Genomic DNA, 125,662 nt, shown 5'->3' with positions numbered 1-125,662 from the left:
AACGGAGAAAAATTAAGAAAATAAATGACAATTTGACAAAATTATACATAATGTGCGTCCGGCGTGCGTCCAGCGTGGCAGAGGGAGGAGGGACGGCGTGCGGCACGGCGACTTAGGCTCGGAGGGGAGGGGATTGGGGGTTTCGGAGGGGAGGGGAGGGGAGGGACTCGGGAGAAGGGTTTGAAGAAGTTTCTGGGTATGGGTTTCGAACGCCCGGGGGGGGGGGTTAAGGGTAAGGGGTATAACTTAAGTGAAACGGCGCCGTTTCACTTAAGTTATACTTAAACTTATATATATATATATATATATAATATATATTATATTATATATATATATATAATATAATATATTATATATATATATATATAATATATAATATATATTATATATATTATATATGATACGGGGTGGGGGAAAAACGGACCGGGGGGGGTCCGTCCCCGTCCCCCGCCTCCGCTGGGTTACACCTGGGGCCCCCCGGCCCTGACGGTGCGGATGACCCGCCCCGCCCTATGCGGGGGCAGGGCAGCGGGTAACGGGGCCCCGCTGCCCACCCCTAGGTGCAAGTCTTTACTTCTTTCCCGTTGGTGGAATTTCTTTTACACCCTTTTCTGCTTGCCTCTTTATGATCTGTTGCGATGTCGGATGATCTCACGGAACATTGGCAATCTCTTTCCTTATCGGAAACTGAGGAAACTCCTATCCGTTTAACGAATTCGCTGGAATTAAACAAGGTCTTCGATACTGCGAACTGCTTTCTTTTCAAACTGTTAACTGTTAAGTTTTATAACAAGGAAGCTTTCGAGCGTATGATGCATAAGTTATGGCATCCATCCGGGGGCTTCGAGATTTATGATATGGGGGATAATTTATTTCTGGCTGCTTGCTCTACGTATGGCGAAAAGGAACGGATTCTGTCTAATGGCCCCTGGACTTTTGGGAATCATCTGGTTATCTGTACACCTTATGATGGTACTCTACAGGTTTCTAAGGTGCCTATGATCTTTGCTTCGTTTTGGACGTGTATTTATGATTTGCCGTTAGATGGGATGCATGCATGGGCAGTTCGTAAAATTGCTGACACATTGGGGGATGTTCTTGATGTTGATCTTGTTGACTCAAGGCCTGGATGGAGGGAATATGCTCGGGTACGGCTTTCCTTGGACATTCGACAACCGTTGCCTCGTGGAAAGCGGGTTGCTGTGGGTGATGCTGAGTTTGTTTGGGTCCAGTTTAAATTTGAACGTTTGCCGCAATTCTGTTATTTTTGTGGCGTTTTGGGACATGGCGACCGTGACTGTCTGCACTGGCTTTCTGTGAAGGAGTCTACTGGTTCCTCCGAGTTTCCCTATGGACCATGGCTCCGGGTTGGGGGTGCTCCAGTGAGCACATGGCTTCGTCCGGATTCGACTGTTGCGGCTGACCCCGACCAGTCTTCCTCTGCTGCTGTTGATCGATTCGAGGGGTCGGCGCCGACAAATGGGGTGGTTTCTAGCTCTCCTCCACGTCCGTTGATAGAGGTTACCAATGTTCTCTCGCGCCAACCTGCTCCTGCCGTGGGTTCTCCCATCTCTGTTGGGCCGTCTGATGGGCCCGATATGGGCTTTGGGCCCAGCCTTGTGCCAACATCGGGTTCGGCTTCTTTAGAGAAAACCCAGTCCCATGCCCCTTTCTTCTCTTCCCGTAAGGAGAACCAGCACCTTTCCAGCGTGGGTCGTGCCCGTCGAGCTCGACTTCCTCACCCCCCACCGACTCCATCGAAGCGGCAGTTGCATGTGAAACTTGTTGGCGATTCGAGTAAGTTGATCCCTTTGAAAAAGCAGAAATCAGAAGAAGATGCCTCTTTGGTGGAGGTTCCGGTTAGATCGGCGGAGGCTGAGATCCAGCCCCGCCGGAGCCCATGAAAATCATGAGCTGGAACTCCCGAGGGCTTGGGAACCCTCGGGGCGTTCTTACCCTCCGAGATTTCGTTCGGAGGGAAGCTCCTGACGTGGTATTCCTCATGAAAACCCGATCTCGCACCGCTCGGATGGAGTTCCTTAAAGTCCAGATGGGCTTTTCGTGCTTCTTGCCGGTGGGTGGATCTGGTCGGCGCGGTGGCGTGTGTCTCTTATGGCGTAGTGAGGTAACTCTCGTTTTACGTTCTTATTCTCCTTTTCATTTTGATGTGCTTGTTTCGGATTGTACTTCTAGAATTTCTTGGCGTTTGTCTGCGATTTATGGTCATCCGGAGACATCTCTTCGACACAATACCTGGAATTTGTTACGTTTACTGAAGGACCAATTCTCTGGGCCGTGGTTATGTTGTGGGGATTTTAACGAGATTTTGGATATCTCTGAAAAGTTGGGTGGTCGGGTTCGACCTGCTAGTCAGATGCGAGGCTTTCGAGAGGCTTTGGATTACTGTCAATTACGTAGTCTTCCTGCTGTAGGCCCTTTATATACTTGGTGTAATTTTCGGGAGGGGCCTGGTCTGATCCACGAACGATTGGATCGTTTCCTCAGTAACATGGATTGGCTGGCTTTGTTTCCGAATTGCCAAGTTTCCAATCTCTCCACACCAGTCTCTGATCATTCATGTTTGGTGTTGACTACGGATGTCTCACTGCAACCAACACCCCGGCGAACTCGTTTGTTTAAATTTGAATCTATGTGGGTGGGCGAACAGGGTTGTGAGGAATCCATTGCTCGGGCTTGGTTTTCTTCCTCTAACTCTTCCTTGGTGGATAAAATTGCACAGTGTGGTCGTTATCTGTTGGACTGGAGTAAAGCCTGTTTTGGCAATGTTCGCCTTGGTTTGGCTAAAAAACGGAAGGAATTGGAAAGATTACAAAATTCATCACTCTCCTCGTATCCTTTGCACGAAATAAGGAGGGTCAAGCATGATCTCAATTATTTGATGGAGAAGGAGGAATTGATGTGGCAACAACGGTCCCGTGTGCTATGGTTGGCCAATGGGGATCAAAACACCAAGTTTTTTCATTTTAAGGCCACTCAACGGTAGCGTCGAAACTATGTTTCCCGGCTTCAGGATGATGATCGAGTCATGTATGAAGGGTCGGCAATGCTTCCTTTGGTCTATGATTATTTTCACACTTTGTTCTCTACGACATTCCCCCTTGCTATTGATGCGGTCCTTCAGCCTTTTCAGGCTTGCATATCTGATTCTATGAACTGAGAATTGCTGCGTGTGTTCACCGAAGCTGAGATCAAAACAACCTTATTTCAGATGCAACCATTGACAGCTCCCGGTCCCGATGGTATGCCTCCGTTATTTTTTCAGAATTATTGGCATCTGGTTGGTCCTACTGTTGTTAGCTCAGTGTTACAAGTGCTGAATTCAGGTGTTATGCTCCCTGATTTAAATCTAACCCATATTGTTTTGATTCCGAAAAATAAACACCCTGAAGTTTTAAAAGACTATCGACCTATTAGTCTTTGTAATGTGATATACAAAGTCATTGCCAAAGTTTTAGCTAATCGGCTGAAAGCAGTTTTACCGGGTGTGATTTCTGAACACCGATCTGCTTTTGTGCCTGGACGGCTGATAACTAATAATGTTCTGGTGGCTTTTGAAACTGTGGAGGCTATTCGTCTGCGAAAGAGGGGTAAGAAGGGTTGGATGTCAATTAAATTAGATATGAACAAAGCCTATGACCGGGTTGAATGGATATTTCTGGAAAAACTGATGCATCACATGGGTTTTCACTCAAAGTTCATTCATTTAATTCTGATGTGTATTACTTCAGTTTCTTATAAGGTACTTGTGAATGGTCTCTCCACCCAACCTATTACGCCATCTCGTGGCCTCCGTCAAGGGTGTCCTCTTTCTCCCTACTTATTTGTTCTTTGTGCTGAAGCTTTATCTTTGCTATTGAAACAAGCTGATGAGCACAATCACATGAGAGGGATTAGTGTGTGCCGTACTGCTCCCTGGGTTAGTCATCTCTTCTTCGCTGATGATAATATTATATTTTGTCGAGCTTCTGTGGCTGAAAATGAATATATTAAACATTTGGTCTCTTGTTATGGGCTGGCATCGGGTCAGCAGTTAAATATGGGGAAAATTGAACTTCTTTTCAGTCGTAACACGGAGGCCTCTATTCAGCCCACTATCAAGGAAGTGTGGGGTGTCCAGGATATTCAGCATCATGCTAAATATCTTGGCCTCCCCTCCTTTGTAGGCAGATCCCGTTTTCAGTCCTTTAAGGCTATTAAGGATAGAGTTTGGGCAAAGTTGCAAGGATGGAAAGAGAAGTTGTTGTCCCAAGCGGGGCGCAAGGTGCTGATTAAAGCCGTTGTTCAGGCCATACTGACTTACACTATGAGTTGCTTCTAGCTCCCGAAAGGATTTTACAAAGACTTGGAAGGGATGTTTGCTCAGTTTTGGTGGGGTCAACGAGATCAAGAGAGAAGGTTGCACTGGCTGAAATGGAGTACTTTGTGTCAGTCAAAATTCAAGGGTGGCATGGGTTTTCGGGACTTAGAATCTTTTAACTTAGCTTTATTGGCTAAACAAGGATGGCGTTTACTACACTCGCATGGGTCTCTTTTTACTGCTGTGTTTAAAGCTAAATATTTTCCCAACTCTGACTTTTTAAGCTCGGCTTTGGGTTCCAAACCTCCATACGTGTGGAGCAGCATATATGCAGCAAAGGCTGTGATTAAAGCGGGTAGCTTATGGCGTATTGGTCAGGGCGACAAAATCAAGGTTCGAACAGATCATTGGCTTGTCGCCCCCAGTCCAAGGAAGGTTATTTCCTGCTGCCATTCCCTTGCTGAGGACGCTTGTGTCGCTGATCTGTTGGATAGGTCCTCTCCTACGGGTTGGAACATTGACTTGGTACGACAGGTTTTCCTCCCTTTTGAGGTTCCTTCTATCCTCCAAACTCCATTATTCCTTCATTGGGGAGCTGACCGTTTAGTGTGGAGTGGCACAAAAAATGGGGTTTTTACTGTCAAGTCTACATATTATATTGCCCTTAATCTAAAAACTGCTTTAGAGTGTAGTTCGAGTGATCCAGGTTTGGCTTTCCCTTCCTTTTGGTGGGTCTTGTGGAATTTACAGCTTCCAACTAAAATTAAACATTTTATTTGGAGGGCTGGTAAGGATAGTTTACCTACTAAGCAACTTTTATTCAGGAGGCACGTTCTGCCCTCTTCCTCTTGTGATTTTTGCCATGATGCTTGTGAGGATGTTTTCCATATTTTATGTAAGTGTCCTTACTTTCTTAGAGTATGGGAAATGTTTTTTGCCAGGGATTTGGGGTTGTTGCATGGCCATTATGGGTTTACTAATGTTGTACAAGCTGTTATGAGGTGTGATGACTCCTCTCCTAACCCGCTTTGTGATAATTACTTGGGGTGTGTGGAAATACCGTAATCTAAAGCTCTTTCAGCAAACCAACCTGGATGTGTGTGTTGTGGTTGGGAATTGTTTTGATTATGTTGCAAACTACCGGCTCATTCGTAAGCATGTAAAGGTTCATCCCACTATCTCCTCTTTGTGTTGGATTCCTCCTCCTAGTGGATCATTTAAACTCAATGTCGATGGGGCTATATTCAACACCTTGAATATCAGTGGGGTGGGAGCTGTCCTGCGGGATGATAGGGGTGGCATGGTTATGGCACTGACTTGGAAGGAGTTGGGCATCCATGGGGTTGAAGATATTGAGGCCTTGGCTGCTTTACGGGGCTTACAGTTGATTTCTCACTTAGGTATTTCTCATTTATTGTTGGAAGGGGACTCCCTTGCTGTGGTTGAGGCTTTACGGTCAGGAGAGGGGACTATGCATTCGTGTAGCATCTTAATATGCAAAATCCTCAAGCTGCTGGCTACCTTTCCTTCCTATGAAGTTCTGCATGTGGGACGTCAAGGCAATCTGGTTGCCCATCCTCTAGCACGTCATGCCCAGTTCGTGGAAGACACCCTGCAGTGGTGGACTGACCCTCCTGCTTTCCTTTGTTCCAGACTTGAAGTGGATGCTGGAACTCCACTTTCCTAACTGCTGTCTCTTGTTGTTATTGTAGTCCATTTGGTCTTACTTTGTATTTGACTATGATTTATATGAATCTATGGTACTGTTTCTTCTAAAAAAACAAAAACAATTGGCTCATTTTATTTTATTTTTGTTCTTTTCTTTCTTTTTCTTTTAGAGCATTCGCAGTCCATTCTTTATAAATTTTTCTAAATTTTAGTTAAAAAATACTATTCTTAAAGTTTTATCCTAAATTTTACTAATATTTCAAAAATCTTCTACATCTTATTCCCTATACTTTCTCTATTCTATTAAAATAATCTTTATCTATTCTTTTTTTATTATATTTTTCTCTCACTTCCATTTACAATCTTAATTACTCAATTTTTTGTCATTTTCCTTATGTTGAGCAATATCACCTTGTATGTAAATTTTAAACATGAAGCTCATTTTTTTCCAATACAAGAATAGTTTTTAGATTATTACAATTTTACAAATAATAAATATTCGCCTTTTCTAATGACATTTTATTTATAATAGATAAATAAAAATAATTATTGTTTTGCTGCCAGATCTAATAGTGATCGAAACTATCTAAGCGTTAGGCACATGCGAAGGAAAGAAATAGATAAATATGCTTTTTCCACGCGTTAAGATAAATTACACATTTCATAAAACTGCAGATTTATTCTCAATAATTGAAATAGTTAATGAAAAGAGCTAAAATACATCCATAATATTTTCTCAATTCTACGTACAAGTACTACTACTGCCCATTCACACCAACCCAAAACACAAATTTAATGTATGGACAATAAAACTATATTATTATTACCATTACTAAAAGTGTCCATATATCGAGTCCAAAAGTTTAGTACAAAGAGAGCCATAAGATTGCTCCGAATTTTTTAAAATAAATTGCCAAGACAAATAACCAGGATATCAAAATTGCTATAATGAAACTAGTTTTCTCTAACGCCTCTCTGAATCAATTTCTATCCTATGTCGACTAGTTTTGATGTCCATTGATATTTGTATCTTATGAAGTTTGATTTTTGAATCGGTTAATTATCTTTTAGCCATATGCTGATATTTCTGGATCATACTAACAGAAAAACCTGCAAGTCTGCCCAACCTGCACAATTGATCAATATCGAAATATGTAAGTACAATAGCACCAACACAAATCAGCAAATAAGACCACCAACAAATTAAAAGTACTTCATAGTTTTGGCAACCGAAAAATTAGCGCACCTCATTATCATCAATATGAGCAGTTTATCGACATGCTTTAATATCACAATAACATACTAGGTACTCATTCTAATGCTAGTTTACTAGGTGTGAGGTATTGCTAGTGCTACTACTTGACCTAAGCATTGAGTATTGTTGTCTTTTGTTTTGCTTCAAATTTGTACACAAACAGTGAGCCCAGTTCTTATCTTTAGTTCAAACTAAATTCAAAAGATTTTTACTGCAATTCACAAAACCTCAATAGGGTAGCAATGTCCTCAATCGTTGCAACAATCGGTTGTCAATATTCATTGGCCATCCGAGTTATCCTGTCATGAAGTTTTTGCCCATTTTTATTGTCGACACTCAACTTTCTCTTGCAAAGGCCTAAAACATACCAAAACCCTTAACCCATAGAAAGTGGCTCAGGCAAGGAATTGTAATACATAGGAAAAAGCAACATGCTTAAATAGCTACAATAATTGGTTGCTTTGTGATTGGTAGTTTGGGTTACCTTGCCATGGAGTATGTTAAAAAAAATATTGTGTTCCCACTCAACCTTATTATCATCACAACTGAGGGGGATACACAACCAAAATCATACCAAACCAAAAAAACATCCAAGGAAAATATACATTTTCTATCACAAACAAGAATGGTATCACAGCACAACAAATTTCTCTAAAAAGTAATAAATAATCCAACTGTGCATATAAGGATGGTATCATAGCCAACTATAAGAAGCATAAACGGATGTTTAGCATAAATATCTCGCATCCAAGTTTCACAAAACATGTATAGCAATGGCAATATATCATAGCATGGATATATCACATCTCCAAGTTTAACATCTCTAAGTTATTAAAAGCTTTTTCAAAATATTATAACATGGATATATCACAACTGTGATATTTCATAGAAGTAAATAATCCAACCAAGCAAATAATTGAATAACATAATAGAGAAAATGGCAAAATAATCCAACCAATTTCTCTTAATAACAGACCAAAAAGCAATGGCAAAGTAATCCAACCAACGGAACTGAATAACAAAACAGCCAAAATGGCAAAGTAATTCAATCGACATTCCTGAATAGATAAGCATATAACACAAGCTCGAATGGCTGCAAAATAGTTGCCTTTGTGAAAGTTTCACAAAAAATGACCATCTGGGTTACCCTACCATATCGAGCTCACTCCATTCACAGAAGTTATGATTATACACATTTATCATATTCAATTTAACCGTCATCACAACCTAACCATCATTATAACCTAATTACACATATAGCTAGCCTAATTAAAGTCAATTAAAACTATAAAAAACAAAGCAATGAAAATGAGAATAAGCAATTAAGGAATCAACAACAAGAACCAGAAAGCCAACAACTAGTAAAGTCAGCCAACACAATAATAGGAGAGCAAAACAAAGTGTCAGGTTGCCCAAGTAGAAAACAAAATGTCAGATTGCCCAAAACAAAGTGTCAGGTCTCTCACGATTTTGTACTCTAAATATAGAAAAAAGTTACAAAACTTATTCATAGAAAAAATGGCAAGCAAACATAACATTTATCCAAACAAAAAACACTTTCATGTGAAAATCCAAGCACATTAGCATGTGAAAATGTTGATAGAATCATACATGTAGAGCTAGATTGAATAAACACAAGAAATTTAACAAAACATGAATTTCATAAGCAATTCCTCGAAAATGGCAAGCTTATTTATTTTAACTACTGTAGTGAGCATCTTAAATTACACATAGAGTGAAATGATAAGCTAGATTGAATAAATTACATAACAATTAAAGAGAGAAATCAAACAAGCAGTACAATGTCTAAGGGAAGATAACTGGCAGTGAAACAAATCACATTAGAGTTGCATGTGAAATTCTTCACAGGAATCAAATGTCAAGCTAGATTCAATTAATGACATAAGTTTCACAAAAAAAATAGAAAAGGAAAGGAAGTAGTGAATCTGTATGGGTTGGTCACAAACAGTGAAACATATCATCTGCTATGTCAAATTCTAGGCACATTGAAATGACAAAGCTAGATTGAATAGCAGAAGTGTCATAATTTCACTACACAGATATCAAACAGGCAATGAATCTGTATGGGTTGCTCTCTGACAATGAAATAAAGCATAAGCATGTCAACAGAAAGGCACAATGAAATGTCAAAGCTAGATTGAATAACATAAGATATAAATTTCAGAAAACACAAATCAAACAAGTAGTGAATCTATACGGAATGCTCAGCCTCAGTGAAACAAAGTAACATGTCAACTTCATAGCACAATGAAATAACAAAGGTAGATTGAATCGCAGAATACATAAATTTTACAAAAAGAAAGAAAAAAGAACCAAAATTTGTATGGATTCATCACTGACAGTAAAACAAAGGGGCATGTCAAATTCGTAGCACACTAAAGTGGCAAAACTAGATTTAATAGTAGAACACATCAATTTCACAAAATACAAATCAAACAACCAAAACTTGGTCACTGAGTTTACAAAAAAATTTCCAAAACCTATACAAAAAATTACCATTATAGAAATCCTAGAGAAGTATACACAGAAACCATTTTGGTCTAGTGGGCTAGGTTTTCGAGATCAATCTCAACATTCAACAATGTAGTTACAGAGACTCAAAATGGTAGAGTAGAAATGAAATAGACAACAAAATTTCTCTCAGAGCTGACGGCATGAGAGATAGGGACTCTGTGTGTGAGTTTGTATGAGATAAAACCAAAATCGTGAGGTTTTTGTGCTAATTGTTTGAGAACATTTTACTTATTTCGTGAAAAATGGCATAGGGGTTGCTGTGCCATGGATTGCAGAGTGTGGAAGAGAGGATAGCTGTTCAGGACGCAAGTGACATCGAAGTTACAGGAGGGGAAAAGAGAGAGGGACACTTGAAAATAAATAAAAATGAAAAATGAGATGCACAATGATTCTCCATAGATGGAGAATGATTGTAGAAAGTGTAAACTCAAACTCTAAAATATGGAATCAGATTGGAGGAGGAAATGAGACTTCCTCTCAAATAAATTACCAAAATATGTCAAATAAGCCTGCGTAAAGAGCCAAATGCCCGTGCTCTTAAAAAACTATATATTTTAGTAACTAATTGTCCATATCAACCACATGAATAATATATTTTTCATGCCAATTTAGAAATAGAATGAAAATAAATTATATATTTTAATAATGAATTATATTTTTTACGACTATTTTTGAGACACATATATCACTGATGAGAGAGATGAAGAAAAATGTTATTGACTACATTGGCTGCTAAAAGAGGAATTTTTCTTGGTGGGCCAGAATTTAATTGATAAAAGAGTAAGAGCATGTTTGGGAAATGGAGCGGGCTACTCTGCCACATGAGTAGCACTGCTTGTTTTGATCGCTAGGTTTTTTTTTTTAATTTTTCTTGTTATATTTTTTAATAGATTTAAATATTTTTTAAAAATAAAAAACTATACCGATATATTTAATATCACTTCCTTAATTATTAAGTAAAAAAAATTTTTGATCAACGGTCAACTAGGACGATCAAGATGGGACGACATATATGCTTTTCTCTTGAGAAATTATACTTATCTCAAATAAATATCATTCAAATTTAAATATTTTTTAATTTCAAATATTCAAATTTTTCATCCAATCATTGCCTAATAATTGTAAATTTTCTAAATTTTCAAATAAAACATAAAAAATAATAATAATTTTTTAAAATTTTAAAACAAAAATTATATCCTAACTATACTTTAAATTTATAATTTTTTTATATAATTTTTTCTCTCTTATTTTTTAAAATCTAACAAAATATCACAACTTAAATAATTTTATTATTATTCACAAAATTATTATCTCATCTTATCCCCAAGCATCCCCTAACACGATAGAGGCTTATTCGGCTAAGGTACAATTTGTAGCAACTTATCTTTAGATGCTTGAGTGGATGTTATGGACCCAACCCCATATAAAAGGTATCTTTCGCCTCCTTCCATTAAAAGCCATACTTATACATTAACATAACATAGTGTCTACGTATGAATATGTATAATAGACATTATTACTTCCCATAAATAAGATTAATATAGCATTATTATTATTTTTAAGTACCCAATATTGGAAGGAAAATATTATAGCTATAAAGAGATTACTCAAAAATAATTTTATAAATTGACTTGTTTTGATGTCATTAGTCAAATTATAAAATTTTTTTTGTTTAATTTTTTTAGAGTAATATTATATACAGTTGTAGAGTATGAAAAAACCATGCAATCATTTTAAAAAAGTGTAAAATCTACAATTAGAAAATTAATTTATTTTCACGTAAATTCTATATTTATTTATTTTTTTAAAAATAATTATATTCATTTACGTGCTTACGACTGTAATTATTTTTTTTTCTTTTTTTAATTTTATTTATTTATGATTGTATCACTCATCTTGAGAGGGACTCAGCTTTCATATAGAGCTCGGACATAATCTCTGCTCACGAGACAATAAAGAAAAAAGCTTGAGCTTTTTTATTAGCAATTAATTTCAAGATACACGAGTTATGGATTATTAATATTTCCGTCGCTCGTCTTTAACATTGAGGCCAGTTTGTTTATTCAATTATTCTCGATTTATCTAATCTAATTATTATAATTTTTTTAAATTTTAATATAAAATATAATAAATAATTTAATTTTTAAAATTTTAAAATATCAATCATATTAAAAAATAATATTTTATTTAATTTTTAACTTTCTTCCTAACTAAGTTCAACTCAACTCAACTTAATTTACAAAAACAGCCTATTTTTGGTGTCGAGCGCTTTTGAGACTTTTTACCATTCAAGGAGTTGTTTAGGCTAAGTAGGATATAGCCGATAAATACTACAGTGGCTGTACTGTTCTGCAAGCACGCACGCACTTAATTCCGCCATTCACGCACAGATTGGCCATTCAAGTTGTCAAAATTCAGGACCTACCAAAATTGGTTCCAACTTACTTATCTTACTTATAAGTGGTTGATTAACTAACCAATAATAATGGACTTCAAACGTCTACACCAACCCACATCACCACCACCATCTGCATGTTGGTGCTATCAAGATTAGTCTACCCAATTAAGTTGAGTATGCTCAAGTAAAATTCTTTTTTTCTTCTTCTTAATTTGTCAAATAGCACATACAATCTTAGGGTAATCATTCTACAACATGTAGATCATGTCACTCTACTTGAAGTCTCGTCCATATTCTTCAATTATAGATTTTAAATAAAATTTTGATGATATGTTTTAACTATTATTGATTCTTCTAAATTATACCAATAACTATGTGACATAATTTATCACGAAGCCCTTTTTAAAATCGAAAAATATTTTTTTTTTTAATTTTAAGATGTTTAATGTTTAATCTTTAATCACATTTGTTTATAAGATATATTTTAAGTAAGTTGAAACTAATTATAATGTCACATCAACAAATTTTAAGCTACACGCTATACACCATGTTCTTATAATGAGAAATTAAATATATATTACACTATTATTTTATCACGCATGATATATGAATACACGCGAATGTAGTAAGTATTATTTTCACAAGTAAATATGGTATGAATAGAGGGTGTCATGAGGTCAAGAAACTATTGGAGAGAAGTCACGTAAGGCAAAATGCCCATTGAAAGTTAAATGGAGCTTGTATTAATTTTGAAGGAAAAGTAAAGTAGAATTAAAGTCATTGCAAGCCCAGCTTTTATCCAGCAGTATCATCATCTAATGGCTTTAATATTGCCTCCTCATTGAAAACTCCCACTCTACTCCAATAAGACAAGCCACCACCTTACCATCACATTGTCACATTGGCTAATCGCTCTCAATCTGCAAGCTAGCGCACGCCAGCTCATCCTAATTAATTTCATCATCATCTCTTCATCTTCTTCTTCTAAAACATACAAACGTAAAAAGCACGCTTCTTTCCTACCTATAAAACACTCGGAAATCCTCTGGATCTCTTTCTCTATATATATAGATTCTTCGTTCCAACTTCTCTTAGTTACTCGACTACTCTCTGCATAAAAGCCTGGAGCGCGCATATATTCAACATATACGTACTTGGGTTATAGTTAATTTTCTAATCTATTCTTTCAAAGTTTCAATGGGAATTTGAGAAATCCGTGAAAGATGAAATTGAATATTGGATTTGTTGTGGTCGTGCTGGCTTTGCTTACAAGCGCACCCCTGAGCATTAACGCGCAGGAGCGGCTCCTCGTGCCCATGACTATTGTCCGAAATGCTTTCGCTGTCGGTGCTTGTAAGAAACTCAAAAGCTTTTACGCTCTGTTCTCTAGATATTCATTACTACCATTAAAAAGGTTTTCCAATGTATTTGTTTTGGTTATAACGAGTATATTTGTTCTTGGGTATATTATTTGTGGAATAGTTTGCTTGGATGGGAGTTTACCGGCGTATCATCTGCACAAAGGATTCGGAGCCGGAACAAACAACTGGCTTTTGCAGTTTGAGGTAATTTATATTTTGCTCAAAGGGTGGGGCGGCCCTTACCCGTGGCCATCCAGTGTAATTTTTCTTTTCACTAAGTATTAAAAAAACAAAAACCAGCGATATACTATAGCGACACATTTCAAGCGGCACAAAAGCATTTCCCTTTGCTCAAAACATTATTATACTAGAAAGTAAAAAAAAAAAAAATATGGTTTAGTTGTCTAGAAAAACCACCTCGATAGTGGGAAGGGTAGGCCTGGATCCTGTGTAATTGGTTTGGTAAAGATTTGCTAGTTGCCTTGACATCCAGTGAGAGAAGGTGGTTCTAGATGATTGGACGGGTCTTCAAAAAAAGTACTACAGACGACAGACTTTTGTTTGGCCTAGTGTTCTATGCATGTCTCCGGCCAAGTTGCAACTTTTTTGCCCTTTTGTTACCGTAGGCGATATTTAAGTGGTTTGCCGATGAGCACGTCGATCCGGATAGCATTGAACAATAAGGATTGGTTACCACTTGAATTTGGTGTTGGAATATTAGTTATGTCATGCATTAACCTCTTTCATTTCTGTTTGTGAACATGGCTAGGACATGTGTAGACAAAAGAGACAAAGACAACATACTCATTATACTACTGCTACGAGCAACATTAGCACGTGGATTCGTTAGTTTTCAATTATCCACAGGAGGTGTCATGTTACAAAAATAATGAGTTGGATACAAATTTAGCCAGCTTTTGATTAAAATATAGTTTAATTAAATCTGTGTGATTACAACATGATTAACTGTCCGAAGTCAAATTTAGCTAGCTTCCAGTGTCCATCACACTGGCCTGGGACTGGGACTGGGAGCCCCACCACTGTCCAAAAGCGAAGGTGATTTTTCATATTGGGGGGGGGGGGGGGGGGGGGGGGGACTATTTAAAGAGGTAGGGGGTTTTGGAAGCTTTGATCCGAAGAAATTGTAATTGAAGTAGGGGACCCATGCGCGAGGATATCCATCCATCCATTCCATTATAGGGGGTTTTATTGTTCATTCATAGTAACAGATGATGGTCTTTTTTCTGCAGGGTGGTGGGTGGTGCAATGATTTAGCATCGTGCTTTGAGAGAGCCAATACACATAGAGGCTCAATGAGTCTCATGACCAAGTTTGAAGTCTTTTTTGGAATTCTAAGCAACAATGCTTCTTTTAATCCAGGCATGTCGCTTCTTTTCTCTGTCTGTCCCTGAAAGAGAAAATGTTTTAAATAACTGTTTATTAATTCGAATGATAATCATATAAATAGGAACATTAACCTGATAAAAAAATAACTAAAATTTCTTATCAACCCACTGATACATAACAATTAGGTGTAATCCTACAAGTGTGTAATAAAGGCAGAAACGAATATATATATATATATATATAATATACATATTCGATATTTCTCTTCATCGAAGTTCACTTTAAACTGTCCAATTCACGTGATGAGCATCTTTGACAGCTCTGATTGTTTTATAAGTAAAGCCAAAGTAGGCCAGCATAAGGCCTCTTTACCTAATGTCACGCGGGATGTTTTTACTAAAGTTCTCTGGACATAAATGTCCTCATCACTGGTGTCTTGGATTGCGAAGCCAGCGTCTTTGCATCTTTGTAAAAAAGGGAATAAATTGAAAAATTCCACTGAATTTCCATGGCATCGATTGTCCATGTTGGACATGGTCACATTCTCTATTGTCTCAATCAAGAAATTAAAATTAATAGATGACACCCCAGGTAACAGCTATTTTGCCCACATCTGTCTCAACTCTGAATTCCCCTCCAGCCTAATAGGCTTTGCAGATTTTATCCGCTGTCTGTGGGACTCGTGACAATTGACATCCATAAAACGACAAAGACAGTTGTCTTTGTACCAAGAAAAATAATAAGTACATAATTTTAAATTCACAATATTATTAAAATTTACTTAATCATTAAATAAAAAATGAAAAATTAGTGTAAAGAGAAATGCGTGGGACCATTATCATGATCCCAAGCATTTCACTAGTTTATGAACAACGCTAGGTGATAAATGTGCAACTCAAATATTTGGATTAGTGTAAATGAGTTTTTTATTTTTATTTTTTAAAAATATTTTTGAACATTTTTAATCATTTAAAAAAATAAAATAAAAAAATTTATTAATAGTCACTTCCTTAATTATTTTAAAAAAACTAATATATATATATAAATGGACACATTTAGTGTGCATATTTGAGAGTCATACTATTATTATTTTTATTTTTTATTTTTTCTTTTGAAACTAGGGATTAGATGAGATAATTTTAAGTTATGAAACACATTTTATGGGGCATGTCTATCTGGTATCTAATCTTTTTTCAGTCCGTTAGTTGTGTTCTTTCATTCTTTCGTGGTGCCAAATTGTCAATATCTCTTTGTAAAATCATTTGAAGCTCATGTATCTCTAGATTTTAGTATTTAAGACAATTGTCGTCACTTGTCTTGATTTGAGAAATAATCAATATTATATACTAAATGTGGACCAGATTTTTACAATTGGAACCGTGTGAAGCTTAGATATTGCGATGGAGCCTCATTTTCTAGAAATAAAACATTTCCTCCCACTTTTACGATGTAGCCTTCTAATTAATTTCCTTTTGTGTGTGTGTGTTGCTTTGCTATAAAAGCTCATGCATTGTTTTGAAGTAAGTGATTAACTTCACTCCTTTTTTGTGTGTTTTGTGAAAAACAAATGACAAACATCATTGCTTTATTTCAGAGGCCAAAAAATTTGGGAAGCAATTATTCATGACCTTCTACCAAAAGGTTTGGTGCGTACGCGTATGGTAAACTCAAACATCTCCTGCTCTATGTTAAGTTGCATGACTCTAATCACTTTATCTCTGCAAGCTTCATGTGCCTACATGAGCAGCAATGAGTTTTATCTACATTCAAATGCCTTGATTACTTGACATATGATAATTCACCCTCGTTTGACTCCTATTTTTTTTTTTTTAAGGCTTTGCTTTCAAGTTGCTCTGCTGGAGGTTTAGCATCCTTTTTGCATTGTCAGAACTTCACCAATTACTTACCAGAGAATGCCAGTGTGAAGTGCTTAAGCGATGCTGGATTTTTTCTTGATAAGTAAGTTTTGCTCTATGTTCAACCAAGCTATATTGCAATTTTTCCTTTTTTTTTTTTTTAATCCTTTACTGGACACAAGTTACATTTTTTTCCTATCCTTTTCTACAGAAGAGATATAAGTTTGAACTACACCATGAGGTCTTTCTACAAAAATCTTGTTTCGCTACAGGTACTAATGTCATTCTATATGTGACAAGAAGAATACATTTCTATTCTGATTATAATTTCAGTATTCTTAATAGTTAATATATAATCACTTATGAGAGGTGTGTGTGGCTGCATCTATGACAGGGGGTGGAATAGAATTTAGAGAAAAACTGCACTAGTTCCCTCAAATTGCCTTATCTGGTATGGTCTTTGCAGAAGTCCATAATTTTAGCTTCTCGTTTCCTAGATTCTATAATGTCTCGGTCCTGACATCTATCCTGTTATCATGCAGTTCTTTTTCCCATAGTATGCATTGAAATACATAACCACGCCATTTTTATCTTGAACTCGGCTTAAGATGTATACCAAGTAAAAAAAAATTCTTCTGCCTTTATTGATTTTAGTATTCGTTTTGTACTTCTAGTAGATTTATAATGAGCAACAAGCAAAATTAAAAGTTTTAACTTTTAACAGTTTCATCATATATTGGTGCCACCTTCTTCTGATTTGCATGGACACTAGAATCATTGCAAGTTGAATCCAGCCGCATGTGATGAAAACCAGATAGAGACATTGCAAGGTTATTCTCCAATTCACTCTTTGACAATTATAATACATACTTGGTTAAGTAGCATCAAATCTTCAGGCATTGCAAATATTACATTCACTAGTTTTCTTGTTGACTTACTTGTTAAATCCCTCGGCCTGCGTTCTGCATTTAAGTTTCAGGCGTGATATGATTTTAACATTGAGAGTGTTCTTCAAATATTCAAGAAGAGGAGGGATGTTCATAAATTCATGCTTTGCTCATTGCCAGAGTGAGTCACAAGACACATGGTTTGGAGACGACTCACCGAGAATTCAAAACAAGGTACCTTTTATTTATTTTTTTTAAAAGGTAATTAACTTGAACTGTGCATTTTATAATAAGAACCGTTGTACACTATAGGAGTTTAGTTTCATCTTTTATGATGCTTGTTTTTATCTCACTATCAATTTGTTCTAGAGTAAGCTCAAAAAAGTGTGTAATCCAGTCAGTGGATCAGACCATGTTCTGTTTACCAACAAAGCATGTGGATCAGCAAACAAGGTTTTGTTTTCCATTCGACATTCAATAAGTACTTGCCTCGGAATTATAAAATTCATGTACAATTGTGTGCCAATCAAACCATACAAGTGGAGAAGGCTAAAATCCAAGAATGTTATGTGATAAATCTACCTCTGCATGTTCAAACCTGATTTGGGAAATGAACTGATGGAATCAACATGCAACTTTTTCACTATTGAATTAGGCTTGGATACAACGGTCTAATTTGAATTTTTTAAGTAGGAAGGTTCAGTAGTATGTGTTGCTTTAGTCACTGTCATTGCATAACAGCCTACATGCGTTCAGTTGAAATGATCAACAGCACTTGAGTTAACATATTTTGTAACTGATTGATGCAACAACAATTTTGAGGACCCATATTTCATAGGTTTTTAGGCTTAGAGAATCTTAGCTGTTTTGCATTGTTTTTAAAATCAAGAATTATGTTTGCCAGAACATTGCAGAAGCGGTCGGTGATTGGTACTTCAGCGGAAGGGTGACCAAAGAGATTGATTGTGCATATCCATGTGACAGTACCTGCCACAACCTTATACCGTAATTTCAGGTGATGTCCTTACGAATTCAAATATATTCTATGGCCTTATTTTGGAGGCATGGTAGTCATATTTGCATTAATCTGACCCTTGGTAGTCATATCTCAGGTACCATATAAAGATTCAAAGGTTAGGAGGAATGATAAAGTTGTTTTCACAGGCTTCTCTAGTTCTCAAAATGAATCTGTTGGTAGCTTTTGAAGATATTAAGGGACAAGGGGAGGAACCATTCATACAACAATGATGATTATAGCATATCTACAAAAAGAAAAGATGAATAGAAAACTAGAAGATAAGATTTCAGGTGTTTAACATTTTTTCATTCAATTGATCAATAAAATACACTGATTCTTCTCCAGACTCGCAGAAACTCTAAAAGGACTATATGGGTCATTGGCAAAGACAAATATGAATGCAAGATTGAATTTGTACAACCGAATCAACTTATTGCAGTGCGATTCTATAATGGTTTTTGTATCATTTAAGGCTATGAAAGTGTAATGTACTTGGATAAGCAATGATTCTTTGTAGTTGCACAGAGTGATCTAAGGTTATGGCATGCACGCATGATTGTAGCCTTTAAGGACAAATGTATGGACCCAAGAATTAAACCCCACCCCATGGCTAAAAATAAAAAATAAAAAATGACGTCGTACCCAAAAAACAATTTTGTGTGCTTGAGAAGGGGGAAAAAAATCATTAATCTCTACAGATGTTTGTCATAGCTCAAATCAAAAAGGTCAAAAATCTATTCATCATCTATTTTCTCACCATTCTATAATGTGATTTTAGATGATAGATTCACAAGTGAAACATAATAAATAATCTCTAATTATCTAATGTCACATCATGGGATGATAACAATTGAGATGATGAGTAGCATTACTCAAATATATAGTATTTGAAAATTATATCTCATGAAGATCATTTCAGTCTCACCTCCATACTGGTGTCCTAATCTCATGATGGTGGAAAGGGAAAAAGAAGAAGAGGAGGAAAAAATAAAACTCGACTGCAGTCATTTTTCAACTAATTAGTCATGTAAATATGAATAGCAAAATGTGTTTCAGTAGTAAACCATGCATATAACGGTCTGCTCTTTCTTCATCTCCTTGTTTTTTCCTCGTTTTCACCCGTATCTTATTTCTATAAATATATAATTTGGATGGTGATGCACTAAGCCTGATTTTAAAATTTTGCATCCTAGTTTGAGATAGAACTGTTTAAGCTCGTGTCATATATGTTGTTTTTTGTTGATATTAATGGTCAGATCTTCATCGAGTATGCATGTGACACTATCTTATAGAACATGATATCTTAAATGAGCATGCAGAATACAAAATATTAATATATTCGCAAGTCATTCGTTAGTTTTAATAGTTTCTCAATTCTCGAGTATGAACTCTCGTTTGATTTTTAGAGAATGTCAATTTAAAAACAGAAAATTTTAATTTATTTTTATATGTGCATATGACAATAATGTGAATTGTGATGTAATGGCATTAGATATGAGCGCTTATCTTATACATCTCATATATATATGTATATATATAGTGCTGCTACAAGAAACCTCCTATATTATACAAAATGCATGAATAGTGCCAAGGTGGATAAGTACAGGAAAAACAACATAAAAAATCAAACAAAACAATAAAAGGTCAAAATGGAAGCTTCTTTATTATTTCTTACTTTTCTCCCTTCTTTGTATCGTTGGTTCATCCTCCCGCCCAAATTCACAAAAATAAATAAATAAAACTTCTCCTGCACTAGCAATTCGTCCATCCACAGCATTGCAGCATTTCACACGTCAAAGAGAAATTAATCACCTCTCTCTCTCCCCGATCTGTGTAATATGTGTGTAAGAGAAGGAATTTCTAAACATACTTTTATGGATAAAATACATGTGTAAGTGATCTGTAGATATTTATTTTGGACAATTCGGGATTACCCTCTTTGCATTTTATCTTCATCTGTATGTGTATTTAGTTATTTTTAACTAAATTGATGGCATCCATTTTATCTTCATTTGTGTGTGTATACTTTAAGCCTTCTGCAGCTTAAAAAAATTTGAAAAAAAAAATGCAGAGCAACAGTTATGGTCAAGATTTGCAATTTTTTTTCCTTAAAGAAATCATTTTTATGTACATCCTTAAAATTTAAAGTTGACTTGATGGTTTTCAGTTGTGTAGATTTTATGTGAAATTGGAAGGAAGGGTAAAAAATAGATATTAGACTAATGGATTAAGTAAAATAGATTTTAGTTGGATTTTGGACACAAAAAATATGTTGTTGGTTATCTAATTGTACGAAATAAATGACTAGAGTAATGAGGAGGAGTATTTTTGGTTGAATAGCTCGATGGGCAAAGAAAATGACTTGTCAAATATACCCTCGACGGATTGTTCAAGCTCTATGAAGGTGATGACTTAGTTTAGATTTATTTAGTGATCCTTAGTTTTGTTATTGTTGGAAAACTGAAACTAATGCCTTTTCTTGTACTTTTTATTTTGGCTTATTATGATGCCATGTCAACAAATTTGTTCCATCATTTGTTGGGACACAACCTCCATATGCTCCACCAACCCCTAATGCCAATCCAAATCCTATTCTTTCCCTCCAAATCCTAATGCCCATCCAAATCCCTATTCTTTCCCCCCCAACCAACCACAAAAATCCAAATCTCCATCCTCATCCAAGTCCCCAACCTTTGTCTCTGAACCCATATGCTACTCCGAACCCATACACTAATCAAAATTTCTATGTGCAGCTAAATCCCAGTGCTCTGCCTCCAAACCCATGTGCTACTCCTACAAATAATAATGCTCCTTCGATAAGAACACATTACCCCTATATATGGGGTGTTAAGTGAATATAATACCTTCTTTTATATCATAAATTATGTATAAAGTTAAGTAACTTATTTCCTTTCACCTATTTTGTAGCCCACAATTATCCAATCATTTGGGTCATATAGCATATGTACATCAAGAGAAGTTGCAGAATTTGTTGAAAGTGAGCATGGTAAGACTTCAAAAACAATTATTGAAAGTGTGACTACGGAGCTCCCTATAAATAAAGAAGGTACAAGTTTGCACTCAAATGAGCATGATATTGAAAAAAGTGTATTGCATTATTCAAATTGATGAGTTAAATGTAAGAATTCAAATTTTATAAATTGTGGATTGAATTTTTGGTTGTTTAACTATATAAGGTTGTTATATGTTTATAAATATATATATATATATATATATATATATATGTGGTTGTTATGAAATGACAGAATAAGATTGTGAGATGAAAGCTAAGGGGGGTATTGATGAGGATGGTTATGCGATAAATCATGAATATGCGCCTGTTGATGAACCTAAGTCTGGGATGACTTTTAAGGATGAAACCGCACTGAGTGCATATTACAAGTGATATGCAAAACAATAAGAACTTGGGGTGAGGACACAAAGGACAAAACTAGAGTCAATGGGACAGTGAAGTATATTACACTTGGTTGTTCAAGGGATGGAAAGCATACAAGTAATAGTAGTATGTATTGAAGCCACATTCAACAACAAAGATAGAATGTAAGGCAAAAATCAATACTCGACTCGATAATGGTGAGTGATGTCTACTAGTGTAGAACTTACCTACAATAATGGATTGAACCCACTCGTATCTAGATTTTTTAAATGCCATTGTAACATAGACTCATTTGCTAAATAGAAGTTAGAATTGAATGACAGCTGGGATAAGGATGAATAAGAACTATTATTCATTTATTGTTGAAGTGAGAGGCTTTGACAACCTATAATTTATAGAAAAAGATTGTAGAAATTTTATTGACAATGCAAGACACATTCGCTTTGGAAAAGAAGGTGGTGTGGCATTCCTAAAATATTTTGAAAGGATGTATGATATGAATCATGACTCTTACTCCACTATGGACTTGGATAAGGAGGAATTGATATTAAGAAATGTATTTTGGGTTGATGCACGCAATAGAGCATCGTACCAATATTTTGAAGATGTCGTAACATTTTATATGACTTATTTGACTAATAGATATGAGATGCCATTTGTACATTTTGCTGGTGTAAATCATTATGGTCAATTCCATAAGATGCCCTTTGCACATTTTGCTGGTGTAAATCATCATAGTCAATCCATACTTCTAGGTGTAGAGTTGATATATAGTGAAGACACACGTATGTTTGTATGGTTGTTTCGAGCATGGTTAAAGTTTATGAATGGCTTAGCACCAGTTGCAATCATAACAAATCAAGACCGTGCAATATTAAATAGTGCGATTGCAATTGTTTTCCCAGAAACAAGGCATAGATATTGTCTATGACATATATTAAAAAAACTTCTAGAAAAGCTTGGTTCATATTTGATGTACAATTGTGATAAAAAAATCCTCCATTTTAGGGTGTGTGTATGATTCTCAAACATGTGTTCAATTTGAAGAAAGATGGGGGAGGCTATTAGATGCATACCAACTTCATGATAATATATGGCTGAGTGAATTATATGAGAAGCGTACATTTTGGGTGCTAGAGTATTTGAAAAATATATTTTAAGCTAGGATAAACACTACCCAATGGAGCAAAAGCATAATTGCTTTCTTTGATGGGTTCGTACATTCGGATACCACACTTAAAGAACGTACAATGCCCTTAGAAAAAAAGTTGAGAATGAGCAATCTACCTACTTTAACTAATTCAATGTCACAATACCATGTGTTTCAATTTAAAAAATAGAAAAGTAGTTCCAAAGTATGTACACTAATGAGAAATTCAAGGAAGTGCAACAGGAGATAATGTGAATGATTTGCTTTAACTGCTCACTTATTAAAAATAAGGGTGTGATTGCAACCTATAAGGTATCTAACACTATGCAAATTGAAAACTTCACCAAAAACGTAAATGTTTGCGTTTATTTCAATATTGAGGGGTTCGTGTAGAAATGTACTTGTACTTTGTTTGAGACTCAAGGCATTTTATGTAGGCATGCATTTTCTGTGTTTAGAGCCCAATGTAGTGACACATCATTACCATATAAGTATATCTTAAATTGTCGAAGGAAGGACTTAATGCATAACTACACACTTATTAAGAGTAGTTGTGACGATTTACGTGCCAATCCTGATACACAAAGGTATGATAATCTTATGACTTTGTTTTTTGAGGTAGCAAAATTTATATCGAGAAATGAGGAGCGTTACTCGAACATAATGGACCATTTACTTGATGTCAAATATCAATGTAGTGACTTAATGTGTGAACCAAGGCCTTTAGAACAAATAGCTCCCACTAATAGAAGTCCAAAAAAGAGTAAAAAAGTCGTCAGCCTGAATGTTGTGAGAGGTAAAGGAAGGCCGCCGACACGGCTAAAAGTTTCCATTGCTGAAAAGTCTATAAAAAAGAAGAAAAAGCATGGTAAGAAACAAAAGGTTTGAAGCTCTTTTTATAGTTTTCAATTTAATTTGTTACTAGTGCATAGGTTTTGTTATATTGACACAATTTTAATTTCTACTAGCCCATTCAATTAAGTGGATCAAATGAAATACAACCAATTCTTTCAACTCAAGTTAGGACAGTTGATACTGTATGATTTTCTATTATGCTTTTCTATGCTTTTGTAGTTCTTACTAATAAATTTTTTCCTTCAACTGTGTAGAAAGAATGTTCAACACCCATTGGTGCCTAGTGGAGTAGATTCTATATTTTTTTTGTCCTATATTCTTTCCTTAAAATGGCAAAAAATGCTTCTTTTTCACCTGTCGCACTGGATTTTGAGTTTATAAATTGAGCGCAAAATTGCATGGATGGCTACATAGATAAAAGCAAACGTGTTCTACATTGTTGACTAGAAATCTTTTTTATTTGTTTTCTTAGGTTGTCTAAGCTTTTGTTAATGAGTATGGCATCAAGTTTTTGAAATTGTAAGTGTGCAACAGGCAATTAAGATATGGAGGAGGTTTTGATGTGTTTTTACAACTGTAATTTGTATTGAAAAATTCAAAGCTTGTTATTTGTTTTGTTTTTAGAACTGAAATTTGTATTGAACAATTATTTAAGTATGATGGGTTGTGATAAATAGTTTTTGAAAGTTTGCTATAACATAAGTATGTTAGAGACAGGAAGTTAAGCTTAACTTCTCTGCATAACGAAATGACTTATCATTCATGCATTACATAAAGCACATTATATCCATGATCAATGCATTCACGTTTCCCTAACTTTCTTACTTAATTTGCATCATTAATTAGATATAAACCATCAAAATTATACTATCGAGCAACTAGGCACTAATTAGTCTGTGATATTCTGCCTCAAGAAATATTTTCAGTTGCTAGAAAAAAAAGGTTTTTTTTTTTTTTTCCCAGTCATTTTGCTTATTCAAACACGGATTGGTGTTGTTGTACAGCTAGGTTGTTAAAAAAGAATTGCCTAGCTTTGTGCAGGGCCTTGTATTATCTTCTATAGAGATTACACATGAGGTTTACAAATGTTAACATTAGAAATTTATAACTAGCATACCGGCTGTCAATGAAATACAGAGACATGAAAGGAAATAAAAATATTCATAGTGAGCTACAATCACGTAAGGCCATATATGGTGCGCTAATGGTGCATGAATTTGTGGTAATGATAACTGTAATTTGTACCCCATACAGACTATTAAGCATTACCAGCTGAACTCCAATCCATTAGGAAGTCAAAAGCATATGAGACAATCCAAGAACAGAACCAGCTAACCAATGTCACAAGGCTACCAGCCGTACCCTTCATGTTTATGGGAAATATCTGAGGCAAAAACAACAAAAAGAACTTGTAGCTTCAGTCAACTGTTGGCTTTGATGCCAGAATCGACTTTCATTCCAACTATTTTGATCATAATAGATGTAGATAGGTTAATTTACCTATGAAATTATGATCCAAGGTATTCCTCCCATGCCTAGTGAGAAATATTCTGAGTATACATACCTTACTGCACAACCTAACGGATCAACATAAATTTCAAGTTAATCAATCATGAAATCTCCAAGAATTTGGCTACTGATATGAGATGTTGGAAATAAGACCTTAATAACAGTAAGCAAGTATTAAAGTGAACTCCAGTGAGTCTAGTCTCTAGCACGATTGGTCAACGTACATAATCAGATTAAAATGAAAATGTAAAATTCTCATACAAAATTATTAACTTGATAGCAATTTTAAGTACTCAATCCTTTAGGGGCATGACTCTCACTTTCCAAAGAGCGAAAAGCATTTCCAAAATGCTACATATTGGTCGACCACAACCGCAAGTAATTGTTGTAAAAGGAGCTTTCATTTGGGGAGCACTGCAGTCATGGGAACTCAATGCTTGAAGTAATTTTTTTGATAAGTTTGAAGTAAAGAGCTTTCTCGTGCAAATGGATTGTTTTATACGGAGGTAAAATTGAGTTTTCAAGGTGCTAACATGGATTTTGTGCATTTCATACCCTCCTCTATAGTGCGTTCTAGCATTATATATATATATATATATATATATATATATAAAGAAGAAGAAGAAAGAGATACTATCTGAATAATAAATTAATGCTGTTGCGAATATAATATTGCCACCAATTTTATTTTTATTTTTATTTTTTTATCTTGTATTTATGTCTATCATTGGATATATAACATTAATTCCTTGCAACAAAAAACAAAGTTATTGTCTTCTATCACCCAAAGATCGCAAATCCTTAGTTCCACAACGCATAGATTCGGCTTGATTTTGAAGGAAACCAATCGTGCGATCTTACTTTGCAACTAAAGTTTTTCTATTCATTGTTTAATTTTTGCATCTCTTGCATGTTTTTTTAAACAATATTTATTGGTCAACTATTTCTTCAAACGCAAGATTATGAAATTATTAGATAGAGAGAACTAAGCACACTACTAGTGATATATGAGTAATGATATACATTTTCATAACACATTTCACAATAATATTGTAAAATGAGAATATTTTTGTAAAATAATAGTATTTTTATAAGGTGTTTTATAAAAATACTCTTCATTTAACGTATTGTTGTGAAATATATTGTGTATAAATAATTTTCCGTGATATATATAAACTGAGACTCGGGATCCCATTCTCACAAAAATTTTTAAGGAAAACTAAAAATCCAACAATAGTGAATGTGATGTTAATTAATTTTATTCGAATTTTTGTACATGGGAATCCTTTTTTTTTTTTTTTTTTTTAAATAAATCAAACAAAGTTAAGAATAGGTTCCCCATTATGTAGATGCCAAACGATGAAAATATATACAAGTCGCATAGTACGGAGGACTTGGGGCTTATTTTTGTAGTTGGGGATGGCTTTATTTATTCCCGGGAGACAATGGCCAACAATTATATATTGGAGGATCGTATAATTATATACGAGCTTCCTTTATAATCTCCTTTATACCATTCGGTCCAAAAGCCATATTAATTAATTAACTAAAAGTTAAAAAAAAAAAAATTAACTAAAGGAAGATTGAAGCTTAAGCCCAAGCTCCTGATCCCCCTAATCAATTTTGCGAATATGAATTTTGATATAAAAACAATTTCATCTTATCTCATTTCATTTTATTATTATAATTTTTTTAAATTTTCATATAAAATATAATAAATTATTCAACATTTTCAAATTTAAAAACAGTAATAATTTTAAAAAAATAATATTATAATAATATTTTATTTAATTTTTAATTTTCATATAAAATATTTCATCTTATCTTATTTTACTATTTAAACTACACATATTCTGACTTTATTAGGACGGGATATGGATGTCATTAGTTACAAAGCAAGGGACATGTCTTATACTTTTACCATTCCGAGACTATATTTGAACGATGAGAATATCTAAATACTTTTTAACATACTTCACTACTATTTATTATTTTATTATTAATTTTTAATTACTTTTTATTATTATTTATTATTTTTTATTACTATTTAATATTTTATTATTATTTTTCACATATATTTTTATTACTATTTATAATATATCTTAACATTTTTTAACACTTAAAAGTCAATCTATTACGTCCGCGCACCCATATTTCCGAGAAAAATGTTAGGCTTATTGAGATATGGATCCCGATTAGGCCTGAAACATATATATATTTTTATTTAATAATTAAAGAAATATTTTTTAAAGATATTATAAATTTTTTAAGAAATATATAGGAGGATTAAAAAATAATGAAAAAAAACTAAAATATGTTTTTAGTTGCACCGAGATCGTGATTACCAATCCAACCAAACCGCTTCCAACAGTCTCTACAGTCTACATCACCAGCTGTCCTTTGCGGCTGGCGCCCACACTCTCACGCTCCTTTCACCGCACCCAACTATCTCTACTCGAAATTACCAAGACACTCTCTCACCATAAGAAAGTGGAAATGCTAGGATTCCGCTGCCCATTTCGCTAGTATTTATTTTTTATAAAATCTTTTTCACATATTTTTTAACATTTTAAAATATCTTTTTTTTAAAAAATTCACAATATTATAAAATAATACTTTTTTAATTACTAAAAAATACCTCAAGCGGATCCCAACGGGATTCGAAGCATTTTCCAAAGAAAGTACACAAAAAATAAAAAATAAAAATGCAAAACTACTTGCCATTACTCCCCGTTTTACCCACCACCTCACCCGTTTCGCTCTCCTCCCCACCATTTTGTCTGTGTCATTGTTAGGAGAGCCAGCAGACGTAGACGAAGACCAAGAAAGGTAGAGTGGAGTTGGATTGGGAGAAGGGTGAGGGCAATGCCTTGCTCTTCTTTCGGAGACTCCGGCAGTGACGAAAATGGCCGTCTGCGTAGTTTCAAGCTGACTGAGTCCACTTTCCTGGCCTCCCTCATGCCCAAGAAAGAGATTGCCGCCGACTGCTTCATCGAGGCTCACCCAGAATACGACGGCCGTGGAGTCCTCATCGCTATCTTCGGTATTGATTTTTCCTTCATATTTCTGTTAGCTGGAAAATAATACCAAGGAAAGTTGATCACTTGGCAAATTAAGTGCAAAGGTGGCGCCTTAACTGATAAAATCCAAAATTTTCTCGACATTTTATTGCACTCTGTTCTGATATTTCCTAAACAATATTGAGAACAAGTGATACCCTTGTTTTACATAGGTACAAGTGTTTTTAGAAACACGTATTATAGGCACTGAAATTATAAGGATGACTTGTTTTCAGATTCTGGTGTTGACCCGGCTGCTGCTGGCTTGCAAGTTACCTCGGATGGGAAGCCGAAAATACTAGATGTCCTTGATTGGTATTAAGAAAGCTACTTGAGCAGAGAAGTGTTTTTTTTCTTCTTTAATTACTTCTAGATAAGTGTCAGATCCAGTATATATATATTTTTCGTTTCAGCACCGGGAGTGGAGATGTTGATACCTCAAAGGTGGTGAAAACCGATGCGGACGGTTGTATTCGCGGAGCTTCAGGTTAATGCTATAGTATAACGGATAGTTCGTAGTTAATAAGCAGGAAATTGTGCCTGGAGCTTCAACCGCTCTTTTCATATTTTATTAAGTTGATCACAGGCCGTGGCTTTTGTGCCGGAAAACGTTTTTGATGTTTTCAGGTGTTTGGTGCAGCCAAGAATCTTAATTAACATAAACTATATTTCCCTGCTTAACGGAAATGAATAGACATTTTAAAAGCGTAAAGCAGTTTCGCTATTAAAATTTTTAAGCTTCTCTATCAAAGCCATCTCAGCTATGATAGCTAGGCCCATCCCTGGCTACTAGGACTGCTCGACCATAAAATCCCTTTCCCTTGCCTTCTTTGTTGACATGTTATTGATATTGACTCCTGCATGGTTTGGGAATGTCTTTGACTTGGCTGCCGGCTTTTGGGAACTGTCCTGGGGTATGGTGTTCGTGGTTCATGATTTTTCTTTCAGATTATGGAGTGGTGTTGTGATAGTCAACGAATTTTATTACGAGCTAAATAGTGAAAAATGTTTTTTCAGATTATTTTTGAGTTTCAGCAAAATTTAGTAATTTCCCACCCAAGACATTTTTTGACACAAAGGTTCTTTTATGTTGAAACTTACAGTCTTAGTCACTTTTTAGGTTATATAATTAATTAATGTAACTATTTTATGAATGGGTGGGCTTTCTAAAGCTATGGCAATTAAGGATCTTGTTGTCCTTTGTTTGTAACCACAAACTTTCCCACCAGAATGTTTTTTTGCCAAAATTTAAATTTTAGTTGGATTATTCAAATGTAAAGTTTCTGGACTTCTTTTGGTTATTGCTAGATATATGAGAGAGTATTTGAGGGGAGACATAAAGTCCTACTCATATGTGTGTTTAATTTAAAAAGTGTTTCCAACCCATATATGAGAGAGTCTTTGAGGGAAGACATAACAAGCACAGAATCTATAGATGCTAGATTTGTGAAAGTGTTCCTTGTTATATATGACATAAATTTTTGTTCTGATGGCTTATCAGTAACTTGGCTCCATCAAATTCTTGTATCTGAACCCAAGTCTATGCACCTGGAGGATTCCCTGCGGAAAATGACAAAAAATAATAAATTAACCAATGTTTGACTCCTTTGTTGTCAACTAATGAGGTATATTTAGGTGCTAAATCATGTTGCCTCTTAGAAATTGAGTGAGAAATCTCTATCTAGATTTTGTGTCAAGTTCTGTTCTGGAAATTATCATGATCTGCTTTGAAGATTATATTTTGTGCAGGGACCACTCTGGTTGTCAATTCTTCATGGAAAAATCCTTCTGGTGAATGGCATGTTGGTTATAAGTTGGTGTATGAGCTATTTACGGATACTTTGACCTCTCGCTTGAAAGTAAGTGTTGCCTGGATTTATTAGGTGGATTAAGTGAATTGCACTCTTTCGTTTCTAGCCTTACAGATGTTGCACTCCATCTCCTGTCAAGTTTGCTTGAATACCTCTCCCATGAGAGTTCTCCGTGTATTATATATCTTGAGCCTTCATTACAGTCTATGTAAAATAGGAAAGAATAAAGCAATACAGGAAAGGAAATAATACTAGCTAGGAAAGGAAATAATACTAGCTATTTACAACTACTGCTATTTACATAAATATATATTGCCATAAACATATATATTGCCATATATAGATATCACTGACATCCCCCCTCAAATTGATGCTGATCAATCAAGAGTCATCAATTTGTCAATCATGAATTGATGACGGTGGCGAGACATTGCCTTGGTAAAGACGTCAGCAGTTTGGTGTTCGGTGGAAATGTGAGGAAGTGTAATCACATGATGATCAAATGCCTCACGAATGGAATGACAATCTACTTTAATGTGCTTGGTGCGCTCCTAGAACACAGGATTGGCTACAATTTGAATAGTATTGGTGTTATCTGCATGAAGAGGGGTAGGAGTAAGTTGTGGAACACCAAGTTCACTCAGTAAACCCCAAAGCCACACAATCTTAGAACATGCTGATTAGCACGATACTCAGATTCAGTAGAAGATTTGGATACGCGATCCTGCTTCTTACTTTTCCAAGAAATGAGAGCATCACATAGAAACATACACCAACCAGTAACAGAACGATGAGTATCCACACAAGTAGCTCAATCAGCATCACTGTAACTCGTTAATTGTAAGGAGTTCTCCGTAGGAAAGAATAAACCTCTACCAGATGTAGATTTGAGATAACAAATGATCCGTCGTATTGCTGCAAGATGAGATTGACAAGGAGCCTGCATAAACTAACTGACTCGCTGCAGAGGAAATATTAGGTTGGGTAATAGTCAAGTAATTTAAACTCCCTACTAACTTCCGATACAAAGAGGGATTAGATAATAGGTCACCCTCATCCCGACAAAGCTTTAAATTGACCTCCAGAGGTGTAAGTACTGAATTTCCAGATTGAAGTCCAGCCAAGATGAGAATCTCTTAGGTATATTTGTGCTGATGCAAAAGCATACCATTGGAACGTGAATGTACCTCGAGACCAAGAAAATATTGAAGTGGGCCAAGGTTTTTCATATGAAAAGTAGTTTTGAGATGTTGCTGTAGTCGCTCAATCAGGTGAGAATTAGAACCTGTGATAACTATATCATCGACATAGACTAAAAGAGCAACAAGTTCAATGGCAGTTCTCTGAATAAAAAAGAGAAGAATCAAACTGACTCTGATTAAAATGAAAATCAAGAAGAGTGGTGCGAAACTTCTCAAACCATGCACGCGGTGCCTGCTTTAAGCCATACAAAGACTGCTTCAACCGACAAACCTCAGTGGAGGATGAACTGAACATACCAGGAGGAGGAGACATAGATTTCTTCCTTCAAATCCCCATGTAAGAACGCATTTTTCACATCCATCTGCCTAAGAGACTAGCCTTTGGAAGTAGTAAGGGCGAGAAGAGTACGTACAGTAGTTATCTTAGCGATGGGTGCAAAGGTCTCCTCATAATCAAGGTCATACTCCTGACAATTTCCAAAAGCCACTAAACGGGCCTTATATCTGTCAATAGTACCATCAGGCCTGAGTTTAATAGTGTACCCCCATTTGCAGCCAATGAGTTTTATGCCATCAGGACATGGGACGATGTCCCAAGTGTGGTTATCCTGAAGAGCCTGAAGTTCATCTTGCATAGCTTGCAGCCAACAAGCTCGAGCAGCAGCCTGAGAATAAGACTTGGGCATAGAAGTAGTATCAAGAGTAGCCTGATGGGCAGTATGTACAAACCCACACCTGTCGGGGGGACGTGAAACTTGAGATGATCGTTGAGGTTCAGTTGAGATGGGATCAGATGTCGGTTCTGTGACAGGAAGGGGTAGCGGAGACTGTGGATGACGTCTTTGATAAACAAGCCCTGGCTTAAAACGTTCAAGAGTACTAGGGGTGCTACCCGCATCATGCAGGGCGGGTGCACCCCTTCCCCGCACCCCGCCCCCGCATGATGCGGGGGATGAAATTTCATCCTGCACCCCGCCCCCGTGAGGCGGGGGCGGGGCCCCCCGCTCCGGTGCCGGGGGGGCGGGGCGAACACCCCATCCGCCCCGCCCCCCGCCCACTTCAAAAATCCCATATTTCAATGGGTTCAAAAAATTTTTTTGTGTCTAAAAATATTATTTTTAGACCCAAATTATTATATAATTAAATCTTAAATTAAAATTTATATATATAATTAGGGGTGTTCAAACGGGTACTGGACCGGATATCCGGGTATACCCGACCCGGAACCCGGATCTAAAATCCGGAGCGGATTTCGGACCGGATTAGTCCGGGTTTTAATCCGGGCCGAAACCCGGATGAATCCGGGTTGTAACAACCCGGAAATCCGGGTTCCGGAATGAACCCGGATGGTGGTTTTTCCAGCAGCATCAAGACCTACCATCAGAATCCTCATTTATTTCCTTGCAAAAAGCATATTCACGAATCGAGATAGTGCCAAACCCATTTCTATCACAGGGGCATGGAATAAGAATAAATTATGTGAAAATTTTGCACAATGTTCAACCGATATTGTCACAAGAAGATGCCGGAAGCCCTGGTTTTATTATGGATTATCACGTCCAGATCTAGCGTATTCCCATTTCGCATGTATGAACAAACATCGCAAATAAGTAGCATGCGAATCTCACCTTCTGAAAGTGAAGGTACACGAAAGGAAATCGAAGATCCAATTCTTTGATGGCTAAACCAATTTGGAACCTCCCTGCCAGGGAAGCAAACTAGTCTTTGAGCAGCCATGACCACGGGAAAGGCAACCGGGAACTGACCCGGGAAAGTTAGATGCTTGCAAAACGAATCATAAACTGACCCGGGAAGTGTCGGAGAAGGGCAATGGAGGGTAAGGATCGTCGGATCCGAGTTCGAGTTCGGAATCTTCCCTGTGTTCGTCTTTAGCCTGCAATTCCGGCATAAAAGCAGAGCGAAGACAAATCCAGAGCCCCAGAGTGAGATTGAGTGACGGCGGCAGCATGGAAGAGGAGTCGATCGGTGCTGCAGCTGCTGCTCTGGATAGGACTTAGAAGAAAGAGGGAAGTTAGACAGAGAAGAAGGGCTTACGGGCGAGAGAGAGAGAGAGAGAGAGAGAGAGAGAGAGAGAGAGAGAGAGAGAGAGAGAGAGAGAGAGAGGGGTAGGGTTGAAGTTAACCAATAACCGGGTTGTTTTATATATATAGTCTGGGTACCGGGTTTTAAACCTGGAACCCGGATTTCATAACCGTATCCGGACCGGATTGGTCCGGATTTTGTAATGCGGGTTTTGGCCCGGATCAAATCCGGGCCAAAAACCTGAACCGGAATCCGGTTATCCGGGTTCCGGACCGGGCCGGAAAAAAATCCGGCCCGGATGAACACCCCGGTATATAATAATAATTTAAAAACTAATAACATAAAAACTATGTTACTAATTTTTAAATTTGTTAAACTTGTTCACAAGAATCACAAGAGAGTGAGACTTGTTCATCACAAGCTTGCATATGCCATGGGCACCCTAGGCCTCATTTATATAGAACTCTAAGGCCATACAAGAGTCTTACTTGAGCAATGTGGGACTTAACAGTAAGTAGTAAGTCCCACATTACTCAAGTAAGACTCTTGTATGGCCTTAGAGTTCTATATAAATGAGGCCTAGGGTGCCCATGGCATATGCAAGCTTGTGATGAACAAGTCTCACTCTCTTGTGATTCTTGTGAACAAGTTTAACAAATTGTAATATTATATATATATATACAATTTGTAAAATAAAAATATATATTTATAAATATAAAATATATATATTTATAAATATAAATATAAAATGCGGGGCGGGGGAAAAGCGGGGCTGGGTTGAGCCCTGCCCGCCCCCCGCCCCCGCTTAGTGTTTTTCATGAGGGGCGGGGTCCCCCGCCCCGGCATGTGCGGTGCGGGGTATCCCGTCCGCCCATGCGGAGGCAGGGCGGACGGGGGCGGGGTAGCGGGGGGCGGGCCCCCGCTGCCCACCCCTAAAGAGTACGAGAGACATCATCAAAAATAGGCAACTGAGCAGAAGTAGAATCATGTGAAATGCAAGACTGGAAGAAATATTGGTTTTTAAAGAAAACCACATTTCGAGAGACACGAAACTTGTGAGCATCCGCATCATAACATACAATCCCTTTATGAACATTACTATACCCAAGAAAAGCACATTGAGCAGCTTGAGCAGAAAGCTTGTGATGTGCGGTGGAGGGCAAGTGAACAAAACAAACACAGCCAAATATATGAAGAGAATTATACTCGGGAACAACACCAAACAGACGAGAATATGGAGAGTCAAATTGTAAATTAGGAGAGAGTAAACGATTAATCAAATACACAGCTTTAGATAAAGCATCTACCTAAAAACGAGGAGGCACAGAAGATTCAATCAACAAAGTACGAACATCCAAAAGATGACGATTCTTACGCTCAGTGACTCAATTCTACTGAGGAGTGTAAGGACATGAGTGTTGAGAGAGAATACCCTTAGTTTTGAGAAAATTCTGAAACTCATGAGACATATATTCCCCCCTAGAGTTAGAATGTAGTGTTTTAATACAAGCAGAAAATTGAGTCTCAACAAACACAACAAAAGCGTGAAAAGTGGAAAACACATTAGCTTTTGATCGAAAAAAATATATCCAAGTGAAACAACTATAGTCATCAATGAAGGTCACCAAATACTTGTATTGAGTATGTGAAAGAACGAGACTCACTCCCCAGATGTCAATATGAATTATCTCAAAACAAGTAGAAGCGCGACTGTCATGTAAAGGAAAATGTAAAGATTTGCTTTTACCAAGTTTACAAGAGCTACAATCAGAAGACACAATATAAACATAATTTTTATTCCCCAAATAACCTTGTTTCATAAGACGATTCAAAACAGAAGAATTGGGATGTCCTAATTTTTTATGCCAAACATCACTATTATTAGTAACAGCAGTACAAGCAAAGGAATCAAAACTAGAAATGGAAAACTGAAGAGGAAATAGACGTCCCACTTTAGGCCCATTCGCTTTCATGTTCCCCGACACTTGATCCTGCACACAACAACCATTACGATCAAAATTAATCTCACAATTATTATCTACAAGTTGTCCAACAGAAATTAAATTCGTAGATAATTCTAGTGACACAAATACATTGTTGAAAGGGGACCCCAAAGTTCCAATTGCAATGATAGGAAGAGTATTACCATTGACTATTTGAAGGTGTTGATCACCCATATATTTATGAACATCATGTAAAGCATCGGCATTTCCAGTCATATGATTGGAAGCCACAGAGTCAACCAACCAAGGAGAGGTGAGGAAATTTCCCTTACCTTGAAGACCAAGTGCAGAGAAAGAGGAAGTAATCATTTGTTGGACCATCTCAGGTGTAAGAGGAGATGAAGAACCAGCTGTAGGTGGCTGCCTCAGAGCAGAAACAAAGGGGACAGCAGCTAAATTGCCTGGGCAGCAGTGTGAAATCCTTGAGCCTGTCAATTCTGAGGTCGCACGCGACAGTCTTTAATAATATGGCCATCCTTTTTGCAATAATTGCAGAAGTTTCTGCTGCAATGCTTTGCAATATGCCCAAATTCCTTGCAACTAAAGCACTGTATCTGTGTCTTGGATCTTCCTTTCCCTTGAGCAGCATATGCCACATTAACCATCTTAGTTGTCACGGTTTCTTGAGTGAGTCCATGTTGAGTAGCAAGACGCTACTCTTCTCTCAATAATTCCCCCAAGCACACATCCAAGGAAGGAACAAGATTACGATTTATCAAACCAGCTCGTGTAGTCTCAAACTCAGGTCTTAGTTTCATCAAGAATTGATCTCTTTGACTCTCAGCATGCACAACTTGGAATGCTTCTAGGGCTGCCTTAGGAACTTTGGAATATACTATCCCAGAATACTCACTCCATAAATTTAGAAATCTAGCATAGAACTGTTCAATAGAGAGATTACCTTGTTTGTAGTTGGAAATCTTGAACTCAACTTGAAATTTGCGTGCAATATTGTCTTGATAATATACACGCCTAAAATAGTCCCACATCTCCTTAGCAGTAGCAAATGATCGAAGATTGTTGACCATATGTCGTTCAACGGAACCTAATAGCCAGGAAACAATCTTGGCATCTTTGCTAGACCAGGAACTAAATTCTTTAAGGTCAGTAGGAGCCATAGAAGACCCATCCAAATGACCCTAGAGTTCCTTCCCTTTCACAAACATCCTAAACTGAAATTCCCAAGTTGGATAATTCTTCCCATTAAAACGAATGATGGAATTTTCACATGACATAATTTTCCAAGAATAGAAGAAACCAAGAGCACCAAAAAAAGACTGGCCTAAGAATTAAAAAAAACCGAGAGGACCAAAAAATAATACCTGAAACAACTGGTTCCAAAATTAATCAAAGTGCCGAAATCCAGAATACACTCCTCCAGGAACAGAAAGTGCCGAAATCTCTAGAAGCAATTGGTCCAAGAACAGACCACTCATATGAAGCCAGAAAACACGGGTCTGAGAACAGACCACTCGAGTGAACCCAGAAAATACTGGTCTGAAAACAGACCAAGCCGATTATCACAGAAAACACTAGTCTGAAACAGACAGTGCCGATGATCCCAGAAAACACTAGTCTGAAAACAGACAGTGCCGACACAAGCAACGTATACTAGCCCAGGAAGAACTGAAACCTATAATTTGCCCAGAAAAAAATCTAGGGCTCTGGTACCATGTCAGGTTTGCTTGAATACCTCTCCCATGAGAGTTTTCCGTGTATTATATATCTTGAGCCTTCATTACAGTCTATGTAAAATAGGAAAGAATAAAGAAATACAAGAAAGGAAATAATACTAGCTATTTACAACTACTGCTATTTACATAAATATATACTGCCATAAATATATATACTGCCATATATAGATATCACTGACATCTCTCCGCCCCCCTCCCCCCTCTCCCTCCTTTTTTTCCCCTTGACAGAAAGAAAGAAAGAAAAAGTGGGATGAAAAGAACCAGGAAGAAATTGCTAAGGCTGTTAAGCATCTTGATGAATTCGATCAGGTTGTTGCATTTCCTGCATGTTAATTTCCATTAAATTAGATTTAGACTAGAAGTTTGTGTATCTCATTTGTACACTAGCGCTTTTGAAACAGACTCAGCATATTATGTTAACGGGAAATCTGATTGATTTTTATAGCTTGTTGTTGCATTTTTTCATGTAGAATTAATGACTCCCATATTGTCTTCCTGTGGACTTTGGTTTCGTGGGCCTTTGCATGTTTGATTTTTTTCCCTTTTGGGTTGCAGATTCTTTTTCATGTTTTGTACGTTCCCCAAGTCTTGCTAGATTGGAAACATTTGTTTTTTCTGTTGTTTGACATGCAGATAAGGCTACAAAAATTAAAGTATATTTCATTTAGCATTTTGAGACAGTTCATTATTTTGGATGACAGCATGGGATGGCGGGATATGTGAAAATTGTAAATGCATCTGTGGCCGAATAATCCTTCAGATGATGAAATCGTGTGCATGCATCTTTCAAACTCTTCAGTTGTCATGATTCTAAACAGTGTACTTGGGCAATGCTTACTTCATTCTCGTTAATAAAGTCACTTTTACCTATAAAAAAAAGTTTCTAGATATGTTTGAATGTGCTTACATAGCTTGCTGTGTTCTCTCTTCTTTATATTACTTAACATACTATTATTTTTCTAGAAACACACTAAAGTGGAAGATACAAACCTGAAAAGGGCCCGCAAAGACCTCCAAAACAGAATTGACATTCTACGAAAGCAAGCAGAAGTAAGTCCTAATTATCTTTTTATTTTTTATATTTGCTGAGTTTCCTTTGTTACTAAGTTGTGACGTTTCTATGTTTTAGAGCTTTGATGACAAGGGGCCTGTCATTGATGCCGTCGTGTGGCATGACGGAGAAGCATGGAGGGCTGCTCTTGACACACAGAGTATTGAGGATGACCTGGATTCTGGGAAACTTGCTAACTTTATCCCCCTGACTAATTTTAGGTATGCTCGGTTGCTTGTGACTTTTGTATGTCTTCAAAAGATTAAAAAGGATTCTTGTTTAGATAGAATCAGGATGATGTTGAAAGGAAAAGAATAGAATTTACAAATATCCTTGAAAATAGCAATTTAAGTTTGATGATATATTGGTATATGAATCTTGCAGTTCAGCATATCACTGATTGCTGCAGTTATAAATTGACTGATACTGGTCTGATATGGTCATTGCATATAAAAGTTCTATCCCTTCTTTTTTTGCATAGAGTACCTGAAGTTTGCTTTTTCTGATATTTGTCTCTGGAAAGATGATTAAAGTCGAGAGCCAGAGGTGTGTTGGCTTTTCATTGGAACGAATAGGTGCAATTGAGAGTTGTGCTTTAGGTTTTTGAAATGCTGTGTGGTAAACCTTTCAGTCTCAGGAAATTAGTAATCTGCATTAGCTAAATTGATATATCTGTTATTTGGTTTGTAATAGCTGTGTGTAAACTGCTTAAAGATTTGGAGCTTCCTTTTAAAGTTGAAGTTCTTTGGTAGAGATGAAACGGTAATGCAGAACCAATGAAGAAGTACAAACAAAGACGAAGATATTTCCTCCATAGGCACTTGAACCACACTGTCAATAACAAATTACCCGAGAAGAGAAAGTAAATGTCCAGCTTGAGTTATGCTGTAGGAAAGGTCCATTCAGTTTTACTAAAAAGCTGGAATGTAAGAGAAACTTGATGGCTACCTGATCTTTCTAGTAAGGGAAAGGGCCATGAAATTCTGTTGCAACCGATGCCCACAGGACTGTCTGTCCAGAATTTGATTTAACACCCCTGATGGTCAGATATAGGTTTTGCCCTCGTCCTGGGAAATCTGGCGTGGACAATTGCAACCCTGAGGCAAATGAAACTGGAAACTCATAATCCTTCTAGGAACAGTCATGTAGCCTATTTGTGCAATTGAAAAAATCAAAATTGTTCATCCAGTGGGCATAAGATTCCTCTCTGTGTTTTTCTTTGCACCCGCATCAAGCACGGGTGGTAGGTGAGATTGGGGGTTCTAGAACAAGTGTTTTTGGAGTCCAGCTGAAGCTTGAAATGCTAGAATGCTAATATCTGTTTTACTGCACCCTTTACTTGTTGCCTGGAATTCAATACGTATTTTACCATCCGTATCTATATGTTCATCACATGCTGATTTCTGTTGGATGCTATTATGTTTTATGTCCGGTTGTAAGCTAATCCAACAAGCTCCAGATACCTGTAACTTTTAATGTTTTTTCGAATTTGAAGTCATTATGAATTACAGCTTAGAAGGCCTGGAAAAGGAGTTACAAATAGTTTGGTATCTATATTGGAATTGCAATTTTGGTGCCTTGACTTTAGTGAAACTACTGTATTTAACTGTGTTCAAAGGTGGAATTCTCCCTCCTAGGTCCAAGGTTCGAATCCCACTAGGTGCAAACAATCTCTTGGGGCCATTGGACTTGGGGATTTTTCCTTTGAATTTTCTGAAGTGTACTTGTGGTAAACTCCTTGCCGAGGGCCTGAGCACCCTTGGGATTAGTCGGGACGCTGTTCCTGGACACTTGGTGCCAATAAAAAAAAAAAAAAAACTGTGTTCAAAATTCCATATTCTGGCACTTTGGAGAAGTCATGACACTGAACTGTCAGCATGTTCCCTGGAAGGCCTTTGCTTAAGACTTGGTCCTCATGTAGGTCTATAAACCATGCTTTTAAAAATGTGGAATTCCTTTTTTTCTTTATATTTCTCTTTTGTAAGTGCTAAGCTATTTTTAGTTTCAATGAAACTTGACATATGACATCACTTGTCAATAAAGAAAAATAAAAAAGAAACTTGACATATGAAATTGCTTTTGTTGGATTATTATCTATTCTTGATAGGTATTGCTATTGTTGGTTTATTAAGCACTTGATCACACATTTTATTATCTCGAAGAGTGTGATGTTCTATTTGTAGCAATTGTTGACTTATACCTGTTTGGTGCTTTAATTTTGAACAATCTCTGTAACTTGTGATGATGGACTTTATAGATCTTTGTATTTGGATATTTTAACTCTATAAAGTCTACCTTCGCAGGGCTGAACGGAAGTTTGGTGTCTTTAGCAAATTAGATGCCTGTTCATTTGTTGCTAATGTGTACGATGAAGGGAAAATTTTAAGTATTGTAACGGATTGCTCCCCACATGGCACTCATGTTGCTGGTATTGCCACTGCTTTCCACCCAAAGGTACAACTGTACAAGTTCGTCTCAAGTTTATTCACCTGAAGTTTTTTTCCCCCAGTAAATTATTATACTTTCTGATATATGTTATTGCTGTTAGGAGCCCTTGTTGAATGGGATTGCACCTGGAGCACAGTTAATATCTTGTAAAATTGGAGATACACGGTTGGGTTCAATGGAGACAGGCACCGGCTTGACTAGGGCTTTGATAGCTGCAGTGGAGGTGCCTTGTCATTTATTTGTATTGACTATGTATTTATCTAAAACGTTGTAGATTCTGAATTTGTTTGATTTGGTTAAGGATTTTAGTACTGTTAATTGTGGGTGTGTTTGTTTTATATTACACAATGCAAGTGATTAGATTCAAGACATCCTAACCATGGCCAATTTTTTTATTTTTTACCAGCACAAGTGTGATCTCATCAACATGAGTTATGGAGAACCTACATTATTGCCGGACTATGGTCGATTTGTTGACCTTGTTGATGAAGTATCCATTCTTAACTGTGTGAATTCGTCTGGGATGGTTTTTGGTTTACTCTTTTCATTATTTTTGTCTTTTTCAAGCCATATGCTATAAATGTTCCTGTTGGTTTTAAATTTAGGTGGTGAATAAATATCGGATGATTTTTGTGAGTAGTGCTGGCAATAGTGGGCCAGCATTGAGCACTGTTGGTGCACCTGGTGGTACCACCTCAAGCATAATAGGCGTTGGTGCTTATGTCTCTCCTTCAATGGCTTCTGCGGCTCATTGTGTGGTTGAACCTCCCAGTGAAGGGCTTGAATACACTTGGTAAATAAACTTATTTTGTCTGACTCTGACATTATAACATGAGTTCCCCACTTTTGCAGCCTTAGGGTCTCTTTTTGGCTCATATTTTAAGGAGTCATGATTGGCTTAAATTGCATGCAGGTCCAGTCGGGGACCAACGGCTGATGGAGATCTTGGCGTCTGTATAAGTGCTCCTGGTGGGGCTGTTGCTCCTGTTCCTACATGGACTCTTCAAAGACGAATGCTTATGAATGGAACGTCAATGGCGTCTCCGTCTGCTTGTGGGGGAATTGCATTACTCTTAAGTGCGATGAAGGTCTTTTGGTTTGCATTCCTTTTAGTCATGTTTTTTTCTTTGCCATCTTGCTGCTGCTCTTTATGCAGAAGCTTCAGATATGTAACATTTTCTATGCAGGCCGAGGGCATTCCTGTGAGCCCCTATAGTGTGAGAAAGGCTCTTGAGAATACAGCTGTTCCTGTCGGTAGTTTGCCTGAAGATAAATTAACCACTGGACAAGGGCTTATGCAAGTTGACAAGTTAGATTTGTGCTTTTCACCTTAGCTCGTTCTTATCTCTGTACTTCTATTGGCTTCTATATAAGTATGATGTGGATTTGTTCATGACAGGGCACATGAATATATACAGAAGTCTCGGGATGTTCCAATTGTATGGTATCAAATGAAGATTAACCAATCTGGAAAATCAAGTAAGTTTTGGTCCTCTCTCCCTCCACAGTTGAATCTTTATGAGCTTCTAAAAGGATTTTGGACAGCCTGTGTCAGAGTTGATAATTTTTTCTTTTGGTGATTTTTTTGTAAGGTTTTTCTTATGGTATTTAATTTATCAATATTTTGGACTTGAAAGATATAGAGAGTGCTTTGTCTTGCCTGTAATCAAGTATATATAACCTATTCTATGGCATTCTGTTGGTCTATAAAGCTTTCAGCAATTTTCAGTGACGACTTCTTCTCCCACTTATGTTGATATTTAAGAAATTTTTGACAAATCATATGCTTTAGATTGTGAAATAAAATTACACTGTTTGTTATGTGAATTGATTACAGCTCCGATATCTCGAGGCATCTACCTAAGGGAGGCTAGTGCTTGCCAACAATCCACTGAGGTAAGAATATTGATAGACTTGGTGGATATAGATATTCTAATATAATTTTTAATTCATTGATTTTTAAGCCTCCTCTTAAACTAAAATTTATTTCTATGAGACATCATATGGTGATAAAATTTTGGTTGCTTACCTATTTTCCAATAAATGCTTCAGCCATTATTTTCAGTTTCTCCCTCACTCTAGTTATGCCCAAATAGTGCTACTACATAGCTAAATTTTACTAATTTAGTTATCTTCTATCACAATCATTTATATGTTCATTGAAATATCTTCTGCCTTTTGCAAACAATATTTTTTTAGGATAAGTAACTGCAAATAGTGTTTATGTTTTCCCTTGGCACATTTTGATACGAATTCATCTAATTTTGTCACTTCATGCCAATGCTTTTAACTTTCCAACCATCATCAGTATGAAGAGTGGTTGGCCTTAAAGCTAGCTTGTAAGTTAGCTTTGTTGCTTACTTATATAAAAAAGTCAACCTTGTTGCTTAGCAAAAATTCTTGAAGGAGATCTTTATTTCATCCTTTCCAGTTTGATTATATTACTAGCTGTTTCTATCTTCTTCATCATCAGTATGAAGAGTGGTTGGCTGAAACCCAGCCGTTGGTTTTAAGTGTTGGGCCAAATCTTTTAATGGGAATTGACTTCAAGAGGTTGAGGTCTTGAATTGGTTATTCTCATAGATGCGCCGGCAACTTGGTTTCCTCAGTCAGTGGATGAACAGAAAGGGTAGCTGGAGACTAGTGGTCATCTGGCTGGTGTTGTGATTGATGCTTTGTCCAAGGGTGTCATAATTCAGTTGATGGATGGACAAAGAAGTTTTTCATGGAAAGAGTATTGGGTTTGTTGAGATGTTTGGAAGTCCATCTCTACATTGTGGGGGTAGTGCTGAGAGGGACATGAAGAGCTGGTGGATTTGGATAAGAACTCTTCTAAGGTTGAGAGCTCTGTAAAGCGAAGATTCGGAGGTGTTAGTGGAGACAGAAATAACCATTGGTGACATGGTGGGTGAGTTGGGGGCTCACAATCTGCTCCTGTTTTACAGTGCATTACTAGGAAAATGGCTTTGGCATTAGCAAAATGACAGATGCGTGGAAAGAAGTCGTAAATTCCATAGATAGATACTTTTGAGGTGGTTGGAGTACTTACAAGGTCTAAGGGCTGCATGAGATAGGTCCATGGAAGAATATCAGAAAAGGTTGGGTGAAGTTTTCTAACCATATCATATTTGAGGTGGAAGACAGATACAAGACCAGGTTCTAGCATGATTTGTGGTGTGGAGATAGGGCCTTCAAGGAATTTTTCTCGGATCATTATTGTGTTTCTCATGCTTAAGATGCTTCTGTGGTGGACAATTTGGAGATTTTGAGTGGTGCTCCTCTTGGAATGTTGGCTTTATTAGAGCGGCACAAGATTTGGAGGCAAAGACAAGATTCATTGGACCTCGTCCAAGATAGGGTTGTATAGTGTTTGATCTTTCTATAATGTACCATTTTCTCATGTTAACAACCTATTTCCATTGAGGAGACTTTGGTGTTCAAGGTGCCATCAGAGCTGTGTTTTTTCGCTTGTACAGCCTCTTTTGGGAAGATTCTCACCATGAGTAATTCAATGAAGAGACACAGTTCCGATCACTAAAAGGAAGAGACACAGTTCCGATCAATAAAAGGAAGAGACATAGTTGTGATTGATTAGTGTTGCATGTGTAAGATGAGTGAGAAGTCCGTTGATCATTTTCTACATCATTGTGAGATTGCAAGTGCATTGTGGAATAATTTCTTCAGTTGGGTTGGCATGGCTTGGCTTGGGTCATGCCCAAAAGAATTGTGGATTTTTTATTCTTGGAGAAGGCTAGGTGGGTGCTCGTAAGTTGCGGCAGTGCAGAAGATGGTTCCTATTTGCGTCATTTGGCATATTTGGAAGGAAAGAAATGATAGAAACTTCGAGGACTGCAAATGGACGATGAAGGAGTCCAAGAACTTCTTGTCAATACCCTTTTCTTTTGGATTGCATCTGTAGACTTTAATGGACTAGGCAGGATGATTTTCTTGTACTTTTGCACCTTCTTGTAGGCATTTCTCTTCTATATTTCTTGTGTACTTGAGTTCTGCCTTTTGTGCTTTCAAATTCCAGTTTTGCATTTGGTTTTTGTGTAAGTTATTTCAGTATGAATTCCAATTTCATTGATGGATTGATTTAATCAGAATGTATAGGAATAGTTAGCTGCATCTATCTTGAGTTCTTGACTGCAGTATTAGATTCTGTCTTTGATTGCTTGCTTTAGTACAAAGATGTAATGAATTGATGTTCTTAATAGCTCCCCTCCCCCTATGGAACATAAACTCAAACTTGGATTTCCTGCTATCACATACACCTGCTGAGGCGAGGGCTACCTGCCAACTCTGATTCACCATTGCCATACCTATAAGCCTTTGTTCAAGCTTTGTAGTTAGGGCAAGAAATACTGGCATGATACTACCGGTAGACTGATGAGGTTTGGCATAAAGTTACCACCGTAACTAACTTTAAGCTTCTCTCTGTACATTTGTGAAGATTAAGTTTTTCCGTTCCGTCGATGGTGTTGCTACAACGATTGTCGTATCATAGCGGCGGTATCCATATGGGGTATACAAGAGAGCTTGTCATAGAATCATAGTTATTTTTGCTTGTGAAGGAATGTAGTTTGCTACGTATCATAGAGAGAAGATGGAAGATAGAGCATGAGTTATTCCTGGGATTTTCCGCAGTGCAATGGCTCGGGAGAGCATTGGAGGACTATATGAAAGGAGATAAAAAGGAGTTTTACACGACGATTAGGGAAGGATATTGTAGTTTTATAGCACAACAGTGCTCGAATAGTCGTGATTGATATATGTCGGTAGTCGAATATAGTAAGGGAGGAAGGTGAAGTTTTATCTTTATACCTAAAGAGGCCCGGGGGGGGGGGGGGGGGATGGAGGAGATTGAGGGAGGCATTGAGGGAGTGTATGCACTATGTAGGAAGGGAGAAGCATGGGTGGTTCTCACAGAGGAGCACAGTTGAGACCAATGGTGGAGGAGCTTCAATTGAATACACAGTCCTATAAGGAGGTGCTCATGCTGGCAGGGAATCGCCGTGAACCATGAGTAGGGGATGGTGGTGGTAGGTTTGAAAACGGGTACACTGTTGAAAATGTGCATAGAGCCCCTCATTTTGCTCTACGGAAGGGGGGCGTTGGCAGAGAAGAAGTTGGCCTGGAGGAGGTTGACGTATGTAGCATGTTGGTGGAGATGTAGGCACAATTGTGGAAGTTGCAGGATGAGGTGGAAAAAGTGCTGAGGTGTGTTGAGGGTAATAAGGAAAGAGATGCACTGGGCAAGTAAAGGGACTGGGGTGGGCTTCGGTGAACGAAAGCCCATCAAGGCCACAAATAAGCAATAGAGTATGGGGGTGGGCTCGAATATTGTTGGGCCTAGTAGGGGGGTGAGGCTTGAACTAGTAAGGGAGTTGGGCCCGTGTGGAGAAATAATGAGATTTCACCCATGGGGAGAAGTCAAGTGGGTTGACGAGCTAGGCCTCAGCCCATGGGGTAGTATGATGGAAGAAGTCATGAGACCCAGCCCATGTGGAGAGAACGCAAAGGGGCTCTCTCCAAAGGCAGAAGCCTTACTCTTCCATCAGAAAATGTGATGCAAAACACGCAACCGGTTGAGATCCGTCAATGGGGACACAGAAGATGCCGGCGATGGCTGTGGAGTAGTTAGTTGGTGGTTAGTGCCTGCTGCGTGTCCAGAAAATGGCAGTGAAGCATCCAGTGGGCATTTCTACATCACCATGTGTCGAGTGGTGGCCAGAAAGCGTCGATGGGCTGTGGGGGAGAGAAGGGTATGCTCCACAGAACCCTCAAAAACAGCTCCTCGATGATTTTGAGACGGACAAACACTTAGAGGAAAATCTAGAGGCATGTTCAGATGACCTTTCCCAATCTAATAGTAAAGAACTTTCATTTCTAAAGGAGAGAATTGCCAGAGACTTGTCCAAGTGCATAGTGGGTCTGTTGGGGAGGGTGGAAATTTTTTTGTGGAAGAGACACAGGGTCTGCCGTTGGAATTCAGATTGGGTGAGCCTATCCCCTTGAATTATTTGTTTCTGGATCAATCTAGTGTTTCAGACTGGGTATTTCACAAGGTGAAGGAAATACAACAATATGTGGGGATGGAGTGTGAAAGCTTCGAGGAACAGTTTATGGTTTTGTTTATTGCCAGAAGTGGGGCACTAGCAACATAGGAATGCTGGTTCAAAAAAACAGCAGGAGCTTAAGAGGTTAACATGGTCGTTGAATTATGAGGGCAGTTCTAGTAGGGACAGATCAAAAGGGAAGGGGTTGGCCTCCCCCTAATGAAACCCAAAATTGTGTCCTGGAATTTACGTGAGCTCAACGAGGCTAATAAGCATATCCAAATAAGAAACTTGCTTTGTGAGTGGAATGGGGACATTGTATGTTTATAGGAGACAGAGCTGAAATTAATTACTAGAAGAATTGTGTGAAGTTTATGGAGTTGTGTACATGTATATTGGGTGTATTTGGCATCTAATGGGGGTGTTAGGAGGTGTATTGGTGATGTGGGATAGACGGGTGGTGGAGAAAAGGGAGGAATTCGTAGGGGTGTTCATGGTGGCATGTTCCTTTAAGAGTGTGATAGATAACTTTCTGTGGGCTTTTGTAGGTGTCTATGGACCAAACTTAGACAACAACAGCAGACTATTGTGGGAAGAATTAGCTGGAGTTCATAGCTGGAGTTCTAAGTGAATGCTTCGGAAATAGAAGACTGCGGCCAGCAATGACAGAATTCTCGAAGTGCATTTTTTATTTAAACCTAGTGGATCTGCCTCTAGTGGGGGGTTCTTTCACGTGGTCTAATAATCAGACGTGATCTCGACTAGATAGATTCTTAATATCACCAGAATGGGAGTCATTTTCTAGATGTATGTCAAAAGAAAATGCCTTGTCTTTGTTCAGATCATTGGCCTATCAAGTTGAATTGTGGTGGTCTCCAAAGAGGGCGTCGGTACTTTAAATTTGAAAATATGTGGTTGAAATCGGAAGGCTTTGTGGACAAGGTTAGATAGTGCTGGTCCTCATATCAGATATAGGGTACCCCTAGCTTCATCTTTGCCGGTAAACTGAAGGCTCTAAAAAAAGATTTAAAGTTTTGGAACACTCAGTTTTTGGGTGCTATAGGGGAACATAAGAAAAGGTGATGGAGATCCAGGAGTGAGAGAGGATACAAGAAGATCAGGCTCTCACACAGGAAGAATTAACTCGGAAGACAGTGTTGGTCGCAGGTCTTGAGAGGATTATTTTATTAGAAGAAACTTCTTGGCATGAAAAATCAAGAGCATTGTGGTTAAAGAAAGGAGATCAAAGCACGAAGTTTTTCCACAAAATCAGTAACTCTTATAGAAGTACCAACAACATTGAGATGTTGAAAATTGATGGTATTGATTTTAAGGAAGATTAGGTGATTCATAATCATGTAGTTGATTTTGTTGAGCAATTACTTGCCGAGCAGGTGGGATGGTGGCCAACGCTTGATGGGCTTGGTTTTGAGTCCATTGGGCCATATGATGTTTCTCGGTTGGAGAGGCCTTTTGAGGAGGCAGAGGTCACGAAGTGGTGAGGAGAATGGTCAAAGATAAGGCATGGGGTCCTAACAGCTTTTCTATGGGCTTCTTTCAAACATGATGGGATGTGTTAAAGGATGATCTTAGGAGGGTGTTTCAGGAGCTATTCTCGGCTGGAAAATTTGAGAAAAGCCTTAACGCCACGTTTCTTGCATTGATACCGAAGAAGGTTGGGGCAGAGGAGATTAGGGAGTTTCGGCCCATTAGCTTAGTAAATGGGGTATACAAGATAATTTCCAAGGTGCTTGCGAATTGTCTAGGTGAGGTATTGGGAAGATAATTACAAAACAAAATGCACTTGTAAAGGGTAGACAGATTTTAGATGCAGTTTTTATTGCCAATGAATGTCTTGATAGTAGACTGAAGCTGGCACTGCAGGGATCATTTGCAAGCTGGACATGGAGAAGGCGTACGACCACGTTAACTATGATTTTCTACTTTACTCGACACGCAAGATTTCTTTTGGGTGAGGGTTCTAGGATTAAATTCTGGAGTGATATTTGGTGTGGTAACAGTGCTTTAAAGGATTTATTTCCTTCACTTTTCTAGGTTGCATATGCCAAAGAAGTTTCAGTTGCTGAAGTCATGGTGATATTGGGAGAGCAAATCCAGTGGAATATCAATTTTAGTAAGGTGGCACAAGATTGGGAAATGAGTAGCTTTGAAGACTTTTTCAGCCTTTCGTACTCCATAGAACCGAGTAACCAGCTAGAAGACATGTTGTGGTGGATACCCGTAGGTAAAGGTTCATTCTCGGTTCGCTCCTTCTACAAGTCTCTAACACAAAGCCAAATATTCAATTTCCGTGGAGAAGGCTTTGGAGACATAAGGTGCCTCCCAAAGCAGCATTCTTCATGTGGACAACTTCCTTGGGTAAGATCCTCAATTTGAGGAAACGCAGGGTGATCATTGCATATTGATGTTGTATGTGTAGGAATGGGGGCGAGTTTGTGGAACATCTCCTACTACATTGTGAGACAGCTAGAGTGTTATGGAATCAGGTGTTCAGCAGATTGGACTTGGCTTGGGTTATGCATGCGATAGTGGTGGCAGTTCTGGCCAATTGGACAAATCTAAAGAGGCATTCAGCAAATTAAAACTGTGTGGAAGATGGTCCCTATATGCATTATGTGGTGTTTGTGGTGGGAGCGCAATGATTGGATGTTTGAAGACGAGGAAAGATCGATGGAGGAACTAAAAGCTTTTTTTATTAGAACTCTATGTACTTGGGCCATTGTTGCTGACTTTAATGGCCTGGATTTACATGATTTTCCTGTCTCAATTGCGCCTACATAGTTAGGGCATACCTTTGTAATGTACTTGGCTATGCCTATTCATTGATTAATAAAATTGTTTACTTATCAACAAAAAAAAAAAAAAAAAAAAAAAGAAAGAAAAGAAAAGAAAAGGGTTTGGCATGAGTTAGGGGGAGATTATGTGCCGGCTCACTAGTGTGTAAGAATGCTGGATGAAAACGAAGTTACTAGAATGCTGTTTTGGAAGGTCAAAAAAAGAATTAGCTTATGGTTTAATATTCTCATTATTAAATTTGAAGATTATATCGCAGGCATAACCATAAGCTATTGAAATCACGTGCGTAACAATTATATACCAATCGAATTTCATAATTTTTTTTAAGCTTGTCTTGTTAAGTGGACAACTCAACATTGAATTCTTTCTCACGTACAGGGCACATTAATCAATCTAAATAATATATAGTTTATGTTTACTAGAACTTCTTAGGATAGATTGCTGTGGGATCATGCAGGATATTCCAGGTTTTTGGTTAGTTCATTTTATAAGGTGTTAACCTGTCATTGTGGCTTTGAGTACCCTTCGAAAAAGCATCTAGAAAGTGAAGGTACCTACTAAGGTGGCATTTTTCTGTTGGTTGGTATCTCTTGGTAAAATTCTGACCACGGATAATTTAAGGAAGTGGTGGATCTTCTTGCAAGTTGGAATGGTTTTGAAGGAAGAAAACGTGATGCTGCCATATGGAAGATGATTCCTTTGTGCTTGATGTGGTGTCTTTGGTTGGAAGGGAATGAGATATGCTTCCAAGACAAAGAACGCTCGTTTGGAGAACTTAGGGATTTCTTCTTTAGTACTTTGTGTTTGTGGGCAAAGGCTCTTGTATTGAATGTTGATAATTTTCAGGATTTGCTTTAGCCTCTTTTCGTTTCTAGTGTGAAGTAGGTGTTTCCTTTGTATACGTCCTGTGTACTTGGGCTTTGTCTATTCATTGTAATAAAATTTTCTTTAAAAAAAAAAAAGAACTTCTTAGGCATCTTGAAGTGGACTCTTGCTGCAACATAGGCTACCGACTTGTTCCTTGTTCCTTGTTCTGAGTTCCAAGCGTGAAATTGCTGGAGCAATCAGTATGACTGGGACATTACATATTTTAGTGTTGTATTCTGGGCTAAGACATGATTTATATTTCTTCTTTTTATTTAAGGGAAAAAGGTATTTTAGCGAAAATATGAGACATTTTGAAATATTATTTTGATTAATTGTGGTGTGGTTTCTCTTGATTTTTTTGGAGTACTACTGAGCCTGTTGTTGTAATCATTGGATATTTGCAGAAATCTCTCTCTATTAAACTCTCTCTTGCACACACACGAGAAACCTATTCTCATCATGCAGTAACTGTGAAGTATACTTATCATTTTATGCTGTATCAAATTTGTTTTCATTACATCGTGCTTTGTAATATGTATCACCGAGTATATATGATATTTTTTTCTTTTTGTTTTGTCAAATATGTTCATGTACTTACTGTTTTATTCTTAGGTAGAATATATTTGGGATATATTTTTTGTGAAGAAATGTTCTTTTTCCCCTGTTCATTTTTCCTTGGTATTTTGTTAATATGACTTGAGTATCATCCTTTACAGTGGACAGTGCAAATTGAGCCAAAATTTCATGAAGATGCAAGTAATTTAGAAGAATTGGTTCCTTTTGAGGAGTGTATTGAGTTGCATTCCAGTGAAAAAGCAGTTGTGAGGGCTCCCGAGTATCTCCTTCTTACTTACAATGGTCGTAGCTTCAAGTTAGTTAGCATATACCTCACCTTTTGTTTTCTTTCTAAGCATCCACAAATTTGTTAAATTGTACATATTATTTATTTCTAGCATTCAATTTCTCTTTTCTTTTGTTAAATCTTTCCGATGGGACGAATGCCTCAGTATCAATTGTTGTGAACATGTAGAAATACTTCTATATGAGCATTCACTAGTGTATTTATGTGGATGGGTAACTTGTAGGTGGTGTGCCTGCTTGTTGAGATGGTATTGTTTATTTATTTTAATTTTTTTGGGAATAATGCAGGGCCCATGGATATTAAGGACCTTCATCATGATAGTTTAGTGGGCGGTGGTAGACCGATAAAGTAAGACCCATGAATTACAATAGGAGGAAGTGTTGAAAAATCATGATAATGAATTAATAGTCCTGATGTTTAGGCTCAAATAGAGAAAGAAATTTGATTAATTGTGGCATTTCGGGACTTTTGGGATTTGGTTTATATGATTCTATTGCATTAAATTGGTGAAACTATTCTTACAAAGAGAAAATACACACGGAACTTCCTTCCTTCTTTGTAAAGTAATTGAATACTTGGACACAGGCTATTATATCATTGCTTTTACATATAAAAAAGATTTATATAGCATTGCTTGAAAAAGACTTTCTACGGGGGCTTTATTTTTTAGGGGACCTTGCCCAAGCATCTTTATTGATTACCCATATAGCTGGTTTGCTACTTTTATGGATATTGTTGTATTATCTTGTCATATAAAAAAATTATCCTTCTAGTTTGTTGTAACTTTGGTTTTTAATTCTGACTTGTAATTGCTTCTACCAGTTAATTACAAGTTCTTCCCATTTTTTTTTAAATAATAAATCACAGTTAAATCTTATCTTCTTTTCAGTATAGTTGTGGATCCAACCAATCTTAGTGAGGGCCTTCACTACTTTGAACTGTATGGGGTTGATTGCAAAGCACCCTGGCGTGGTCCTCTGTTCAGAATCCCGGTTACTATCACAAAGCCTATGGCTGTAGTGAATCGGCCACCTGTTGTTTCATTTTCAAGGATGCCATTTCAGCCAGGTGTAGTGTCAACTGGCCTTTTCTCCTGTTTCTTATTACCAATATTGTTATTGTTGATTTGATAGTCTTGAATTGTTTTGCTTAAAAGGGTGGCAAATTTGACATATGGTCCTTCATCTAGGGCCTGGTTTGCCTTAATGACTGGAACTAATTCCTTCTTCTCTTTGATGGATGTACTGCATTTTTAGGCCAAATAGAGAGGAAATATATAGAAGTGCCACTTGGTGCCAGTTGGGTTGAAGCCACAATACAGACATCAGGATTTGATACACCACGAAGATTCTTTGTTGATGCTGTTCAGGTACATCTTCTAATGATAATTTATATCAGACTTTCCGGACCTGCTCTAACATTTTGAAATTTTCAGATTTGTCCCTTGCAAAGGCCTAAAAAGTGGGAAAGCGTCATAACTTTTTCTTCTCCTGCTGCCAAAAGCTTTGCCTTTGCTGTTGTGGGTGGTCAGACGATGGAATTAGCTATAGCTCAGTTTTGGTCAAGTGGCATAGGAAGTCAAAAAATCACTGTTGTTGAAATTGAGGTAGCAGGCTTCTATCTAATTGTTGGAGACATTGTGAATTTGGTTTTGAAGTGTTCTGTCCATGCCGCCATTTTTCTCTTTTTTGATACCTTTTGCCTTTTTTGTTTTGGTTTTGTGGCTCTCTTCCTAGGGAACGCTGTTGTACATATTGTATTTATGGCTCTTTGATGTGCGCTTCTTTTTATAAAAAATATTATTGCGGAGGGTTTTTCTAAGCTCCAGATTATGTTGTGGATGAAAATACTTTTTATGACATGCAGTTATTCCCGTGAATTTAGAGTTATCATGTCTATTGTGATTTCTTTAAGAGCAGGATAATTCTTCTGGAGTCTCAACATGTGAATTTTATGTTGTTTCCTAGGTCGTGTTTCATGGGATAAACATCAATAAAGAGGAAGTAGTACTTGATGGAAGTGAAGCACCTACCAGAATTGATGCTGAAGCTATACTGGCCTCTGAGAAACTGTCACCTGCTGCTCTTCTAAACAAGGTTATGATGGGTTATAACTTTATATGCCTTCTTTTGCTAATTACTCTCTGTTATTTTTTTTTTTTAAAAAGAAATCTGTCGACTGTATTGAAATATCTTTTACCTTTCTTTCTTTCTTTCAGATAAGAAATCCATATCGTCCCATTGAGTCTAAACTTAGTGCTCTTGCAACAGATCGTGACAAATTGCCCTCAGGCAAACAGATTCTAACACTGACTTTAATGTGAGTTATGGTGTATTTTTGTTCTTTTTCATGCTTCATTTGGCAGCGTTTAAAGTTTATATTGATCCATTACTTATATTCCACAGTTACAAGTTCAAATTGGAAGATGCAGCTGAAGTAAAACCTCAGATACCATTACTAAACAACCGCATATATGACACAAAATTTGAGTCTCAGTTTTATATGATTTCTGACACAAACAATGTACGTTGACTATTCACTAGAGTGAGATTCTTCATGCTTGTTGTTTGCGGTTAGGAAGTAGAATTACCATTCATGAATATAAATTTTTTGAAACAAGAGATGTGTGCTGAAATAATAGTGCTGCATTTGCATAACAATTCTATGTTCTGAGATTTGCGTGCCATTACAATTGGTGAAGTTTACCCCATAAAAATATGGCAGCCTTTTCTTTTCCTTTTTATTTCTGTTTTAGTGTTAGTTTACTTTCTATTAGTGTAGACATGCTCAGTTTTCTTTTTTCCCTTTCCAATCGTAGCGTGTATATGCGGTGGGTGATGCCTATCCAAATGCTTCAAAACTTCCTGGGGGAGAATATAATCTACAACTATGTCTAAGGTATGCGCCACTCCAAGGCGGTACATAACAGGCACCAAGTCGCACTTGCTTTATTTTTCTGTTTGCTTCCTGTTCTTCTTTGGTGAAACTTGTGTCCATTTGGGCCTTATTTTCCTATTGTAATGATGTATCAAAATAACTCGTCATATTGAAAATGGTAATGATTGGACTGTGACTTTATCTTAATTTGAACACCTTGGTGTTGTTTCTAGCGCTTCAATATTGTCCAGTGTAGTCCTTGAATGTTGTGACAGTTAGACTTACACTGAAGATTTTAAATACTATTTAATAAAAGATGTTTTCACCCCAAGCTCTTCTCTCTCATATCAATTATCTTATTTCAGGCACGACAGTATGCAGTATCTGGAAAAATTGAAGCAATTGGTATTGTTCATCGAAAGAAATTTGGAAGAGAAGGTGGGAGTATCTGGTTACTTAATTATCAGGGGTTTATTGTTGCTTTTACGCATTGAATTACTCTCTTTCTCCCTGCTATGATGGAACTGTTTGGAAATTGGGTTTTCAAGTATTTGAAAAGTAATTAGTTTGTTATTTTGTAAATATTTACATAGTTTGGTTGGCGGATATAGGTATTCATCACCTTATTATTATTGTCACCTAACCCTAATCAAATCTACTTCTATGTTTCTATGTACATTATACTCCATATTGCTATGTATGGGAATCACACATGTACACATACAATGTATTTAAACTTTGCTTGTGACTAGGATTTGTCCCATGTATGATATCATTTATACTGAATGTGGTTGGTAGTTTCTAAGGAGATCCTTTCTAGTTATCATGAGTTCTTGCATAGCTTCTACATTTCTGATGTACGAGGTCTTCTCTGGGATTTGTTATTTTGTAAAAGATTGAAACTGTTACATATGAAAAAAAACTTTGTTTGCGATTTTAGAAGTTTTAAGGTATCATTTCAATTCAGAATTTAACAGTGCATATAAAATAATTGTCTGTGATTTTACATACCGAATACGTGCTCTAGTGTTCAAAAGAGGATAATTTATTGCAATTTATATTGGCACTGACATAATCAGAATATATGGGGCATTTTCTTTAAAACATATTTTTTGCAAAGGCTTTATGAAGTCATCAATGCTGAGTACACATTTTAAATATCTATTAACTGTTCCAGTGGTTTCTTTTTAATCCAGGATGTCATCCGATTGAGCTTTTTCTCCCAGCCAGATGGCCCTGTTATGGGAAATGGTAGCTTTAAATCCTCAGTTTTAGTTCCAGGGTATGCCGCCGAATGATTTATTCATATGGCATACTTGTGTTATTATTTTTCGATAGTAGTTTTTTTTGACTTAATGAATTATTTCTTAGGAAAAAAGAAGCAATTATTTGGGTCCACCATCCAAAGACAAGCTCCCTAAGGTGCTACATTCTCCATTTTTTTCCCACTTACATAGAAGTTCAGAACGTGTTAATGGTGCTTGTAATATTTGTGCAGTGTTGTCCACAGGGGTCTGTATTGCTAGGAGCAATCTCATATGGAAAGCTATCATTTACTGGTCGAGAAGGGAAGAAAAATCCCCAAAAGAACCCTGCATCATATAAGCTTTCTTATGTAGTGCCACCAAATAAGGTTGTAGAACATGCTGTGACATACCTTTTCCTCGTCTCGTTTTTAATGGTCTAAGACCAAGTCGTAAAGTTTCTAGTGACACTTACAATCTGAGCTTCAGTTACATCTGATGTTAGCATTATAATTAAATACGCTAAATAATGTCCATTTATCATTGTATTAAATACATTCAACAGCTTGATGAGGACAAGAGAGAAGGTTCTTCATCAACTTGCACTAAGACTGTTTTGGAACGATTGGAAGAAGAGGTGAGGAACATGTGTGAAATATTTGTGTGATACAGCTTCATGGTGATTGTTTGCTTTTTCACATATATCTAATTAATAGTTGTTATATTGTGTGTATTTGTAAAGAAAATCATTGTTAAATTGTGTATCATATACTGTTCCTTTTTTATTTTTTCAGGTTGATTATGCATCATATTGTACACCATAAATTGAAATATGTTCTAAACTCTTCCTAGTATTATTATTTCTTGAGCATGTGCCCCCTTAGTAAATGCCTGAAATCTGGATACTTTATGTGATATATTTTCAAATTTGATTTTCCATTGCATTGGCTCAAATTTGGACTCTGTATAATTAAATCATGTTGTCTGATATAATTTTGTGCTTCCATTCTTTAGTTATAGAATCTCACTGGGAGTTTTATCTGTTTTTCATTCTTGTTTTGTCTTTAATTGCATTGCCTATCAAGAAAGACGTACTTATTCATAAAATTAATTTTGCCTTGTGTGCAATTACTTTTCTTTTTTTAGCAGAATTTAACTATGTCTCCACTGGTGAGTTCAACATGTGGACATTTTTTGTAAGTAAATTCAACACATGGCGATTAATATAGAAAGATAAGAGTAACCTATCAAAAAAAAAAAAAATATTGAAAGATAAGAATAGTCTCCTTTTATTTGGTTGATATATATGAATGGTGCTATACTGCCTGGTCACCATGTGTTGGGTAGTCTTGGATCTCTCTCAACCCCAAAAGCTAGCTTAATGGGTGAGGCTTTCCTTCACACTTATAAATTGACCGCCAGCCCCTTCCACAACCGATGTGGGACAACCCCAACAATCTCCCTCTCATACATCGGGCCCTCGGTTGGAGCAACGACAACTTGTTTCTCCCGAAAACTGTTGGGCCTAATTGTTGGTAAACTTGGGTTCTGATATCAGTGTTGGGTGGTCTTGGTCCTCTCTCAACCCCAAAAGCTAGATCAAGGGGTGAGGCTTTCTCTCACACTTATTAGCTGACCACTAGCCCCTTCTACAACTGATGTGGGACAACTCCAACACCGTGGAGACTGCCTTTTTCATAGAAAGGAACAAAAAGAAAAAATAGTGCCTTTAAATGTGGTCATTTATATTGAAAGATAAGAGTAGGCTCCTTTTATGTGGAGGATATATATGACTGGTGCTATACTGGTCACCGTGGAGACTGCCCTTTTCATAGAAAGGCACAAAAACCAAAAATAGTGCCTTTAAATGCTTTCTCTTAATGTACGCATCAAACAATTATGTTGTATAGGGAAGCAATTGATAATTCATCTTTTCCTCTTTGAGTTTTACTGTCGCCAGGATAAGGAATATCAATTAATTGTATTAGAGTTTTTCTCTACACATGTAATTGCACATGCCAGTTATACTATAACTTTTGAAACAGAGAGCAGATTTCTGTTGAATTCTTTCACTTCTCTATGATCCTGTTATTTTGGGTTTAGCCTTCTCTTCCAATATTTTAATTTTCTGGCTTGTGTACTTGGGCTCTTGCCCATTCTAATTCTCTGTAAAATTTTGTTTACTGATTAAAATAAAAAGGTTTCCAGTTTTTGTTACCTGAGTTTTACAGATACACAATGTTGTTACTCGTGTCAATCAGGTTCGAGATGCGAAGATTAAAGTTCTTAAAAGCCTTAAGCAAGACAATGATGATGAACATTTGGAATGGAAAAAGTTATCTTCCTCTCTTAAGGTAAGCAAAACTTATATTCGTAAATCAGACCATGGGGGTGATTTGCCTACATTAGCAGCAACTATATGTATACTTTTTAATGGTTAAGTGCTTCCAATTACCATTTTTATTTAGCTCAAGTTTTTTGGATGTTTTTTTTTTTTTTATTAAATAGGTGATCTTAGGTTTGAACCCTCTACTCTACCTCCCACTTAAAAAGTTAAAATCTCGTGTGTTGGGCCTTACCATCGGGCAGCTCTCCAGTTTGGGCTAACACATAAGGAAAAGAAAAAGGGGGGGGGGGGGGGGGGGGGGGGGGGGGGGCTGCTGCAATAATGGTTCAATGATTAAATCCACCATTTCTCATCAGCTTAAATTGCAGTTAAACAGATTCATCCAGCACCCAGACTGCCGAATTATACTCAACGCTGAACCCCATTTGTGTCATCTTTTCTTTGGCAGTGTGAATATCCAAAATACACTCCGTTGCTTTCACAGATTTTGGAAAGCTTGCTTTCTCAGAGTAATTTTGAGGACAAAATCTGCCATGATCAAGAGGTAAGTATCATACCAAGCATGCTGTCAACATGCAATGTCTATCTTGTTTTTACTGTCGATAGATGAGGTTTATTTCATTATAGCATGTGATGCAATGCAGTTTTCCAGTTGCTGGCTGTTGAATTTGTCTTGGGTTTTTCAGATGACTCTCACCTGTGTTGGGGTGGTACCTACTTAACCCAGCGATGTGATGGGTGCATACCTAAAAAAAATTAATTTAAAAACGGTTTCTTCTTGTCTAAGTAGGACCAAGTCTAGACAATACCGATCCATTATATCAGTTTTGGCCTGGTCAAATCTCAAAAATTAGGTTTTCACCTACGTGTGAGGCTTGGCTCAACAGACCAAATGTGTGGAGTTAGACTGGTTCCGCACATTGGCTGTATTGCTCTTTCGTTCTTTTAATTATCTCATCGGGAACCCCACAACCAGCCGAGGAACCCTCGATGGAGACCCAGAGGGTACCGGCAACAGTGGAGCAGTTGACGACAGTAGTTCTTGGAAGAGAGTTGGACTTTTCTCTACCACTGTGTCTCGGGACCTCGGCATATTGTGGCTAGACGCTCTTGACGAATAGTCCGGCAGAGGCTCTACTGTAGCTTGAGGAGCATTTTGAGACATGGGCAGAGAGGAAATCTCACAATGACGCTTTTCCCCTCTCTAGAAGTGACGAGGGAGATGTTAATAGCCTTATTCTGATGCAAGGCTATTCTGAGTGGGACTAGGAGTGTAGAAACTTTGTGGAGGCGATGGGGATGCCATTGGACTCGTAGTGGGTTACTAGAGAGGAGGAGCCCTTACCCCTAAGCTGCATGTTACCAAATTAGTCTAGTGTGTCTGATTGGGTTCTACTTAAGGTGAAGGAAATTCAACATTGTGTGGGGATGGAGTGTGAGGGCTTTGAGGAACAGTTTATGGCTTTACTTACTGCCATAGAGGTGGGTCACACTCAACTTAAGAAATATGGGCCTAAGAAACAGAGGGAGCTAAAGAAACTTACTTGGTCGTTGAATTACGAGGGTAGCTCAAGCGAGATAGATCCAAAGGGAAGGGGATAGTATATTCTATATGAAGCCCAAAATTGTGTATTGGAATGTCTGTAGGCTTAATGAGGCCAACAAGTGTCTTCTTATAAGAAATTTGCTTCATGATTGGAAGGCGAGCACAGTATGCTGAAATCTATTCCAAGAAGAATTGTGAGAAGTATTTGGAGTTGTCCATATGTGGATTGGGTGTATCTTGCATTGAATGGGACTTCGGGAGGAGTATTAGTAATGTGGGAGGATAGAAGGGTGGTGGAGAGGATGGAGGACTTCATAGGGGAGTATACAGTGGCTTGTTCCTTAAAAGTGTGGAAGATAATTTCTTGTGAGCTTTTGCAGGTATCTATGGGCTGAACTTAGTACCAGAAGATAATTATGGGAAGAATTAGCAGGAATACATAGCTGGTGGGACCTTCCATGGTGCATAGGTGGTGATTTTAATGTTATAAGGTTCTCAAGTGAATGTTCTATAGACAGTAGGTTGCGACCAGCAATGACAGAATTTTAGAGTGTATTTTCGACTTGAATATGGTGGACCTTCCTCTCAAGGGGGGTACTTTTACATGGACTAATACTTATACTTGGTCCCGATTAGACAGATTCTTAGTCTCTCCAGAATGGGAAATGCACTATCTGGATGTTTGTCAAAAGAGGTTGCATTTCATTTGTTCGGACCATTTCCCCATTTTGCTAGATTGTGGTGGTATCCAAGGAAGGCGTCGGTATTTTAAGTTCGAAAATATGTGGCTAAAAAGTGAAGGCTTTATGGACAGAGTAAGGCAATGGTGGTCCTCATATCAGATTCATGGCACCCCCAGTTTCATCCTTGCAGGAAAATTTAAAGCTTTAAAGCACGATTTAAAGTTTTGGAATACTCAATCATTTGGAGACATAGGGGAACATAAGAAAACCATGTTGGAGGAGATACATGAATTAGAGAGGATACATGAGGATAGGGTTCTTTTACCAAAAGGGATATCTCGGAAGACAGAGTTGGTTTCAGAATTGGGGAGGGTAATCTCTTTAGAGGAGATCTCTTGGCGCCAAAAATCAAGAGCATTGTGGTTGAAAGAAGGGGACCGAAGTACTAAGTTTTTTCATAGAATAACTAACTCTCATAGGAGAACTAATACCATTCAGATGCTAAATATCAACGGTGTGCATTGTATGGAGGCTCTCATTATTCGTGAACATGTTGCTGATTTTTTTGAACATTTGCTTATAGAGCAAGAGGGGTGGAGGCCAAAGCTTGATGGACTAGCTTTTGAGTCTATTGAACCGCAGAATGCCTCTTGGTTGGAGAGGCCTTTTGAGAAGGCGGAGGCTTATGGTGTGGTAAGTAGAATGGTCAAAGACAAAGTATCAAGTCTAGACCGCTTTTCTATGCGATTCTTCCAGACATGTTGGGAGGTAGTGAAGGAGGATCTAATGAAGATGTTCCAAGAGCTGTTTTCTGCTGGAAAATTTGAGAAATGTCAAATGCCACTTTTATTGCTTTGATTCCTAAGAAGATTGGGGCATTGGAGGTAAAGGTTTATATGTTCATTAGCCTTGTCAATGGGGTATACAAGATCATCTCCAAGGTGCTTGGCAATTGCTTAGGTGAGGTATTGGGGAAGATCATTACGAACCACAAAATGCATTCTTAAGGGTAGGCAAATTCTAGACTAGTTCTTATCGCCAACGAATCCCTAGATAGTTGGCTAAAATTTGGTTCTACAGGGATCCTTTGTAAGCTGGATAGGGAGAAGGCTTATGATAACGTAAATTGGAATTTTCTACACGTAAATTGTGATTTTCTACTCTACTTACTGGAGAGATGCGGATTTGGGGAGAGATAGTGTTCGTGGATCAGATTTTGCATTTCAACGGCGAGATTTTTAGTTTTAATTAATGGCAGTTTAGTTGGTTTTTTCAGCAGTTTGCGAGGCCTAAGACAAGGGGATCCCTTGACCCCACTCCTCTGTCATTATTATGGAGGCACTTAGTAGGATGATATCGACTTTGGTTATGAATGGCTTTGTGGCAGGCTTCTCGGTTGGTGAGCCCAATAGGGGTATTATTAAAATCTCACTTATTGTTTGCAGATGACACTAGTATTTTGTGAGGCAGACCAAAACCAGCTCTAGGCACTGAAGGCACTTCTAATGTGTTTTGAAGCAGCGTCAAGTTTGAAAGTGAATTTTGATAAATCAGAGTTAGTGCCAATTTGTAGTGTTAGCAACATTCGGCAATTGGCCAGTATGCTTGGATGTAAGGTTTCCTCTCTTCCCATGGATTACCTTAGATTTTCGTTGGGGGCTGCCTCAAGGACTATATCAATATGGGATACAGTGATCGAGAAGATAGAACATAGATTGGCAGAGTTGAAGTGGTTGTACTTGTCGAAAGGTGGCCGGATTACCTTAATCAAGAGTACTCTTTCTAACTTACCAACATATTTCTTGTCTCTTTTCCCAATTCTAGCTAGTGTGGCGGCCTTAATTGAAAAACTTCACCGTGATTTCTTATGGAGTGGTGTGGGGGATGAAAACAAATTCCATCTAGTTAGTTGGGGCAAGGTATGCACTCCAATCTCCTCTGGTGGGTTGGGAATTAGAAATGAGAATTTTCAATCGGGCCTTACTTGGGAAATGGTTGCGGAGATATAATTTGGAACTGAAAGCCCTATGGAAGTCAGTAGTTGATTGCAAATATGGTAGTTTGTGGTAGGGCTGAAAATCGAACCGGTCGGTTGGTTTTGGTCCCAAACCGAAACTGACCAGCTGGTCTATTTTACCCCTAAAAATCGGCCGGACCGGTTTTGGCCAGTTTGGGCCAACTTTTTTAGGCCTTTTTTCTTGTCCAATTCAACATTTTTTTGGGCTTTTTTTTTTTTTTCTCAATTCATTATCCAAGATCTTTTTGAGCTTTTTTTTTAGTTGATTTCAAATTCAAATTGTTGAATTTTTAAAACCCATTTTAAATAGTCAATTTCATTTTAATTTTAATGTCATTTGTAATTTTCTACTATTAGTAACTATATTACTTACTATATAATTAAAAATAAATAAAAATAACTTCACTAGATGTTTAGTATTATATGTTACAAAAAAAGACAAGTTTTAAGCATAGCAAAACACAAGTAAAAAACATAATATAAATAAATAAAATAAATTGTCTTAAACATAGCAACAATGCAATATATATATATATATAACATAGATAAATGACAACAAATTGGGAGTGATCTTCATGTTTGCTACTTCAACCTTTAATTTTCAATAGTTGTCACGTTCCAACTCTATATGCAAACATTTATAAATATTAATAATAAGAATAAAACATCAAATGTTAGTGAATTTGGATTATGAAAAATACTAAAATTAAATTACAATGAAAATAAAGAAAACATTACCCGATTCTACTACGATACTCTCCATATTATCCATAACCTCCTGGATATCAATGGTTGTTGACTGATGCCTTAATCAATTTTGAGTACAAATAATTGCCTCAACAGGTCTTGGAGCCAACAAACTCCGAAAAGGATCAAACACACGATCTCCCGTAATAAATGTTGACTCGGACGCAACCTTGGAAACATGCATGACTAATAAATCTCGTGCAAACCTCGTGTGTATAGGATAGTTAGGCTCATTAATTTTCCACCTAGTCAACAAGACAAACAATAGGCTGAGTGCTTCACAACCATCTTATAAATGTTGATCCACTTCTGTTTTGACAATAATGGATCCCATGGTGGAAGATGCCCTATACCACTTGTAGAACCATTTGGTCTCATGTTTTCCATCACCATCATTCATGATTCTAGATGTCGGAGGGGGTTCATGATCTTGGGTACTCGTGGTGGAACCAAATGTAGCATTATACTCTGCATACAAATCTGCTAATAGTTGTCTCACATTCGAGACTAACTCCTCAGCACGAAACTCATCATGAACTTTCTTTAGGTGGAAAGTAAGAAGCCCTAATTTGCTTCATGGATCAATTACAACTGCAATTAACATGAACAAGTTCATCTTGTCAAATGACCCCTAATACATATCATATTTTGTTCTCATGTTTGTGGTCATGCTCCTCAAACAACTATTAATACTCTCTCTTAGCATAATCAACTCATTTTGGAGATCACAAATCTCCAGAAAACTGGTGTTGACTATCACATATAAAGATCCAGAAAATCTGTTAGTGGCATCATAAAACATTTTTAAAAACTTAGCAAATATCCGCACTATCTCCCACTCCCTAGCTTTAGGAGGCCCCATGGGCACATCAAAGTAAGAGAGTAAATTATAATCCTCACTCTCAATCTACTTGAAAGCCTTCTTAAATTTCTTAGTCGCCTCCAACACCATATAGGTTGAGTTCTATTGTGTCTGTACATCAAGATACAACATTTTCTTACAATTAATTTTTTCTTTTTCTGCATATCTTTTAAACTTGTCTAATCTTGCGGGAGATGAACACACATATCTAATTGCATTTCTAACTATTGTAATGGCAATATTGCACTCCTTCAAACTCTCATTCACAATAAGATTCAATATATGAGCACAAGATCTCATGTGCATATACTTATTTCCTAACACATTCCTTATCAAAAACAATTGCAGTATCATTTGAACTTACATTATCAATAGTTACAGTAAATATTCTATCAATATCCCAATCAAGCAAGCACGACTCAACATATCCCCTAATAGTATTCCCTCGATGATTAGGGATTAAACAAAAATTATGATTTTTTTTCTACAATTTCCAATCCTTATCAATGAAGTGTGCAGTTAGACACATATAATTCAAATTCTGTACCAATGTCCATGTATCGGTCGTCAACGAAATTCTCATGCCACCATCTTTACACTTTTTTAAGTTTTCACTTTTTTAATTCATACAATTTCATACAATCTCTTACAATTGTGACACGGCATGGCTCTTTAAATTGAGGTTCAAGAGACCAACACACTTACCTAAATCCTTGTCCTTCAACAACTCTAAATGATATCTCATCAATAATTACCATTTCTGCAATCGCCACCCTCACAGCCTCTTCACTATATTTGTGGGTTACAGGACTCCTTAATGTACTACCGTCACTCTCTCTAACCCCCTCAGGTGTTACCTCACCTGTCAATATTTTTTGGTACCTACCTAAAAGCCCACGTTTATGAGGATTTTTAGGATATGAAGGAAAATGATTTTGCATTGTTGAAGTTTCGTTCCTCTGAGTGGCAAGCGTATGTCTTGCCATGATAATTACATTTAACCTGCGGATCATCTATAGGACAATCCTCCACCTTTGTAAAATGGTCCCATCAAATTGATGGATCATTCCCTTTTCGTGTCTTAGATAATGGACAAGTACTACTGGTAGGGGCACTAGGAGGTTTTGATGTCTGGCTCTCCCTCAAATCATCTCCAAAGTTAATGGTTGGTTCATTTGAATCAACATCAATTAGAGTCAATGAATAATCCATCTAATTTATAAAACAAAATATAAATATTATATGTACATTATACATAGTGCATAACACAAATTATAATTACATAACAACTAGTTTGCAACATGGCAAAACATCACAAGTCCAAGACTCTAATCTAGATTTTAGTTCACTCATCTTCTCTCAATTTATATTAAACTATTTTTATTTTTTATGACACAATTAGAATATCATAAATTAACAATAATAATTTTTTTCATGCAAAATGAATATTAAATCGAACATATTAAGAACACTCATAGTGTGGATTCAGGAATTGCTCTTGGATTACTGTTCACAATCACAAGAATTCGCTCATAAAATTTTACAATGTTTGTACATACACAAATAAATATTTAAACATTAAGATGATCAAGTAATTTGAAAATTAGCATCTCAAATAAATTTTTTCGTGTTTGTACCCAAGAATTTGCTACTCAGTCACAGTGACTCAATGAGGCATTGGCCGTGCCTTGAAAGCCATGGGGGTTCTTCGGCGGTTGGGATTGAATGGGAGGTTGAGAGAGTTTACCCTAAAAACTGTGGGGGTTTGTCGGGAGGTTGAGATGAGAACACTAAAGTCTAAACAGTGAGTGAGAATCCTAACCTAGAAGTGAGATGAGATTCTGAGAAGTGAGAATCAAGATCACTGAGATGAGATTTCGTTGAGGCATTGAGGATTTCGTTCAAGTGATAGAAGGATTGAAGGAGTTTGGCGGAAGAAGAAAGTGGGCGGCCGGGGGAAGGGGGGGGGGGGGGATGTGATCCTTAACCCTAACCCAGAAACGACACAGTTTTGTCTCAACCAAATGGCGTTGTTTCCTTTATTTTTTTTTGTCATACGGTTTAATATAAAACGATGCCATTTAAAATGAAACTCCATTGTTTTGTATCAGAAATATTAAAAAAATATATATAATATATTATATCGGCCGATTCAGCGGTTTGAACCTGGTTCGAATTGGGACCGAGTCGGCCGATGTCGGTTTAACCTATTTTATGCCGCCGGCCGATCGGTTCTCCGCTGGTTTCAACTAGTTTCTGAATCCGGCAGTCGGTCTCTGTCGGCGATGGTTGGTCCGTTTGGTTCCTTTTTACCCCTAGTTTTTTTTTTGTTGGGGGGGGGGGGGGGGGGGGAGTTGGTGTACTGAGAGGTGAGTGGGGCTTATGGAGTGGGAGTGGGAGTTTGGAAGCACATTAGATAAGGGTGGGGGGTTTTTATTCGCCATACCAAACTAATCTTGGGAGTGGGCTCTAGAATAAAATTTTAGAGTGACATATGGTGTGGAAATAATGCCCTGAAGGACTCGATTCTTTCAGTTTTCTGGGTTGCATGTGATCAAGAAGCTTTAGTGACGGATCTCATGTTGTTATTGGGAGATCAAGTCCAATGGTACATCACTTTCAATAGGGTAGCACAAGATTGGGAAGTGGGCAGCTTTGAGGACTTTTTTAGCAAATTGTATTTTGAGAAACCGAGTAGATAACGAGTTGACACGTTGTGGTGGGTACCTTTAGGTAAGGGTACATTCTCTGTTCAATCCTTCTACAAGTCTCTCACACACTCGCTGAATAATTAGTTTCCAGGGCAAAGGATTTGGCAGAATAAGGCGCCTCCCAAAGTGGCATTAGTTACTTGGACAACTTTCCTTGGTAAGATTTTGACAGCATATAACCTGAGGAAGCGCAATGTGATTATACTAGATTGGTGCTGCATGTGTAAGATATCTAACAAGACTTTGGATCATCTCTTACTACATTGTGAGATTGCTAGAGCACTGTGGAATGAAGTGTTTGGCCGAGTAGAGTTAGCTTGGGTAATGCCCGCCACAATGGTTGAGTTTTTGGCCAGCTGGACACATTCAGGAGGTATTCCACAAATCAAAGTCGTGTAGTAGATGGTAGCTATTTGTATTATGTGGTGTCTGTGGCAAGAGCGTAACGACCGAACCTTTGAAGATAAGGAGTGTTCACTAGGGGAACTTAGATCTTTATTTTTTTGAACTTTATTCTCATGGGCCATAGCTGTAGACTTTAATGGCCTTGATTTCATAACTTTCTTGTTTCTATTGCTACGACCTAGATAGGTTTTTATCTCATTTATATCATCTTGTGTACTTGGGTTATGCCTATCATCATTAATACAATGTTTACTTATTAAAAAAAAAAAAAAAATCTCATGGGCTTTTTGCAGCAGCCTTCACAGATTCAGAGGCAAAGTTGTTTAGAAATCTTGGAACGTAAGTAAGCCACTCCAACACCTAGGGTTGAGTACCAACTCTGATTTAGTTGCTTGCAATGTGGTTCCTGCATTTTCTTCTTGACCACTACCACAGAAATGAAAAATGATTGAATTTAGTGGGGAAGGGGGAGAGTGGAGAGAGGGTGGTGGAAGCAACTGTTTTAGATCACCTATTTCTTATAGCATTGGAGATACAGGAAATAGCAGCATCTTGACTCCTCTTGTGCTGCTATCCAAACCGAGCTTTGTCCAAATTCATTATTTGTGATTTCTAAATATTCTTATAAATTTTAATATGGCACTGTTTTTTTAATTATTTTATTTATTGGTTTTCCTTAAGAATGTAATGAATTAATCGTAAATCTTCCAGGCGTTCTCTGTTTCTGGACTTAAGGTGAATTTATTGAAATTTGAAATGGTTCCTGTCAGTTTGGTTAATAATTTAAGGGAATTGGCTGATATTCTGGGTTGCAAGGTGCGGATTGGGGGTTAGAAAACTGAGAATTTTCAATGAGGCACTTTCAAAGAAACGGTTGTGGCTGTATTATTGGGAAGAGGATGCTCTGTGGAGGAATGCTATTGATGTCAAATATGGGAGTATTTCGGGATGTTGGTGCTCAAATGAAGTAAGAGGGGTGTATGGTGTGGGTGTTTGGAAATTTATCCGTAAGAGGGGTGTATGGTGTGGGTGTCTGGAAATTTATCTGGAATGGTTGGGAAATTTTTTTCAGAAATTTCACATTTGAGGTGGGAAGGGGAACACGAATAAGATTTTGGCAAGATATATGGTGTGGCGATGTTGCTTTAAAGAATGCTTTCCCTTCTCTATATAGGATTGCATTGGATAAGTGTGCCTCTGTGGCTGATTACATGGACACATCTACTAGTTTTCTTCAGTGGTCTGTAAGGTTTATTAGAGCTGTCCAGGATTGGGAGGTGGGGGACATTACCGAGTTTTATAGTGTTATATGCACTGAATTTAAAGGCTGGAGAGGAGGATAGGTTGCTTTGGATTCACTTGGGAATTAAGAACTTTTCGGTCAGATCCTTTTATAAGGTAATGTCTTCCCATTCTTCTATTGATTTCCCTTGGAGGAGCATTTGGAGAAGCAAAGTACCTATCAAGGTTGCTTTCTTTGTTTGGCTGGCCTCCCATGGGAAAATTCCGACTATCGACAAGCTGAGAAAGCGCGGCATCATTATAATGGATTGGTATTTTATGTGTAGAAGAAATGGAGAATCAGTGGACCACCTTTTCTTCATTTTGGCTGGCCTCCCTAGGTATCACTTGAGTAATGCCTAGGAGGGTGGTAGATTTATCTTCATGTTGGAGGGGAATTTGGGGCAATCGTCAAATCGCAGCTGCTTGGAAGACGGTGCCATTATGCCTAATGTGGTGTACTTGGAATGAGAGGAATGGTCACAGTTTTGATAATAGGGAACGTTCGATGGGAGGGTTTAGAGATTTTTTCTTCCATACTTTGTTATCTTGGGCTTCTGCTATTATATTGAATGGGACTAGCTTTATGACATTTATGCTGCTTTTCACAGCAATTAGTTTGTAATTAGGTTTTTCTCTTGTATACTTCTTGTGTACTTGGGCTTTGCCTATATGTGGATTAATAAATTCTTCTTACTTATAAAAAGAAAATTCCAAAAAACAAAAATCAAAGCGTTCTTCCAAAGTGTCTACATTCCTAAATGATACTGCTCATATTATGAAATGTAGCTTTATTTCCGCTTACTAAGTGCCACTTTGCAGGTTATTGATGCTGCAAATGACGTGATTGATAGTGTTGACGAAGATGAGTTGGCAAAATATTTCTCACTCCGAAGTGACCCTGAAGATGAGGAGGCAGAGGTGCCTGTTTTACATCAATGCTTACCCTATGCCACTCTCTCATACGTTTGCTTTTCTGGTCTGAGGCAATTAATATTTTCTTCTTTAATCCAGAAAATCAAGAAGAAGATGGAGATGAGCCGTGATCAATTAGCAGAGGCACTGTACCAAAAAGGATTGGCTCTGGTGGATATTGAATCCCTAGAGGTAGGAGTGTTATGTTTCAATTAATATTTTATGTTTTGATCAATTATGAAGAATAACATGTGCATATGCTAATGTAAATTTCTGTGAAACTTGATTTTGTCTTGGAAAAAGTTTGACAAATAAAGAAATTAAGGAAAAGGGAGAGAGAAGACTTTTTTTTTTTTTTTTTTTCATTTACGAGTAAGAAAATTTTTTAGTAATAGAATCTAGGCAAACCCCAAGTACACAGAAAGTATATAAGAGAGACACCTAGTTAGGAAGGAGGTGGAATAGAAGCAAGAAAATCACAAAAGTTAAGCCCATTGAAATCTATTACAGTGGTCCAAAGAAATAGTGCCTTGAAAAAGAAACTTCTGAGATCCACTACGGACGGAGCACTCAATGTCTTCAAAGTTTTGGCCATTTCTTTCCCTCCAAATGCACCACATGAGGCAAATATGGATCATCTTCCAAATAGCTGCGATTTGTGGAACTCCATAAAGACTTCTCCAACTATCAAGTTGATTACCTTCCAGGGCATAACCCATGCTAGGTCTATCCTGCTGAGATTATTAGGAAAAACATAGACCGAGCCACAAGCCTAGTGACTGAGCAGCATGGTAACCCATGCTAGCCCCATTCTGATTATAGGAAATATCTATTGTTTGATTTATGTCTCTTTTTCAACCCAATGTGTGTGATTTTAAGGTAATAGTTGATACTGACTTGTTCCTTTATAAAAGCAAGTGACTATTGAGAAGGCAGAAACAATGTCACGTTTTGTGAGCAGTGATTACCATTTACCGTGGCTTATTGTCTCAAGTTCCAGATTGAGAAGGGAAACATGCGTCTTTTCCAGGGAGCTATGATTACCATACTTTGTGGCTTTTTCTCTGAATTTTTCTTTTTACGTTTCTAGCTAGGGGTGCATTATATTTAGTTTTATTAGAAGCCACTGGCATGCACAGTAGGCACAGCTTCTCATACATGATCTCTTCCACCATAGATGAATGGCTAATGGCATAACTCTCTAGTTGCTCCCGCATGGAAGTTTTGGTGATTTAGCGGAACTCATCCATCTCACTGTTAAAGTCAATTTCCCTTTTTAGTTTTAGATTCTAATTTTAATTGGAGTTTTTGCAACTTTATTCCGAAAATCAAGCAAATACAAATTTTTTAACACCAAAAAAAGAGTGAGCAAGTTGCTGATGAGCTCTAAAGCCCAAATAGTATTATATTTCTTTGCCCATGAGAACGGAGTGGAGGGCAGGGTCCTCGATTCAAGGCCTACTGGGTGTATAATCCTCATCATCATCATCATTGTTATAACTATTTCAGGGTGAGAATGTGTCAGATTTGGTTTCATCTGATGCAAAAGATGTGGACAAGACTCGCGATCCACCTCAATCAGACTCTGGTATTCCACCAGATGTGTTTGAAGAGAACTTCAAAGAATTGAAGAAATGGGTTGATGCGAAGTCTTCTAAGTATGGCACCCTCCTAGTGCTACATGAGAGACGCAGTGGAAGGCTTGGAACAGCATTGAAGGTATTTTTCTTCCCCATTACTGTCAATTATTTTCTGTTAGAACCATGAGACACATTTTTCAACTTCTCGTGGTTTTAATGTCTATATTTTTACCTAAAAAAATGTTTATTGTAAGACAATGATGAGGAGTCCTAGCAAACTTTCTGTCACAGGTTGGTGGCTTCCATGGACATGTGAAGAGTACCTAATTATATTGTTAAACTAGTGCTGTGTATTCCAATTCGTTTATAACTTACTTCCATGAATGAGTTATTTAACTTTTGGATCTCGTATCTTCGAACTTCGTAACGAGCATAAAAAAAGTATATTATATTTTACATGCTTCGATCAAAATGATGTTAGGTTCATATGATTGACAACTTAAAAGTTTTCAGATTGGTATTACTTTAAGCAATACTGATGCTATAAGACACGCCCAACAATGCAGTTGATATTCAATCTATAACATTGCATTTCCTTTACTGGACATGGCGTTATGACAGGAAAAAACTTTATATTTGAAGAATTTCTTGAATGAATCCGTCATATGTCTTAACTTAAAATTTTACTGGATCAGGTATTGAATGACATAATTCAAGAAGCCGGGGATCCTCCAAAGAAGAAGCTCTATGAACTAAAGCTCTCTTTACTTGATGAGATTGGATGGAGTCATTTGGCAGCATATGAAAGGCAATGGATGTATGTGCGCTTTCCGGCCAGCTTGCCACTTTTTTAAGGTTGTTCCATTCCAGATCATGGTCTATCGGATTGGAAAAGTAGGGGAGACCAATTCAAGTGATTTGATTTCTGTATGCATGCTAGTCTTACAGAATAAAATGACCAGTTTCTGTACTGTTTCGATATCAAAATGATAACTTCATTTACGAATAAAATAGAAGGGGGAGTGTGGTACTCCTTCAGTTTAAGACCAGCCCTCCAAATCTGACCCGTAATTCGATCCAAAAGGTTTTTTTTTTTTTTTTAAAGACTACTCTTTCTGACATAAAAAATGGTGCCTCGAACAAAAAAGAAATCATTTTAATTTACTTAAGACTACTAGATCTTGTCAAGAAAATGATTACTAAATCAGACAAAGAAAAAAACATGTATTGATCAGTTTTAGTGTTCCTTTAATTTTCTAAGACCAACCGGCCTCCAATACTGAACAAAAATCTAATTGATTCTTCCGTGTATTGATCGAGTCTCAGGCGTTTAACAAGTCGCGAGACTACATGCATACGGTGGGTAAGACTGAAAAAGACGCTGCAAATTCTAAATTCTACACTGGACCGTCAAATACGCATGCATCCGATCGATCGATGTTGATCATCTCTTTCACCCCCAACGAAACTCACTCACCCCACTATAAACAGTCACTGTAGTGCTATTTTGCCCGTACGTTGGAAGACTTTCGATCGCACGAGTTCCTCGGTTCATTTGTTGGATTATAACAAATCTTTTCCTTTTCAAGGAACATGAGCCAGGTCGTTATTTTATTAGATCAACTGCTTTTTTATTTTATTTTCGTATATGGAATTGACCCTTTTGATTCTTTTGTATTTCTGATCTTAATTTTTTTTAAAGAAAAAGGTTCATATGATAATCACCCAATCCAATTGATCCTCCATTTGGAATAAAAAGCAGTGGCAGAGAATTATATTGATATCAACGGAAAACTAGTAAAGTTGCTTTAAGGTGCTAAAGTGCATGCGAGTAATTACCTAGCCATATCGTCTAGGTTCAAAAAAGAAAAACAAAAAGGAAAAGAAAAGGAAATTATAGCCTTGACTAGTGACCGAGTAGATATACTCGGTCTGAATGTTGCAGCCAGCTCATCGTTGCTAGTTTCAAACGACTTTTTGAATTAAAAATGATAGTTGAGGTGCGCAAGGTTTGATATTTTAGTTGAAAAAAATAATAATAAAAAAAAAAAGTTAGAATGCATACGATGAAATCATCTTTTTATGCTTCAATTTTTTTTAAAAAAATAATATGTAAAATTTATACATCTTAAAATTATGAAAAATAATACTTATAATCATGAATATGTAAACGCTATATAATTATTTTTAAAAAATAAATAAATATAAAATTTATATAAAAAAATTAACTTTTTAATAATAAATCTTATTTTTTTTAGATTATGCTCTAAAACTATAATTATAGATAGCGTCACTCTGGAAAAGTAGTGATATAGTTATCACGTGACGTTGTGGGGTTGGATAAGTCTCAATCCAGTGCCTCGTTGAGTCTTAAACGGGGATTTGTAAACGCTGACCCACGACACGGGAATCTTCGCGTTTTCCCTAAAAAAATGAGTCTAGTAAAAAAGTAGGACACTCCAGCTCGATCAATGGCATACAAGAGACGGGAAGTCGGTAGACAAGAAGTACTTCACCCACTTTATTTGTGTACGTACGTACAGTTAAGATTAATTAATATATCCGATACTGCTTAAACTTTTTCTAATTAATATCCATGCTTAATGTTGATGATCAAGCTCAAAAGCATCTGAAAACAATACTAGTATTAGTACCAAATTTCTTTTGGTTGGGCTAGGATGTCTTGGGTTTAATTAGTTTAGAATAAGTGGTGACCTCAACAACGTACGTACGTACGTGGCTTTGTTACCAGCTAGAAGGTCTCATCTATAGATGATAGATCCCTCATTTAACGTTCTCTGCATGCATGGTAAGTCATGTAGACCTTCAGGATATATTATAAGGAGCTCATGATCACCCAAATTGGAAGATATTAGATCGCACAGATAGTTCTTAAGTACATGACATACGTGTAAGCGGACGATTTTGGGCCATTGGAGACTAGCCAGAATGATAGTGATGAAGGACTAAAGGCATCCATGTCGGGACTTTATTTCATTTCACATAATGAAGTTTACATTAAATTTAACAAAAAAAAAAAAAAAAAAAAAAATTAATAATAAAAGAAATACAGTAAACCTTCCCGGTTTAAATTCTACAGGTACAATGAAATTGGTGAGTCGAACTAATTTCTAGCTAGCTGGGTTTAAAGGGGTTTTATTATGAGAGGCAACCCATACCGAGGCCTTAGGGATAGCAAAATAGAAGGAGAATGAGTATAGTTTGGAGAAATTGTAAAGGAAAACCTAGAGAGAATCAGGGTGAGGACAATCTTATACTCCAAAAATGTTAAGTTCCTGCCAACACACATTCTTCCTCCAAACCCAAAAGGCATATATCCCATCTTGTGCTTGCATCCCCCATAAATGTCATTCTCGAACCTCTCTGGCTTGAACTCATTCACATCCTCCCCCCATAGAGCCGGGTCGTGGTGCATCGCCACTACGTCTATCCACATGTTGGTTCCTTTAGGAATTGTCTGCTCATTCACTCGAATATCTGCTCTTGCTTGCCTTTGAACGTTTGGCGCTGTTGGGTACAGTCGAAGGACCTCATTCATCACCCATCCCATCTGCATGATATTCACGCTTTCATCTGTTAGATTTTATTCTCAAACAAACAAATAGAAAAAATAACAGAGAATTCATTTGGCCGGTCATGTCATGTGGTGAAGATAGAGACAGCAGTTGGACGGTGATCAAACTGTCGCGGGTGTTGCCAGATGTCACGGCAGGGGTGTTTGGAGTAGGCTAGTGCTACTCTGATATGTAATAAATACATGCGATACCGACACAATGACGCAATTTCCAGCTTCTAGAGCAGCCCTGATCAGCTCGTGACATTATAATCATGTGCGACCGACTCACGCGCTTTAACGCGTGGGCTAGCACTCTTTGGTGACCGTTGACCTATGAAAGACCTATTTGGTGGAATAAGGTCGGTTAATTGACACCAGCTAGCTAGTGCGTCACCGAGTAAGGCCAAAATTCTAGGAGAGGTAGTGGTATACATAAAATATAAAAATCAATTTATAAAATGATGTAATTTTACATTATTTATTAGATTAATTTTATGATAAACTTAATTTTAAAATCTAATAAGTTAAATTATTTTATGAATTTATGTTTAATTAATTAATTATTTCATGATTAAAATATTTTTTAAAATTTAACAGACAAAGAAAGAAGTTGTTGTAGGTCATTCCTTTAATCAAATATATTGTGTTATAGTTCGATTCGCATAGGATCTAAACTATTCTTGACATTATCCGAACAAACGTCCCAACACCCGATATGCAGAGTTAAAGACAATTTTTAATATAATGACTAGGGTCGATCGAGTCATCTGACTTATTTAATTAAATGGACTAAATTAAGATTAACGAGTACTCGGTAACAAGAATTGTCAACCTAAGACTACATGCCTCTATATATATGTTCTGACGTTGATCTTGATCCTTTAGTCGTTATTATAAAAGACTGATCAATATCTATGTTTCTTCCATTAATTAAATTAAGTTCACACACACACATATATATATAATCAGGTACGTACAGGGCAACCAACATATATAGAAATAATATTGCAAGAGAATGCGTCTTACCTTCCTTAGTCCACCAAGCTTATTGACATCAATTAGTTCTTCATGATCTTGAAGGACTTCTCTAATCTCATCTCTCAACTGGTTCTGCCATTTTGGATGCGTCGCCAAAAGTAGCAATGTCCAAGTGATTGCCAATGCTGTCGTCTCATGGCCCCCGAAGAAGAAAGTCTTGCACTCGTCGACGAGTTCTTCTGGTGTTAAGGTCCTCCCCAACCTGCCGTCTACATGAGTATTTCCCCGAAGCAATAACCCTAGCAAGTCCTGTGGAGGTTGCCCTTTGATCGATTTTTTTCGATCATCTATGATTGATAAAAACAGTTGATCAATTTCTTTTCCAAGCATTTTGGCCTCTCGGGTTTGCTTAGGGCAAAATAATTTGTTAAAAGGGACCCCTACGAAGCGGTTAGACTGGAATAGAGTCATTTGTAGAGTTTTTAATTTCTTCAACACGTTCTGACCACTTTGATAACTTATTCCGAAGCTTGTCTTAGCAATGATTTCTCCAGCCGTTGTCGTGACTTCGCTCTCAACATCAATCTCCGGTCTGCTGGAATTGATGAGCGTATCCCACTTATCGAGCATTTTAGTGGTGGATTCCACCATTAATGTTGCCATAACCTAGACAATTAATTAGTGGAAAATTTAAAACGATTGAAAAGATCAAGCTTTTGGAGAAGCTTTAAAAGTGGCAACAAAGGAAGAAAGTATATATAGGCTTGACTTAAATAATATAAAAACAATAATGAAAGATAATACATATTACAACTATCTTAATTAATAGTACTTGGGACAGAGATCAAGGATTCTAACCCATGATAATAAAACTTGTTTTGCAAACTATTGTTTCTGTTTTTCTTGGTCAAACCGTTATAAATTGAAATTTGAGATTCTTAGAAAATCAGTAATTGTATCTTTTTCCATATTGTGCAAATGTGATGTACCAACAACTTCGATCGATCATCCCCGATTGTCAAAAAGTCGAGGTTCCTGATCATGTACTTTTCTTTGTTGTAATTTCAACCAATTTTGCTAGTCTATATTGATGCATGACAGCATGACGTCTCAGAGAGAGAGAGAGAGAGAGAGAGAGAGAGAGAGGAGAGATCAGAGACCTTCAAGTTGGTTGGGTGGAATGCAGGAGTGATGACATGCCGATGGCGAACCCAGTTATCTCCTTCAACCATAACCAAACCATTGCCAAACATGGGGTCTCTATCATTTCTGAACACAGAGGGCTTGCCCCAACTCTTTGCGACGACCTCTGCTGACATCATTTTGAGGAACTCAGGCTCTGCTATATATAAAAATGGCTCAGTGCCCAGCCAATAGACGAACACTTTTCCTGCACAAGGAAACACATATATCAACAATTAAAGCTCTAGCTCTATCATCCAATTTGTACGTAAATCATGATATGCATGATCTTTCACTGGCTATGCGCACCAATACCTATGCCTATCTACTAGTATGATAGTATCGTCAAAGTAAACCTGTTGCAGTGCAGCTGATGAATTCTATTAGTAGCTAGCACCATATATCTATCATATATCCGTGTCGAAACCGAAAAGACGTATTATTGCTGAATAAATTATGAAAAGATCTTTCGATCCGAAATTGACAGCGTATATAGTTTCTTTTATCATTCTCATAAGAGTTCAAAGAATTTACAAAATCTAGCTAGCTAGCTAGAAGCTCACCATGAGACTTTTGCCATCGTGCAAAGTAAGGAAAAACAGCTGAGTGTATATCATGGGCGGATTTGGAGGGCCCCGAGCCTCCGTTCTTCTTAGTCATCTCGGTAATATTACCCAATGGGAAACTTGGAGTTGGACCTCCAAACCCGTTTCTCCGAAGCTTCTGATACACCTGAGTTGGTGAAATCCAGCAAGAGAACAATATCCTCCAGGTGAGGAAGAGAAAAAAGACAACCATGGTTATGTTAAAAGCTCGAGAAAGCTCGAAAAAGTACTCCATCTCTCTCTCTCTCTCTGATCTCTCGATCGATCTCTTTCAATCTCTCTGAAAGCGCTTTCTTTATTTGCTTCTCTGATCTCAAAGCACTAGCTTATAATGGACTTGGTTATGTTGGTGGATATGAATAAGGATTTTATGGGTATTTATAGGACCGGAAGAGATTGAGGTTCAAGAATGTCGGAGTTTGACCCGTCGTAAAGTTAGCTGGTTTGAACATTTTCACAAAGACTATTTTATATGTTGCCTTTTTGTTTTTGTCTTGTCAAGCTTTATTTTAGTAAATTCCTGGCGCCATTTCCTACTTACTTCCTATTCCAATATCACACCGAACGAGAGTTCTCCTTCGGTGTGGAAGCCGTGCTAACGACTCCATGGCCTCAACCAATGAGTATTTTCGACGTTAGCTGCTTTGACTACCTTTTACCTTTTTGGCAACCGTACGTACATGCGAACCACGGTCGAGATTGATCAAGAAAATTGGTTAGGCCATGATCGTGATTCCTGTATTCAATTCATATACGTACATATATATATATTTGTGTAAAATACAGCATGATTAATCCATTGTAAATATTTTTAGTTCTATACAATATGTGTAGTGGTGATTAATGGAGTAGCTGATTGAATAACGTCCATGGCAGTGAAAAGAAAAATCTCAGAAAAAGTACAACACACATATACAATATAGTACATGAACAGTGAATTGTAACTATTTTGAGAAATACTTTAACTATAAAATGATTATATAAAATTAATTTTATAAATTGATATGATTTGATATGGTTTATCAAATTATAAAATTATTTTTATTATAAAATAAATCTAATAGATCAAATAAAATCAAATCGAGTTATGAATTTATTTTATGTAATTGTGTTATGCATGCTAACATTGTTCAACTATTTTCCTTCCAACAAGATTTTTTTGGCTGTCAATATCTTTCCTTTCAATTCCAAACTAATAGGAACGGGGTTAAAAAGATTAAAAAAAATTAAAAAAAAAAAAAAAAAAAACTTAGCTAGGAAACTTCGCTTTTCTAGCCATTTACGACGTTATCAACCATAATATATGTGCTTGCACAGTACTAGTGCGACAAACAACAACACTCATGGATCTACAGAAATAAATTAACTGCTTGAGCTAATTCGATCCCTTGGTTGCACCCTGTCTCTAGCATCTCAACATCGTCTTACTGGATCCGGCCTGCATCAAGCATGAACTCCACTTTGGTGCAACCATCTTGAAGAGCGTTTTAGAATAGGTGTTTTAATTTCATAGTCTAATTCAAAACCATGCATTCGGCAATATGCTTTTGTTGTATAGGAATTTTTTCACCCTCTAATTGTACGCGACTTGTTATTAATTAAAGAAATGATCATCGTATATATACATGATGATTCTCTTATATAATTAAATTCTTACGTACAGTAATTGTGACATCAACCATAAATGATACAAAGTCATATGTAAAAGGAGTTTAAAAAAGACATATATAGCTGTAACCTTTGATTTTATCCCGGTCATGTGCAGCTAATTGCACTTTGTGTCTTCACTAGCTACCTTTTGTTGCATCGTGTCAGAACCGACCTCAATTTCAAAAGGGAAAAGAAGAAAATAAGAAAATCTAAGAGTAAGCAGCTTACAATGGTAATGATCCTGCATGGAAATCAAGTTGGTAGAAAAATGCGGCAGTAAATCAACCTCCTTTTGTTCATATATTATATCATGTAAACATACTGACTGAATATTTTTGAATTTAGCCAAGTAGCGGAGAGAAAAAGGCTAGCTATATAGCTGTTGTTTGACTTTTGATCAGTCGATTACTATTTAGGTTTGATCAAACATCTTGATCTAGAGAAAATGCGCAGCTTAGAAATCTACTAATGCGCGCACGGTTTACGTGTATTTTGGATAGTGAGATGTAGAGATAAGATAGTTTTAGGTCAAAGTTGAAAGTTGAATATAATATTATTAGAATATTACTTTTTAACATTATTATTATTTTAAAATTTTAAAAAATTATAATAATAAAATCATGAGATGAAATGTATTTTTACTATACAAACGGAACTTAATCGGGCTGCTACGTTGTTTGAAGGTGGTGACGGAAGCATGTGACTGAGCAGTGCATTTAGTTTTTATTTTTTAAACGAAAACAACCAAATGCATGCTTCGATCACCAATATCTCAAACCGGGCATACAAGTATTTTCCTTTATTAATTAATGGTGCAGCTAGCCGCTATAATCTGTTTGCTTAGGCTCTAATTAATATTGTCGGTGGAGTTCTTCATAATTCGTACGTTTTACTGTTACACATTATAATACATGGTCATGTAATTAGATCAGTAGTTCTGATGCATTCCGTTACTGCGCGCCCTACGTACGTACGTGCAGTACTACTGAGTACTGTTCTGTGCATATATTCTTTGTGAAACTTTTTGATCATGTAATTATATTATTGAAATTAGTATTAACCCAAGAAAATTAAAGTAAAAAAGACTAGAAAAGAGAGAATATATGTTGCCTTAGGTTTGCGCTAGCTGTAGCAACCATAAAAACCAAAATTAAAAATGGGAAATAATATCTGAGCTGAGAAATTATTAACCATAATTAAATTGCAAAAATTATATCCATGCATGCATGTGATAGATCGAGGCTGGATCAATGATAAATAAATATTTTTAACTTATATATAAACTTGAAATCATGTTCATAATAATATATACTTTTCACATTAATCGTGTTGTTATTGAGTTTATTCCATCGTTTTAAGAATGGTCAATTATATTTCATGTTCAATTCCTGTTAGAAGCTGCCAAATTCATTAGAGTTTCTTGATTATTCTAATTTTAAGGTGCTTCTCACAATCCAATACTAGTTAGCGCCATGATGTCCCAAATCATAAATATTCTAATTAGAAACTAATATATATATATATAGATACTAAATTAATTATATATGAGCATGTACTTATAATTATTGTTTGCATGCATGCAGGTGATTTTTTAGGTATGTAGACAGCCGAATTAACTACGTATATACTGTGTGTCCGTTTTAATTTTGTTATTATATATTTAAGAGAAAAATAAAATTTTTTTTTTCGGGTACTGCATATATATATATATAGCACACTTACGTACGCGTCAGCCATGTTGAATGTGCATGCAACGGGGCTTTGTACGCTAGCTGAATTTTTCTGTGGTTTTGGATCCTCCCGTTGCTGGTTTTGGGTGGCATATGCAATGATGCATAGAGTCTCACATGAGTAATAGCGTGGAAGCAAGCACGTAGACTGCTTAGGTTTTGCTTACTATTTTCTCCATATGTATAATAGTAATTAGAGTACGACTAATTATAATGCCGATGGTTGTTGGCTGATAATTAATGCCTATATGTAATTGGTAGCTATATACATTTCTCTAAATATATTCCTATTTCCTAATTCCATTAATCTAAATTATATATATATATATATATATATATATTAATATCAAAGTATTTTTAGATATTAATGTTTTTCTTCGATCGATCCGGGAAGGTTCTGGTAATGGGCGTTCTGCAGGCTCGTTTCCGGTGGAATTAACGTTTATAGTGAGGCAAAATAATTAGGTACTTTGAATACAAAAAGATTTAAAGCAATTAACAATAATAAATTAATGAATTCATCTTTTTATTATATATATTTTTATATATATCTACCTGGCAACAGCTACCTAGCTAGCTACGTAGCTTATCTTTTCAGGAGCAAGCCAAGTTTGTCTTTTCCTTCATGAATTAGTATATAGAAAGTAATTAAACGTTTTTCATGTGATGACCTAAGAACGTACGTACATGACTCATCACTTAATTGTGTTTCGGTATAATTAATTATTAATTGGGGCGCTGGCTAGCTGGGGATACAGTACCTACGCACTGCAAAGCTAAGTACCCCGAATGTCGATCTTCCTGTGCTTGCTCTTCATAATTATTGATTTTTTTTAATGATTAAGTGAATATTTTTTTAATGATATTGTAAATTTTTTTTAATATTTAAGTGCATGTTAACAATATTAAAAAAATATATAAAAGAAACTGACGAGAGCTCTAACGATAGCTGTTACCCTTTATAAATATTACTTAAGGTGGAAAGCAAATTAAATGTGCATCTAATAACAACAATATTAAATCCTGAAAGCCTCCACACGATTAAATTGAGGGTCTAATTACTTTTCATTGGAGGTTAATGTTGATTTGTTTTAATGATTAAGTGAATATTTTTTAATAATGATGTGATTTTTTTTTAATATCTAAAAGTTTTAAAAACATATATAAAATAAACTAACGAGAACTTCAGGCGGTGGCTGTCACCCTTTATAAATAATTAAGGTGAAAAGCAAATTACACGTGTATTTTATAACAACAGTATTAAATCTTGAAAAGCCTCCACATGATTAAATTGAGGATCTAATTACTTTTCATTGGAGGTTAATGTTGATTTGTTTTAATGATTAAGTGAATATTTTTTTAATAATGATGTGATTTTTTTTTTTAAGATCTAAAAATTTTAAAAACATATATAAAATAAACTAGCGAGAACTTCAGGCGGTGGCTGCCACCCTTTATAAATAATTAAGGTGAAAAGCAAACTACACGTGTATCTTATAACAACAGTATTAAATCCTGAAAAGCCTCCACACGATTAAATTGAGGGTTTAATTACTTTTCATTATTTTTTACTACTATTTAATATTTTATCATTATTTTTTATTGTTATTCATAGAATATCTGAGATCATATCATTATTTAAATGCAAGCTAACTATTTTTTCTTTTCCCGGAAAATTGGAGATGTTTTTCAGGCTACTCGAATGCCTTCCTGTGCTTGCCTCTTCATATACGTAAGATGTAACTCTTTTATAAATGGAAAATGCTACTCTTCTAATTGGAGGTTAATGTTGATTTTTTTAATGATTAAGTGAATATTTTTTAATAATGCTGTGATTCTTTTTTTAATATCTAAAAGTGTTAAAATATATTAAAAACATATACAAAATAAACTAGCGAGAACTCCCTGCTGTGGCTGCCATCCTTTATAAATAATTAAGGTGAAAAGCAAATTACACGTGTATCTTATAACAAGTGTATTAAATCCTGAAAAGCCTCCACATGATTAAATTGAGGGTCTAATTACTTGTCAAGACAAGACCCTTTTTCTGTCCTTCTTTTTGTTTGTTTTCTCCTAAATTTTGAGAGATGTTTTTCGTAAAAACTAGGCTGAAAAAAACACGCATAGGATCAAGATTACTTAATTTCTATTTGAACTCTATGACTTAGTGTAAAAAAGAGATATAAACATGAGTGATACATTATTTAGTAAATATTTTATATTTTTTTTCATAAGAGCAACGTTAAATATAATTTTTTTTCATTTTATTTTTATTTTATTATAGAAAATGTGATATTTTTATCATTTTTGAATTATTCTTTATTTTAAAACAATCAAAAGTTGATAAGCAATACATCTTCATTGTAGAGTAATGAATTCATCTTTCTATCACTATTAATCCAAATTATATAATCATCATATTAGAAATTCAAGAAAACAAATAAGAGAAATGTGCGGAAAAATAAAAAGGCAAGAAGTTGGCCGGCTGGCCCTAAAGAGAATAGAGAGTCATAGGACTGGAAGGGTCATAAGACTGATCATTGCCAAAAGTTCGAAGATGTTTAATGGGTCAAAAATGTAGTGTGTGAATAAGCCGTAAGTATGATAAGCCGTAAGAATTTGAGATGTACATATATAGAGGCCGGAGTCATGGGTTATTCAGCAGAAAGTTAATCTTAAGTACTTCGGCGGCAAACCCAAAAAGTGATTCTTTGTCGTTATTCTCCAACATATGTGTCTGACGTATTGCCACGTCAACCTTCTGCAGCCTATTGAGTACGGATGTACCATATCGTTGCCTCGTGTTCTGCATTCATTTCCCCTGTCAACCGTCCGATAAGGTACTGCCACAGCGATCAACGACCTACTACAAATAGATAATTTAGCCGTCCTGCAGGTTTTTTGGACCCATATAAATTTTTTTAAAAAAGTTTTGGTAATGTTTTTACGTTGTCCGGTCATAACTTTGACACGAATTCTATATATGTGTTTAGGTTTTTATTTAGGTTCGGATTGATTATATAAAATTAAAAGTTTTATTTTATTTTATTTTAATTTATTATTATAATTTTTTTAAATTTTTATATAAAATATAATAAATAATTTAATTTTTTAAAATCTCAGTATAAAATTAATATTAAAAAAATTATATTATAATAATATTTTATTAATTTTTATTTAAAACATTTCATCTCATCTCATCTATATAATTAAACGGGACTTAATATTTTTTAAAATAAGTGTACAAAATTTACACATTTTAAAACTAATACAATATCATTTCGGCATTCTTCAGTGATCTTTGGATTTAATTTTTTTCGATAAATGTTGCACAAGACCTATACTCCTACGGCCGGTACGCGCGAGTAAGCAGATGAAAACATATACAGTACTTAAAATTCTCAAGATGCAATTCAAAATCTTTGTTGAATATTCTATTCTTATGTTTGGGGGAGATCGAGATGGGGCTATCATTTTGTTTGCTTGCAGTTTTAATTTGTTTTTGTTGTTATTTTTGTTTTCTGCCATTGTTAATTTAGCTTTGAACAATGATAGTTTCTTTGATTTCTATATATATGCACTCGATCGTTTCTACTGAGATTTTACCTAATTTTACTGCACATGTTTTAAACGTGAATCTCAAGTAGTATATATGTATTGCATGCGGAGCAACTTATAAAAGCAAAAGACGCGGGGAGTACTTTTCTCCTAAATTTAAGGCTTTTTCACTTATCACATTTTTTCGCACAAACTTATTATCACTATATGAAAGTAAAAGTAGAACTACTAGTCTATGGGAAGTTGGATTTGTTGTTACTTCATTTGGGGGCACCATACGACTTGTTCTTCACTCCCTAATTAACTTAGAAATCCTACACAAATTGTATGTATATATGTATGATTAAATCACTATATATATATATATATATATATGGCTCCAACATGAATGAGAACTCTTGTTTTATTTCTCCACATTTGCAGTTAAGGTACACCTACTATATAATATGGTTATCATGTTTAAATAAAAACGACCTTCATGAATAAAGAACTATAGGATCGAGTACTGTCGAGCAAGAAAAATCTTGAACATATATATTATCATCGAAGAATGCCTTTTATTTTGTGATAAAAGTACGCTAAATTAAGGTTATGTTTTTTACTTTATTGTCTCTTCGGCCATATTAAGACTATCTACCTTAATATTTTGAATGTATTATATTGTCGTACTAACAATTTCTGATTATATATATATCGGGTGAGAATGGAAAATGTCCTCTTTGAATTCTTCTTTACGACCGAGAGATTGATTGTTATTCCCTTGAAAATCGATAATTTGACGTTTCTACTTCGCTAGATAGCTATTTTCAACGTCACTAACAGTTGAGAAGACATATATATGTGCATTAATGGTAGTACTGTAATTAACCGTTTTCATTAATGAATTAATTACGTGAATAAATGGTCGGTTGGGACCCCAAAAAAATTAAAAAAAGAAAAATCTAATGTCAAGATTCAAATAATTGAGATCATAAAATTTGGTCCGCCTCCAAAAACAAAAAAAAGTGCATAGCATGGATACTGGGTAGGATATATTATATATAGAGATCATGCACGAAGAGTACTAGCTATGACTTGGTAGCTGCATGCAGATCATGCGATACGATCGAGTCAATGGCAGAGGAATAGTTTTTTGGTCATGTGCGATCGAGTACTAGTACTAATCCCGTCCCAAAGAAAACTGGAAATATTGGAAATGTTGCTCATGGATGACGCATGCATGCATGCAGCTCGCTTAGCTTTTGTGGAAAAGATCAAGACCACTTGCATTGGTACTGCTACGCGGTGTCGACTAGAATTTCTTTATTCGTGCTAATTAATTAATATTTATATGGTAAATGGGGCTTGAAGCAGTCGCCCCACCATTATCCACTCCATATCTTTATCCTATGCATGATTCAATCCGGCCATGATCACTACCAATATCTCTAAATCGGCATATATATGTCATGCACGTGTGTATATAAATATATAAACATATTATATATATATATATATAAAAGAATTAAGTAACAAATAATTAGATAATAATTAATATGACTTATATGAATTAGAGGCATATATATATATATACTGATTTCTTTTAGGGCACGAAATATAGCATGCAGTCGCTGATGAATAAGAAACCTAAAATATATATAAAAGCATATATATATATATATAGGAAGGTGCTAGCGGGCGGCCAGCACCTACTAGCTAGGCACACTACTAGCACAATTGTAATGGTTTATTTTTTTGCAAGTATTTTTTTAACAATCTTAATCGTTAAAAAAAAATAAAAAAAAAAAGATAAATATACTAATAATTACTTCATTGACTATTAAAATAAAAAAATAAAATTTAAATGCATAAGTGGTAACATTGAGCGGTAAGAGCTGATCTACTAGCATTTTCCATATATTTATATATATATTTATAAAGTCTGGTCGGAAAACAAATTAAGAACAAAAATATTGCCGGCCTCTCTTTCAGCGGTCGGTGAATAGTCTTGATCAGGTAGTAGTGCTATTTGTCACTATCTGCAGGGTTGACATCTTAAGCTGCTCTCTCTCTCTCTCTCTCTCCATGTGGTACGAATATCGAAAAATCAATTAGGAGCTACACGCATGCACACGCACAAACTCAAAAGACCAACTACTGACATGCCAGCGCGCAGGAATATTCGGCTTTCCGACAATATAATTTGAATTTTGTTACGTACAAATATAATTATGCACTAATTTATATATCAATATTGATTTATTCATACTTAAAATTTAAATTAACATTATTTTTAATAAAATCTACTTTTTAACTAATCACATCACATTAATACACAGATTAATATACCATTATACTTATAACTATAGTTTTCCATATAATTTTGGCAAGTAGCTAGGATATGGCCAGTTCATCAACTACAATTTCACGTGGGGCCTGTCACAGATCGTCCAATTAATGTACCCTTTCCGCAATCCAAAATCTCTGGCCGATGAAAGGATTTTTTTTTTTTTTTTTTTCGGAGTAGCTTGTATTAGGATTGGAATATGATTTTAGGAAAAATATAATTACAAATATAATTATACATTAATTTATATATTAATACGATATAATTGATTAAAACATAAATTTTATTAAAAATAGTGTTAATTTAAATTTTAAATATGAATAAATCAGTATTGGTACATAAATTAATACGCGACTGTGTTTGTATATAGTAAAACTCTTCATATTATAAGCATAAAGAAGTCCTTACATATAATGTCGGTCTAACATGCAGAATAAAATTCAAGCTTTGGATTTTAACAAAAAATTAAATATTTGTATCGATAGTTAAAACTATTATATATATATTTTCAAATTACTATGTATATATAATTAAAGAATATATATATATATATATATATATATATATATATATATTACTTTATAAATATTTAGATTCAGTACTCTTTGTGATAAAAATGTGTTAATTAAGAAGCTGAGAGACACAAGATGATCTGGCTAGCTAGGCAAAGTTGGTAAATGCGCGAAACATTTCAGCCAATCCATGAAGCGCGAGCGCTAGGCCGCCATGATCATCTGACCTGTGAATGATCAAGTGATTGTAGGTAAGTTACGTTGAATTAGAAAATGAGACGTGATTACAGCTAGATAGCTTGGACGAATTCTACTCATCCGTGGGAAAACATATATATTCGATCAGTCAGGTATTTGGAAGTCATCGGCCACAAATCTACGTTCTGGGTGTACTTTGACTGATAAAAAGGGGGAATTAGGATTATATATTTTTATCAGTTGGCTTAGTCGTTTACGTAGTGGTAATATTGTCTGCATGAGGTTTATTAATCTCCTTTATACATACATGATACCGACAATTATTTATATTTGACAGAAAACCACTAACTCCATCAAAACCAAAAGCGTACTGCACTAATTAATATAAATATATATATATATACACACACATATGAGTCCTTCCTCGTGATCACCAACAAAGATCGAAAAAGAGAAATCAAACATGCCCTCCTAGCCGGCTTTAATGTGCATGCAGTTGTCGCACCATGACTTGTAATATTTTTCAGGTATTAAATATTAATGGATCAGAGTCTTGGACCTGCAACCACCCCTTAATGACTGGTAGCTGGTCTTTTCAGAACTATTCAAATATTCACCATTTTATCGGTCAAACGTACACCCTGAACTAGAATTGTTGCCGTTGACTACCTATATATATACATATATATAGACGTAGGTATTATGCACTTTATTTAAATTTTTGTGTAGACTAATCACTTAAAATCTATATATATATATATTTATGATAGATTATTTACGATGAAAATAACTATTTGTTACGAATATAAATTCATTCTAATAAAAAATAATTCTTTTTGTAAAAAATAACTGAAGTATGTTTAAATAACTTGCTGGCTAAACGACGAAAGAATCATCATCATGTGGTGGCTTTTAGCTAGGTTTAAAAGCTAGCAAACAGTACTTCACGGTCGAAGAGAAATTAATTCGTAGTCAAATCAAAGTTGCAAAGCTGGTTTCTTACCATAGTATTTGCATTTGACAGGATGGTAGTTAGGGCAGTATATCTCGGCCCTAGTGCCCCTCCAGGCCCAGCCCATGCAGCTTCCTCTATGTTTTGATGGTTTGATTTTACGAGGGAGTAATCTAGCTACGTACAAATTAATTTAAAAAAAATAAAAATTTTGGTACTTTTTACAATAGGATCTACTGTTTTTAAAAAAAATACATAAATTTTATATATTTAAAATGAGTAGTACTATTCTACCTTCTGAGTAATATCGCTTTATTTGACCAGTAGCATACTTTGTAAGTTTTTAATTTTTTGTATTTTTCTATATTTAAATTTTTTAAAAAATAAAAAATATCAATATTTTAAAAATTACTTTCTTAATTATTAAATTAAAAATATTAAGCCGGTACAACACGGCCGCACAGTACTATATCTCATTTAGAATTTATAGAAATCATTACTCAAACATCAACGCGTACGACTTAACACTCCGCGGTTCCCTTTTTGTGAATATAGCGTGAAAAACAAAATACGGCACAGGTTTTCAAGAGAAATCATCATTCGGTGGAAGAAAAATACACACACTTTTCATGAATAATAATTATATATACTGAATAGGAGATTTTTTTATTAATAGATTTATGGGACTAGCTAGATAGGCTGCGCGATCACTTGAAGCATGTGGAAAGCAAGATTCGTCACTACGTACGTACGTGTTTGGACTTCCTATCTCTGTGTTCTTGTTGCACAGGGAGCACAGCATTTATCATGTGTAAAGCCATCGCCGCAACATGCCAAACCTTTTCGTTAGAAAAACACTACTTACTTATTCACAGGCTTGTTTCAATTGTCTCTAGTTTTTTCTCAATTAGGTTTTGAATAGTTTTTCTCTCTATTGTGAACATAAATCATTTTTCATGCGAAGTACATTATGTGCTCAAGGTTATCAACTTTTTTGGTAAACTGGCACATTGATCATGGATCTTTGGACTGAATTTTCTGAACTGTGACCTGCCCAAATTTAATTGTAGTCAAATAGATTCCTCCATTGTTTAGTTTTGAATTTAATTTGAGTTCTAAATAACAATAACCAATTTAAATAAGTTCATCTCAATTTTTTGTGAGTAGATAAATATAAGTGACGCCAGACAGAATAGCGATTATTTTGCATGCTAGTTTCAACAGATAATTCACAAGAAAGAACACAAGAGAATCACTCAAAAACACAGAGAAACACTTTTGATGTTCAATTCAAAATTATCAAATCAAATAATGCAAAAAATCAGCTCATAAGTTGGACTATATATATATATTTGAAAATTGCCTTTATTAGAATTTTATCAAAAATAACAAAATTTCAATAATCATGCTAAAACTAAATACGTAACAAAAGAAATAATCTGTCAAAAACTGGTCTAAATAGGGTTCAAAATCACTTCCTGATAAATGAAATATTACCATAAAAGGTCAAAAAATAACTAAAAATAGAGATTCGAAAGGGAAAACAGTAAATTTTGACATCAAAAAAGATGCGCAACAAGCATAGCTTATGGCCATGACGTATGCACCAAAAAGAGTTTTTTAAATTGGGGTCATATGTGCTATTCTAATATTTGTGGCCAAAGTTATGGCCAAAATACTGAAACATATCTAAAGCTATCGCAATTATGAAAAAATCACAATTACCTGCTATCTTTGTATTGATCTACCAACTTAAAATATCTCAGCGCCATCAACGTATCATTTGACAACTCAGTATCATATAATTCGGATTATCTTACATCAATAAGATAAGAATTTGATTATTCAATATTTTTATTTTTATTTTTTAAGAAGAGCAATGTATCTTATTCAATACTTGAATATATCCATACAACTGTATCTTATATGTCCTGTCAATTTTTATTTTTATTTTTTATTTTTTAGGGACATCATGCAAACAAAACGAAAGTAGTTAAATGGATTAGTTATTTGATTCAGTAATTTTTCAGCTTTAGTCAAACAATGTTACAATATTTAGGAAGATTTTATAGCTAAGTTTTGAAATAAATTGTGTCTAGGTTATGAAAACACATTTATCAGATTATATGGAGCCCCAAGCTAAACCATACCATGATAAGCTCCTCGTTCAGAATGTTGACAGTATATTTCTTTAGTGCTGGGACCTACACAACTCGTGGCTGATAAGGTCGGATTTTAATGCTGATTCGATTATTTCGATTTACGGGAGAAGGACAGGACAAGACAGGACAGCTTCTTCTGTTTTTTTTTTTTTTTTTTTTTTTTTTCTTTTTTTTCTTTTTTTTTTACCCTACATCCATATGTTATTTCTAGGAATCGAGGATTACTTTGCACTTTTACCCCCATTCGCATGGGTGTTTAAAAATGGAAAAGTTTAATTGCAAGTATATTTATATATTAATATATATATTAATTTATTGTAATTGATCAAAAAATAAATTTTATTAAAAATAATACTAATTTAAATTTTAAGTATGAAAGAATCAGTATTAATACGCAGATTAATACGCGACTTTACTAGTATATAACAAAACTCCTTAAAAATTTACAATGCCCTATAAACTTTGAATTAAAACCTCAAAAAATTACAAGTATTACGGCAGAGACCCACGCAAATCTCACAACTCAAAGCAATGTACAACTTTTTGAAAACATGAAATGTGTTTGGAAAGATTCAACAGTTGAGGGGTTATACCATCAAGCTATCCAATTGAAAAGCCTTTAAATTGAAACCTAGCAATGGAAAATTGAAAAGAGAAAGAATAGGGGAAACGATGGTAATCGGCGTAGATGGAGCTAGTAGGGTTCAATCTCCGTGTACAAAAAACAAACAAACCAAAATTGTCCCACAAGGAGAAGCGGAGCATTGATCAGCACACAACACATTGCAAACTAGACAGTAAGATTTCAAGTGTTCCTATTTATTTTTTTGATTTCAAATGTTCCTATTTATGATCTCTGTCAATCCTATAAATACTTACAATATGATCCTATGAAATTCTTGCCTTATCTGCAATTAAAGGAGATGAGAGAATGACTTAAGTGATGAGTGGGAACCAACCCAATATTGAAGCAGCATCCCCGTTTTTCATTATATGATGAGGGAGAACCAATCCATTATCCACACAGCATCCCCATGCTCATAATATGAGGAAGAACCAACCAATTGTCCCGTGAAATACGAATACCTACCCATTATTCATAAATCATGGGAAAGCATGATAGCATCATCAAGCTTCAGCAGTGATGATTCTTCAAAGTCATGGAAAAGCATGAGAGCATCGTCGAGCTTCAGAAGTGATGATTCCAGGACAATCCTCACACTTTTTAGCCGATTAAGTCTTTCCTCTTGTGACATAACTTGTTTGTCTACTGGGAGGTTTAGAAACTGGAAGAAATTTTCACATACCAAATTATTAGTGCAAATCCTAAATAATAAATATCAAATAAAGGGGAAAAACATTCTGGGTTGCAATATGGTGAAGAGAGTGCAGGCAATTCAAAAACAATTTTATATGCGAACTTGAAGATGCAAGAGACAATGAAGTGATTTTTAAATACAAATGCAACAATGTAAAAAACAGAAAAGGGAATCTTTTTGTGAAGTTTCAGACTGTCTTCTGGCCCCATCATTAGTTTTGTAACTGCAATACCAACTGCAGCCGGGATAATTTTTCTAAACAACAGAATACCAGGCATTCACAAACATGGTGTAAACACCCGTCAGAAGGTCCCAAGTTGGTTCAATACCAGTCTAGGCAAACAAGGACCCTAGTATTCAACTATTAGGCTCGGGTAGCGATATAAAATAAGCAGTATTTGTTAATCCATACCTAAACAGGGAGTGATTGCATTGTTTGGACAGGTAAAACAACTGACATCAACAGAATCAGGATGAAAAGACCCTTTATCGTCTAGAATATATCAACCACGAGGGGCAATGGGGGCACATCCCCAAGCCCGCCCATGTGTCCCGCCCGGTCTGCATGGTACTGGGCGGGTAGAAATCTAAAAAATGGGCGGGATGCAGGTAGGATACCCACCCACCCCACCAAAAAGAATTTTGGTTGATTCGATTTTTGTTTGAGTTTGGGTGCAGAGGAGTGACCAAGCCACAGATCTGATGGTTTCCGCACATGGAGATCCATGGTCGTGGCTCTCCACACACGGATCTGGATTACAGGTCGTGCTTAGGGGCCGGCAGACAGATGGTGTCTGCCTGTTGATAGGGAGGATACAGGGGCTGGGTGAAAAATTGACTCCACCCCCCCCCCCCCCCCCCACACACACACGAAAAAAAAAAAAAAAAAAAGCAGGGGCGGGGTGCAGGAGGGGTCGTGTAGAGCAGGTAGCACCCCTAGATTCAGTTAATATTTTCAGTCAAGGACCTATTCTTAATGTTTATAGTCAGAATATGGTATAATTTCAGCAGTATCATGCATGACAAGTCAAACCCAATACTTCACAGAATTTTGTATGCGGCAGTAGCAGAAAGTAAAGAATGAACAAACATAGTAAGGTGCCTTAAGATCCACCAACATCACATAAACTTTAATGATTATCTAAGTTATTAACAATAATAATATTGGATGCACAGTACAACATGGCATGCCCATTTGAATGAATCTTCAATCAATTGGATTTACTAGTCCATTGGGTTGTAAAATGGTCATAGACTCGTATACCTCAACGAGGAACTCCTTATATGCATGTTGATTGAAACTAGTAGCATGAGCCATTCATGGAAAAAATACCCACTTCCAGAAAGAATATGACAATGAAAAAACAAAGCCACATAAAACTCAATGAAATGAAAGCACTCAAGAGGATTAGCAATCCATAAGAGAATAACAAACCTCTTTTTCCTTTTCTCGCTCATAAGCCACCCGTTGACTTAAATTTAAAGCAGCATGGAACATTTCATCTAGTACATGTTTCCATAGACAGGGCTTGTTTACTTTCCACAATAAGAATTGTGATTGTCTAGCTCCTGCTACAACTAATTTCTGCAAGGAGAAATGAACAGTACCTTAGTGGAGACCTAAAATCTCATAACCGAAAATTTTTCACCCTGGAGTTCTAAAATACCTACATACATATATACAACCACACAACTAATTAGGGTTTCTTGGCATGCAATGAAAAAGAAGCAGAGTGAGAGTCATCTAAAATTAGGAAAAGATGAGGGAAAAAGGTCCGTAAGAGCAACTAACAAGAAGGAAATAAGGAAAAAGGCCCTAACTCAAGTGAGAATATGAGAAAGGAAAATTCTATACACCATACTATCATCCCACTTGCATCCTACTAAGTAAGATGTGACACATTTACCACCATTGAATGATCATTTATTACATGCTTATTTATCATCAAATGGTGATAAATGCGCCATATCATATATAGTGAAATACAAGTAGGATGGTGTGGTGTATAGTATTACTCTAAGAAAAAATAATGATTCATGCTATGAAGAGCAGTTAAAACGTCCAAGCACCAATGACCACACCAGGAAAATACCACCAAGACCAACTCACGTTTGGGAAAAAAAGTCAAGCATTTAGGCCCCAGTAGTAGTTTGCTTTTATGTAATATTAACATATGTGTGCGTGGGTACAATATATGGTAAAGGATATTTTATGACAGCTGTTTTTACCTCCATATGCAAGTACTCATCCTTCCACAGCTTATAAAGAATCTTGGGAGCATCCTTCTTTTCAACAAATGTGGTATTTGCAATCTACATCATAAAAATAATTGGAGTAAATAACATACCAAACATATTCTTTCTAATTCACCTGAAGAAATTCCTTTCAAGAGCATTTGCTTCCAGAAAGAAACCGTGGATATAATAAAGATGACCAAAAAAGAAAAACCATTTTACGTCCACATATAGAGTAGATAAAATTTCATATTAAGCAAATACTATGAAACAATCCCAGATAGTGTGTTTCCTACTATCAAAATCATAATTTCATGTAGAGGGAGTTTTAGGCCTTGTTTGTGTAACAAGAGGTATTCTCAAACATTTCATTCCCAAAGATTACTCAAACTCAAAACACTAATTATGATACAAACACAAAACCCAATACAACTTTCCCAAACTTCCAAACAAAACACAAAAAACAATACAACTTTTTCAAATTTCAAAACAAAAATAATATTCAAACAACTTTTTAACTTTATCATATTTTATTCAATTTTTTCTCTCTCCTTTCTCAAAACCCAATAAAACATCTTAAGCTCAAATCACTTCACTACTATTCACAGATATTTTGAGATATTCAAAGTGTACGAACGAGCCCTTAGACCGCAAGGGATTAATATGTGCATCGAAGTGTAATTTTAAAGTAGACATTGATACCCAAATCCCCTTTTGAGCCACTCGGCCTTTGGGGAGACAATTGAAGGGTTCGGAGTAAAGTTGATTTGATGTCCTCATATTTTACCTCTTCTTTCTAGTAGGAAGCTTTCTATTACACAGTGTACTTGGGTTGAGACCCCTTTGCGCTTTTAATTAAATTGGCTTACTTATTAAAAAAAAAAGAAGCATTCTTGACATAAAGTTTGTCATACAAAACATAGCTCGCTTAATAAGTGGAGCATTTGAAACTTAGATGGCTCTACTTTGCAAGTCCTACTGCAAAAGATGTATGAAAAGCAGCAAGCAATCTTTAGGCAGAAATTCAGGGACTTGGGGGTTTATCATATCCTCCTCTCCTGGTTATATGATTGCTAATATTCAAGTGAGCACCATCATCCCACACCAAATTCCTATGTGAATATTGCTAACTATAACTAAACCCCATACAAATCCAGAAGAATTGAGCATCAAAGAGGTAGCTGAATACGTGTGTTGTCTCAACTGTATTGAGACCATAGGTGTTGAGAAGTGGAGAGACAAGAGTAGAAGATACGCATGACCACACCACATGTATTTGATAATTTCTTGCTATTAAACTCAAAGGAGTGTTACGTAAATAATTCAAACAACTAAACAACAAAAAATCTATGGCATCTGGTATGAAAAGAGTAATATATTAATTGATAAACCATAAAAGCATATTGACAAATAACTAACAACTTAATATTAAGAAAAACAAATAACAAATTTGTCGGTCCTTTTCTTGTATTCAATAAATGTACACTGCACATAACCATCCTCTCAATACACAAGGGGAAAAAGTGTAACCATGCCCGAAATTTAGATGGCATGTTGTCAACATAGGAATTTACCGGGAGTGACAGTGAAACTTTACATTATTTTTAAGGAAAGTAAACTTTATCCATGAAATACAAGGGGTTTTGCATTTTACACCCCAAACTACCAAAATAGACGCATTGCACTCTCCAACTACCAAAAAGGGACAAATAGAACCCTCATTTAATTTTGGTCATTAAGATGGATAAGAAATAGGTGACATGGTACAATCTTGTTGATCGGATCCTAATGGAAGATACGCATTGCATCTTTTTGGTTCCTTGAGGTGCAAAGTTTGTTTATGCCTATTTTTTAATTCTAGGCCACCTCTAGCAGAAGTCAAAGCAAATTTATCTAAATAAATCAGTCATTACCTTATCGGTCTCTACTAGGCGACCATTTTTTGATAGTAATCGGAACATTCTATATGCATCTCTTCCGTATCTTTTCAACACAATTGATTCCACCTGCAGCATAGTAAATGTAAGACATATTGTCAGGACCAAAACATGGATTTTAATATCTTTGAAACTACATATATGTCAAGCAACCTCATCATTCTGTGCTAATTCGATTATTTTCTTCAAATCTGTAGAAGAAACATAATAGAATATGTCACTAGAAACCAAATAATAAATATATCAGCTATATACAAAGGTCGAGTGAACTCATCAATGTGGCTACACTTTTATTCTATGAGGAGATGAACACAAAAATCAGACAAAGGGAATAGGTTACCAATTTTATATGACTCATCTGTTCCTCTTGCAGAGGGTGAACAACCCAACTGGACAAGGGAAGCTCTGACAAGGTCTAAGGTCATACCACGCCCTTCTTCACTCTTCATTACCTCTTCAAATATATTATTCAGTGACAAGGGAACTGCAACATGTAATACAAATCATACACTGATGAGGGAGCGAGAAGGAATATCTGTGAAGATATGTGAACACAAAGCTACCGAGTACTGATTCATAAGCTTAAAATATTAGACACCTATCTGTTTTCCTTTGTTGATGCTTACAAAATAGTAGTTATAAATTCACCAAATAGCAAGAAATTTCCAATTCAATACCAGTACTTATTAGATCCTTCCCAGGGAAACAAAGTGCAATATCTATGCAGGCATATGTGCATATAGAGACGTGTGTGTGGGTGTGTATCTTTGTATATAGTGGGCAGCATTCTTTGTATGGTCAGCTGCATTAGAGAAGATTCTTACCATGGATAGCCCAAGGAGGAGGAGAATCTTAGTGATAGATCGGTCCGACATGTGCAAGAAGAGAAGAGAACAGATCATCCTTTGTTGTAGTGCAAAGTTGCTAGAAAAATATGGGCATCAGTTCTTTATCTTTTCTGTGTGGAGTGGGAAATGCCCAAGGGTAAGAGAATTATCGGTCAGTTGGAGAAGTCGGGATGTAGGCCAATGTAGTGAGGAAGTTTGGAGGATGGCTCCTTTACACATAATGCAGTGTATGTGGAAGAAAGGAAATGCACAAAACTTTGAAGATTGTGAGAAGATGGCAGATGAGCTTAGCTCCACAGTGCGTAAACACTTTATTTTTGGATGTCGGCACATACTTTTTCTAGCCAATTTTGTTTTCTTATTTAGATTTTATGACTTTCTATTTTCCTTCACCTCCCTAGTCAGGTGCTCCTCTTGTATACACAGTACAGTACACTCTAGGTACTTGGGTAGCACCCCCCCCTCTACACATTTAATAGAATTACTTGTCAAAAGAATATATCTATTCATACATTGAGCACGTGTTTAAAAGTTCATTTTACCAGATTTCTCTGTTTTCACTTTGTTCTCTAAACTTCTTGTTGCCTCCAGCATTGCTCTCAAGACAGTTGCAGCTCCATCATCCAGGCGTTCTCTCACATTCTCAATGCAAGCCTTGAATGTATGAGTAACAGCACATTATTTCCAAAATGCTATCCAGGAAGCTAATGTAAAAACAATGTAAAACAGTTTAAAAAATTTCCACCTCATGTTAAAAATATATCAGCTTACCATTGTAAATGGAATTAAATGGAAAGCCATTTAGCATTGAGGAAAAGTGAAGATAGAAAGGAAAAGGAACAATTAATATTCATCTGAAGATATAGAGGAACAGAATAATAGGACTAGAGGCAAAACGATAGGCACTAGAGAGAGAGAAAAAAGAGTACCAACCTTATGCCTAAGACAACGTATAAATTCCTCAAAATTGGCACGCCAAAGAATTACTTCCTCTTCAGCTGCAGGTTCAATATGTAATTCCGAAGCATCATATTTGCGCTATCAAATGAGAAGACTGCAATTAGCATACAAGTAACCCTGACAATCCTCGTACCAACCTTGCTCCAACTCTCTCTCTCTCTCTCTCTCTCTCTCTCTCTCTCTCTCTCTCTCTCTCTCCAGGACACCACCCCAAATTTGACCTATATACCCTAATTTTTTAAGGAGAAATACCTTTTTACAATATAAAGCCTGGGTTTACAAAAATTCCGATACCTTTGCTCCAACTCTCATGCCAGGGGAATCATCCATACTTGTTTCTCTGCCAACAGCAGATTCATTATTTGTTATAGCTGAAAATCTTTGTGCTTCCATAGGAGCTGCTGCTGCTAGAACACGTTGTTCTAAGGTCTGTGATTCTTCAGCTGTCTGTCAGCATTTATTTAGAAGAGCATGTTGTATAAGGATCCACATGTAGATTAAATAAAAGCTGCGCCACTTACTTTCTTTGTATGAGTATGCAGATGGCATACTAAAAATATTGATGGTGCAACATAATTACCAACAGGTAAATCAAAATAAACTTATTTCAAAATTATTTTCCACATTGCCATAGTAGCAAAGTTACACCTCTCACTCTTTATTCTTTAATGCGAAGGGAAGGATTTTGGGCAGCAGGAAGCTCCACACTGTATATGCGAATATCACCTTTTGATAAGAGACTCAATTAAAGGTTCATTTAACAGTGCAGAGAATGGCACTGTTCAGACAGTGGTGGACTTGAAGTAGTTTTTAATTTAAGAATCACCATGACTTTGGTTAATATATGATAGCACTCAAATGACAATCCTATTATTTTAGAATAAAAAGTGTATTTTCCCCAAACCAAATAAATTTATGGAACTGCTAACAACGAATAATGTTTATCATTGGGTGTAAGTCGATATGTTTTGCCCTCTGAAAATGCACATCACATGCGAATGCAAGTCATCAAGTGTCATTCCTGATTCTGTAGAACAGAGTTGTCAGCAAGAAGATTTGACAAGAGACAGCAATTACCCTAGCAGACTTAGGTCCTCGCTTCTTGGCAGGAGTATCTTCTTTATTTCGTGCAGCAAGAACTGGTTCAGATGCCGGGCAGCGTTCAACATAACGAGCAGTAAAAAGTTTAACAAGGCTTTCTTGTACAAGATTTTCACAAATTCCTGAAAAGGATTAATAATGAAGTAAAAGAAATAAAATTATACTTCTAGTACATATAATTCACCACATCACAGGGCACAACGTTTTCTCCTTTTCAAAAGTGTGCCAATGCATTAATGTCATGTATGTAAATATATCAGGAATGATCTATTCCCATTCTTGTGGAACTTATATCAACATAGCACATCAGTAAATGCAGCTAGAAAGCTGTTCTTTTAGACACCAAGTGCTTTGAAAAATTCCGGAATAAGATGCCAGTACTTAGTCAGGTCCTTGAGAAGGGATATTGATATAGCCGGAAGTTTAATATTTTTGCATGAAGCAACCACTCTCAAGAATTGGACCCATGCGTGTGCACTTGAAAACTTGAGACCTTTACCATTACACAAGACCATGATTCCTGTTTAACTACACTATTATACATAGGATTGCTAATAGAAAAGCTAGCTAATTACTGGAGTTCCCTTTTGACTGCTTTTCTAAATAAACCCAATGGGAAAGTGAGGGATCAAGGTAAATGGTTGATATATTCATTTGGCCTACGTAAGGTTTTAATTCAACACCATCCAGCACTGAGAAAGATGAATTTCCTGACAATACTCTTCAGGTACCAAATTAGCTTCAGGTTTTATCTAAAGCAGAGAAATCCGAGTACATAACAAATTTCAGTAGAGCCCCTCAGGCTTACAACCCACCAACTAAAGATCTTAACAAAATTCCACCAAGAACTACAGCTGAAACCAAGAATCTTCCTTGTATATATATGAATTAAAACTCAAGCCATCAAAGGTGAGCATATATGAAATCCTTAGCTGTGGCAATCTGCTGTAGCCTCCATAATGTGTCATTAACTACCACATCACTACCAGGAATAAAAGTAAGGGAAGTAAACAACGTAATTGTTTTGATCAGTGATCTACTGGTGTTCATTGGACAATATGTTTCCTCCCACACCTATCTAAAAGCGCTGACCAATACTACGATGATAGCTATGCCGAACCATTCAAATAGACCTTTTACGTTGAAGCAATCTACACATACAATGAAGACATCTCATTTGCTGAATTTTCGTCATGCCTTGCACCCTAGCCCCTTGATTGTCTAAAGATCAGATGTTTCTGTTGAGATATTCTTGATACTATCTCATGGAATGTTATTCATCAGATTATAGTACTTAAAAATTAAAATGTACTAAATTACTGAAGCTTTTTTAGGCAACAAGTCCATCCAAATATCATCCATATTTAAATCATCTAGTTTAACGACAATGTTCGATATCACTGATATGATTCAACATTAGATAAGTTTCACCTGCACAAAATACACTATAAGGATAAACAGAGCAGAAAGAACATTCACAAGATACTTGCCTTCTTTTTTCCTCGATTTTGCTCTTTCAGCCAAATCTTTGGCTCTTTCAACCATTTGCTTCAATGTAAGCCTTCCGTGTTGAAGCAAACCCTCGAGAAGCTCTTTGCACTAGAAAAACAATGAAGCAAAGTCAACAATCTAATTTACCCTGGTTCAAAAACTTGGTAAAACATCAAAGCAAAACTAGAATAACTAACTTTATCATCAAATTCACGAGACATGATCTCCAAAAATTTGGAAAACCTCATGCGATGGAGTATGTTATTAAACAATGCCATGTACTGGGTATTTGATTTTGGCCCATCTTCCAACCCACCTGCAGAACAATTAATCAGATCATCATTATAGTTAGAAGTTAATATCTAAAGCAAAATCTTCATAGAACGAGGGAAATAAATAGTAGAAAATTGGTCAAGGAAGATTACCGTCTTGTTCGTAAGAGAAAGCTTGAACGCAATTATGTTGGATCAAGATGAGGAGGGAGTTCTTGACCTGTTGAGGGGTGAGCTCCGTGTACCGAACTATCAGTTGGAGGGTTAGGGGTCCTCTTCGAAGAAGATTCTCGCACACTTTCTGAATGAAATTTAAAGAGAATATCAGAACGAGTAGATACAGAAGCAAGTATATGTAAAGGTCCGGAGGCTAGGGAGACAGAGACAAACTAACAGCGACAAGGTTGCCAAAGTGATTGTTTATGAGGTTTACAGTGAACTTGATGCCGTACTCGGTCACCATGGTTCTCTTCTTTTCTTCTGCTTCTTCTTCCTAAGAGAGACAACGAAGAGAGAGAGAGGCGCGAAGGAAGAGATGGGATTCATTTTACCCTCTTAAGGTTTCTTTGAAGGCCCAAAGGGTTTAGCACGACAGCCGAACCCAAATTAAAAGGGCTATTAATCTTCTAGTGTTAAAGATTATTATTTTTCATATCATGTTCTCGTTTAATAAACGGAATAATTATTATCTTTTATCAAATAAAACGATGTTTTTTAAAATTTCTTATAAAGATTTAAAAAAAATAAAAAAACTATTTTTTTAAGCAATAAAAAAAAAACTATTGTTACATATCCATTTGTTTAAAAACATTTATTGTGAATATGCATCTTTGATATAATTCATATTTATAAGATACAAAATTGTACTAATTGAGTTAGTGTTGGTCTACCTCAATCACTTGAATCATTTCAATATATTAATATTAAAAAGTTGAAAAGAATTAAAATAAATTATATTCAAGACAATTCAACATAAAAAATTTATTAAACAAACGACTCAATTTATTTATTTAATTTTTAATAAATCACGTTATATAACTAATTTCCATGAATCAAGACACGTGAAGCTTATCCATGAATTCAAAATTGGCACCCTATGTTTCAATGGCATCTTGACGATAGGAGTGCTACTCGCATCCCTTGGACGAGGGCCATCTCGAACCTACCCCCTCCCATGCATGGATGAGGTGCAAGTTTGGCCTCCGGGCTCCAACCTCGCCTCCCGTTGCGGGTGCCCCCTTCTAACTGATAGGGGCGAATTGGCCCCAGGACCGTCCACCCATCGCTCATGGGGAGTTGCTATAATCGTACCACTAATATATATACACACACACTTGAGCCCAATGGCCAAAGGAAAAGAGTCTGAAAGACTAGCAAGATCAAAGAGAGAGAGGAAAAAAAGGGAGACCAGTGTAGGGATTGGGGAGTTTGTTAAACAAAACTTAATCTAAAACGATGTTGTTTTATTAAAAAAGATCTAAGATAAAACAACGTTGTTTCCTTAAAGAATTTCTTTTAATATATATATAGACATGTTGGGCCGGGCGGCCTTGAGCCATATCCCTTGACACCCAAAGTTGTGTAAGGGTCTGCTCGCACATTGGCTATGTGTGCGCAGGTTCCCTTAAGCGGCTTAGGTTTGGGCTGGATAGGGGGGAATAGGTTAGATGTAGTTACCTGCCTCCCGCCCTCGTCTTGACGAGTCTATGACTCAATGATAAAAGCATTTGATCGGTTACCAGTTTGAACTCGGTTGGACACTTAGAGTTTTATTTCTCAAGAGTAAGAATATTCTTTTAAGTTGGAAAACTTATATTTTATCAAGTTAATTTATCTATGTAAAAGAAATTTGGAATATTTTAAAATTTTGAATCCTCCAAACTTACACGTAGGTCCGCTTTGGCCACATTTTCCCATGGATCTTAATTGGCCTAGTTTCATTAGTAGTGCTTGTTTGGAAAGAATTGCACATATATCTCCTATTATAAAAGAGGCTATCGGCATGTGAGTTTTATTTGAGATTGTTAATTACATATTTGTCCCTATTGGTCGTGCATTGCTTTTAGTCTTGCACAGATTTTTTTTTTTAAAAGGAAACCAATAGTATTATTCATAAAAAGCAGTCAATTACAAAGTTTGTCTTTTAAAACTTTTTCAAAAATAAAATCATGTACTTCTTCAATCTATATAAACTTATCCTCATAGGAATATCCTAACTTTGCAAGCTAATGAATTACACAATTTCCTGCTCTATGAATAAAAACAACTCTCCAATCAGTTATTGTGGTGCCCCCAACCCCCACTTGGGATTTGACAGTGACTGATACGTCAGGACATATAATACAAGACTATACACCCATTGTACATGACAGATAACATGCAATGCTCATAGAGATTCTAGTAGTATGCAATATACGTTTAGCGGAAACAGTAAAAAGGTAAAGAGATCTTAAGCAATGTCGCAAACAATTGCATAATACATGGTATAGAAAAAACTTTTTCTTTTTTCTAACTTTGTCCCATCATTGTCATCCATAAACAAAGAGAGGTTTCAAAGCATAATATGAGTCTGTCTCCCTAAACACAAGACCAAATATTTCTTAGAATGTATCCAGTTCCAAAAACATTTCCCCTTATGGGAAATAGGGTCTCAACACTAGTAATCTCTTTCCTTTCTTTTTTTTTTTTCCTTCTTTTTCATAGTGGTTCATCCTTCACTCGCTTCTCCAAAGCCCGGTCCTTATCTCTATTATTGAGGCATCAGAACTCCTCAATAAACTGGAGGATCTTAGAGATCTCCTTATCTATTGCCTCAAAGTGCTCCAAAATAATAGGCTCAGGCCTACTTATGTCCATCTTAGGCATGATCCTCTCCAGAGGAAGGGGTGCCGTTCTCTTCCTCTTGGTCACCGGCGTCACCTTCTATTCCTATGATAACACTCTTACCATTCCGAGAGAGGAATGATAGTAGAAAATTGCAATAGTGAGATTTCAAAAAATCTCAATAAGTAATCACACAGCATACTACAGTTAACACAAGTATACAATAGATATATCATGCAATGCATGCATTGACATGTACATAACTTATGACTAAAGTTGAGCTGTGACTCATACATTGACCATACTTAAAACTTGTAACAGAGACTTAGCATTTTTAAAAAAATATATTTTCATGATCATTTATATCTTAGTTAATCATGTGATCCGGAACATATTATATCACATCGCATGATTCACATAATGTGATTCATAACATATCATATAGGCACGTGGCCTTGTTCTTATAACACTTATGGATACATCATGGTTTCCCTATGCACTGTGTATTCCTACTAGTTACCGCACCATCACCGGTCCGTGTACTGTGATGACTATGTCTTAAACATAACTTAACTCATTAACTCGACAATACTTTGTCAGGTTACATGCCTTATGCACCCACTAGCGTTAGGCACTAACCCGCTCTGGTATTCTTTAAAAAGAATCCATTCGAAACTCGTCGACGGTTCTTTGTTGACCCAGGGGTTACTATTAGGATATAGGAGTTCTATTAGGACATTCACTCACTCTAGCATTTGGAGTCGTGATAAAACTTTTTAAAACATTATTTTATTTCCAAAAACCCTTTTATTCTTAAAAATGTTTCTCTTTGAAATCAATCTTCCTAAACGCATGTGACATGAGACTTAAGACATATGTGCTAATACTCGACATATGCCATATGAGACACCATGCATGAAATAAACAAGTATAACATGTTTAATTCATAGCATGATAACATAGAACTCATAAGAAATTGAAACACAAACATGGAACTAGGTAAACTAGCCTTGGCCGAAGCGTATATGCACAAGAACATGGAAAATCATCACTTAAACATACTTCAAACTTATCTAAGATGCTTAGAAATCATGTTATAGTAAAACAAGACATGAAATCATGGCATTTGAACAAGATCTAAGTCACTAAAAGTAGGGTAAAACCAAATCATCAAAAGTCTTAAAACATCAATATCATTTTCCTTAAAACCGAAACATGTAAGGGATCTTATCACCATTTTCCATCACAAACCGATTCATATTCGTCATTCCATAATCATATTTTAAGTTCATGTAAGAGTATTTAATCAAACAAACAAGAATAGCAATCAAAGTAATAGAAACAATTAAGAGATTTACACAAAAGTATACATGCATTAACAAGAAGTAAGTTGAGTGTATACTTACAAAAATCCATGGAGATTAACAAATAACAAGTTATAAATCGAAGTGTAACTAGTTAGAATGAGGGTTCTAAAAGTCCTAATTCGTGAGACTTGAGTGTGTGTGTGTGTGTGTGTGTGTGTGTGTGTGATTGCTAAGGCTACCACTTGAGTTTAAACACTAATAGGTCATTCGTTTTCTAGGGTTTTGAGTCAAGAAGTCTTTCCTTTTCTTGTGTTCTTCTCCATAACTCAAAATAAGGTGAAAAGACAAGTAGTTGGCTGAATATATGCAGGATTTGGACTCCTCATTGTTCAGCTTATACCAAACCCTTGGAACCCCTAGTTGAATCCTTAAGAACAAGTGTGAGATGGTGAGTGTTTGGTCAAAACCAAAACCACATCTCTATGAGTTGAAAATGTGTCATGTGTGGGTGTGTGCGTGAATCAGAAAGCAAATCTCATCATGCCTCTTCTTTGCTAAGCTGAAATCTCCTCTTGAATGTAGTTTTCCTCTTTTTGGTTGGAAGGAAAGTGTGAGAAAGTAAGAAATTCTTTGAGTGCTTGTGTGAGAGAAAATGAAGAAGGTGAGAACATGAGAGGTCTGAAAAAGGCAAATGAAAACCCTTGGGGGTGTGGTTCTCCCCCTTTATATAGAACTTTCTCACAAAACCTTATTAGTCACTTGGAACCCAATGCATGAAGGGCAAATGACATTGCCCTTCTTCCTTCCCCTCTGCCGTCTATGTCCCTTGAGTTTCATCATGAGATTGCCTTGGAAAGGACCAAGGCTTGAGGTAGTGTGTGGGGTTCCTCCCCTCTTGGCCGAATACTTCAGATACCTCTCTAAAAAATGTAAGTACAATGTAGCTTAGGGCAACTAGGTAAAATCACCCACTAGTCTCTTCTTCTTCCAAAATAAGATGTTGCATAGATGCCCCATGGCTTAAGCGTGTAGTGGCTTCTAGATGCCACCCATCTCTCTCTCTCCCATATAGAGATCTTTCCATTTCCTTCCACATTCTCTAGGTGACCTTCCACTTCCCAAATCTTCTTTTTGTAACCCTAGTTGACAAGCAATGTGTGAGTGTAGTGGCCGAAACTTTAGGGTTAAGATGGTCTTTATGCAAATGTCCTTTCATCTTTTCTTCTAAAAGTTCAATGCATGGTTGACACTTGGCAAAAATATAAGAACACTCATAGTTGGGAGTGTGGTAGGAGAAAACTGAAAGTCCTTCTTGCCTTTTGGCCTTCCTCCACAAACCCTTCTTAGAAATCCCTTTACTCTTCCCTATGAGCCACTTCCCTATGCATGTCTCTTTTGAAAATTGAAAATGTGTCCATATAGAAGATGTTAGGTGTGTGGGATGGCTTGGCTGAGTGCCTCTTGGCTTTCCTTAAGCATCTCATCATTTCATTCTTCTAGAAGTATCCTGGTATGAGTGACAAATGGCAATGCTACTAGGGTTAAGCGTGCAAGCCTTCTCTTGGGCTTTCCCAACATTCTTTTCTCCCCCTCAGACCATTATCAAGACTACTTATAGTTAGGGTTCGAATCTTGGGCTAAAGTCCAAATGGACTTGAGTTTTCCTTATGGGCCGAAACACATTAAGAGTTTTTAGGGCTAAAATCCACAATTAAGCTTATAAAGCCTCTTCTTCCCTTAAATCACTAGGGCCCTCAATCACTAAGGCAAGAAAATATATTATGGCCTATGCTTCTCCATGTCAAGTGATCACAGTTATGGTCCTCAGTAAGGATCTGATATCTTCAATGACTTGGTCATATTAAGTCCGGCTTTCTAAATCACTCTTGACAACTTTTACAAGCACTTGAGCATCTCCCTCATATATGGCATTTCTTATATGGAGCTAAATGCATAATTCCATATCTCTCCACAAGACCATGCATTCAGCCAATATAGGTTTTTATTTGATCTTTTTATAAAGGCTCACTACAACCATAACTTCCCCTTCATGATTTATGATTATTATTCTCATGCCAATCTTCTTACCTATCTTATCAACTGTAGCATCCCAATTAGCCTTCACTAAGCCTTTACCAAGCTTTCTCTATAGTGGGTGATTGCTGAAAGCCCCAACTTGAGCTTGCTGTTCCTTACCACTTTTTTGGGCTTGAATGAAGTCTACCTATGTCACCTCAATTGTTTAAATGAGCTGCTTAGGATTGGATAGCTTCCCCTCAAAGATGAACTCATTCCTTCTTAGCCAAAGTCTCCTCATTGAGATCGATACCCATTCCAGATCCTCCTTCTGAAGTTTATGAGTGCAATTCTCCCAAACTTGCATAAAATCAACATCACACGTTGTCCATTTATGTACTGGATTGGCTGTGACGCCCCCAAAATCCTCACGCCCGAACACGGGGAAATTGAGACGTCCGGATGGTGACAACCCGGGTCACCATCCCATCGTCGGGTGCCGAGTGTGTGCAAGGCAACAGATGTGTACAGAGAAACACGCAGCGGATAACGAAAGTCATAACTAAGTACCAGAATTTTTCTTAACTTAATACAAGCTGTTTAAAACATACATAGATAAAATATTACAAAACGCAAATACAGTTTTAACAAATAAAAAGATAGCATCAGCAACCCGGCGGAGCCGCATCCTCGGACTCAGCCTCCTCCTCTTCGTCCTCTAACTCTGCACCAAAAGCTACGGAACCACGAATGGTACCGCAGGTAAGTAAAACCCAAACACTACCAGATAAAAACACATAAAACTCAAACAATATGCATGAACCATGCCCAATGCCCAAAGCCCAAAAACACCAGTTTTCCACACACGCCAAAAAACCCCTTTGGCCCAAAAACACATCCTTTCCGAAAAATACGCCAAAAGTCACATTTGGCCGCCAAAAGTCCATTTGGCCCAATATCTCGCCAGAAGTCCATCCGGCCCAATATCTCGCCAGAAGTCCATCTGGCCCACGCCAAAAGTCCCATTTGGCCTCATAAACCATTATCCAATTTTTAACCGTATGCACCATGACCTCCCCTAGGGGTCATCCGCACACCCTGGCTCCAGTGTCACACCGTAGAGTACCACTACGCATGTGACACCTAACGAGCGATGCCCAGTTCCGCGCCCCGCGCGTGCGTAGCCAAGCATCCTCTAGCCCTCGCCAGCGAAGGGCCACGGAGTCGGTGAGTAGGGCGATGCCCGATTCCGCGCCCGGCGCGTTCGTAGCCAAGCATCCCCTAGCCCCGCTCCCGTCATCTCTCTCGACAACTCAGGGGACATCACTCAGTTTATTCCGCTCCCGAGTGACCAGAGGAGCTCCACCGAGATAATAACCCATCCCGGCTTGGGCTCGTGATACACACGCACCCATAAAACCACTCACGCCAATACACAGGCTTTTCACCAATTCCACAAACACACGTGCATGCACCATGTAATGCCATAACAATGCATAATAAAATAATCAAACAACATAAAACAAATAAACAGACAACTCCGTCCTCCATCCATCCGACCCCCGAAACTCCTCGGACTCAGTCCGAAATCAACAACCAACAACAGTAAATAATTGAATGAGCAATATATATTAAAATCTGAAAATAGGGTTTGGAAAATACTTACAGCGCTATACGGCAATTTTAGAAAACAAGCGGCGTTGCAAACGGCGGAAAAACAGCAACGTCACAGTGAAAATTCACTGTGACCGTGAGTTTGAAAAACCCACTTTTGAACGGGGACAAATTAGGACACGAGATTGATAGGGAATGGTCTAGGGATGGTTGTGAAGCTATTGGAAGTGATGAACGGCCGTGGGTGGCGGCGGAATGGCCGGATTACCCAAAACGGAAACTAAGCTCGTAGGAGCTGTTCCGGTGGTCGTTGGAGGCCGGAAATGGGTGGGTTAGGACGGCAAGGAGTCGGTGATGAAGTGGTGAAGAAATGGTGGCCGGAGGTGGAGCGACGGCGGCGGATCGGAGCAAAATCCGTGCGCCCTTCTTGGTGCTTTTCCGGCCAAACGGCCGGCCGGTTGGGGGTGGGTTTTGGAGGGGTGGTGCACCGGAGGGAGAGGAAGAGAATGGGACCGGTGGGAGGCCGAACGGTGGCCGGACGGCGGCGGTAGGGTAGAGAGAAGGTGACGCCGGCGTGAGGGAGAGGGAGGAGAGAGAGAGAGCACGGGGGGGTTCGGTCGAGCGGGAGAAGAAAGAAAGAAAGAAAAAAAAAGAAAAAGAATAAAAAGAAAAAGAAAGGAAAGAGAAAAGAAGGGAAAAGAAAAAGGAAAAAGAAAAAAAAGGAAAAAGATGTGAAAAGAGATGAGGTCCAGTCCTCACTCCGGGAAAACGAAACAAACCGCCAAAAAGATTAAAAACCACAAAACAACTTAAAGAAATAAAACACAACCTCAAATAAATTAAATTAAATTAAAACTCAATTTTTAAAACGCAAATAAATTAAAATAAAATAACTGATATATTAATTAAAATAAAAACAATTATTTCCGCGAAAATACACTCAAAAGCGGGTCATCACATCCTCCCCTCCTTAAAAACAATTTCGTCCTCGAAATTGCAAATCAACCACCAACTTAAAGCAAGCCACATAAACGCTCATAATCCAACTGAGATCAAGATTAAAATACATACCTTCATCATTCGAACAGATATGGGTACTGCTCCCTCATGTCCGCTGCTCGCTCCCAAGAGAAGTCTTGAGCTAACGGATCTCCCCAAGCCACTTTAACTAAAGGTATCGTCTTGGACCTCAACTGTTGCTCCTTCCAATCCAAAATCTGCGACGGAACAACTCCGTAAGTGAGATCCGGTTGCAACTGAATACCTGCTGGGTCGATGAAGCGAGGCTCTTGCTGTCCAAAGCTCTTCTTCAGGGATGATACGTGGAAGACATCATGAACATCCCCAAAATAATCTGGCAAAGCAACCCTATAGGCGACGGACCCTACTCTCTCCAGAATCTGAAAAGGGCCGACGTACCTCGGATCTAGTTTCCTTTTCTTACCAAAACGCTTAACACCTCTCATGGGAGAGACTTTAAGATAAACCCATCACCAACTTCAAAAGACAACTCTCTCCTCCGGGTGTCAGCATAGCTTTTCTGGCGACTCTGAGCTGCCGCCATTTTATCTCTAATGATCCGGACTTGGCTTTGCATTTCTTGAATTATTTCGGGTCCAGTTACCCTACTCTCCCCAACTTCATCCCAACATAAGGGCGACCTACACTTTCTCCCATAAAGAACTTCATATGGAGCCATCTGAATGGTCGCATGGTAGCTGTTATTGTAGGCAAACTCAATGAGCGGCAAATGATTTTCCCAACTCCCTTGGAATTCCAGGACACATGCTCGCAGCATGTCTTCCAGGGTCTGTATGGTGCGCTCTGACTGGCCGTCTGTCTGCGGGTGATAAGCAGTGCTGAATTTCAACTTAGTATCCAAAGCTGCCTGCAAAATCTTCCAGAACTGCGACGTAAACCTCGGGTCTCGATCCGACACTATACTCTTTGGTACGCCATGTAGCCGCACTATCTCTTTGACATACAAACGGGTCAACTTACCCAAAGAGTCGGTGTTGTTAACAGGCAGAAAATGAGCGCTCTTCGTTAACCGGTCCACAATCACCCAAACAGAATTCTTTCCACTAGGTGTTCTCGGCAAACCCACTACGAAGTCCATCGTGATGTCATCCCATTTCCACTCAGGAATTGGGAGGGGTTGGAGCATACCTGCAGGTCTCTGATGCTCGGCCTTTACCTGACGGCACGTGTGGCATTTCTCCACATATAAGGCAACGTCCTTCTTCATTCCATCCCACCAGTAATTTTTCTTCAAGTCTCGATACATCTTGGTACTGCCGGGATGAACTGCATACGGGGCCGCATGAGCTTCCGCCATGATCCGTTCTTTGAAATCTGAGTCCTTTGGGACCACTGTGCGATCTCGGAACCGAAGTATCCCATCACTATCCATGCTATAGTGCAACGGCCCTCGAGATTTTCGGACTCTTTTCCTGATGTTCAGCAGCTTCGGATCCTTTCTTTGGAGAGCTTTCAATTCTTCGAAATCAGTTACCCGAATATCAATAACTGAAGACAAAATCTCCACTTGCTGCGAACTCTCTATAAGGAGCCTTCTCATCCCATAAAGTAACGAATCCATTTCTGACGGTTCGGCTTCATCCTCCAAATGAGACTTCCGGCTCAAAGCATCAGCAACTATATTAGCCTTCCCCGGGTGGTACTTGATCTCACACTGATAGTCACTGATTAGCTCCAGCCAACGCCTCTGCCTCATATTCAGATTTTTCTGGGAAAACAAATGCTTCAAGCTCTTATGATCAGTAAATACCTCACAAGCTTCCCCATATAAGAAATGCCGCCAGATCTTGAGTGCAAAAACAATCGCAGCCAATTCTAGATCATGCGTCGGATAATTCTTCTCATGGTCCTTAAGCTGACGAGATGCATAGGCTACAACCCGTCCTTCCTGCATAAGGACACAACCCAAACCGAACTTAGACGCATCACTGAAGGCTACGAATGGCTTATGCGGTTCTGGGAGTGCTAACACTGGCGCCGTTGTCAACCTGTTCTTCAATTCCTGGAAATTTCTCTCACATTTCTCTGACCACACAAATTCTGTATTCTTCCGAGTCAAAGCTGTGAGAGGTCCGGATAGGCGAGCAAAACCCTCTACAAATCTTCGGTAGTAACCGGCGAGCCCCAAGAAACTTCTGATCTCGCGTACTGTAGTTGGGCGTGGCCATGACAAAATGGCTTCTACCTTACTAGGATCAACTGCCACTCCGCCCCGGGAAATTACATGCCCAAGAAATTTAACTTCTTCCAACAAGAGCTCACACTTGCTGAGCTTGGCGTATAGCTGCTGTTCTCTCAATCTCTCTAGTACCAGGCTAAGATGATACACATGCTCTTCAACATCTCGGGAATAAATCAGTATATCATCAATAAATACTACCACAAAGGAATCCAGGTAAGGTTGAAACACCCTATTCATCAAATCCATGAACGCTGCAGGGGCATTAGCTAACCCAAACGGCATCACCTTAAATTCATAATGCCCATACCTCGACCTGAAAGCAGTTTTAGGCACATCCTGGTCTCTGATTCTCAGCTGGTAGTATCCCGACCTCAGATCAATCTTAGAGAACACGGCTGCTCCTTGAAGTTGGTCAAACAAATCATCAATCCGCGGGAGAGGGTATTTATTTTTTATGGTCACCTTGTTCAATTCCCGATAGTCAATGCACATACGGAGGGTTCCATCTTTCTTCTTAACAAATAAAACTGGTGCACCCCACGGCGACGTACTAGGCTGAATAAATCCCTTCTCTACCAGTTCTTGCAACTGAGTCTTCAACTCTTTCAATTCAGCCGGTGCCATGCGATAAGGAGCTTTATGCACAGGAGCCGCTCCAGGTTCCAAGTCTATAACAAACTCCATCTCCCGAACAGGGGGTAGTCCGGGCAAGTCATCTACAAATACATCGGGGAACTCTTCCACAACTGGAATGTCTGCCAAAGACTTCTTCTCAGACGGCGTGGACACCATCTGCACCAAGAATGCATCCGCTCCCCATGCAATCTCTCGTCTTGCCTGAATCGCCGATATAATTATCGGTTTCTCTTTTAATCTACTCCCCACAAATTCCAGACAATCACCATCTGGAAGCTGAAAGCTAATTATCCGACTTCTGCAATTAATACTCGCAGAATATCGGTATAGCCAATCCATTCCGAGGATAATATCAAAACCCAATAGCTTGAACACCACCAAATCAGCATCCAAGAATCTTCCCTCAAAATTTAACGGGCATCCCAAAGCAACCTTGGAACACCATACCATCTCGCCATCGGGTAGCGCCACTACCATAGCCTTCGGCAACAGTTTCGTGACCAAGTTACACACCCGAGCAAACGTGGAAGACACAAACGATCGTGAAGCACCGGAATCAAACAAAGTACAAGCATAAAACTCATACAAACGGACTCTTCCTGAACCAAACACACAACCCATGAAATCCAAAAAAAAAAAAACAACGAAGAAACCAAATGCACCAAAAATTAAATCCAACTTAAAATTAAATTTATCCATACCTGTGACTACTCCAGCATCATGGGTCGCTGGTGTCTCATCATCCACCTCTCCGGGTGTGACAGCATAAACCCGGGCTTGCACTGCTTGTCTCGGGTTGGTTCTTCCACCGTGTCTACCTCCACGGCTCCCTTGAGCTCTAACGGGGCAATCCCGAGCAATATGCCCCACTTGGCCGCACCGATAACACTGGGGTCCGCTACTCGTCCGACACTCGCCCTCATGAGCTCTATTACAAGCTCCACAAACAGGCATACGTCCTCCCATGCGAACACTGGAGGATGCTTGAGATCGGGTTCCGGTCCGCTGAACAAACTTCTGAGGTGAACCCGAGCTGCTTCCTTCACCAGAAAAACTCCGCCTCTTTTGCCCTGAAGGGGAGCCCATACTCAGATTATTTTCCCGCTCTATAAGGGTGGCCACATCCACTAACTCTTGAAAAGTGGATATCCGATGGCTGACCACCATACGGCGTATGTCCTGACGCAGCCCCTCCTGGAAACGATCTGCTCGCATCTCCTCAGTGGCGACAAGATGAGGAGCAAACCGCTCAAGTTCTATGAATCTCCGGGCGTACAGCTCCACTGTCGCGCCCCCTTGGACCAGATTGGAGAACTCTCTTGCCTTTTGCTTCCTTACCGATGCGGGAAAGAAGCGGTCATTGAACTCTTTCTTGAAACGCGGCCAGGTCACCGCAGCGAAAGATCCCAATTCAAATTCCAACAGCACCCTCTTGGTATCCCACCAATCAGAAGCAGTGCCTTGGAAGAGGTAGTTGGCGTAAAGTACTTGCTGTGCCTCAGTGCACCCACACACCTCAAAAGTCTTCTCCAGATCTTTGATCCATTTTCCAGCCTGAATTGGATCCTCATTTCCCGTGAAGTGTGGAGTCCGATGCGCTAGGAAGCGCTCATAGGTGCATCCGGCTTGCACCATGCTGCTGGACCCTCCTGGATACATCCAAGGCCCTCCCTGATATGGCCAAGGACCTCCTAGTTGTGGCCAATACCCTCCTTGTTGCGGACAAGGCTCTCCTGACGGTGGATAAGGCCCTCCTGATGGTGGACAAGGCCCTCCTGATAGTGGCCAAGGACCCCCTTGTGGTGGCCAAGGTCCTTGTGGTGGCCAAGGCCCTGCCTGTTGGGACCTCGCACTCTGTTGCATAAACTCCGTCATCTGCCGAATTGCTTCGGCTATGGAGTCATCTCTGGAGGTATTTTCCTGTGGTTCCTGAGTATTTTTCCTTACTCTCCCTGGTCTCCCCATATTCCTGTCACAACACTACTCTTGACCCTCCTTTAAGAAAACAAATAAAACCATCAAAACAAAACAGCACTACACAGCAAGAAACGAAAGAAACCAGCATGCCAAAACATAACTAGATAAATAAAAACAACCAAACAAGCTCACACAAATAAAACAAATAAAACAACTATACTTAACATAATTTTCAAAACACAACTTTAAAAACATTCTGGTACTACCTACGGGACATGTGGTTTTACCCAGAGCCAAACCGCTCTGATACCACCTGTGACGCTCCCAAAATCCCCACGCCCGAACACGGAAAAATTGAGACGTTCGAATGGTGACAACCCGGGTCACCATCCCATCGTCGGGTGCCGAGTGTGTGCAAGGCAACAGATGTGTACAGAGAAACACGCAGCGGATAACGAAAGTCATAACTAAGTACCAGAATTTTTCTTAACTTAATACAAGCTGTTTAAAACATACATAGATAAAATATTACAAAACACAAATACAGTTTTAACAAATAAAAAGATAGCATCAGCAACCCGGCGGAACCGCATCCTCGGGCTCAGCCTCCTCCTCTTCGTCCTCTAACTCTGCACCAAAAGCTACGGAACCACGAATGGTACCGCAGGTAAGTAAAACCCAAACACTACCAGATAAAAACACATAAAACTCAAACAATATGCATGAACCATGCCCAATGCCCAAAGCCCAAAAACACCAGTTTTCCACACACGCCAAAAAACCCCTTTGGCCCAAAAACACATCCTTTCCGAAAAATACGCCAAAAGTCACATTTGGCCGCCAAAAGTCCATTTGGCCCAATATCTCGCCAGAAGTCCATCCGGCCCAATATCTCGCCAGAAGTCCATCTGGCCCACGCCAAAAGTCCCATTTGGCCTCATAAACCATTATCCAATTTTTAACCGTATGCACCATGACCTCCCCTAGGGGTCATCCGCACACCCTGACTCCAGTGTCACACCGTAGAGTACCACTACGCATGTGACACCTAACGAGCGATGCCCAGTTCCGCGCCCCGCGCGTGCGTAGCCAAGCATCCTCTAGCCCTCGCCAGCGAAGGGCCACGGAGTCGGTGAGTAGGGCGATGCCCGGTTCCGCGCCCGGCGCGTTCGTAGCCAAGCATCCCCTAGCCCCGCTCCCGTCATCTCTCTCGACAACTCAGGGGACATCACTCAGTTTATTCCGCTCCCGAGTGACCAGAGGAGCTCCACCGAGATAATAACCCATCCTGGCTTGGGCTCGTGATACACACGCACCCATAAAACCACTCACGCCAATACACAGGCTTTTCACCAATTCCACAAACACACGTGCATGCACCATGTAATGCCATAACAATGCATAATAAAATAATCAGATAACATAAAACAAATAAACAGACAACTCCGTCCTCCATCCATCCGACCCCCGAAACTCCTCGGACTCAGTCCGGAATCAACAACCAACAACAGTAAATAATTGAATGAGCAATATATATTAAAATCTGAAAATAGGGTTTGGAAAATACTTACAGCGCTATACGGCAATTTTAGAAAACAAGCGGCGTTGCAAACGGCGGAAAAACAGCAACGTCACAGTGAAAATTCACTGTGGCCGTGGGTTTGAAAAACCCACTTTTGAACGGGGACAAACTAGGACACGAGATTGATAGGGAATGGTCTAGGGATGGTTGTGAAGCTATTGGAAGTGATGAACGGCCGTGGGTGGCGGCGGAATGGCCGGATTACCCAAAACGGAAACTAAGCTCGTAGGAGCTGTTCCGGTGGTCGTTGGAGGCCGGAAATGGGTGGGTTAGGACGGCAAGGAGTCGGTGATGAAGTGGTGAAGAAATGGTGGCCGGAGGTGGAGCGACGGCGGTGGATCGGAGCAAAATCCATGCGCCCTTCTTGGTGCTTTTTCGGCCAAACGGCCGGCCGGTTGGGGGTGGGTTTTGGAGGGGTGGTGCACCGGAGGGAGAGGAAGAGAATGGGACCGGTGGGAGGCCGAACGGTGGCCAGACGGCGGCGGTAGGGTAGAGCGAAGGTGACACCGGCGTGAGGGAGAGGGAGGAGAGAGAGAGAGAGAGCACGGGGGGGGGGGTTCGGTCGAGCGGGAGAAGAAAGAAAGAAAGAAAAAAAAGAAAAAGAAGAAAAAGAAAAAGAAAGGAAAAAGAAAAGAAGGGAAATGAAAAAGGAAAAAGAGAAAAAAGGAAAAAGATGTGAAAAGAGATGAGGTCCAGTCCTCACTCCGGGAAAACGAAACAAACCGCCAAAAAGATTAAAAACCACAAAACAACTTAAAGAAATAAAACACAACCTCAAATAAATTAAATTAAATTAAAACCCAATTTTTAAAATGCAAATAAATTAAAATAAAATAACTGATATATTAATTAAAACAAAAACAATTATTTTCGTGAAAATACACTCAAAAGCGGGTCATCACACTGGCAGCATCTGCCCACACATCATTTGTTGCATTGCATCTCCAAATCACATGAGTAATAGACTCTTCTTCTGATAGGGCAAAAAGGTTTTTCAATAATATTCATTTTATAAAGATTTTGTCTTGTGTGAAGAATATTATGATGTGCCTTCCAAAGAAAAGTCTTTACCACACTAGGCACCTCTAACTTCCATATTCTCTTTAGGCTACCATTCGCTATTGACCCCTTTGAGGATTCTCCCAATTTTCTTTTCTAGTACTGTAAGTCTACATAATTGGCATTTTTTTACAGAAAAGTTACCAATGCTTATGTAGCCACATATCCTCTTATCAATCATTCCTAGTTTACTGATAGGTATGATGCTAATTTGTTCAACCTCCTGTTAGTTAAAAATTTCACCAATAAGCTCAATTTTTCAGCTCCTTGCATTCTCATCTATCAATTCCTTTACAGTAGAGTTTGCCTCTAATATTTTAATAGGAGATTGAACATTGAAAGTAGTTGGTGAATGCAATCATTTCTGGCCCCAAATGTTGATATTTTGCGCATTCCCAAGTGTTTGTGTAGCCCCAAAGGTTGGAGATTGCCTCTAATATCAAAGATATTGTCTTGCACATTTTTTTTTGGTCATTTTTTCTCCCTTTTCTCTTTTACAATTTTATTCTATATTATAAAAAGGAAGCTACTAGGGCCATCAAGGATTTCTACTGATATTTTTTATTTTTTGTTTATATTTTTAAAGCACTTTTTATGTGTTCTTTTAACACAAAAAATAAAATAAAAATAATAATACTAAAAAATAAACAAATACAAATATTAAAATAAACGCACATTCAGTAGTTTTTGTTGGTGGAATCCCTTAGTAGATACACTGTTTTCCTTATAAAAGCCATTATGGGTATGTGAATGGTATAAATAGTAATTTGTGTTTGATGAAAAAATTACATTCTTGTCCTTGAGGTTTGTGTTTATTGAGCAAAATTACCTCTTTGTCCTTGAGCTTTACCTCTTTGTCCTTGAGCTTTGTATTTGATGGACTACCTTTTTGTCATAGAGATTCTAAAATGTTTTTTGTTTAGAGGCAAAACTATTGAGGTTTTCATTTAGATGATTAGTACCTCTTTTTTTTATCTTTTTCTTATTGTCTATTTTTCCTTAATTAAAGTGTCTTATCTCTTAAATAAAATAACAATTTTACCCTTAAGATTTCTTGTGGGAAAATTTTTAGGTAAATTTGGTCATCCCCTTGTGCTATGACATGTTTAGAATTAAGTTCATGTGTGATTGTTTTTAAGAGTAACACCATATGGTATGAGTTATTTAGAAATAAAATCATTTAATAATTTTTTTGTCCATTAACATCTACAAAAACGTGGTCTAATCATAAGGGTTAGTGTATTAAAAAAATGTCAAACAACGACACAACATTCAATTATTGTTCATTTCTATTTTATATTTACATTAGTTTAGTTCAAAATATTCAATTTTCAAGATCAATATTGATATATACAATGTAAACGTAGGCATGAGCCTTGCAATAAAAGAATACTATATATGATTTGGGAACATCAATTATTGATAGTCTAATCATGTGTGAAACAAATACATATCCACAACTTACAAATACTCAACTTCACAATGGTTGTATATATGCCTCTTGACTTAATTTGGTAAGAAACCATGTTTTGATTTACATATCTATCTTTGATTTGCTACATTTGTTACTACCGATTAGTAATTATTTTTATAATTAACAAAACTGTACAACATTTTCACATTATTTAGTTCATTATCATATTAACAATTTTTATTTTTTTTCGATGATTCTTAGTCTTAATGATTAATTCTAATTTATATGTATTTTAAAGTTTTTCCCATATAAAAAACCCAACAACACTGTTACCTAGACATACATGTCTTGTATAGTCCGACCAACACATTACACAGTAGTTTAGACCTTGGTCAGGATCACTGAGCAAGGCCAACCTGATCAACATATTGCTAAGAAATTTCGAAAATTGCAAGAAAATAAATCTTGCTCGGGATCACCAAGCAAGTCCAGTTCGAACGGATACATTAATTGGTAAGTTTGAATATCACAAGAAAATAAGCCTTGTTCATTCTTAACAGTACATTGCTTGTTAATTTTGTGTATCATAACAAAATAACAATTAATTGGGAACAATGAGCAAGTTCAGTTCGATGGACACATTAATCGGTTGTATCGAGCAGCACGCATAAGAATATAACCATTGTTCGGGATCACCAAATAAGGTGTTGAAAATTTAGACCTCCCAAATTCACTCCCTAGGATTTACTATTTACAGGAATATTAAGAAAAATAGAGAAATAATAACAACATAAGATTTTACATGAAAAATTCTCAAAACATGAGAAAAATACCAAACCCAAAGAAGAAATTTACTATGTAAAAAATTATTACAATCAAATAATTTCTCTCCTCACCCCAAATACACCCACAAAGCATTCTCCAAACTCCACTAGCAAAATTTTAACTCACACCTCTTCTCATTTTACAAAAATGGATAACAGGGAAATTTAACTGAAATCAAAAGTTACTAGTTAAACATTTGATTTGTGCACTTTGCTCCTCCTTCATTCCCTACTAATGGGGGACTAAGACAAATGAGCAAAAAATCCAATAATCTTCATCTTGAGACTTTGACTGGCCCCACAGCCACGCTTCGCCTTAATGAATATTTTCATAACTTCTGCTATCATGTTCCACCATAAAAGCATACCCATCCAGAATAAACCAACTCCAAACATTTTACTTCAGCTCATGTCGACAACAACCATATAGAAAATTATGATGTAACTTCTACGTTTAGCTTTCTTGAACGTTTATCAACCATCGACATGAATTTTCACCACATACCCTATATCAATGTCAAACCAATGCATGTGTACAAACTTGTGGATCCACTAACATGAACACATCTTCTATCATGACAATTTTGGGAATTAGCAGCATGCCATAAGGATATACATGTCCATTTTCTATGGAAAGAGACATAACGTTAGCATTAATAGCAATATCTCCATTTACTGATTTGGAGCCACTTACTGAATCTACTCTTTGTACTAGTCGTTTAATCAGTCGCTAGTATTACTGTTGACTTTAAGGGTTGGTTTGCCCTTCAATGCCTTGTGTAATCTAATTTCTCCAAAATATCGTAACATTATCTCGATGAATTTTATCGTATAAATGAATAGTACCTTACTAAGTAAGTTTCCAAAAAAAATTGAAGAGTCACAATGGTCCAGCTTAAATACCAATCTCCTAGACAGAATCTGCTTAAAATGTATGTATCTACTCTATCACACCAAAACTCCACCTCACAAAAAGAATGTAGTGGCTCTAATACCACTTGTTGAGAATTTGGACCTCCCAAATTCACCCCATAGGATATACCCTTTGCAAGAATATCAAAATAAATAGAGAAACAATAACAATATAAAATTTTACGTAGAAAACTTCCAAAACTGGAGAAAAACCATCAAGCCTAGAGAAGAAAATCCATTATGTGAAAATTGTTACAATTAAATTTCTCTCCTTAGCTCCAAATACACTCTCAAAGCTTTCCTTATTAGCAAAATTTTAACTCACACATCTTCTCATTTTACAAAAATGGACAATAGAGAAATTTAACTAGAGTCAAAAGGTACTAGCTAAGCATTTGACTGGTCCACTTTACCAAGAAGGCTAAACCTCCTTTTATAGGCCTTTGGACATTTGCTCCTCCTTCATTCCTAACCAATGTGGGACTAAAGAAAATGAGCAAAAAAACCCAACAGAAGGCAAGTCTAGCTGAAATATTGTTCGAAAATTCAAATTATTGCAAGAAAATAATTATTGCTCGAAATCGTCGAGCAAATCTAACTCAATGAACACACTTCTAAAAAATTTCGAACATCATAAAAATATGACTTTTGCTTGAGATCATGGAATAATACCAATCCAACGATATATTGCTCGATTACGGTATTGATATACAATTCTTCTATATACAACTGCCGGTGCGGAACCAGAGTGAAACTGTATGACGTGGCACTGCCGGTATTTTATAATAAAAAAATTAAAAATAAAGACAGAAAACAATCTTATGCAGAAAAAGGGAGGGAAGAGAAATAACCCAGCTCGCATTGTTCGTTTTGAACTAGAGGAGCTCTGAAGGATCCCGTATGTGGACCGAACTGGTTATTGTGGTCGCTGTTTGTCACACATTCCAGATCTGAGGGGAGAAGATGTCGTTGTGGGTTGGAGACACACCAGATTTGAGTCTACTTCAAAGGACAAAAGCCAAAACTTGTGTTGAAGTTATTCAAAAACCAAAAGTGCATTCAAAAGAAACGACCATAAAACTTGTTTGCTTCAACTCTGCTTTTTTACATCTCTGTTTTTATAGCTTATAATCTGCTGTAGCTATTTGTTTTACAAGTTGAATGCATGTATTGAAACTTTGTTAGCAGAACTAGCTTGTAACAATTCTGTTTATTTAGATTTAACAGTAGGTATTTTTCACCAAAAAAATTAAAAATAGTAGATTTAAATTTATAAATTAAAAGTAATTAAAAGTAACTAAAAATAGGTATTATTCATCATTCTTAAATGCTCTATAAGAACATGAAAGAAAGGGTTTTAAATTAAATTCCTCAAAATATTGTTTAGCTTGGATGCATAGCAAATCTTTGTTCATTTTTACCATCTCCATAGCAATTCTCACGACTCCTGCTTGAGTAGCAAAGAAAAGGGTTGTGCATATATTTGTGGTTTTCAATTCCAAGTCTTCTTTATTCATCAATTTCAAAAGTAACTGTTATGTTGCGCATTAGGAAAGTCAGGCCCATCGCCTACGTGCCACTCCACTGGGTTGAAGAACTATATATCTATTCCACCTGTTCAAGTATCCTTTTTGGTTTTAATCTGGACTTAAAACAATATATATGTGTATATATATATTTATATATATTTTTAGCAAAGGTATCCTTTTTTTTTTAATCCAGACTTAAAACATTTAATGGATGCCATAAAAGAAATATTCAACTGGCCATAATTGTCAGATGTAATATATACTTGAACAACTGGCAGTGTAAGTACATATATTGTTCTTCAACCCAGTGGATTGGCACCATAGATGTAATTGTCCTGCATGACTACACAGGGGAGTCAATATGCAAAGCTCCCAGTCATGACTACATAGATGCAATTGTCCTATCTGACCCAACCATGTAAGGATGGGCATAGAACTTATAGAGTCATCTCACTTATCGTGGTGTACTTTGAGCTGCTTCTTAACTATTTATTTGAACTTCATCAAAAAAAGAAATAGATTTAGGGTTTTCATTCGGCATATACATGTATTCCAGCTTTGCTAGATCTTTAAAATCTAGAACATTTCATTCGTTATATTGATATGCCGCTGATGTAGTTTTCCATCATTAAAGGTGCACATCAAATAGGTTTGGTGCAATTTGATCTATTGTACCAGTTCATAGATTTTAATGTGGTTTGAGTTGTATAATATTGCTATTGACAAGCTGCATTTGTCTCCCTCTCAGCATGGAAAATTGAAAAGAACACCCATCTACGCTAAGACTATCTAGCTCAAATCCCCCATCCACTGTATGTTATTTTATTTAATATATCATTTAACATTAGATTCGAGATTAGTTAATATTTATTTTCAAAATTCATCATTAACTTATCTAATAACATTTTAGGACCTACCATCAACTTGTCCAAACATCCCAAATTACATACACAATTGCTATCGACCAATGACTGCATGATCACCGGCTTTTCTGCCTTATCCCACTGCCAACCAATATCCAAGCAACCTGCAGGTGGTGATGTCATGTTTTTCGTTTAATTTTAATAAGTTGGTTTTCAGCAAGAGTTTAATTGCATTTTGTTTTCCTTTTTTCCAGAATGCTAGTTACCCAAATCAACATGGCATGGAAGGCCTAATGTCTCTATTCAATACAAGTTTCATTACAAGAATATTTTTTGGTACAGAGGATAATAGACCTGATGGTGAGAAAACTAAATCGCCACGTACATCCTCTAGAGTTGAAGAAAGTAATGCGGATAGACTAGATGCACATGAAACCGAGTATGGCAGTGCCAGAACATTTGAGAATGTGCAAATGGATGGTGATGATGAGCCAAAGTCAAGGATGGAGTTTAATTTCCTAGAAAATCTAATGAGTTATTATAAGGAATATGATAAAAAATGTTGGTTTGGGGTGATGACAAAAGGAGTGAAAGGGGAGAAAATGAGATTGTTAGATATGTCACCCTTGCCTGTACCGGTGGGAAGGCCCAGGATAGAACTTTGAATGTCGTCAATCCACGTCCGATAGGAAAGACAGGATGTAAGGCAAAGATTAACGCCTTAAAAGCTTGGAAAGTTTCGGCTAACTACAGTTTATAATACCCACAACTACGACCTTTGTCCAAAGAAATCTTACTTCTTTCGATGTAACAAAGAAGTGAGTGAATCCGTTAAAAGAATCCTAGATATAAATGATTTGGTTGGCATGTGAATGAATAAGAGTTTTAGATCTCTTGTTGTTGGCGTGAGTGGATTTGAGAACATCCCATTTTTAAAAAATGATTGTCGTAATTATATTGATAAGGCATGACATCTATGTTGGGCGCAGGTGGTGGAGTGCTTCGAGACTACTTTTTATTGATGCAGTACAAAAATTCGGGAGCTCTTTACATTGATGGATTTGGATGATGATAGAAGATTAAAGTATGTATTATGGGCAGACCTCCATAATAGAGCAGCCTACCAATGTTTCAGTGACATGGTTATATTCGACACCACATACCTGATGAACTGATATGAGATGCCCTTTGCACAATTTGTTAGTGTAAACCACCATGTGCAGTCAATTTTATTGGGAGCAGGTTTGATTTCCAGTGAGGATGTTGAGACCTTCATGTGGTTATTCTAGATCTGGTTGTAGTGTATGGATGGCATAGCGCATAAGGCTATTATCACTAACCAAGATGGAGCGATGAAGAATGCAATTGCAATTGTTTTTCCAGAAGCTCGACATAGATTTTGTCTGTGGCATATCCTGAAGAAAGTCCTTGAAATCTTAGCTACTATGGTTCTTACAAAAGTGGGATGAAAACTGCACTGATGAAATGTGTGTATGACACCCAAACTTGAGAAGAGTTTGAGAAATGTTGGGAACAGTTGATTACCACGTACAATTTGAAGGAGAATGTTTGGTTGCAGAGTTTATACACTGAGCGCGAGCATTGGGTACCGACATTCTTGAAAGACCTTTTTTGTGTTGGAATGAGTACAACACAACGGAGCGAGAGAATGAATGCCTTTTTTGACGATTATGTTCATGCTAAGACAAACTTGAAAGAGTTTGTTGATTAGTATCATAATGCATTGAAAAAGAAAATTGAGAATAAAAATAGCACGGACTTCTACTCATGTAATTTTGCAATTTCCTGCATCTCTAGATCTCTAATTGAAAAGAGATCAAGATTTGTACACAAATGTTAAATTTAGGGAAGTTTAGCACCAACTTATCAGCATTATTGACTTGGACCCAGTTTTACTTAAGAAAGATGGTACAGTAAAGACCTATCTGGTAGAGGATGAAATTCGTGACCAAGAGTTCACTAAGCTGGTTACACATTCAGTGGATTTTAGTGAGGAAGATGCAGGTGCCAAGTGTTCTTGTGGTTTATTTGAAACAATGGGGATAGTGTGTCGACACATCTTCGCTGTGTCAAATTTAACGGGATTAAAAGTTTGCTAGATAGGTACATTTTGGATCAATGAAGGAATGACATAAAAAGAATATACACATTAATCTACAGCAGTTATGACACAGGGGATTAGCAGGAAGATGCTAACAGATATTCAAGTTTGTTGAATATCTGTTATAAGATGATTACTTGTACAGCGGGTTCGAAAAAGCATACTGAGGATGCAACGACTAAGTTGCATGCAATGATTGACTTGTATTCTGCGAGCCAAGAGCCCTCATTAATGACCCAAAAGTGTTTAAATGTTAGTGGCATGACAAAGGACACAATTACAGTTGGTAGTTCAATGCAAGTACTCAATCCACGTGTTGTGCGATGGAAACATAGATTCCCATCTCTGAGAAGAGCAACCAGGATGGAGAGAAACATGCGAGAAGTTAAAGAGAAGAAGAAGAAAGCACAGGGAAAGGAAAAATGCAAACAGGTGCAAATTTGTAATATTACCTTTATTTAAATTTTATAAATTCTATTTGACAAATTGGTTAGTTGATTATTATTGAGATGGAGAAGATATTCCAATCGTGGACACTTGCAGGAGGCTATTTGGCCCTTCCGATTTGGACGCGTCCAATGTTAGACACATGCAGGTAATATAATAAGTATATATATTTATATTTGAGTTCTAATTTATTGTTGTGTGTTTTATGAGTATTTATGGTCAGACTGATGTACAAAGCATACCAGCTGCTGACATTAGTGGAACTCAGTCCCGAGAAACAGTTATTCAAAGTCAAGAAAGTGTAAATGAATCCTAACTTTATCGGTATTTTAATGATGTTAGTCGACATCACATTAATATATGAGTTATTATTTTTTATAGATACAATTCAGATTGGATGGATCACAACTGCTGTAAATTGAGTTTGATGGATCATAACCACGACAATGATATATTTTTGTGGGTATGTTTTTTATAATACTAACAGTTTAATTCCCTATGAAATTTTCGGGTTGGTTGGTTATAAATGAATGGAATGGTAAAACATTAATGAGGGGCCCTTGGCATGCATGGCTAGTTGAATATTTCTTGCATCACGTGTCAATATTCTTGTGATCATAAGATACACATTCATGTTTCATGATGTAAGGCTAAAATAGGATGTTAATGACTTAATCAAAATGGATGGTATAACAACTTGTTGATTTTTAATCAAAGCCAAGATCAAATCAATTATTTTTCATCTTAATTGAGGTGAGTAGTAATTGGATGTAGCAACATTACTTATCTCATCCGTAGACTGTTTTCTTTATATGTTATTCTTCTTCTTCTTCTTCTATATTGAAATTGAAGGCTACCTTCCTTTTATGTCGAAAACATTTGTTTGAGAAGCATTTGAGTAGTTTGATAATGAAATGTTCAAAAGTAGTACGTACTTGTTGAGAGGAAGAAATACTTGTAAGGAGAAATATCTAAATGTTCAATCTGGATCTGATCATATTTTCCAGGTAAGGAGAAATACTTGTAATTACTCGTATATATATATATTATATAATGAGAACCATAAAAAAGTTATCCGTAAAAAACCAAAAAATAG

The 125,662-nt window shown here is 37.0% G+C and overlaps 3 protein-coding genes and 1 pseudogene across 4 annotated transcripts; 2 read left to right on the top strand and 2 right to left on the bottom strand.

Moving 5' to 3' along the window:
- Positions 1-13,473: 13,473 nt before the first annotated feature.
- Positions 13,474-19,165, top strand: LOC122303251 (annotated as a pseudogene).
- A 9,123-nt stretch (positions 19,166-28,288) lies between these two features.
- On the top strand, positions 28,289-71,734 carry LOC122303250 (tripeptidyl-peptidase 2-like). The gene is given in 35 exon segments (XM_043114927.1): positions 28,289-28,597; positions 28,850-28,928; positions 29,027-29,100; positions 30,363-30,472; positions 37,595-37,675; positions 38,330-38,416; positions 38,496-38,638; positions 40,721-40,871; positions 40,966-41,088; positions 41,272-41,355; positions 41,471-41,658; positions 41,779-41,953; positions 42,053-42,174; positions 42,265-42,344; positions 42,703-42,761; positions 51,325-51,479; positions 52,360-52,538; positions 52,727-52,839; positions 52,906-53,076; positions 53,438-53,566; positions 53,689-53,789; positions 53,876-53,993; positions 54,289-54,368; positions 54,713-54,785; positions 55,544-55,629; positions 55,719-55,729; positions 55,732-55,769; positions 55,846-55,980; positions 56,157-56,228; positions 57,853-57,945; positions 58,387-58,482; positions 69,013-69,111; positions 69,205-69,297; positions 70,615-70,824; positions 71,381-71,734. Coding segments are annotated over 35 exon segments (3,945 nt in total). The 5' UTR covers positions 28,289-28,419; the 3' UTR covers positions 71,540-71,734.
- Positions 71,735-73,481: 1,747 nt separating this feature from the next.
- On the bottom strand, positions 73,482-77,363 carry LOC122303984 (cytokinin hydroxylase-like). The gene is made up of 4 exons (XM_043115987.1): positions 76,986-77,363; positions 76,401-76,630; positions 75,289-75,906; positions 73,482-74,256 (listed from the first exon to the last, which is right to left on the bottom strand). The coding sequence occupies exons 1-4, from the start codon at positions 77,260-77,262 to the stop codon at positions 73,831-73,833; spliced, it is 1,551 nt and encodes a 516-aa protein (XP_042971921.1). The 5' UTR covers positions 77,263-77,363; the 3' UTR covers positions 73,482-73,830.
- Positions 77,364-90,906: 13,543 nt separating this feature from the next.
- Positions 90,907-100,865, bottom strand: LOC122303249 (DNA-directed RNA polymerase III subunit rpc3). 2 transcript variants are annotated; one of them, XM_043114925.1, is made up of 14 exons: positions 100,712-100,865; positions 100,432-100,579; positions 100,204-100,322; positions 100,006-100,114; positions 98,492-98,637; positions 97,709-97,861; positions 97,388-97,492; positions 96,997-97,108; positions 95,947-96,090; positions 95,760-95,797; positions 95,583-95,675; positions 93,664-93,747; positions 92,870-93,019; positions 90,907-91,401 (listed from the first exon to the last, which is right to left on the bottom strand). In XM_043114925.1, exons 1-14 carry the CDS (start codon positions 100,739-100,741, stop codon positions 91,213-91,215), a joined length of 1,620 nt encoding a protein of 539 aa, XP_042970859.1. In that variant the 5' UTR covers positions 100,742-100,865; the 3' UTR covers positions 90,907-91,212. The 2 variants fall into 2 exon arrangements, with proteins under 2 accessions (XP_042970859.1, XP_042970858.1); XM_043114924.1 differs by having other exon boundaries at positions 100,673-100,863.
- Positions 100,866-125,662: the final 24,797 nt, after the last annotated feature.

This window comes from Carya illinoinensis, chromosome 3, assembly GCF_018687715.1.
Source record: "Carya illinoinensis cultivar Pawnee chromosome 3, C.illinoinensisPawnee_v1, whole genome shotgun sequence".
NCBI classification, from domain to species: domain Eukaryota; kingdom Viridiplantae; phylum Streptophyta; class Magnoliopsida; order Fagales; family Juglandaceae; genus Carya; species Carya illinoinensis.
Note: the sequence above shows the minus strand (reverse complement) of the source record. Positions and strands in the feature narration are given on the sequence as shown.

Excerpts from the sequence above, each read along its gene's own strand:
- LOC122303984 (XM_043115987.1), bottom strand. The coding sequence starts at position 77,262 with ATGGAGTACTTTTTCGAGCTTTCTCGAGCTTTTAACATAACCATGGTT. Across the intron at positions 76,631-76,985 it reads ACGATGGCAAAAGTCTCATG|GAAAAGTGTTCGTCTATTGG; the intron begins GTGAGCTTCTAG and ends TTCCTTGTGCAG. Across the intron at positions 75,907-76,400 it reads TCCACCCAACCAACTTGAAG|GTTATGGCAACATTAATGGT; the intron begins GTCTCTGATCTC and ends TTAATTGTCTAG.
- LOC122303249 (XM_043114924.1), bottom strand. The coding sequence starts at position 100,741 with ATGGTGACCGAGTACGGCATCAAGTTCACTGTAAACCTCATAAACAAT. Across the intron at positions 100,580-100,672 it reads ACTTTGGCAACCTTGTCGCT|AAAGTGTGCGAGAATCTTCT; the intron begins GTTAGTTTGTCT and ends AATTTCATTCAG. Across the intron at positions 93,020-93,663 it reads ATGAGTACTTGCATATGGAG|AAATTAGTTGTAGCAGGAGC; the intron begins GTAAAAACAGCT and ends TTCTCCTTGCAG.